Source organism: Dermochelys coriacea, chromosome 1, assembly GCF_009764565.3.
Source record: "Dermochelys coriacea isolate rDerCor1 chromosome 1, rDerCor1.pri.v4, whole genome shotgun sequence".
Taxonomy (NCBI): Eukaryota; Metazoa; Chordata; order Testudines; family Dermochelyidae; genus Dermochelys; species Dermochelys coriacea.
In genome coordinates, this window is record NC_050068.2 from 39,586,392 (window position 1) to 39,708,287 (window position 121,896).

At 43.6% G+C, this 121,896-nt stretch overlaps 2 protein-coding genes across 5 annotated transcripts; both read right to left on the bottom strand.

Moving 5' to 3' along the window:
- Positions 1–5,478: 5,478 nt before the first annotated feature.
- GJB2 (gap junction protein beta 2) lies at positions 5,479–10,038 on the bottom strand. 3 transcript variants are annotated; one of them, XM_038418059.2, is made up of 2 exons: positions 9,933–10,038; positions 5,479–6,549 (listed from the first exon to the last, which is right to left on the bottom strand). In XM_038418059.2, the coding sequence occupies exon 2, from the start codon at positions 6,525–6,527 to the stop codon at positions 5,850–5,852; it is 678 nt and encodes a 225-aa protein (XP_038273987.1). In that variant the 5' UTR covers positions 6,528–6,549; positions 9,933–10,038; the 3' UTR covers positions 5,479–5,849. The 3 variants fall into 3 exon arrangements, with proteins under 3 accessions (XP_038273987.1, XP_043360202.1, XP_043360203.1); XM_043504267.1 differs by lacking the exon at positions 9,933–10,038 and adding an exon at positions 8,655–9,347; XM_043504268.1 differs by lacking the exon at positions 9,933–10,038 and adding an exon at positions 7,581–7,658.
- Positions 10,039–50,073: 40,035 nt separating this feature from the next.
- Positions 50,074–121,683, bottom strand: LOC119861152 (gap junction beta-6 protein). 2 transcript variants are annotated; one of them, XM_043504269.1, is made up of 2 exons: positions 121,574–121,683; positions 50,074–51,294 (listed from the first exon to the last, which is right to left on the bottom strand). In XM_043504269.1, exons 1-2 carry the CDS (start codon positions 121,576–121,578, stop codon positions 50,481–50,483), a joined length of 819 nt encoding a protein of 272 aa, XP_043360204.1. In that variant the 5' UTR covers positions 121,579–121,683; the 3' UTR covers positions 50,074–50,480. The 2 variants fall into 2 exon arrangements, with proteins under 2 accessions (XP_043360204.1, XP_038271762.1); XM_038415834.2 differs by lacking the exon at positions 121,574–121,683 and adding an exon at positions 65,642–65,869.
- Between the last annotated feature and the right edge of the window lie 213 nt (positions 121,684–121,896).

Genomic DNA, 121,896 nt, shown 5'->3' on the forward strand with positions numbered 1-121,896 from the left:
GTTCCTAAAGATGCGAGCATCATGCACCTTTCCCGGCCATCCCACGTTGATGTCGGTGAAACGTCCCTTGTGATCCACCAGTGCTTGCAGCACCATTGAGAAGTATCCCTTGTGGTTTACGTACTGGTTGGCAAGGTGGTCCAGTGCCAAGATAGGGATATGCTTTCCGTCTATCACCCCACCATAGTTTTTGCAGCAAAGCCATCCATTATGACCTGCACATTTCCCAGAGTCACTGCCCTTGATAGCAGAATGTCAGTGATTGCATTGGCTACTTGGATCACAGCAGTTCCCACAGTAGATTTGCCCACTCCAAACTGAGTCCTGACTGAGCAGTAGCAGTCAGGCGTTGCAAGCTTCCGCAGGGCAATTGCCACTCACTTCGCAACTGTCAGGGCAGCTCTCATCTTGATATTCCTGCGCTTCAGGGCAGGGGAAAGCAACTCACAGAGTTCCAGGAAAGTGGCCTTATGCATGCAAAAGTTTCGCAGCCACTGTGAATCATCCCATACCCACAAGATTATGTGGTCCCACCAGTCTGTGCTTGTTTGCCAGGCCTAGAATCGGCATTCCACTGTATCAACCAACCCCATTGCCACCATGATGTCCCAATTGCCACATCCCATGCTTTCAGGAAGGTCTGTGTCCATATCCTTCTTACAATCATCCTCATGCTGCCGTCTCTTATCCAGATTCTGCACATTCTCCAGGATAATGCATGAGGTGTTTACAATGCTCACAACAGCAGCGGTGAACTGAGCGGGCTCCATGCTTGCTGTGCTATGGCGTCTGCACGGGTAACCCAGGAAAAAAGGCATGAAATGATTGTCTGCAGTTGCTTTCACGGAGGGAGGAAGGGAGGGAAGACTGACAACATGTACCCCAAACCACCCACGACAATGTTTTTGCCCCATAAGACATTGGGAGCTTAACCCAGAATTCCAATGGGCAGCGGAGACTGTGGGAACTGTGGGATAGCTTCCCACAGTGCACCACTCCGTGAGTCAATACTAGCCACGGTATTGAGGATGCACTCCGCCGACTTAATGCACTTAGTGGGGACATACACAATCGACTGTATAAAATCGATTTCTAAAAATCAACTTCTATAAAATTGACCTAATTTCGTACTGTAGACATACCCTTAGAAAGCCAGGCTGGAGAGACCATCCCGTGTAAGAGGTGCCTACTGTAGAATCTCTCAGGAAGCAGGTGGGAGAGCTACAGGAGAAGGTAGCTAGGCTGAGGAGCATCTGTACACACAAAGAACTCATTGAAAATATGCATATGGAGACCTCCTAGGATGGGGAGCAATCAGCTGGAGGGGACAGCAATTGCACCACCAGCTCTTTTACAGGGAGGAAGCTCTTTCACAGGCTGCTGGTTATTCCTGGCAGCAGGCAGTGCTCTACCTCTGCTTGCTATCCATAGTCCAAAATACCAAAGCCTGATTGTTGTGGGATTTGTTTAGTTAAGTCAAGTCCTTACTCATACATTACTTGGGCAAAACTCTACTTGGCTTTAATAGATTAAGAAGTGAGTAAACGCTCTGTATGGACTTCAAGATTTTGGCATTTAGAAGAAGAAATACTGCAAAATATTGTGGCAAAGATCAAATATCATTGCACTATATAGTTCCTCAAGTTGCTTTGTCCAAGAAACCCTGTAATAATGGGTTTATGACTGTAGCTGAAGCATGCCAGTTTCTGCTCATTCCATATAATTCAGTGTGAATCTCGTGAGGATGTAGTCTTTCACTAACAAAACAAAACCAAAAAAAGTTGACTTGTGAATTAGAAGAAATTAGTATTTTCCCCTCCTTACTTGGAGTGTTATTGAATGTTTCTTTTAGGATTGTTTATAGCCTTGTTTGTAGTTTTAGTTAGAAGATTTTACGTGAAATTCTGACCCTATCGAATCATAGAAGATTAGGGTTGGAAGAGACGTCAGGAGGTCATCTAGTCCAACCCCCTGTTCAAAGCAGGAATGACCCCAACTAAATCACCCAGCCAAGGCTTTGTCCCCCATTCCGGTGCTTCACCATCCCCCTAGTGAAATAGTTTTTCCCAATATCCAACCTAGACCTCCCCCATTGCAACTTGAGACCATTGCTCCTTGCTCTGTCATCTGCCACCACTGAGAACAGCCTACCTCCATCCTCCTGCGAACCCCCTTCAGGTAATGGCAAAACTCCATTAACTTCAGTGGGGTTAGACTGCACCCCTTGTTTAACTCCTAGCCATCACCATTCCTATACTGCTTGGTCTTGATTCTCCATTATGTTGCACCTTGCATTTTAGATACACTTTGCACTGGTGTAAATGACTACACAAAAGTCAGGGCAATAGAGAATCAACCCCCTTGATGACCATTTCATAGAATCCCTGGGTTGAAAGGGACCTCAGGAGGACTCCCATCTAGTCCAACCCCCTGTCCAAAGCAGGGCCAATCCCCAATTTTTGCCCTAGATCCCAAATGGCCCCCTCAAGGATTGAGCTCACAACCCTGGGTTTAGCAGGCCAATGCTCAAACTACTGAGCTATCCGTCCCCACCATTTCACCAGGATTGCTGCAAATAGCCTTTGAACTCATCTGAAAAGATTTTAGGCAACATGTACAAGAAACAAACATTTCTAATGCACTTGAGGAAAAAACAAGACAATTCCAGTAGAGAATTATATTTTTTATTTGAACAGTATCTCTCTGTAACAAGTTAGGCATCCAATGGGGCCACACAAAAATGGGTTCACAAGGCTTATTTCCCATGGAAATGTCCAAACAACACGTTTCTATACATCAATTCCTTAGCTAAATAAAAATATAAACAAAGAAAATCTTACAGATAAAACCCAACTAGGGTTAGTATCACTAACACTACAATTCAGGATCAGAACCATGCCTGGGCACTCCCCGTTGCTTTTCCAATCCCTCTATTTAACTGCTTCAGGAGCCCTAGTAGCCAAATTGTTAGATGAAAATAATTAACCCGAGATTCTCATCAGTTGTGGACCATCTTCATTTCATCTACTTGCAAATTCCTTTAAATCTGTAGTTTGTCCTGCTAGCATGTCCTAACACAGTCCCCTCACCCAATGCCAGAGCGTAGTAAAACCACCTTTCCACTAAGGAGGTAAACCTTTTATCACCAGTCTTTCCAGCTGTTGCTCTGCTGCTGTAAAGCCTTCGGTAGATGGGACAACCGATTTCTACTGCAGGTTACATACACATCATTCCATTACCAGCTCATAAAGCTGGCACTATAGTACGCCATGTAACTATTTATAAAACTAACTAACCTGTCATGCAAGTTAAAAATGTCTCTATTTACAGTATCTCTTGGCTATTGAAAGTGGTATTAGAGCTTACATTTCCTTCGACAGTAAATTTACTTTTTCACTAGACAGTTGTACACCATAGCATTTTAAGTAACACAGAACCTCAGCCATTACAAATGCTTTAGTTATGGGTTCTGAATGAAGTAAAAATGATAATTGTTACAAAACAAACATAATACTAGAGCTTTGGGAGTGTAGAAACAGTTGGTTCTTTTTGTAGTTGGACATGTAACTGTGCAGGAACCAAGCAAAAGAATGCTACATGCCAAAGCTTTTGTTCACCACAGTTGGATGAAAGATGTTCTCATACAGACAGAGTTTCCCATTTAATTCTTATTTACTTTTCAAGTTTTGCTCACGTTTCTGATAATGCTGCTTTGATTTCTTTTCCTCCCCCCATTAGGTATCAGATTTCTGACTGTACATTTTGACAGTCCACCCAACCTAAGCCTGTAATGAACATACCTGGTTTGGGGCCTGACGTACCAGCTGATACTCAATACATCATTAGCAGTAACTTGTTTGTGTTCCGTTTCCAGTGAGGTGATGCAGGTTAGCAATATTTCCACATGCTACACTGCCTAAATCAGTGCATCTTCATTTCCTCCAACAGCAGTAAATTGGGATGTATTGCAGGAGACAACAGATGTAAGGGGAGAAACCTAGATACTCTACATGCTGCCCCTAAAATATGCCCTCTCTGGGCATACCAAGTTATTGCAGCCCATAACAGGAGTAACTGGCTCTCTACAGTTACTTCTAATGGGTAGGCACTTGGGAGAAGTACTGAAATTGTATTGCTACATGTAATGCTGTAATTCCCTATGTAAATATGTAAACTTTAATGGTTACTGAGAATATTGTAAAGATATAGGGCCAGATGCACTCATTATTCCTCCACTTGGTTACATGCAATTTACATCTTAACAATGGGAACATTAAAAGAAAAAGCAGGTTCCTATAACATATACATCTCTCATGTCAAGACAGTGTTATTTTAGCTCTTAAGGGATCGTCTAACTCCTCCTGTGTACATTGTGAAATGAGGGACGAGTGACTCACACTGTAAGTGCGAGTGTTGAAGAGTCATACACCCTACTGTGGGTTAGTTGAGGATTTGGAGAAGGCTTTACGGTTAAGTGCTACCCAGAATGGATAGAAAGAAGAGAACTGTGTCCGAACACTAGGAAGGTGCGTCCTGCTATGTATTATGCAATAACAGTTGAAGTACAGTAGATGTCCTGAGCAATACAAAATGGAATGATAAAGAAACAATTTTCCTTGTTCTTTCATCAGCACAAATTTTTAAAATAAGCAATTGAAGGAAGGTCAATTATTTGGTAAAAAAATCTTTTTCAAATGTTAGAATTGAACCTACCAAACTGAGGCCCTCAGCACCACCTCTTTCCCTGGAAAAACGTGTTGCAGGGCAAGAGTGGAAGAACAAAGCCTTTGAGCACCCCTGCCTCATGTTTTCTCTAAATTATTATATGGGAAGGCAGTGTTTGCCTTATTCCCTCTCCCAGGGAATGAGCAAGGGATTCCAATTCCACCCCCTACAATGCTAACTTCCATGCGGTTGCCTCCATGGAAGCAATACTGCCATGGCTTGTTTCGCCACTGGCAGAACTGAACAACCCACCCCCTTTGGGAGCAGTTAGAAGGAATCTGCTGAAAAATACAGTACTAGGCTGTGTATGTATGCATACTATATCTATATATTATATAATATATAGATATAGATATATAGACACACACACACACATTCCCTCCATGAATGTGGGGATTGCTTGGAGAGAGAAACAAGGACCCTACCATAGATGCAGTTGCCTCTCTGTCTTCCTCTTTCCCCAGTGCAGCAAGGAGAGTCTCTAAAACTAGAGAATGCCTAAAAATGCCCCAAACCAAATCTCTGTCCTATTCAGACACAAACCCTTCTTAGTAGCTTCATCACTGAAAGTGATTGGTGCAACACATACTATATAGCATTGGCTTGCTAAACCCAGGGTTGTGAGTTCAATCCTTGAGGGGGCCATTTAGGGATCTGGGGCAAAAATTGGGGATTGGTCCTGCTTTGAGCAGGGGGTTGGACTAGATGATCTCCTGAGGTCCCTTCCAACCCTGATATTCTATGATTCTATATGCTAGGAACGTGTGGTTCTCCCCTCTCTGGCCTCTCCCACAGCTAGATGCACACTTTTTATTCCTTTTTAAAATGATTACACTCCACTGGCTTCTTAACACTAGAATCACAGCAGGATTTACTCTTCTACCAGTTGCAAATTTGAAAAGCTACAGCTTGCAGGATCAGGCTCTCCGAGTATTCAGCTAAGGGAGTATTCAGCACACATACATGATCTTTAAAAACTCAGTAAGTTTCATGGGAGGGCTATCAGATTTTTAAAATAAATTACATTTTATGTTTACATTTTATTTTCATTCAGCCTGAAAAACAGCACTGTTTTTCATACCTATCAGGACATTCGGGGAGAAAATATTCTGATGAGTGGGGAGCTATTTAAAAGTTACTGGTTTTCTAGGTGCTTTCATACAAAATTTTATCACCAGATAACACACTTCAGCCACATTTAACAGCATACAGATCCCAGACACAGAAAGCATGAAAATAGTAAACATTGTTTTCTCAGTGGGTCGAGAAACAAAGCAATCCACTGTGTTGGGACAAGGCCACGCGCTACATTTCAGTAAGCGAGGCATTTGGTATCCATCATACATGGCGTAAAACACATACATGAAGACAGCTTCAAAGATGATTCTGAAGAATATGCTGCAGGTGTATGTCCACCACAAGGGGCCCTGAATATGAAACTTTTGTTTATTCAGTTCTTCAATATCCACTTTCTCACCACTTGTGAGCTGCCTTTTCTTCTCATGCCGTCTGTGTGCAACATGCATGGCCACCAGAAGTGCAGGAGTCGAGACAAAGATGAGCTGGAGGGCCCACAGTCTAATGTGAGAGATGGGGAAGAAGTGGTCGTAGCAAACATTTTTGCATCCCGGTTGCAGAGTGTTGCAGACAAAATCACTTTGTTCGTCTCCCCAGACTCTCTCTGCAGCCACCACGAGGATCATAACACGGAAAATGAACAGGACAGTGAGCCAGATCTTCCCAATACTGGTGGAGTGTTTGTTCACACCTCCTAAAATCTTCTGCAATGTTCCCCAGTCCATCTTCTCTTCTGTGTCCTTTGACCTAATATGACAAGAGGAATACACCAAAGGACCAATTATCAAGGGCTAGAAAATCAATACCATAACTTCCGTGAATTGGGAGTTTTCCTGGCACTAGCCCAGCATTGCAGGTAAAGAGACTAATAGACAAATGCAAGTCATTTTAATGTGCACTGCCCCTATTTTAAAAAGATGATGGAATCAAACATTTTATTAGTGCATTAATTATATTGATCTCTGATGGCGCTAACATTTCTAAAGGAGTTGTTGGTTAAGACATAGTTAGGCCAACAAATAAGTGAGCCCTCCTTTCACCTGTGTTCTCTGTTCTTTCTCAGAGCTCTCCATCTCTGTGGGAAAAGTCCATCAGTGGTTTGCTGCTTCCCTCTGAACCCTCCTCCACCCCAGTCAGGGAAAGAAGGCTAGCACTGCAGGACATCCCCCTCTTAGAGCAATTTTTTAAGCTTCTGAAGGGGCCAGAAGGATATGGCTGACCCACCTCCATGTATCACCACTGTCTCCATCCACAGACTGGATACAGACATTATAGGAGGTGGATGCTTATGCTAAACAGTTAATGCTGACATTTGAAATGTAATTAGGCTATGTCTACGCTACCACTTATGTTGGCAAAACTTATGTCGGTCAGGGGTGTGCAGAGCACTATGTGGGCGGGAGAGCTTCACTCACTGACATAGCTACCGCCGCTCATTTAGGTGGTTTTATAATGTCGATGAAGAGCTCTCTCCCGTCAGCACAGAGTGGCTACATGAGCGATCTTACAGCGGGGCAGCTGCATTGATACAGCTGTGCCACTGTAAGTTCACTAGTGTAGATGTGGCCTTAGTTTTCAGAATTAACACCAAAATGAGATAAGTAAGTCCTGGTCTACCCTAGAAAATTTGGTCAGCGTAACTATGTTGCTCAGGGGTGTGAAAAATCCACACCCGAGCGGCGCAGTCAAGCTGACCTAAGCCCCAGTGTAGACAGTGCTAGGTTTATAGAAGAATTCTTCCATTGACTTAGCTACCGCCTCTCAGGGAGGTGGCTTACCTACACCAATGGGAGAATCCCTCCTGTCAATGTAGGTGTGTGTACACTGAAGCGGTGCAGCTGTGGCGCTGTTTCATTAGTGCTGTTTCAGTCTCTCTAAAGCACAGTAAGTGCTACACTACTTCCCATTTGGAAAGTTTTCTTCTCAACCAGTAGAGAAACTTTTTTTTTTTTTAAAAGGAAAACATAATTTCTGCTGATGCTAATATGCCACCTTGAGACATGGATCTTTCACTGAACACAGCTGTTGGAAATTGTTGATGAAGTACTTTGAAACAGCAGATAAAACTCTGGCAGAGCTGGTTCATCATCCATTAGGAATAATGTTCAATTCTGCTGTGTGGGAGACCCAAGCTGGCCATGGATAAAAGCCTGTTGGAAGATGATACACCCTCCACCACGGGAGGAAGGATCATACACTGTGTTTGCCCTGTAACATGCAGCAATTATTGGGCTTCTCTGCCACATGGGAGGTGAATGTCTATCCTAAAGGCCTGTCTACATATGCAAGTCTACTGTACTCAAAGCTCATGTTGTAACACTATACTCCCTGAACATATTCTAACAGGGTTTATTGTAGTCTACACAGGCAAGACCAAGTGGTATGCCAACAGAGAGGACTAGCATGTTATAACAGTAACACAATCTCTTGACATGGCAGATAGGCTTTAAAGCAGAGGGAGATATCAGAGATTTACTGCTGTGATAAGGGAAGGAGAAACTAAATGATAAAGAAGAAAAGGCAGCCCTGAAAAGGTGGTTGAAATTCTTAGCCTCCCTCTATTCTCCCACCACATAAGTTGGTCACATTCTGTATTGCTTTCTGTGATGACCTATTCCCTTGACCATGATCAGATGCTGTATATTTCTGCTATCACATAAAATCTCAGCAATTAAAAAATGATAGTTAAAAAAAACCTGGACTAGTCAGAATTGATTGAAAGTAGGAAAAGAACTGCAAATATTGGATGTGCTATCACACATCTGACTTTAAAATTACCTGAAGAGCACTGTGTAAGTTCTATGTAAACTCAAAAGCTTGTCTCTTTCAGAAAAAGATATTACTTCACCCACCTTGTCTCTTTAAAATTGCCAGTGTGATATCCAATATGAGCTCTGAAGAAGAGCAAATTTGCATTGTGGATATGAATCCACTTATACCTGTAGAGATTTTGGACATGAAGCACTTTTTCCTTCTCTCCTTCCACTATGGGAGCATTTAAATCAGTTGTGGGAACTGACAACATGTACCCTGAATACTCATATTATCACTACGTTCACAGAAATTAGAAAATCCCATTTTTATAGTTAAAATATATAGAGTGATAAAAATCTCAGCACATGTTCTTCATGTGTCTAGTCCGGCTTCTATTTAAATCAATAGCAGACTCTCATTGACTCTTAGAAAAATTCAAGATTGTAAACAATAGGACGGATTAATGCCAGGTAGTTTAATTAAAATATTGACACTAAAAGCAAATTGTCATTAAGCAGCGATGCACAGTAATTTCTTTAAGAGCTCACTCCTTTCACCCTCAAGGAAACCAGGTGTTTCTCCCATACAAGACTTTGCATGTGCAAGCCAGGTAAGGTTTGACCTGTCAGTATTGCTTGAGCTGTCGAAGCACATTTTCCGCTTTACTCGTTAAACTAATGCTCAGCAGTTCAATCCCAGGGCTGCTAACCTCTCTGCACTCAATTCATGATCAAATATTAACAAAAGCGAAGGAGATCAAAATGCACTGGGTTAAATGTAACACTGAAAAAATTCCCTTTTATCCCCGAAGCCTGAACTTTCCCCCCCAATTCAGTCTTCTCTGGTATATCCTGCTGTGGTTACTCTTTTTAAATTAGACGTCCCAGTTTAGTAAAGAGCCTGCAAATCCTGCGTTCTTGCCACCAGGCACCTTCACTGCTCCAGGGCTGGGATATCCACAAAGGAGACCCCAATCAGAAAAAGAAAACTTCCTCTAAATACAGCAAGAGTTTGCCTCAAACCCTCTAATCCCGACTGCTCCTGCACTCGCCCCCCAAACACCTCTTTAATCCAGACTCCTCGAGCAGCCACGCAGCCCCCCCTAATCCGGATTGCTCCTTCAGTAACACGCACACGGCACTCCTCTAATCCGGATTCCTCCAATCCTGCACGGTCACAGACACGCTGCCCTCTAATCTGGATTCCTTGCCCAGTGTGCCCCTCCTGTACACACACAGTATTTCCTCCGCATCCCCCCTCGTGTGCGAGCAGCACACCCCACACATATCAATCCGGATTCCTCTCCTGCGGGCGCAAACACACACGCCGTCACGCTCCCGCTCGACTCCGGATTCCCCGCCGCGAGGGACCCTCACCTGTCTCAGCGGCGCGCGGGGCCGGCGGCGGCGGGCGGCGGCGGCGGCGGGAGATCAGCGCCCCGGGGCGGGCGCCTCAGGTCCCAGCGGTCGCCGTCTCCGAAAGGTTCCTCCCGGCTGCGGCTTTTAACCTCCGCCTCCCCAGAGCGAGCCGGGCTGAGGCGCTGCCCCCACCCCCATCGCCTCCGTCTGGCCTGGCTCCCGCCGCGCCGCCCCCTGTCCCTCTCCCAGCCCCTCCCAAGAGCCGCCCATGGGAAGAGGGCAATTGCCCCCTGCATGGCAGAGTGACCTGTAACACGGCGCCCTCTGCGCCTCCCAGCAGCTTCCCAGCCTCCCCCGCGCCTCCTTTCAGCCCCCTAAAGCAATGGATTTGGGCCAAAATGCCTTCGCCTCTCCCTGTGTGCAAAGACAGGCTTGCAGCCCCCGCAGGCTTTCTTACTGCCAGGATATTAGTACTGTAGGGCTCTTTAGGCTTTGCGAGCTGCAGAAGGCGGGAAAGGAGAGAGGCCCGCACCCCAAAGAGTTTACAGTCCAAGAGACACACAGGGCCAGGCGCTGGGAACCCTGAGGACACGTCTACACTTACAATGCTGCATCCCTGCAGCTGGGTCAGCACCTCTGCAGTGATTTAATGAAGACACACCAAACGGACTGAGCCCTCCCATCTGCTTAGTTAACCCACCGCCTCCAGAGGCAGTAGCTATGTGAGCAGAAGCTCTCCTGGCCAACATAGTGCTGTCTACACGGAGGGGTTAGGTTGGTATAACCCCGTCGCTCAGGGGTGTGGATTTTTCACACCCTGAGCAACTGTGGAAAGCCACGGTGGACCCTCCACCTGCCCTGGATAGAGACGTGGGCCAGGGGCTGCTCTCGGCAGGTGGAGGGCCCGCTGCACTCCCCACAGTTGCCCGCATGGCTCTTATCGTGGCTGGGCTGTGGCTCTGAGGCCCCCCCCCATCTCTGGCTGGAGCTGGGTTGGGGAGAGATCCGTGGGAAGCTGTAGGGAGCCTAGATCCCTCCACCTGCCCCTGGGTAGGGGGCCCAGGGTACAGGGACATTGACAAGGGGCCTCAGGGAGGGGAAGGCTCTGGTGCCCTTGTATTGAGCTAATTTCCTAGTTTAAATAATAAAATATCAGGGTTGGAAGGGATAGTCTAACACCCTGCTCAAAACAGGGCCAATCCCCAATTTTTGCCCCAGATCCCAAATGGCCCCCTCACAGATTGAGCTCACAACCCTGAGTTTAGCAGGCCAATACTCAAACCACTGAGCTATTCCTCCCCACAAATAGCCAAAACATACCTGATTACCATGATTGCAGTGTGAAGCAAGCAGCTACCAAGAGAGGTTCTTAGAATCATAGAATATCAGGGTTGGAAGTGATCAGGTCTAATGGAACCACTTGGAGGTTTTGCATGTTGATTACATTGAGGCAGCAGAGGGCATTTCTTCACTGCACAGTTAACTCCAGTTAACTTGTGTTGCTCCTAATTTGACTCCAGTTCATACACACAAACCCTTAACTTAAGTGCAGTGGTGCTTTTAACTGGAGGGGGTAAAGGCTATGGGTATGTCTATGCTTAAATCGCTACAGCAACAGCACTGCAGCTGTAGCACTTCACACTGCCTACCAGTGGTGCTTGAACAATTTTTATTGTGGGGGTGCTGAAGGCAAAAACCATGCATTTGGGTTGCTATTACTACTTCTCCTGTTGGTGTAGGTAATCGACCTCACTGAGAGGCTGTAGCCAGGTTGATGGAATAATTCTTCTGTCGACCTATTGCTGTGTACATTGGGGATTAGGTCAGTAGAGCTATGTCTCTCCAGGGAGTGGATTTTTCACACCCCTCAGAGATGTAGCGATGCCAATGTAAGTTCCCAGTGTAGACCAGCCCTAAATCTCAAGTAAGTAGAGCTTGTCAGCTGCTAACACAACCACACTGCAAGTGTGACGATGGACCAGTGACGCTCAAGTGCTACTAGTCTTCCAATGGCTTCCCACAATCCCCACCCTCATCCCCCATCCCATCCCATGCACTGAGAAAGGGCAGATACCTTCTCCCACAATTTACTGGGAAAGAATTCAAAGAGTGACTCTGCGTACTGTATTGTCAAAAACTATAGGATGATCCCTCAGAAATCTTAGTGCCCCACAAAAGTGAATGCAGTGCCAATGTATACACAACAATTCGAGTGTTAGTCCTCAGTGTGGCTGCTTTCAGTTGAGCTCTGCTAACTCAGAGAGGAATAACTCAAATGTAGATAAAGTCAAGTTAACTCTGCAATGAAGACATAGCTGAAGAATAAGTGAGTCTTTTTGGAGGAATTTAAAGGAGAGGTTGGTGGGTTGGGAAGTAAGGATGGGGCAGGCCTGCCATGCAAATGGGGCAGCATAGGAACACACACAGAGGAAGGAGTAGGGGAAGATGAATAGGCTGGCATCTTTGGTGAAGCAGAAGGGTATGGCAACACAATAAGACATACGTTCTGAGATATAGTTTTAGGATGGATTGTTTAGGAGGCTAATGGTGAACATAGGAAACTTAAAACTTGATGTAGTGGTTAAGGAGAAGTCAGGAAAGGGATCCAGAGAGGGACTGATATCAGATCAACAGGCCAAGAAGATAATATTAGTGGCCATGCTCTTGGTGGACCACAGGGGGTGATGAAGGTGAGAATTCCAGAGAAGAGGAGGTTGCAGTAATCAAGACATAAGATGATCAGAGCAAGGACAAGCATTTTAGTGGTCAGGCAGAGGGGAGAGATTGGATTTCACTACTTTGCAGAGGAAGAAATGGTAAAATCTGGACACAATCTGAATGTGTGGGGTGAAGAAGAGGGAGAAGTTGACTGTCACTTCCATATTCTGACCTGGGCAATGGGGTGGATGGTAGTATTCTCACTGATAATTACAGAGATTGTGGGAGATAATAACAGAGATTTTACAATGGAAAATATGGAGCTCTTTTTTAAGTGTTCAACTTGTTGTCTGTGAGACATTCGGGAAGAAATGTTGGCGCGACAACTGACATACGGCACTGGACAGAGAGGGATAGGTCAGGTGTAGAGAATCATAGAAATGTAGGGCTGGAAGGGACTTGAGAGGTTGTCTAGTCTATCCCCTATGCAGGAGTAAGACATAGACTATCCCTGACAGGCACAGATTTATGAACAACATAGGCACAAAGCAATTACCATACTGGATCAGACCAGTAGTCCTTCTAGTCCTTTGTCAGTGACTAGATCCAGATGCTTCAGAGGAAGATGTAAGAAACCCTCTGATGGACAATTATGAAGTAACCAGCCCAGAGAGGAAACTTTCATTTAACCCCAGGCAACTGGGGGATGCTTATGCCCTGAAGCATGAGGGTTTATTTCTATGTTATCAAATTTATCTAATGTAACTGGATTATGTTACTAAAATGCCTAATCCTTTTCTGAACCCTACTAAACTGAGCCATATATCTTGCAGAAATGAGGTCCACAGGAACTATGGTGCACAAAATGTATTTCCTTCTAGCATTTGTAAATCTGTTGTCTTTAAACTTCACTGACAGACCCACTTTTCTTGAAGTATGCAAAAAGATAAATAGGAGTGCCCAACTTACGTCCTCTATACCAGTCATTATTTTACATACTGCTGTCATGTTTCTTTTTATTTGTCTCTTCACTAAACTAGGCAGTCCCAATCTTTTCAGCTTCTCCTCCTATGGAAGTCTCCCCATGTACCTAAGATTTTCATTGTCCATCTCTGGCCCCCCTGTATTTCTGCTGTATCTCTTTGAGATATAAAGGGTGTACAGATGATAGCTGAAGCCACATGAGTTTGCTTGTTCAGACGTAAGGTGTAGAGGAGGGAAGCAAAGACAGAACCCTGTAGGAATTCACAACGATGAGAAGGAGAAACTGCTATTGGCCATACTGAAGTAGCAGTTATAGAGGCAGAGAGCAGGCAGTGCAACAAAAGCAGATAGGATGTCATGAGTGAGGATGCGATCGATTCAATCATAATCAGCAATGAGGTCAGGAGGATAAGGATGGAGTAGAAACCCCATGATTTGGTCAGGAAGTGGTCATTGAAATTCTTGATGATAGTGGTTTCATTGGCATGGGGGGGGCATAAAAGCCAGATTGACACACTAGCTAGATGCAGTGTGTGGGATTTTGGTAGAAGGATTCCTCCATGGAAACTGAGATTTGATATTTATACACCTTTAATCGTCATTGTAATTAGATATTTAAAATCATTCTTTTATTGCTGTTGTCAGCAGCTGGCTCACTTTGAGGGGAGAGTAATTCAACAAGATAGGCCAAGGGAGGATACCTGACACTCCAAGTTCAAGAACTCTGAATCAGAAAAAACAGGAATAGTGTGGTTTGACAATTAAATAGTTCCACCTGCCTATGCATCATACTTTTCTGATACATTCATGCATGCAGATATGACCAGTGCATTCTCCTCTTGCCAAACTATTCAGAGACAAGGAAGTTGAACTGGGTTTGTGGAAACCTGTTCTAGGGAAAAGTCACATAGAACTGAAGGAATTGCAAAGAAGATCTTGCAAAACAAACTTGACAAATATGTCATTAGCTGTTAAAACAAGAGGGCTGTCTATTAAAAAAAGACTTCCTAGCCAAATACTCAAAAAGAAAAGGAGTACTTGTGGCACCTTAGAGACTAACAAATTTATTAGAGCATAAGCTTTCGTGAGCTACAGCTCACTTCATCGGATGCATTTAGTGAGCTGTAGCTCACGAAAGCTTATGCTCTAATAAATTTGTTAGTCTCTAAGGTGCCACAAGTACTCCTTTTCTTTTTGCGAATACAGACTAACACGGCTGCTACTCTGAAACCTAGCCAAATACTGTGGGAGGCACTTTCCTCAGCAAGCTTTATTGTTCTAGATCAGAATGGGCAAACCTTTTGGCCACATCTGGGTATGGAAATTGTATGGCAGGCCATGAATGCTCACAATATTGGGGGTTGGGTTGCAGGAGTGGGTGAGGGCTCTGGCTGGGGGTGCGGGTTCTGGGGTGGGGCTGGGGATGAGGGGTTGGGGGCGCAGGAGGTTGCTCCAGGCTGGTACTGAGGGGTTCAGAGGACAGGAGGGGGATCAGCTGGGGCAGAAGGTTGGGGCATGGGAGGGGGTCAGGAGTGCAGGCTCCAGGTGGCATTTACCTCAAGCAGCTCCCAGAGGCAGCAGCATGTGCCCCCTCCTGCTCCTGTTCTCAAGCACCACTCCGCAGCTCCCATTGGCTGCGGTTCCTGGCCAATGGGAGTTTCGGCAGCAGGAGCAGTGTGCGGAGCCCCCTGGTTGCCCCTATGCATAGGAGCTGGAGGGAGGGACATGCCGCTGGTTCCAGGAGCCATGCGGGAGCTCGCGGGCCAGATTAAAATATCTGGAGGGCTGGATGCAGCCCCCGAGCCGTAGTTTGCCCATCCTGTTCTAGATTTATTGTTCAGGAAAGTAAGTGTGTACTTTGAATTGTACCCAATATTTCAAAGGGATAAAATCTGGCAACAATTTGCATGAAGCTGCAGAAAAGTTTGAGGGCAGAGTTGCCTCTTGCACAGTTTTCAGTTCCCACGAGGGATTACAACTGCTGATGAAATACTTTTTTTTTATTTCCAAATGGCAAACTTCCTCCTTACCTGAGATCATTTCTCCTTCTGTCAAGACATGATGAATTCTAGAATAATTGTAAAATCTGTGGGACAGGAATAATGGCTGCAATTCAGCAAATACTCAAGCATGAGTACAGGTTTCAGAGTAGCAGCCGTGTTAGTCTGTATTCGCAAAAAGAAAAGGAGTACTTGTGGCACCTTAGAGACTAACAAATTTATTAGAGCATAAGCTTTCGTGAGCTACAGCTCACTTCATCGGATGCATTTGGTGGAAAAACAGAGGAGAGATTTATATACACACACAGAGAGAACATGAAACAATGGGTTTATCATACACACTGTAAGGAGAAAGAAAAGGAGTACTTGTGGCACCTTAGAGACTAACAAATTTATTAGAGCATAAGCTTTCGTGAGCTACAGCTCACTTCATCGGATGCATTTGGTGGAAAAAACAGAGGAGAGATTTATATACACACACACAGAGAACATGAAACAATGGGTTTATCATACACACTGTAAGGAGAGTGATCACTTAAGATAAGCCATCACCAACAGCAGGGGGGGGAAGGAGGAAAACCTTTCATGGTGACAAGCAGGTAGGCTAATTCCAGCAGTTAACAAGAATATCAGAGGAACAGTGGGGGGTGGGGTGGGGGGGAGAAATACCATGGGGAAATAGTTTTACTTTGTGTAATGACTCATCCATTCCCAGTCTCTATTCAAGCCTAAGTTAATTGTATCCAGTTTGCAAATTAATTCCAATTCAGCAGTCTCTCGTTGGAGTCTGTTTTTGAAGCTTTTTTGTTGAAGTATAGCCACTCTTAGGTCTGTGATCGAGTGACCAGAGAGATTGAAGTGTTCTCCAACTGGTTTTTGAATGTTATAATTCTTGACGTCTGATTTGTGTCCATTCATTCTTTTACGTAGAGACTGTCCAGTTTGGCCAATGTACATGGCAGAGGGGCATTGCTGGCACATGATGGCATATATCACATTGGTAGATGCACAGGTGAACGAGCCTCTGATGGTGTGGCTGATGTGATTAGGCCCTATGATGGTATCCCCTGAATAGATATGTGGACAGAGTTGGCAACGGGCTTTGTTGCAAGGATAGGTTCCTGGGTTAGTGGTTCTGTTGTGTGGTGTGTGGTTGCTGGTGAGTATTTGCTTCAGATTGGGGGGCTGTCTGTAAGCAAGGACTGGTCTGTCTCCCAAGATCTGAGAGAGCGATGGCTCGTCCTTCAGGATAGGTTGTAGATCCTTGATGATGCGTTGGAGGCGTTTTAGTTGGGGGCTGAAGGTGATGGCTAGTGGCGTTCTGTTGTTTTCTTTGTTGGGCCTGTCCTGTAGTAGGTGACTTCTGGGTACTCTTCTGGCTCTGTCAATTTGTTTCTTCACTTCAGCAGGTGGGTATTGTAGTTGTAGGAATGCATGATAGAGATCTTATAGGTGTTTGTCTCTGTCTGAGGGGTTGGAGCAAATGCGGTTATATCGTAGCACTTGGCTGTAGACAATGGATCGAGTGGTATGATCTGGATGAAAGCTAGAGGCATGTAGGTAGGAATAGCGGTCAGTAGGTTTCCGATATAGGGTGGTGTTTATGTGACCATCGCTTATTAGCACCGTAGTGTCCAGGAAGTGGATCTCTTGTGTGGACTGGTCCAGGCTGAGGTTGATGGTGGGATGGAAATTGTTGAAATCATGGTGGAATTCCTCAAGAGCTTCTTTTCCATGGGTCCAGATGATGAAGATGTCATCAATGTAGCGCAAGTAGAGTAGGGGCATTAGGGGACGAGAGCTGAGAAAGCGTTGTTCTAAGTCAGCCATAAAAATGTTGGCATACTGTGGGGCCATGCGGGTACCCATCGCAGTGCCACTGATTTGAAGGTATACATTGTCACCAAATGTGAAATACTTATGGCTCAGGACAAAGTCACAAAGTTCAGCCACCAGGTTAGCCGTGACAGTATCGGGGATACTGTTCCTGACGGCTTGTAGTCCATCTTTGTGTGGAATGTTGGTGTAGAGGGCTTCTACATCCATAGTGGCTAGGATGGTGTTTTTAGGAAGATCACCAATGGACTGTAGTTTCCTCAGGAAGTCAGTTGTGTCTTGAAGATAGCTGGGAGTGCTGGTAACGAAGGGCCTGAGGAGGGAGTCTACATAGCCAGACAATCCTGCTGTCAGGGTGCCAATGCCTGAGATGATGGGGCGTCCAGGATTTCCAGGTTTATGGATCTTCGGTAGCAGATAGAATACCCCAGGTCGGGGCTCCAGGGGTGTGTCTGTGCAGATTTGTTCTTGTGCTTTTTCAGGGAGTTTCTTGAGCAAATGCTGTAGTTTTTGATTATGATGTCAGAGTTGTTTCTAAGGCTGTGGATGGCACTGTCGAAACAGCAGCCTGGATTTCTACATAGACTGCTTCCGCCGACGTGCACGAGCTGAAATTGTGGAAAAGCAGCATCGCTTACCCCATAACCTCAGCCATGCAGAACACAGTGCCATCCACAGCCTCAGAAACAACTCTGACATCATAATCAAAAAGGCTGACAAAGGAGGTGCTGTCGTCATCATGAATAGGTCGGAGTATGAACAAGAGGCTACTAGGCAGCTCTCCAACACCACTTTCTACAAGCCATTACCCTCTGATCCCACTGAGAGTTACCAAAAGAAACTACAGCATTTGCTCAAGAAACTCCCTGAAAAAGCACAAGAACAAATTCGCACAGACACACCCCTGAAATCCTGGATGCCCCATCATCTCAGGCATTGGCACCCTGACAGCAGGATTGTCTGGCTATGTAGACTCCCTCCTCAGGCCCTTCGTTACCAGCACTCCCAGCTATCTTCGAGACACCACTGACTTCCTGAGGAAACTACAGTCCATTGGTGATCTTCCTAAAAACACCATCCTAGCCACTATGGATGTAGAAGCCCTCTACACCAACATTCCACACAAAGATGGACTACAAGCTGTCAGGAACAGTATCCCCGATACTGTCACGGCTAACCTGGTGGCTGAACTTTGTGACTTTGTCCTGACCCATAAGTATTTCACATTTGGTGACAATGTATACCTTCAAATCAGTGGCACTGCGATGGGTACCCGCATGGCCCCACAGTATGCCAACATTTTTATGGCTGACTTAGAACAACGCTTCCTCAGCTCTCGTCCCCTAATGCCCCTACTCTACTTGCGCTACATTGATGACATCTTCATCATCTGGACCCATGGAAAAGAAGCTCTTGAGGAATTCCACCATGATTTCAACAATTTCCATCCCACCATCAACCTCAGCCTGGACCAGTCCACACAAGAGATCCACTTCCTGGACACTACGGTGCTAATAAGCGATGGTCACATAAACACCACCCTATATCGGAAACCTACTGACCGCTATTCCTACCTACATGCCTCTAGCTTTCATCCAGATCATACCACTCGATCCATTGTCTACAGCCAAGCGCTACGATATAACCGCATTTGCTCCAACCCCTCAGACAGAGACAAACACCTACAAGATCTTTATCATGCATTCCTACAACTACAATACCCACCTGCTGAAGTGAAGAAACAGATTGACAGAGCCAGAAGAGTACCCAGAAGTCACCTACTACAGGACAGGCCCAACAAAGAAAACAACAGAACGCCACTAGCCATCACCTTCAGCCCCCAACTAAAACCTCTCCAACGCATCATCAAGGATCTACAACCTATCCTGAAGGACGACCCATCACTCTCACAGATCTTGGGAGACAGACCAGTCCTTGCTTACAGACAGCCCCCCAATCTGAAGCAAATACTCACCAGCAACCACACACCACACAACAGAACCACTAACCCAGGAACCTATCCTTGCAACAAAGCCCGTTGCCAACTCTGTCCACATATCTATTCAGGGGATACCATCATAGGGCCTAATCACATCAGCCACACTATCAGAGGCTCGTTCACCTGCGCATCTACCAATGTGATATATGCCATCATGTGCCAGCAATGCCCCTCTGCCATGTACATTGGCCAAACTGGACAGTCTCTACGTAAAAGAATGAATGGACACAAATCAGACGTCAAGAATTATAACATTCAAAAACCAGTTGGAGAACACTTCAATCTCTCTGGTCACTCGATCACAGACCTAAGAGTGGCTATACTTCAACAAAAAAGCTTCAAAAACAGACTCCAACGAGAGACTGCTGAATTGGAATTAATTTGCAAACTGGATACAATTAATTTGGGCTTGAATAGAGACTGGGAATGGATGAGTCATTACACAAAGTAAAACTATTTCCCCATGGTATTTCTCCCTCCCACCCCACCCCCCACTGTTCCTCTGATATTCTTGTTAACTGCTGGAATTAGCCTACCTTGCTTGTCACCATGAAAGGTTTTCCTCCTTTCCCCCCCCTGCTGCTGGTGATGGCTTATCTTAAGTGATCACTCTCCTTACAGTGTGTATGATAAACCCATTGTTTCATGTTCTCTCTGTGTGTGTATATAAATCTCTCCTCTGTTTTTTCCACCAAATGCATCCGATGAAGTGAGCTGTAGCTCACGAAAGCTTATGCTCTAATAAATTTGTTAGTCTCTAAGGTGCCACAAGTACTCCTTTTCTTCAAGCATGAGTGTATCATCAAGGGCAGAGCCATCCTATCACTAGGACTGCTCAGATACTTATAGTTGTGCACATATTCAATTGCCTTGCGAATTGTAGCATGTTTTGTTTGTTAAGCACCGTGCATGCCTCTGGCCCCATCCACATCTAGTGTACTATATGCAAATATGAAATTCCTGAATTTTTCCTCACAGAGGAAACTTGGATTTACAGAAGTGTCTATGTGAGTTAGGCACCATTAGCCCCATTGATTTCAGAAGGAGTTAGGATCCTAACCTGCTTAGGGGTTTTTGTACATCCCACTAAGTGCCTATCTGCATCTTTACGTGCCTAAATATCCTTTTAAATCTGTCCCATAGCTCCTACTTTAATTGAATCTGGAAAATGGTGAGACTCAGGGACTGGCTTCTTTTTGGCATCTTTTTTCTCTTGTTCATTCTATTTAATGTTACTTACCTATTTGCAACACCTGCTAACCTTACACCTGTGGCAGCAACACAAACACTGGGCTTCGATTCATCACATTGGTTCAGCACCTGGTGATGGGACTATGGGGAGGTGGTTTGTGCCTCCCCTCTCATGAGTCCAGATTGGCCTCTGGTTAAGGGTAGGGTGACCAGATAGCAAGGGTGAATAATCGGGACAGAGGGTCGGGGGGTAATAGGCACATATAGAAGAAAAAGCCCCAAATATCAGGACTATTCCTATAAAACTGGGACACCTGGTCACCCTAGTTAAGGGCAGCCCTAAATTGTTCTAATTGTACCATGGCTTTCATGATCCTTATGAACATTACAACACTGTACAATAGTTGGGGCATGGGAATGACCTGACCACGCCTCATCCCTCTTTGGCTTGCACCTTCCCACTTTGGATCTGGCCCCCAATGCAGCCCCCACATGGGGAAGGACTCACAGATCTGGCTTTGCTGATTCTTTGCCTGCTAGAAAGGCCTCTTGCACTAGGGGTATTCCCTCGGGACACCTAATGGATGAGCCAGGGGAAAGGAGCCTTAAAGCAACAATGAAATTGGCCTCTGAGGTTTTGGAGGCAGACCTGAGATATCACCCAAAAGGCAGTCTCAGGTCAAAATTCTGAGGCTAGATGCAGATATAGTGCTCACGTCTAAGGTCTTGTCTATACTAGAAATATTGTACAGCTTTAACTGAGCCAATTTTAAATCAGTCTAGTTAAATCAGTGCAATTCCCTAATATAGACATACATAAACCAGGGAAGAAATATTTCATATTCACAGATCTCGTTCAAGAGTTTAATTCTGCCCTTGGATGCTGCATCAAGCCCAAAGATAATACATTTTCAGGCTTTGATCCAAGTGTCCTAGGCCTAACTAATCTTGTCAGTTTAACCCTTGCTTAAATTGGTTTAATTTGGATTGCTAAATTAGAATATGTTGGCGCTAGATACACTATAGTGGTGCAGCTGTAGTGTATGTAAACACTACAGCAATAGCAGGGGTTCTTCCATTGCTGGAGTATATCCACCTCTCTGAAAGGCAGTAGCTGGGGCAAGAGAATTCTTCCCTTGACCTCGTAGTGTCTAGACTGGGGCTAAGGTCAGCTTAATTACATCACAAAGGATAGTGTGTAGACCAGGGGTCGGCAACCTTCGGCACGCAGCCCATCAGAGTAATCCGCTGGCAGGCCGCAAGACATTTTGTTTACGTTGACCGTCCGCAGGCACAGCCCCCCCAGCTTCCAGTGGTCGCGGTTCACCATTCCCGGCCAATGGGAGCTGCGTGAAGCAGCGCAGGCTGCAGGGACGTACAGGCCACCGTTTCCTGCAGCTCCCATTGGCCAGGAACGGTGAACTGCGGCCACTGGGAGCTGCGGGGGGGCTGTGCCTGCGGACGGTCAATGTAAACTAAATGTCTTGCGGCCCGCCAGCGGATTACTCTGATGGGCTGCGTGCCGAAGGTTGCTGACCCCTGGTGTAGACCTAACTCTGTAGTGTAGATCAGCCCTTACCAAATTAATCTAACTCATTTTATGCAATGATTTAAACTAATTTAAGTGCATCTACACTAGGGGCTTCCACCTAGATGAATTTAACTAGATGAATTTAAACTTAAGTTAGTCAAGCAAGTGCAACTTTTCTAGTATAGGCAAAGCCTAGTGAAGACACAGTCTGGCCTTATTATGTTTAAAGTGTTTAATGTTTTACTTGGGTTTTGTGTTTGAAGAAAAAAGGCAGCATTCCTTATTAACATTTAAAAACAGGATTAAAAGATGCATTTGCTGCTGTTTTAATAGTACTTAATTCCTGATTATTTTCCAGCATTTAACTGGGTAGTACCCTACAGCTCTTTAGTGAGGGACACTATACAAATGAAAGTTATAAAAAAAATCTCAGAAAGAGTCAAATTGCTGACAAGTGAATTTAGTGATGGTGAATCATATGTGAATAGGGTGGTGTAGCAAGACTGGTCAGGCCCAGGGATGCTGAGATCAAGAGCCTGAAAATGTCTCATCTTTGGGTAAAATTCTGCTCTGGATGTAGCATCCAAGGGCAGAATTCAACCCTTAAAAGATATCTGTAAATATAGAATATTTCCCCCCCCCCACAGTTCTGAGAATAGCTGTCTTGAGAATTATTCTTTGAGTGCCAAGATGGTGCACAGTGATCAAGGGACCAAATAGGTTCAATGTGTGCAGGAAAATGGTGTAAGTGACATCAAGAGCGGTGTCTGGTTGGTTATGTTGCCTGTTATGTGCACAACATATGTGTAAACATTCTGCCAGTCAGAGTTGGCAGCAATAAAGGCTGGGTTCAATATCGAGGGGTTCCTTTTCAATAATACAACACAAACCAGCCTGAGCTCCCACCCAGTGAGCTGGGACAATTACACACTATCCCCTGGGCACCTCTAAGAGGCAATATTTCCCCTCTTGCAAGCACAGAGTCTAAGTGTAGCAAAAAAACTTTTAATAAAAGGAGGGAAATAACGCAGCATTAATTTGGGGAAACACCACAAACAGGATATATAAACATAAACCATGAGCAAAAGACCCACCACCAAGTAAGTTGGGCAGTGTCCTTTTCCCTCAGGTTTTTAAGTTGAGTAACCCAAAAGTCCCTTTAACGTGCCCATCCCTTCTCTGCACCCCACTCACAGGTGCTGTCCTTGGACAGTGCAGACCCAGAGTTCAGAGGTGCATCTGCAGGATTCACCTCTCACCCTGGGTGGTTGGGAGGGAAAGGAGGCACCTTACTCGCGCCGTTGCTCAGGTACTCATTTGCTGCCACTCTCTGTGGGGCTCTGCTCTGGCAGTCTCCACCAGCCATCCTGAAGGCTGCACCTCTCCACCGGTTGCCCTACTGGCTGCATCTCTCCGCCAACCGTCCATACCTCTCCACCAGCCACCTCGCTGGCCACATCTCTCTGCCAGCTTCTCTCCACCAGCTGCCCTGCTGACAGCTTGCCGTGCATCTCCATCAACCCCACCCTTTTGGCTTCTCACCACGCCTCTCCATCAGCTGCCCTGCTGCCCATGCAAAGATGTCTTCAGGGCCCCCCACTTAATATGTCTCTCAGCGGAGAAGCTTTATTGCTGGTGTACAGGGGCACTCTCTTGCATAAAAGACACTGTACCAAAGGAGATCTAATTCTTACACCTAGGTATCAGCAATTTCAGGTCTGCAGCACGTAACAAGACTCTCAATGGGGCCTAAATTAGCTCTATTACACACTAGATAGAGACAGGAAAAAATGCTGTCTATGCCCTTAGAAAAGAGCCCCCTCACACACACCTCTCTTGACTCACCAGAGCTTTGGAACCCATGTCCCCAGCCTAGTGAGTGCTATTTGGTTGAGGGTGAGTCCCTCAGTCGGGAAATGCCATGTACAGTTCTGCTACCCTTGATTCACATAGCAAAGATAAACTCCTGCCCCAATAACAAGGAGACTGGGGATCCCACACCAGCCAAAAGTGACCATTTGGGTAAGCAATCCCATCATGCTGAACACCTAGGCAGGGTGGGTATGCCCATGCAAATGAGATCAGCTCCCGAAGTGCCTTTCCACAGCTAACCACTAGATGTCAGAGGAGAGCTTATTCAGACTCTGCTTACATCTGCATTGCCAATATGAACAGTCATGGTCACACATATAAGCCAGGCTCAGTTTCCTATATGGCAGACCTAGATTATGAGTAGGGACACCTAAATTATGCAGCATTTCACCTCAAACCCTTTTTCCTTTTTTGTCCTTCATCTCCTACGTAGTATAATAGAATCAGTACACGTGCCCTTGTTGCTTATTATTTCTGATATTCAATTTATTTTATACTGCCCTGCATTTGCAATAAATTGATGGTGTTGGTACTGTACTATGTAATTATTTTGTAGAAGTTGGTGTTGAGGGAAAGGGAGAAGCTGAAGGTTTTAGCAGCTGGGTTGGCACCCAGGGAGGCCTCAGAAATTATTTAGTTTTCTGGCAACCATCGAGCATAATAGACTAGGGGAGGCTAGTCATAGGCCAGAGGAGGCAGGGTTTTGGCGGTTTGCATGGGCTGGGCTTCGCCAGAGAAAGTTTTTGCTTATTATTATGTGCCATTCAGGTTCCAGGGTAAAATGCCTGTAAAATGCCAGGGCACTGTATACTGCTAATGCTTCTACATGCATTGGAGTGTATTTTGGGAAGCGTTGAAGGTGTGAGTGTGGAGTGAAAGGTTCCTTTGCAGGTTGCAAGAGGCTGAAGAGGGAAGAAGGGAGGGGTTAACTCAACACTCCAGCTAGGTTTAAAGATAACAAGGTAAGCTGATTTCAGCCGTTCAAGGCCGACACACACAAACAGACAGACTCTCTGATGCCAAAAAGCTGGAAGCCTGTATCTCAACCCTGGCCAGCTGTGAGAAAAAAAGAATTGAGCTGAACAGAACTGCAGGGGCTGCAAAAACTAGTGAGATTGTGAAGGTCAGCAAGTTGGAAAACAACAGTCTCGTGTCCCTGAAGCCAGTGTGTTTTGGGGAAATGAAGGGAACCGTGGAAGACTGGTTTGGACTGGTGTGGAGAGCACAGAGCATGGGGGTCCTTGGATGAAATGCCCCCAGAAGAACCCAGGTCTTAAAAACCCTCCTGAGAGCTGAAGCAAGTCAGAGATTAACAGCGGACCCTAGATGGCCTATGCACAGGACAGAACTCTTATCTACCCTTCCCCCTCTTCTTCTTACGTTACACCCAGGCTTGGCCAGCCTTGGGTTGTGCGTGTGTGAGTATGAAAGTGGGTTAGGACTTGGACACTAACACTTTCTTCCTTCCTCTGAGTGACATGGGGCATTCACAGCACTCACCGCTGTTATTCTATTAATAAAGCTTTAAAACTTAGTCACTTGGTGTGCTCCTCCCCTAACAATCCTGCGGCCTCAGCCTGATCACCTGACGCCTCAGGCAGATTTGTAACATAAATCTGTCACACCATATCCCCACCCTGTGGGCCCCCCTCCCAGGGCAGGAGGATCCGGGCTCCTCATAGCTGCCCACATGGCTCTTACCCCGACAAGGCTCCGGCTGGGGGACGGGGCCTTGGAGCCATGCGGGAGCCACAGACCCTCCATCTGCCAGAGCTTTCTTCAGAGCAGATTCCATCTTGGCCACAAGGGTGCTAAAGTTACGCTAAGGAAAAGCTTCCAACATTTCAATAGTTTTATTAACACAGTTAACAAAATCCACCCAGCAAGGTAGGTAGAGATAACACAGAATGAGAGTCTCAGCTCCCATATACTAACTCACACCATCCCTTGCAGAACACCTTGCAGTGTTAGTCATTATCTTCCTCCTTGTCCTCATCATCTTCCTTGTCACCAGCACCAGTAATTGTCACTCTGGCCCCTCCCAAGGCTTGCAGGCTGGGATACAGCTTTTATAATGTGTTATACTGACGCCACTGTGCCTAACGCATATTCAGTAGGGGAGTCATCCCCTTTTCCTTATTTGTATTTCCTCACTCTACTAATGCTGGGGTGCCTTTCTCCCATAGGTTACTAGGCCTTTTACCTCAAGTTCCTTAGCCTATATGTCCATTCGTTACCATGGCATTCTTGTGGTCATACATCTGTTGATGTTCCTAAGTTTAAAATGTCTCAAGATGGTAGAAACTAGCATCTTGTTGTTACCTGTCAGTGGTTTAGTCAAACTTGTGTATTACAGCATTCATTCTTGTAGTAGCTTATGATCTGGGGTTACTACTGGTTAGCGGCTTATGATTAGGCTTTTGTGGCTGTATGTCTTGTTTAGCTAAGCTATTGCCTTACAGCACTTGAGGCTTGTAGGTTCATTGCATTTCTGCCTTAACTTATACCTTTGCCTTACTTAGCAAATATGTATACTTATAGCAGGGTCGGCAAACTTTTTGGTCTGAGGGCCACGTCTGGGTATAGAAATTGTATGGTGGGCCATGAATGCTCACCAAATTGGAGCTGGGGTGCGGGAGGGAGTGAGGGTTCTGGCTGGAGAGGTGAGGTGAGGCGGGGGGAGTAAGGGCTCCGGATGAGGGTGCTCTGGGGTGGGGCTGCAGATGAGAGGTTAAGGGTCCAGGAGGGGGCTCTGGGCTGGGACCAAGGGGTTTGGAGGGCAGGAAGGGATTCAAGGCTGGGGCAGAGGGTTGGGGAGCAGGATGGGATGCAGACTCTGGGCAGCACTTACCTCAAGCAGCTCCCAGAAGCAGCAGCATGTCCCCCCTCCAGCTCCTATTCATAGAGGCAGCCAGGGGGCTCTGCTCCAAACGTTGCCCCGTCTGCAGGAACCGCTCCCATGGCTCCCATTGGCTATGGTTCATGGCCAATGGGAGCTGTGCGGGTGGCACTTGGGGTGGGGTCAGTGTGTGGAGCGGAGCCCTCTTTCTGCCCCTATGTGTAGGAGCTGGAGGAGGCACATGCTGCTGTTTCTGGGAGCCACGCAGAGTGGCCCCCTACCCTGCTCCCTGGCTGCAGCACCAGAGCAGAGCAAGCCCCGACCCCACTCCCCAGCAGGAGCTCAAGAGCTGGATTAAAACAGCCGGTGGGCTGGATGCGGCCCACGGGCCATAGTTTGTCCCACCCCTGACTTATAGGCTACAGTGGTCCCAGCCAGCCGGGGATCCCCATTCTCTGAAAGCCTGCTAGTATTTCAGGAATATTTCTAATGGCCACCACCCCTTGGTAAGTCACAGTGAGACCTGCCTGGCACTCACTTCTCCACAGGGGTCTGGAGAGGACAGACAAGTTCTCCCACAACATTTCACCAACCAATTCCTATAGCAGCTCCAGGTGGTGCAACACTAGGGTTCCTGGGATATCCCTAGAAATCCTAGCACAAAACACATGTCACTGCAGCATGAGTAAGGCTCTACTAAATTCATGGTCCATTTTGGTCAATTTGGTGGTCATAGGATTTTTTAAATTGTAAATTTCATGATTTCAGATATTTAAATCTGAAATTTCACAGTGTTGTAATTGTAGAGGTCCCAACCCAAAAGAGGATCGTGGGGGCGGGGGGTTGCAAAGTTATTGTAGCAGGGGTTCTGTAGTGGCATTACCACTCTTACTTCTGTGCTGCTGCTGGTGGCAGCACTACATTCAGAGCTGGGTGGCCAGAGAGCAGCGGGTGCTGGCCAGAAGCCCAGTTCTGAAGGCAGAGCCATCACCAGCAGCAGTGCAGAAGTAAGGATAACATGGTATGGTATTACCACCCTTACTTCTATGCTGCTGCTTTCAGAGCTGGGCCCTCGGCCAGCAACTGCCATTCTCCAGCCAGCGGAGTGGCAGTTGCTGGCCGAGGGCCCAGCTCTGAAGGCAGCAATGCAGAAGTAAGGGTGGGCTAGTATGGTATTGCCACCCTTAAATTTGTGCTGCTGCTGGCTGGGCAGTGCCTTCAGGAGCTGGGTGCCCGGCCAGTAGCCATTGCTCTCTGGCCACCCAGCGCTGAAGCAGTGCAGAAGTAAGGGTGGTAGTACTATGACGCCCCTACAATAACCTTGCGACCCCCCTCTCCCACAACCCCTTTTTGTTTCAGGACCCCCAGTTTGAGAAACGCTAGACTCCCCTGTGAAATCTGTATAGTATAGGGAAAAAATACACAAAAGACCAGATTTCAGGGGAGAGATTTCACAGTCCGTGATGCATTTTTCATGGCTGTGAATTTGGTAGACCCCTAGTCATGAGGTATACAATGTATGGTGAGTGTGTGGCTCTGCCATATGGACTCTCAGAGGTGAGTGTGGCTAACAAGCAAGCCAGGATGTGGGAACACACTCATTATAGATACACCCAGGCACAAGTTACTGGGCTCAGTACAGGAGTAACTGGTTGAAATTCTTTGGCCTGTGATGTACAGGAGGGCAAACTAGAAGATTTAATAATCCCTTCTAGTTTTTGAATCTATGAAATCCAGTGGCACAATGGGAACTTAACCTAGACAGAGAAGCTGTCCTGGTGCTATTCTTTCAGGACTTTTTTATACCTCATGAAGAAGCATAAAATGGCACAACCCCAATGCTTTTCTTTTATTGGCCATCTCTGATTGTATAAGTAATAGTAGCAGTTATTTAAAAATTTAAAAATTGGAAGTAAAATCCTATTGAGGAAAATAGAAAGGATTATAAACTCTGGCAAGTCAGGTGTAAAAGTATAATTAGGCAGGTCAAAAAATTGGAAGTAGAACTAGCCAAAGACTCAAACACAAACAGCAAAAAAAAGTTTGAGTACACCAGTCAGGTAACTGGTGCTAAAGAAGCACTCAAGGAAGAGAAGGCCATTGCAGAGAAGTTAAATGATTTTTTTGCATCAGTCTTCACTGCAGAGGATGTGAGAGAGATTTCCACACCTGAGCCATTTTTTTTTAGGTGACAAATCTGGGAAACTGTCCCAGGTTGAGGTGTCAATAGATGAGGTTTTGGAATAAATTGATAAATTAAACAATAATAAGTCACCAGGACCAGATGGTATTCACCCAAGAGTTCTGAAGGAACTCAAATATGAAATTGCAGAACTACTAACTGTGATATGTAATCTACAATTTAAAACAGTTTCTGTATCAGATGACTGGAGGATAGCTAATGTGACACCAATTTTTAAAAAAAGGCTCTAAAAACAATTCTGATAGTTACAGGTCGGTAAGCCTAACTTCAGTACCAGGCAAATTGGTCGAAACTATAGTAAAGAACAGACTCATTAGACAAATAGACAAACACAATTTGTTGGGGAAGAGTCAACATGGCTTTTGTAAAGGGAAATCATGCCTCGAAAATTGATTATAATTTTTTGAGAAGGTCAACAAATATGTGGCTATAGTGTACTTGGACTTTCAGCAAGCTTTTGACAAGCCTTTGACCAAAGGCTCTTAAGCAAAGTAAGCAGTAATGGTATAAGTGGGAAGGTCCTCTCGTGGATCCTTAACTAGTTAAAAAACATAAAACAAAAGGTAGGAATATATGGTCAGTTTTCAGAATGGAGAGAGGTAAATGGTGGTGCCCCCCGCCAGGGGTCTGTACTGGGACCAGAGCTGTTCAACATATTCATCAATGATCTGGAAAAAGGCTTGAACAGTACAATTGCAGACGATACAAAATTACTCAAATAGTTAAGTCCCAGGCAGACTGCAAAGAGTTACAAAGGGATCCCACAAAACCGGGTGACTGGGCAACAAAATGGCAGATGAAATGCAATGTTGGTAAATGCAAAGTAATGCATATTGGAAAATATAATCCCAACTATAAATACAAAATGATGGGGTCTAAAATAGCTTTTACCACACAAGAAAGAGATCTTGGAGTCATTGTGGATAGAAAACATCTGTTTTATGTGCAACAGCAGTCAAAAAAGCTAACAGAATGTTAGGAACCATTAGAAAAGGGATAGATAATAAGACAGAAAATATCATAATGCCACTAGATAATTCCATGGTATGCCCACACCTTGAATACTGGGTGCAGTTCTGGTCGCCACTTCTCAAAAAGGATATAGTAGAATTGGAAAACGTACAGAGAAGGGGAACAAAAATGATTCTGAGTGTGGAACAGAGAGCAACTAAAAAAGAGGAGAGATTTAAAAAGATTGGGACTTTTCAGCTTGGCAAAAAGACAACTCACAAAAAGACAACAAAAAGAGGGGATCTGATAAAAGTCTATAAACTCATGACTGGTGTGGAGAAAATGAATAGGGAAGTGTTATTTATCCCTCCACGTAACACAAGAACCAGGGGTCACCCAATTAAATTAATAGGCAGCAGGTTTAAAATAAACAGAAGGAAGGTTCCAGAGTGGCAGAAGGAAGTACTTCTTCACACAACACACAGTCAACCTGTGGACCGTGTTGCCAGGGGATGTTGTGAAGGCCAAAACTGTAATGGGGTTCAAAAAAAAAAAAGCTAGATAAGTTCATTAAGGATAGGTCCATTAATGTCTATAAGCCAGGAGGGTCAGGGATGCAACCCCATGCTCTGTGTGTCCCTAGCCTCTGATTGACAGATGCTGGGAGTGGATGACAGGGGATGGATCACATGATGATTACCTGTTCTGTTCATTCCCTCTGAAGCACCTGGCATTGGCCATTGCTGGAAGACAGGCTACTGGGCTAGATGAACCATAGGTCTCACCCTGTCTGTCTGTTCTTATGTTCCTTTTATTTAGCAATTCCCAGACAGTTCATTAGATGCTGCCCAGACATAGAATAAAGCCTGGTCTACACTACAGAGTAAGGTCGAGATATGGCACCTTACATTGCTCTAACTCTCTAAGCTAAACTAAAATGTAGCTCACACTAATGTAACTCGCCCACTACACTGACTTAATAATGCCACCTCCACAAGAGGCATAGGTTGATGTAGTTAGGTTGATGCAGTGTCAGTATAGACACTGTGTTATTTACATCAACTGTTGCTGCCTTTCAGAAACCATACCGCAATGCCCAATGCTATCAGTTAAATTCATGCAAGCACTCCTGATGGGGACTCGTGCTGCCGACACTAGGAGTGTAGTGTCGACATGCAAAAGCAATGTAATTACTGCCATGGCTGTATATCAATGTAATTTAGGTCAACTTAATTCTGTAGTGTCGACTTGGCTTAAAACAGGCCTGCTGCCCTGATGAGTTGACAATTTAAAAAGGCAACATAGAGGGGAGGACTGAGAAAAGGGATAGAACAGAGATGAGATTAGCTAGGGCCCTTCTGTATTTTATAATAGCGAAGTAATGCTGTAACATGTTAAAATGAACATTAACTGGTAAAACTAGATAATACTTAATCCTGCTTCAGTGCAGGGGATTGGACTAGATGACCTACCAAGGTCTCTTCCCATCCTGCATTTCTATATGAGTCCTGCTTCACCAGGTTTGAACAAAGTACATGAACCTGATTCTCCACTGCTTTGCACCTTGTGTATGCATTTAACCCTTTGCAAAGTGAGTGTAAAATACTACCAGTCTGATTTGAAAGTATTTTATATCCACTTTGCACTTACTTAGCACAGGCATCGATGACTAAACAATGTGTAAGGCATTAGAGAATCAGGCCCCATGTTTGTTTTAAAGGGATCACATCCAAAGCATCTTATCAAGTCCTTCTCCTCCTTTCACTTTGATCCATCAAGCAACAATCCTGGAGAGTTTTCTAAAGCAGTCAGTGGCTATTTTGCTCAGTTGCTCCATGGCTGGAAATGACTAGAATGAGTTTGAAAGAGTGAATCAGAGAATCACAGAATATCAGGATTGGAAGGGACCTCAGGAGGTCATTTAGTCCAACCCCCTGCTCAAAGAAGGACCAATCCCCAACTAAATCATCCGAGCCAGGGCTTTGTCAAGCCTGACCTTAAAAACCTCAAAGAAAGGAGATTCCGCTACCGCTTTAGGTAATGCATTCCAGTGCTTCACCACCCTCCTAGTGAAAAAGTTTTTCCTAATATCCAACCTGAACCTCCCCCACTGCAACTTGAGACCATTACTCCTTGTTCTGTCATCTGCTACCACTGAGAACAGTCTAGATCCATCCTCTTTGGAACCCCCTTTCAGGTAGTTGAAAGCAGCTATCAAATCCCCCCTCATTCTTCTCTTCTGCAGACTAAACTATCCCAGTTCCCTCAGCCTCTCCTCATAAGTCATGTGTTCCAGTCCCCTAATCATTTTCCAGTGCCCTAATCAATGAAGTGAGCTGTAGCTCATGAAAGCTTATGCTCAAATAAATCTGTTAGTCTCTAAGGTGCCACAAGTACTCCTTTTCTTTTTGCGGATGCAGACTAACACGGCTGCTACTCTGAAACCTAATCATTTTTGTTGCCCTCCGCTGGACGCTTTCCAATTTTTCCACATCCTTCTTGTAGTGTGGGGCCCAAAACTGGACACAGTACTCCAGATGAGGCCTCACCAATGTCGAATAGAGGGGAACAATCACGACCCTCGATTTGCTGGCAATGCTACTACTTATACAGCCCAAAATGCCATTGGCCTTCTTGGCAACAAGGGCACACTGTTGACTCATATCCAGCTTCTTGTCCACTGTAACCCCTAGGTCCTTTTCTGCAGAACTGCTGCCTAGCCATTTGGTACCTAGTCTGTAGCGGTGCATGGGATTCTTCCGTCCTAAGTGCAGGACTCTGCACTTGTCCTTGTTGAACCTCATCAGATTTCTTTTGGCCCAATCCTCTAATTTGTCTAGGTCCCTTTGTATCCTATCCCTATCCTCCAGCATATCTACCACTCCTCCCAGTTTATTGTCATCTGCAAACTTGCTAAGGGTGCAGTCCACGCCATCCTCCAGATCATTAATGAAGATATTGAACAAAACCAGCTCCAGGACCGAACCTTGGGGCACTCCGCTTGATATAGATGTCCAAGTAGGTGTGTCAGTTAGAACTGCACCTGGACAGCATTAATTTCTGACAGGATGGATGTCTGTTTAAAGGCAATAATTATTTCTTAGCTCACAAGGGTGTTGTGAAGTGTCACTAGAACTAGAGAGGTGTGCGTAAAAGGCTTTGATAATGCAAAGTACTACACAGTATGTAATATGATGTCAGGAAGGGGTGACGCCCCTTCTTAAGGGCCTGAAGGTCCAAACCCATTGAAGTCAAACTCAGTGAGAGTCTTCCAAGTGATTTCAATGGGCTTTGGATCAGGTCCTAAAATTTTAGCGCAGCTGGAAAATTTTAACATTATTTTAAAATACCTCAGTTGTTGTGGGAGATAGAAGTGGAAATCTGGGCATATAACAGGCAGATCCAGCTCTGCACTAAAAGCCAGGCTGTGCATCTGCTTAGGTTAGCAAGACTGAGGGAGTGGCAGTGCTGTCTATGCACCTGACTTGGCACATAGAGAGCAGAAGGGTGACTGGTGCCCTGAGTCCACGCTCTGCAGCTCTCTCTCCCTTTCCCCTCCTGTCTACAGTGCTCATGCTAGTGAATGAGTTAGGTTTTTATACTTGAAGAAACCCAGTCTTGGTAGCACTTGCTCTGTCCCCCTGATTCTGGGCTCTCCCTTTCACGAACCTCTCAGCTCAAATTCAGGTTGGCAAGAAAGGGAGGCTCAGCTAAAAATAACCAACCCCAGCCAACCTGGGCTGCAGTGTACAAAGCACCCATCCCATTGAGCAGAGGGCTGCAGTTTCCTTCCCAATGAGGGCGCCCTCCTGATGATGCCAGTGTATTGTTGTAGTTGCTTCTGGTGTGCAACAGAATAAGAAAGACCTGGAATGGATTTGATTAAGACTGTTGAGCTGCTTGTGAATGATTTTGTGATGATACTCGCACGCACGTGTGTGTATGTGGATGTAAGCAGAGTCAGGATGAGCTCTACCCTGACATCTGGTGGCGAGTCATGGGTTATGGAAAAGAACTTCAGGGGATGATCTCATTTATCTCATCATAAATGATCTGGAGGATGGTGTGGATTGCACTCTCAGCAAATTTGCGGATGATACTAAACTGGGAGGAGTGGTAGATACGCTGGAGGGGAGGGATAGGATACAGAAGGACCTAGACAAATTGGAGGATTGGGCCAAAAGAAATCTAATGAGGTTCAATAAGGATAAATGCAGGGTCCTGCACTTAGGATGGAAGAATCCAATGCACCGCTACAGACTAGGGACCGAATGGCTCGGCAGCAGTTCTGCGGAAAAGGACCTAGGGGTGACAGTGGACGAGAAGCTGGATATGAGTCAGCAGTGTGCCCTTGTTGCCAAGAAGGCCAATGGCATTTTGGGTTGTATAAGTAGGGGCATAGCGAGCAGATCGAGGGACGTGATCGTTCCCCTCTATTCGACACTGGTGAGGCCTCATCTGGAGTACTGTGTCCAGTTTTGGGCCCCACACTACAGGAAGGATGTGGATAAATTGGAAAGAGTACAACGAAGGGCAACAAAAATGATTAGGGGTCTAGAGCACATGACTTACGAGGAGAGGCTGAGGGAGCTGGGATTGTTTAGTCTGCAGAAGAGAAGAATGAGGGGGGATTTGATAGCTGCTTTCAACTACCTGAAAGGGGGTTTCAAAGAGGATGGCTCTAGACTGTTCTCAATGGTAGCAGATGACAGAACGAGGAGTAATGGTCTCAAGTTGCAATGGGGGAGGTTTAGATTGGATATTAGGAAAAACTTTTTCACTAAGAGGGTGGTGAAACACTGGAATGCGTTACCTAGGGAGGTGGTAGAATCTCCTTCCTTAGAGGTTTTTAAGGTCAGGCTTGACAAAGCCCTGGCTGGGATGATTTAACTGGGACTTGGTCCTGCTTTGAGCAGGGGGTTGGACTAGATGACCTTCTGGGGTCCCTTCCAACCCTGATATTCTATGATTCTATGATTTGCATAGGCACACCCACCCTGCCTAGATGGTCACTTTGGCTGCAGTAGAAGCCTCAGTTTCTCTGTTATTGGGGCAGGAATAAATTGTTATTATCCTGATTATGTGAATCAAGGACAGTGGAATTATACTTGGCCTTTTGTTATGATGGAGGGACTCACCATCAACTAAGCAGCATTTGCTAGGCAAGGGTCATGGGTTCCAAAACCCAGTGAGGGGAGAGAGGCTGGGGACAGGTGTTAATACTTGGTGGTATGGGTCCCTCTGGTGAGGGCCTTACATGCTAATTGTACTTCCTCTAGAATATCAGAGCTAATTTTGACTCTATTAGGAGTCTAGTTGCAGGCTGCTGAGCTGAATTCACTTTGGGCTAATGGTGCACCAGCACTGAGGCTCCCTTATTACAAGCTGCAATCACAAAAGAGCTAAACTTACTAAGAGCTGAAATCACTGAGTGTTGTGTAGTGGGGGAGCCTGAAGATATATGGTAGAGCAGTTTGTGGGACGGAGAGAAGAGTGGCTGGTGGAGCAGAGCAGTTTGTCGGATGCCTGGAGCAGCTCATGGGGACGGCTGGCAGAGGGGAGCCCCATGGAGAGGTAGGGCAATCAGCTTTGGACCATGTAAGGTGCCCCTTAACCCCTTCACCCCCATCTCCACCCAGGTTGGGAGGTAAAACTCTGCAGATAAACTTTTGAACTCTGGGGCTGCCCTGACCAGGGACAGAGACTTTTGGGTCATTGGACTTTTGGGACTTTGGGTGATTTTGGGTTGCTGGACTCAAGAACCAAAGGGAAATGACATGCCCCAATTTGCTTGGGGTGGGTTTTTTTGCTCATGGGTTGTGTTATGAATCCTGTTGGTGGTGGTTCCCCAATATAAGGCCACATTGTTTCTCTCTGTTATTAAAAGGCTTTTTGCTACACTCAGACTATGTGCTTGTGAGAGAGGAAGTATTGCCTCTTGGAGGCACCCAGGAGAGTGGTATATATTTGCCCCAGGTCACTGGGTGGGGGCTCGAGCTGGTTTTGTATTGTGTTATTGGAATGGAACCCCTAGATTCTGAACCCGGCCCTTGTTGCTTCCAACTCTGACGGGCAGAAGGATTACATATATAATTCTCTGTTTAAATTTTGTTCTGTGACATTTTTTTACTCCTTCTGAGTGCTTAAACGGCTACATCGAGTGACTTTTCAGGGTTTGTCCAGTGACTTCCCGATATGTGGAGTAAAATGTAGGGCTGCCTGTGAAGACTTGATAAGCATTGCCTCGAACAAGTAATAGGCTCCTACACCAGTGACCCTACACTAGATGTCAGCTGCCCAAGATGCTTGGACAGATAGCTTCTGGAGTGGATATGGTCTTTGCCTCTGGCCTTGGCTGAGCTGTCATCAGCACTTTTGAAACACTTGGTGGTTTCCCTTCTCCTAAATACTGGTTTAAACAGTGAAAGGGTGAAAGTTAATGGCTTATGATATATAGGAGGTCAGATTAGAAGATCTAATGGTCCCTTTTGATTTTAAACTCTCTGAAAAAATAATATATTTTTGTCCATTATTATCCCACTACCAGCCAATCCCTCAATGAACTAATTTTACATAAAAAGTGTGCATTCACTCAACTCCAACCTCTACTGCAGCAGTAGAACACAGCTGCTTATTATTGTCATTTCAGCCTGAGTGATCTGATTATACCAGCTTATATTTTCACCAAAAAGGGGGTTTTCAGGGCAAAAACACCAGCGCTGTGTCTTGGAGAAGTTTTTTACACTCAACATGTCAACAGAGAAATGCTTGGAGGCAGAAGCTAAGGCCTGGTCTACACTGGCGGGTGGGGGAGGGAATTGATCTAAGTTACGCAACTTCAGTTACATGAGTAACATGGCAGAAGTCGACGTACTTAGATTGATTTACCGTGGTGTCTTCACTGCGGTGAGTCGACTGCTGCTGCTCCCCCATCAACTCTGCCTGCGCCTCTCGCGGCGGTGGAGTACAGGAATCGATGGGACAGCGTTCAGAGGTCGATTTAGTGCATCTAGACTAGACGCGATAAATCGATCCCTGCTGGATCGATCGGCGGGTAGTGAAGACATACCCTAAGTCAAACATGGGCTAGTCCTCAGCCACAGGCTCTCATTCTCCCATTCAGAGGATATCTGTGGGCCTGTCTTTACCCGTGAGTTACCACATGCTGTAGCTTGTCCCATTGACTCAACACTGGCCAGACAATTATGGAGCTCTGTAAAAAGCTGGATGAGTGCAATTGCAGTTGCTGGTACTGGAAGCTGTATGCAAACATGGGGAACAACTGCTGAATAGGTTATATGCAGTGATAGGGGAGGTCTGGTTCAGAAGCAGGGAATAGGTAGATGGCATTGGGTGAGAGGGCCCTGGCAGAATTGCAGGAAGACATTGGCAGACTAGCAGCCCTTGAGTGTTCTGTTGCAGCACTAGCCTGTATGCAGGCTGCAGAGAGGTGGTGTAAGCAGCTGAGCTCACTCAATGTGTGTTCTATGCCCAACTCATGCTATTATCACCAGCTGGGAGACAGGAGTTGAGTTGCTGTGTATGGAGGGTGTCAAGTTGCTGGAACACTCGAGCTATAATGTGACAACTCATCAGTGAAGACAAACCACTAGCTGGAGGAGAGTTCCATGGATTCCACAGCCAGTAAGGAAAGTCCAGCAGGCATCAGATGACAAAGATGAGAGGCGAGATAACCTTTATCGATTTGTGTCATCAGTTGTTACTTTTGTCATCAATCAGCTAACTTGGTCCAGCTGCTGGAATTTAAAGGGAATAGCACTTACAACCCATAGGTGCCAAATAATGGGACTCTATTGTCAGATGTAGGAAATCAGATGATGCCATTAGAATGATAACATGACTTGCAGAGACCCATGATTACAGCAGAGGGCAGTACAGAGACTTGACACAGACTACTTGCTGAAGTGCACCTGATTCCTCTCAGAAATAGAGTGACAGAAAGTAGCCACCACACCCCGTCTTTTCCGCCAGGGAGTAACTCAGGTGACAGCATAATTTAGAAACAGGAAACTAATCAAGAAAATTGTCTGAGGCAATCAGGGGCAGTAGTTTAGTCCCATAGCAGATGATTTATTATTACTCATTGTGTTTATCATGGTAATGCTTAGGGATCAGCTAAGATTGCCTACCTCCCTCCCCCGCTCCCTCCACCCCATACTAGTACTGTACAAACACTGAGGAGTAGACACGCCATACCTGGAAGATCTTACATTCTAGACCAGACAGACATTGGGCGCAGGGAGGGAGTATAGCACATAAGTAGCATGAAGGTCTGAAAACATGCTAATGCCACAAGTTTTATTTAATGCTTTGTAAGTGATTTTGGTGCTTGGGGATTAGCTAAATCAGGGGTCTCAAAGTCCTGGTCTGCGGGCCATCTGCAGCCCGAGAACCTCCCCACTGAGGCCCGCGGAGGAGAGACGCATGCAGACACGCTGCCGGCAATGTCGGCTGCAGGCGCCACCCCCCACAGCTCCCACTGGCTGGGGGAGAGGGACAGAGATACCACCACTAGTCACCGGGCAACGTCAGCCATGGAGGCAGCATCATTAGTTGCTGGGCAGAGTCAGCCATGGAGGCAGCATCACTTTTTCCCCCACAATGAATATAAACAAGTCAAAATACCGAACGCAACTATCTGATGCCCACCTTGCTGCAATCCTGAAGGGTTCAACTGCTCAGTCACTGAGGCCAAACATCAACAAACTGACAGAACTGAAGCGTTGCCAGGTGTCTGGCAAACACTAAAAACTCTCTGGCAGGCAAAGAATTGTATAAAGTTGTATGACAGTTTTATTATTTCTAAGAAATTTGAAATAAAAATACAATATAAATGTTTTCTTTTCTGAACACCAACTTCAGTGACATTATTGGCCTGCTGGGAGGATTTGAGGACTGGCACTGGCCCTAAGGTAAATTAAGTTTTTGAGACTCCAGAGCTAAATGGAAAAAACAACAAAGAAGGGAGGCAGGCAGGGGAGAAGACAAGGGCCAAGAGCATGCAGGGCTGGTGGAGTGAGACTGGGTGGGAAGGGAAATTTGGAGGACATGGCCAAACAGAATAGGGGGGAGACTGTCCAGAGTGAAAATAGCGGCAAACTGCCTAACACCTTCATCAGTGTCAACAGCCCCTTCTGAGGTGTCTGCTTGTGAGTGTCGCTGTGTTCCCTCTCCCCACATAGCTCATGCCACCTCAGACGTTCTTCCATGGGCCACCATAAGTTGGGGAAGGAAGATGACCCCAGAGGAGCGGCTGGTCACCCCTGGACATATGATGGGTCAGAAAATGGGCATTGAGATGCTGCTTGAAACCCTGGAAGGCCTCTTAAGTTAATAATGACCCAGGCCCACTTTAGCAAGTGCAGCTGGGAGATCTTTCCTCGAAACAGTGGGAAGCCTTGCTAGAGAAAGGACTGCCCGTCAGCCACAAAAGAGCATGGTTGAGTGCAGTAAGAGCCGGACTGCAAGGTGTTAGCTTCTCCCAGCGGGATGATGATGAACACAATGGAACATTTTTCAATGAATGTCCAGGTGCTGCATGGACCAGATCCAATGGGCCAGCTGCTTCAGCCTCCTGTGGCCCTTGTGCTCCAGGGTGCAGATACAAAGGGGTGGTAGGGAGGGGAAAACAACAAACAACAACATGAATCCAGCCTGCTGAGACCCTCTTTCTTGGCTGTGGGGTGAGCATGGCTGGAAGAAATAGAGAATGGCTGGTGAGGCCCTACAATCCATGGCTGCTGGAATGATCCCTGAGTGCCATTGGCAGACTGTGTGGTGTAGTGTGAATTTAGTGCTTGTGCAAATTTCTTGGTTGGAAGCCCTAGAAATGGAGCTCTTTATTCTCAACAGGAGACTTTGAGAATGGGCAGCAGCAGCAACCCAAGTTTCCCCATAGAGGCCCATCAATGTGCCTCATGCCTGCCCTGGAGGAATCATTTCAAGGAGGTGAAATGGTAGTTGAGTTTCCATGCCAATTCCTTCCTTGGAGGTCTCTGCTAAGACATCTACCAGCAGTGACAATCATCATAGGAGTGTTTGTGATGTGGATACTCATCTGCTGAAAGTAGACGGAGACCATCATAGTCTTTTCAGGCTTCCAAGAAGACCTCAACTTCTAAAGGTATGGGGATGCCTGACCTAAGGCTTTGTCTACACTAAAGGGAAAAGGCAATCTAAGCTACGCAATTTGAGTTATGTGAATAGCATAACTCAAACTGATGTAGCTTAGATCTACTTTCCACGGGGTCCACACTACGAGACATCAACAGAAGACCCTCTCCGGTTGACTATCCTTACTCTTCTTGATCTGGTGGAGTATAGAAGTCAACAGGAGAGCAATCGGTGGTCAATTTAGCGGGTCTTCACTAGACCCGCTAAATTGACCGCCGATGCATTGATCACCGCAGTGTCGATCCTCCGGTATGTGTAGACAAGCCCTAAGCTATGACTGCCCACCACATTTGTGAAACATTAGCAGGTCTGGGGGGAAAAAAGAGGGCATGAAATGGTCAAATGGATATTTTTTACCTTAACATGCCTCTGTTTCAAATTCAATCATTCTGTCTGTGTCTGAAATCAAGATCATGGTGGGTACAAATGATAGGAATAAATGCCATATAAGAATTACTCCAGATGTGGCATGTGCTACTAGGGACAATAATAAATTTACTGGGCCAGATTTTCAAACTGGGTTGCCAGACATCTAAACTGTTCAGTTGAAGTGGGATCTTACATACATGTTTCCCTTTGACATATACTTCCACAGATATAAAGAGAAATTATCTGAATGTTGTTCTGCCCATCTCCAGCTGACACTGCTTGATTTTTTTTTTTCTGGCATTAGTGGTCAGCTGGTTGTGAGGCAAGAGCTAGAGGATTTACCCTAGATGTACAGGTAGGAGGAGAAAGGTCATTCCCTTTTGTGGAGGAGTTTGACATTTTGAAATCTGGTTTCATTCTGATTTGGAATGAAAACCAAAAACTCCAAAATTCTTTCTGAAAGAAGAGGGATCCTGACATGGGCAGTCTGCTGGGCTGGTTGCCCTGAAGTTGCAGGTCCTGGAAGTTGAGGCGATGCAAGGCAGGAAGCTTGGGAGCCAGCACTGCCCAGTTCCCTACTAGCCAAGCTGCAGAGGAGGGTGGGTCCATAAGCAGGGTACTACCCTAGGACTTGGGAGAGCTGGATTCAATTCCCAGCTCTGCTAGACTTCCTGTGATCTTGGCATAGCATTTTGCCTCAGTTCCCATCTGTAAAATGGAGCCAATAACAGTACTTCTCTATCTCACAAGAGTGTTGTGAGGATAAATTCATTAAAGATTCTGAGGGGCTCAGATACTACAGTTCTTGGGGCCATATGCGTATCTAAGATAGATCTGGGAGCCAGAGCTTCCAGGTGGTTAGCTCCCCACCAGGTTGGCTGCTTAGTGAGCATGCTGGCAGGAAATCAGACAGGTTTCTGATGGAATTCCGATTTCAGTATAGGTCTGAGTGAAGCTTAATATAACGGAGGAGGGTCAATTTATAAAAGCAATGTTTCTATGTAATTAAGAGAAGTCAGGGGATGTGAACCTGTTTCAGATATTTATGGGTCTGTGGTGTTCAGTTCAATCATTACATCGTTCAAAACTTCAGAGCCAAATTCTCTTCTCAGTAACAACTGAGCAACTCTGTTAAAATCAATGAATTTGCACCAATGTAACTGAAGAGAATTTGCCTGTTTATTTATGATAACCCTGAGTACAGACAAGACAGGAGCTGGTTATAAGTACATGAGCTTCTGGCCTTGGATACCAAAGTAATGTGTGTGGGATACGAGCCTGAACAGAATGTAGCTTATATAGGGACTCCACTTCTATTTCTGTCACCTGTTGCAGTTTTAGGTAATGCTGGCACACAGCTCACTCTCTTGTCCATTTAACTAGGCTTAAAATAATGACACAGCAAGAGCAGCAGCACAGGCTGTAACGCTGCACTGAATTCTGCTAGAAAGCTAGAATAAAACTGCCATTTATAAATATTAGAATCAGAGTGAAAAAACAAACAAACCACCACGTGCAGAGTTATTGCCACATCCAATTTTCGCACCTTGGTTTGCACTTTGATGTAAATATGAACTAACTGAATGTCCTATTTAAGGAAAGCATAGTGTAAGGAAGATACTTTGACTCATTCTGGAGAGAGGCTTAACTTAAGGTTATTTCAAGTAGATTACTGAAGATGATGATTTCTGATAGTGTCTAACTGACCTCAGTTTATTTCCATACAGTGGTATGTGATTCATAGATGAAAGCCCATAGAAAGGATTGCACTGAGGAATATCACTCTGCTACAAAAGCATCCCCATCCAAGCTTGTTGTATGTGGTGCTGTCTGAATTCTCTCAGTGATCTGGGGCCATGTTCTTTCATCCATAGGAGAAATATTTCTCCACTTAATAGGCTATGGCCTTATCATTCTAAGGCAGGGACATTCATGCACTGTCACAACATTGTTCCCTATGCCCTTCAGCCTACGCACAGTGTACTGGTGGGTTAATGAACCACAGCTAAAGAGATTAGGAATAAATCCAGAAAGACATCCACAAGCAAATCCTGCTTGGGTATGTATTTTCAGTGGGTCAAGGGAGCAATTCAGGCTTCCGTAATTTACAGTGTTGCTTTTATCCCAGTTGCCTACAGACAAGCTTAGAAATTAACAGCAGTTTTCTTCTACCAGAGTTCTGCAATATCAACAACACGCAATTGATTCTCCCAGTAGAATAGAGGGTGTGAGTTAGGGATCTAAGATCAGTGTCATTCATTGGCAGCACTTTCTGTTCCTAGTGTTTTAAAGAAAAGAAAAAATTCCCCACAACACACACTTTAAATTGTTTTCTCTAGTGACCCACTTTGATCATCTTAAGGAAGACCACCATAATAAACCCATGGGAGCCAATCGTATAGTCATTTATGCTAGTGTAAGAGAGCAGCAAGTAGTGAGGTCAATGGGTTTACATGTTTATACTGGTACGAGGAAATTCACACCCTTTGGGTGGAGACAGAAAAAGAGAACAAACAAGACACCAGAGCAATGTGTTCTCTGCTTTGCCTGCCCTCACTCTGAGCACCGCACTGCTCTCCTAAGTGCATGATCATCACCCTTATAGCAAAACTCTGGCGAGGTACTCCACCATATGGCATGTACCTACCCGGAGTTTAACAGGCTAGAAATACACCAGACCCTCGCTAGAATGCAGGATTTGGGATCCATGCCAAGTACCACGCTATAGTGGGGACCATGTTAAAATGAAATTATTGTATACAGTAAATGTCACCTCCATAAAGTGTAGAAAACCATAGAAAATAAAATCCTACTTGACGGAAACAATAAATGAAAAAAAAAAAAAAGTGTTGCTTTATTAGAGATTTAAAGTAGACATTACAATAAACTACTCTAGTTTTTCTTTAAAAAGTTGGTGAGTTGCTTTTGCTTCTTGCTGCTGTGCCACTTCCGCTTAGCAAACTCTAAAAGACTACGTAGTGCATAATTTTTATAAGCTCAATGTCTTGTGTCTCAAACCATCTCAAAGCAGTGTAGGCCGGCTACGGTCACAGTTGACGTTGGAACTACGTCCATTTCATCTTCCTCAGCGAAGGCCAATTCTTCAGCTTCTGAAATGTTGTTGGGTCGTACTGCCTGAAGAATTTGGTCATCCATTAGACTTTCAGCAACGGGACAAAATTCTTCTGCTTCATCGTCGCGTCTTATCCAGGACTCAATATTTTGTGTCAGAACAGTTACCCCGAGCCCGGAGAGTTGCTGGCACAGCTCTTGCATCCACTCCATGTCTGTTCTTCCAACTTCCTCCTCTGTAAATCCCTCAAAGAAGTCAAATTCTTCATCAGACTGTGATCTGTTTTCTTCATTTTCTTCCATTTTCCAGGAGCGGGTGACCAAATGACTCTCTAAGTCCGACCATCCAACAGCAGTTTCATTTCAGCGCATAATAAATTTCAGGAATTGCCACCACTGTAAAAGAAGTCTTTTATAGTCAATTTCTTCAGAAAATCGGTGACAGAAAACTTGCTTTCTATCATTTATCATACAAGTTGCGTCGATAGTGCTGCTTAAAAATGGCAATAACACCTTGCTCAAGTGGCTGGATTTTGGAAGTCGTGTTTTTAGGTAAATATTCAACCCGTATTTTACCATCAGGGGTTCTGAGTCTTGCGGCCGGAGGATGTGCTGGACAGTTATCTAGCAAAAGAACGGCCTTTTCTTCTAAGCATTTTGCCCGCAAATGCTTTCGCACAGAAGGGACAAATTCGGTGAAGAACCATTGTTCAAAAAACTCTAGTCATCCAGGAATTTTTGGAGTTCTTGTATGAAAACGGCAGGCAATTCACATTTACGTGATGAAAGCACCAAGGCATGTGAGACTTTCCAATGCACAATGGTTTTAATTTATGCTTGCCTGTTGCATTCACACAAGACAAAGTAAGGTGATCTTTTGCCTGTTTATATCCTTCTTTCTTTCTTACGTTCATCTGTTCTGACAGCCAGGGTTTTATCGGGCAACATTTTATAATAAATTCCTGTTTCATCTGCATTGTAAACCTGTTCCTCTGAGTAACCCTCCACCTTAAAATTTCCCTCAGCTTCGCAGTGTATGATTGTGCGGCATCGGCAGAGCATTTTTCTCCCAAAACTGCAACCTGAGAGATTCCGTGTCTTTTCTGAAATCGCCATAGCCAACATGAATTTGCCTTAAAATTGCTGAATTCACCATTAATTTCCCTGTTGAATTTTTCCACTTGCATGGCTAAGTGGACCAGAGATTGGAATGCCTTTCTGCTGTTCTTGCACAAACCATATGTATTCTGCAGAATCAAGATCAGCATCATTCGCTAAACGGTCTTGTTTTCTGTGAAGGCCATGCTCTTCATCCAAGTTATGAATGTAAGTTCCAAGCTTGTCAGCATTCTTTAGCCATCCATGAAAGGTGGATTCGTTAATGCCAATATCGCAGCTAATCTTTGCCTAGGTTTTGCCATTTCTAAGTCATTCAATAGCATCCAATTTCTCCTGCACCGAGTAAGCCTTCCTTTTGCCTGACATTTTTGACACCTTTCTAAAGATAAATACTGTACCTGTAAATTTTTATTACATTACATATGTATGGCATTCTAGACCTACAGCAATCGTCTTAGGGCTTGTCTACACTTCCACGTGGAGTCGATCTAAGATACGCAACTTCAGCTATGTGAATAGCTTATGCTCTCCCATTGACTGCGTTTGTGCTCCTCATTCTCGTGGAGTACTAGCATCAACAGGAGAGTGCTCAGCAGTCGATTTATCACGTCTATACTCAAAAAAAACTGTACTGTACAGTACTTAACTTTGGGATCCAGGCCCACAACTGCGTTATATCTGAATTCGCGTTATATAGACGTGCATTCTAGCGAGGATCCAGTGTATGATGCCATAATCCTGGCTCCCCTCTAACCCAGGTAGAAGCCATTCTGCAAGCTCTCTGTGACAGTGGCTGCGAAGGGGTAGTCTGTGGTGAAGCTAGAATGGTAGTGGGTATGGGCCATGTGTTTTTTGCTTGTATAGCCCCTAACCAGGAAATAGCTCCTAGGTCAGTGATGGGCAACCTGTGGCCCATCAGAGCAATCTGCTGGCAGCCTGCAAGACAGTTTGTTTACATTGACCGTCCGCAGGCACGGCCGCCTGCAGCTCCCCGTGGCTGCGGTTCGCCGTTCCCGGCCAATGGAGCTTTTTTGTTTAACATGTCTGTGTAAGCAAAGCAGAGGAATTTCCACCAGACAGACAGAATTTGGCTGTAAGATTTGTTTTGAAGTTTAACTGAAGTATTTGAAAGCAGGGAAAGTGAAAAAACTCTCAGCATGTAAAAATCAAGGTTCACCAAGTGCTATAGGTCATTGGCAAAAATCTTTACAAAACACTCACATATAAACTTTCACTCCATTACACAAGGTTACAGTGTTTGTCTTTTATTTAGAAGACCTCATTAATATTCTAGCTTTTTCCTTATATTAGCTGAGACATTTCTTCATGCTAATTCCAACCAGAGAGCTCCTAGTTTCATACCATTTTGTCATTTTCAGTCTACAATTTAAAAAAACCAAAATTGTTCCATGACTATCTACAATTCAACTCAAGAAACAATTCATTTGAGAAATGAACAGAAGATAAAAGGTTATTTTCATAATAGCTATGATTTTATAACATTGGCAGTATGCAATGTGTGACAAAGCTCTGTCCTTGTCTCTGTGGGTCCCGCGTTTCCTAGTGGATTTCACTAGCCACAGGCTCACTGTGACCTTCCATGTAACCCTTCTGTCTAGGGACAAGGGTCACAGTCTACCGAGCCATTTTCATCATAAGCCAGCGAGGGAGGTGAGGAGAAGCTATCCTCCCTTGCACAGTCTGTTGTTTCCCAGTCTCAGTGATTAATCAGGGAGGGGGCAAAGGGGGAGCCTGGGCCTGCCCTCTACTCCAGGCTCCAGCCCAGGGACCTAATAGTATCAGCTATGGTAGCTGACCTTTTAGAAACAGGATACGTACAATTCCCTGGGCTACTTCCCCACAGCAGCCCCCACTTCCTCAGGCTCCACTTCACCCTTACCTCAGGGCCTCCTTCCTTGTGCCCGATAGGGTATGTACTGCTCAGTCTCTCCAACCGCACAACTTCCTCCCACAGCTCGACATCTGCACCCACCTGACCAACTGGGAAGCTTTTAACTAGTTTCAGCCAGTCCCTGATTGGTTTCAGGTGTCCCAATCAACCTAGTGTAAGCAGGGGAATAGTCCTGCTATTGTGGGGAACTTTCCTGGCTTCTGCACTACCCTGGTGAAGTGGGCTAGCGAAAGGATCTGAATCCTCGCTCCCACTTCCTTTATCCAGTGGCCTCCTTGCTCTCGAGGACTCCCCTTCCACTCTCCTGTCTGGAAGAGTCCTCGTAACCCCAACAAGGCTGGGCCTAGGATTCCTGTGGGGGCTCAACCCCCAACCCTGCTGTGGTCACCTAGGACAGAGGCTAGGGTGTCCCCACTCCAGGGTACTCTCTCTGCATTGGGCACTTCTCTGACCCACTGACCATTACATACAAGTTAAAGTTATTTAATCAACAATTAATTTTAAAAAGAAGGAATAATAAGAAAGGTTAAAGGAAAATGCATCAACCCGCTCTGTGGCAGGGAACATCACAAACAGTATCTCTGGAATGTCAGGGCAGTTCACAGTCTGTTCCTTGTAAGTCCTATGCCTTCTTCTCAGGCCCTGGCTGTGCTGTAGGGATGCTGTGGGTTGCACACTTGCTCTGGTGGTGGCCTCACGCTCTCAGGCTCTAAGTAGTAGGACCCGTCTTCCAGTATCGCCCCCCCCCCCCCGTTGGTGTTATGATCCAAGCCTGGCGTGCAGAGCCCCTTGGCCGAGACATCTCCCTGTGCTGGGCCTGCTGCCCAGGGTCCCCCTTGGTCTCCCCAGCTGCTCACCACACCCAGCTCCAGACTGTTCCAACCGCAGCTGCACTGCTCTCTGCTGCTCTGCCTCCAGCTCCCTGGGCTGCTTCTTTGGCCCCTCTGGCTCTGGTTGCTACAGCTCTGCTCCCAGGACAGGTCTGCTCTGCAGGCTGCTTCTGTGACGATGCTCCCAGCACTGACCTGCTTCCTGGGCTGCTTTTCTGGCCCCTCTGGCTTTAGGTCTGCAGCTCTGCTCCTAAGACAGGGTCTGCTCTCTCTGGGCTGCTTTTCTGGTCTCTCTGGATCTGGCACAGCTCTGCTCCCCAGATTAGGCCCCTGCTTTCTCCTTAGTTCAGCCCCACTCTGCCTGACCCAGGCAAATCCAGCTCACACGGAGGATGGGACCTCTCTGGCCTCCTGACTCTCTGATTAGCCTTCCCACCCTGTCATTCAGGCTGACCTGGAACACTGGCCTCTCCCCATTGTTCCTGGGATCTATCAGTCTCAGGGTCCTGGTTTCCCATAGACCCTTCCCCTTTTAGTACTGGGAGCTAGCCAACCAAAACACCCCCACTGACTGTTAGTAATGGGGCAACAGTCCCCTTACACTAGCATTCTGCCTGCCTTCTGGAAAGTTCTTAATTGGTCCCAGGTATCTTAATTGACCTGGAGCAGCTGCCATTTAATTTATCCAGGTACCAAGGATTTGTTTAGCCTGGAGCTAATATATATCTATCTCCCACTACTTTTCTATAGCCATATGGCCTTGCCCAGTCACAAATGTAAAATGTTAATAGAATTATTTACAGCAGGTCTACTAGATGTTTAAAGTTGATATACTTATACAGTATCATTTATTGGAGGTTACATCTGCTTTTCTGGTAAAAACAAAAAAAGAAAAAAAAACATACTACTCTCTCTCTCACACACACACACACACACACACACACACACACTCTAAACATGGAATTTCAAACCTTACAAAAATACCTTAGTTATGAATTGACAAGTAAATAAAAACATCTAGTAATACTAGAATATCTTGCCTAGAAAATTTGTTCTTATTGCTATAGAATGTATAGTTTTCAGGACTGAGATCTGCATAAAGGGCTAGCTTCACAAAGGGACTCAGGTGCTTTACTGCCTCTTTAGGTGCTTATGACCAATCACAAAAGGACCATTCAGCTACTGCTTAACCCTTAAGGTTTCTAGATTTCCACCTGACACCACCTCACAGCTAATGAGCTGCTTGGAGCCCTACTTTATACCTAAGGCATAGCAGGATTCTCAAACTAGGGGTTTCCCTGCTCATCTCTCCAGAGACCAATTTGGTAAACATGTCCATAGCATGCCTAACCTGCACAAGAGACAGTCAGAAATTTTGGGGCCTGGCTAGCAAGTGTGCACTCCTCTAAATACCCAATAGACAGTGGCTAGGGCACTCACCTGGAATGTCAGAGACCTGTTTTTAAATCTGGGTGGAGCAGGGACTGAAACCCAGGTCTCCCATGTCTGGTAAGAATGCCCCAGCCACCAGGCTATTGGGTATTTGGGGATGGGTCATGGTCTACAAGGTATTTGCTTCTCCCAACAGGATTACTATTATTGTTGTCATAGTGCACTTTTCATCTTCAAAAGTACAACAAATGTCCATGTTCGGTAGCGCTTTCAGTGTAGACACTAGTGCAATAGGAGGGGATCTCCCGTCACTGTAGTTAATTCACCTCCTTCACAGGAGGTAGTATTCTTCCATTGACCTAGCGTTATCTACACCAGGATTTAGTCCTGGTCTACACTTGTGGGGGGGAGAGAAGGGGGGACATCTAAGTTACGCAACTTCAGCTACGTGAATAACATAGCTGAAGTCTATATACTTCGATCGACTTACTGTGGTGTCTTCACTGCGGTGAGTCGACTGCTGCCACTCCCCTGTGGACGGAGGGGGTGGCGCTGAGGGGAGGGGGTGGTGTTGATTTATTGTGTCTGGACTAGATGTGATAAATTGATCCCCGCTGGATCGATCGCTGCCCACTGAGATAGGGTATGCCTTCACTACCCGCTAAGTCAGCTTAACTATGTGGATTTTTCATACCCCTGAGCGACATAGCTGGGTCAACATAACTTTTTAGTTTAGACCAGGCCTCAGTCTCTCTTTTTGAAACAATGCATCCGATGAAGTGAGCTGTAGCTCACGAAAGCTTATGCTCTAATAAATTTGTTAGTCTCTAAGGTGCCACAAGTACTCCTTTTCTTTTTGAAACAGGTCCCCTTTGTATAAATAATCAGTAGGCCCATGAGAGATCGAATCTACAGCCCACTGCTGAGGATGTTTACCTGATCGGATCTCCCACCTTTCAGGGGAGATCAGGGATTTAAAAAACAACACAAACAAAAAGACAGGTCTCCCACATCCCAGGTGAGTGCCTTAACCCTGTTGGCCAATTGGCTATAATGGGTTCTGTATTGTTCTCATTATGAAAAAGGCCTGACCTGGCTTAGGCACCTAACTCCAGGAGAGGGTTCAGGGCCAAGAATCCCAAATGGAGTTAGGGTCCAAATCCTTAAAAGGTGCTTAGGCACCTAAGCCCTACCCTTTTCCTCTGCATTTCATGTCTGGCTAGCTGAGGCAGCTCCCCACTCAGCATGCAGGCTTCTGAGAATCCTCTTCTTGGTCACCTTACTCTCCTCATGCACTGTGAATTGCACGGTCCCTAGGTGTTTCCTAACTCCAAAGTCCCTTCTGTGACTCTAGCCCAGAGGTACTAGTAAGTTTTTGCTTGTCATAGTGGCCTTAAGGATATTCTTATGAAGACAGTTTCCTATTTAATCCTTATATACACTTTTCACATTTTTATGCTGCTTTGACTCTTTTGAGCTAAGTGTTTAATTCCCACCTGACATTACGTATTAAACCTTCACCCCACTTTATTATTTAACGTAGCTGATTTCATTTGCAGCTTTGTAAGAGGAATATTCACTCCACACCAAATGATTCCTCACATTTGCATCACCTTAGCTGCTTGGAAATCCAGAGACTGTGTTGTGACAGCTATCAGATATTAGCTCATTCATTTCATTTTGTTTAGTTTCCTCTTTAGTTTCATGGTTGTGATGATGTCTTGGAGATGCTGCTCTTTGAGACTTTCTGAGGAAAACCTTTACCAGCAGATAGCAGAATTCAGCCACATTTAACAAAATGCAAACACCAGACACAGCGATCATGAAAATAGTGAACACTGTCTTTTCAGTGGGTCGAGAAACAAAACAGTCCACTGTGTTGGGGCAAGGCCATGCATTGCACTTCACTAGGCGAGGCATTCGGAAGCCATCATACATGAAGTAAAACGCATACATAAAGAGGGCTTCAAAGATCATTCTGAAGAATATGCTACTAGTGTAGGTCCACCACAAGGGACCCTGAATATGAAATCTTTGTGCTTTTATTTCTTCAATGTCTTTATATTCGCAGGTTTTCCCTCCCTTTCTGAACTGCTTTTTCTTCTCGTGTCTTCTATATGCAACGTGCATGCCCACGAGAAGTGCAGGAGTAGAGACAAAGATGAGCTGAAGAGCCCACAGTCGAATGTGAGAGATGGGGAAGAAGTGGTCGTAGCAAACATTTTTGCATCCCGGTTGCAGTGTGTTGCAGACAAAATCATTTTGTTCATCTCCCCAGACTTCCTCCGCAGCCACCACAAGGATCATAACACGGAAAATGAACATGACCGTGAGCCAGATCTTTCCGATACTGGTGGAGTGTTTGTTTACACCTCCTAAAATGGCCTGCAGCGTTCCCCAGTCCATTGTCTCGTTTGAATCCTTTGACCTAACAAGACAAAATGAATACACCAAATGATTCTAAATCATGGATTAGGAAATCAATGCCATAAAACTTGTGATACAAGACATATAATGGCAGAATATTTATGGGCTACAGTAACTGTTTCACAGCTTGTTGGCACATCATAGTATTACATTGTCACTACAAGTAGCCATAAAGGTCAAAAGGGATTTTCTGCATATTGTTTGACCACCTCCATTCCAACACTAGTGTAGATATTTAAACAAAACAAGTTATGCCTAGAATAATAAATTAAGCTCTGTCACTGATTTTCTATTTCACTGGGAAGCTTACGTGCAAGGCCCCAGAATTCTGCTTCACCCAGCAAAGGGGGGACATTGGTGTCAGAAGAAGGGGCAACAATATCTTCTGTCACTTCTCCAAAGCACTTCATGGTGCTAAGAGATTATATTTTAGCTCAGTACTAAGATAGCTGATTGGTGTAATCCATGAATTCTAATTTTCTGATTCAAACAGGAAAAAAAAAAAACTGATAATGGTAGTTGTGTTATCATGCACCAAATCTCAAATCACTGCCTGCAATACACTACAAACAGAACAAGTTAACTTTATGGATACAAACCAATTTATGCCCCCTAGTTCATCTTTCTGAAGAGGATAACGGAGCACTATGAAGTTATAGTGTGAAGTCTTTTGGAGGAGACCTCAAAAGATATGATTCCTGGTCTGCTCTACATAGACATAAAAGGTCTTTTTTAAAAATTATTTTTATATAAAAAATTACATTAAAGATGTTTTAAGTACATCATAAGCAGAAAGCTTGCTAAACAACCAGTGGGGCAATTGGATGATCAAGATGCTAAAGGAGCACTCTAGGACGATAAGGATTGTGGAGAAATTAAATGAATTCTTTATATCAGTCTTCATGGCTGAGGATGTGTGAGAGATTCCCAAAAGTGAGCTATTCTTTTTAGATGACAAATCTGAGGAACTGTCCCAGGTTGAGATGTCATTAGAGAAGGTTTTGGAACAAATTGATAAACTAAACAGTAATAAGTCATCAGGACCAGATGGTATTCACCCAAGAGTTCTGAAGGAATTCAAACTACTAACTGTAATCTGTAACTATCATTTAAATAAGCCTCTGTACCAAATGACTGGAGTATAGCTAATGAGATGCCAATTTTTAAAAAGGGCTCCAGAAATGATCCCGGCAGTTACAGGCCGGTAAGCTTGACTTCAGTATCGGCCAAACAGGTTGAAACTACAGTAAAGAACAAAATTGTCAGACACATAGATGAACATAATTTCTGGGGAAGAATCAATACATTTTTTGCAAAGGGAAATTATGCCTCACCAACCTATTAGAATTCTTTGAGGGGGGTCAATAAGCATGTGGACAAGGGTGATCCAGTAGATATAGTGTACTTAGATTTTCAGAAAGCCTTTGACAAGGTCCCTCACCAAAGGCTCTTAAGCAAAGTAAGATGTCATCGGATAAGAGGGAAGATCTTCTCATGGATTGGTAACTGGTTAAAAGATAGGAAACAAAGGGTAGGAATAAATTGTCAGTTTTCAGAATGGAGAGGGGTAAAAAGTGGTGTCCCCCAGAGGTCTGCACTGGGACTAGTCCTATGTAACACACTCATAAATGGTCTGGAAAAAGGTATAAACAGTGAGGTGGCAAAATTTGCAGAGGATACAAAACAACTCAAGATAGTTAAGTCCCAGGAAGGACTGCAAAGAGCTATAAAAGGATCTCACAAAACTAGGTGACTGAGCAACAAAATGGCAGATGAAATTCAATGTTGATAAATGCAAAGTTATGCACAATGGAAAACATAATCCCAACTATACATATAAAATCATGGGGTCTAAATTCGCTGTTGCCACTCAAGAAAAAATCTTGGAGTCATTGTGGATAGTTCTCTGAAAACATCCACTCAATGTGCACCGGCAGTCAAAAAAGCAAACAGAATGTTGGGCATCATTAAGAAAGGGATACACAATAAGACAGAAAATATCATATAGCTTCTACAGAAATCCATGGTATGCCCACATCTTTAATGCTGCATGCAGATGTAGCCCATTTCAAAAAAAAAAGATATATTGGAATTGGAAAAGGTTCAGAAAACAGCAACAAAAATGATAAGGGGTATGGAACAGCTGATGAGAAGCTATTAATAAGACTGGGACTTTTCAGCTTGGAAAAAAGATGACTAAGGGGGGGGAATATGATAGAGGTCTATAAAATCATGACTGGTGTGGAGAAAGTAAATAAGGAAGTGTTATTGGCTCCTTTGCATAACACAAGAACTAGGGGTCACCAAATGAAATTAATAGGCAGCAGCTTTAAAACAAAAACAAAAAAAGGAAGTATTTCTTCACACAGCGCACAGTCAACCTGTGGAACTCTTTTCCAGAGGATGTTGTGAAGGTCAAGAGTATAACAGGGTTCAAAAAAGAACTAGATAAATTCATGGAGGATAGGTCCATCAATGGCTATTAGCCAGGATGGGCACGGATGGTGTCCCTAGCCTCTGTTTGTCAGAAGCTGGGAATGGGCAACAGGATATGGATCACTTGAGGATTACCTGTTCTGTTCATTCCCTCTGGGGCACCTGGCATTGGCCACTGTCGGAACACAGGATACTAGGCTAGATGCACCTTTGGTCTCACTCAGTTTGGTCTTATGTTCTAGGGGTTTAACCTGATGTCCTGCACCAAACTTTCCCCTCCCCCCCCTGCTGTGCAAAGTGCTGTCCACTTGGCTGCCAACCTCTCTTCGTTTAAGCATAACACAAAGTTCTGGGCAAATTCTATCTCAAAGGATCCTCCAACGTACCATATAAATGTATGATATTATGCTATAATCCTCAAGGGACACCCAAAGTAACTGGGGTTTCAGATAATCCAGGGAGCTGGCTTAGAAGAATTTGAAGTTTGTGACCCTGAGCAGGGACTTCAAGGTCTGTTGGCCAGTATCCTCAGAGAGGCTAGCCAACTCCACGACAATGTGTTTTTGCCATTCTGTGCAATTGAGGTTTTTTAGCCATAAGCATCTTCGTGTCCTGCTGAGGCAGGCAGCCACCAAGAAAGCCAACCTGCTCCATTAGCCAATATCAATAAGCTGATAAGTGTCATATCACCAACACGAACGTCAGGAACTTTTCAAACAGTGAGCTTCCAATAGGTGAAAAAGAAAAGGAGTACTTGTGGCACCTTAGAGACTAACAAATTTATTTGAGCATAAGCTTTCACAACAGTAACTCGACTGCTACTCTGAATCCAATAGGTGAGGTTCAGATAAATCAGATAGACAAAAGGCCATAATCCATATAATACTATGTAGAGAAGCATTGCAATAGATTATGGGAACTGAGAAGAAAAAAAAAAAACAAAAAAACAAAAGCTCACACAGAATATTGACTACTATTCCTCTCCTCCACTGATTTTCAGAAATTTTGTTTGAAGTCCAGTTAGCAATTAACTTAATTCACTTATTTTTACAGGATAAAAAGACACTTTAGAAACCGAAAAATACTGTTTTGTAAGTAAGAACCCTAGCAACATTTTGATCTGTAAATGCTGGGGGAGTGGGACTAGCACCAAACTCAGCATGAAATGAATTTTCATTGAGCTGGAGAGAAAGTTTTGAATTTGGTGTACAGTCAATTTTCTCCAGAGATTTTCTAAAGGAAATGGGTGAGGACTGCCTGTACTAGGCTATAGGTTTTTATAGAGATTATTTTCATTATCTTAATACCTCCTAGAAGAGGAAGACCCCAGAAAAAACAAGCAGACAAACAAACGAACCAAACCAAAACATTCCACAAAGCTAGCTTAGCCTTTTTTCCCCCCCACCCTTATCAGTGTCGGGCATCATCCTTTGAAGTTCTCACTCCATGTTTTCTCTTGGCTCTGAAATTTCAATACAAAGACTTTTCTGATGTTGGTTTTACTTTTTAAAAAAAAAAATATGGTGTTGATGGAGAGCTGACAGTCTAGAAACTAAGTCAATTTTTTTGTTTAGTATCATTTACAGCACCAAACATACTGTGGAATGGGTCAGCAAAAAGGTTAATCATAGGATTGGCTTGAAAGTGACAATTCTTATTGGTGAAACATTTCAAAGTTTCTAAAAAAAAAAAAATTAATTTTGATACAAGTGACACTTTGGTCTGGTTTATACGGCACTGGGCTAGAACACAGGAGACCCAAATTCAAGTTTCTGCTCAATTCTGCTTGAGCCTGGGTCTCCCATTTCCCAGGCCAGTGCCCTAACTGCTGGGCTGCAATATTTGTCTCTGACGAAGTTGTTTTTGCATCTGACCTGGTTTAACAAAACACTGTGGTTTTGATGAAACAGCGTTTTCCAATCAGAAATCGATTTCATTGAACAATTTCTGACCAGCTCAAGTGAATACAAATAGCAAAGAACTTCTAGCTATGTATATCATACCTAACACCTTATTACAATCACTGGTTCAAGATCCATGGGCACTAGGACAAAACCTTAGTGCCAACATCCAACAAAGATCATTAACCCTGATTTAGATATTAAAAGGTCCTGGTTTACCATGAAACCAGCATAGAAGAAATACTATCAAAAGAATGATAGTCACTCCAATTACAAGTAGGAGAAAATGCAGGATTTTAAACAGAAAGTGGTTGGCAGTGTGCCAACACAACAGCTATACCATCTGCACCAAGGTTTACAGGTCACAGCCACCTCCAACGGTCAGAAAGCGCTTGACAAAACCAAAAAGAGGACTACAGCTTCATTTCTTGAGGATGTTCACGATGCTGAGGACAATCTCATGCACTGGATAGAAGTAACCAGTCACTGGCAAGGAAAGAACAACAGGAACAGCAAACACAGGTTCACCATAGCAAATAGACCTGTGACTGAACAGGCCACAGCAGAAGGAATGTCTGAACAAGGAGCAGCTATGTGATCAGTGAGCCAATGAGATTCAGAGATTCTAGTCCAATAACCTAGATCTCCCCTTTAACAATTTCTTCTAGTTTGGATTTCATTAGTTGGCTAGTTTCATGTCAGGTTAATATTATGTGTGCTTTTAAAAATAAATAAATAAAAAGGAAGACAAAACAAGAGATGCTGGATTGGTGGATACTGACTGTCATGTAACATGGCTAAAACCCTTTGGAACTTTGACCCAGGGTCCCATGGCATGAACCAGGAAATAAGGCTCAGTCTCTTACCAGAATGCATCCGATGAAGTGAGCTGTAGCTCACGAAAGCTTATGCTCTAATAAATTTGTTAGTCTCTAAGGTGCCACAAGTACTCCTTTTCTTTCAGCAATCTTCTGTGTCACACCTTTATTTCCAGGCAGGGCCAAAATCCTTTCTACTCTATTGGTTAAAGGTAACTGTACTGTGAGTTGGAAGCTAGTGTATAGAGAATGAGTAAAGTCAAAAATCTTAGGTAACTCAGGGAAACAAGGACATTGAATTTTGAAGATAATAAGATTTTTTTCTGAGTTATTATTGCAATTAAATGTAATCGCCCCTTTTGGGTGGATATAGTAAAACTAGAAGATTTGGTGGGATTACTTCAAAGATGCAAGTTTTTAGAAACACTTCTTGTCCTTATCTGCAGGCTAGAGATCAAGTTCTTTCTAGACTGAACTAACCCGTCTTGAGAAGTGAAGAGTTTCTCCTTCAAGATACCGACTGCAATTCCCAGGACCTTGCAAAATGGATCCCTTGAAACAAGCCACATTCTTTTATCGTGCAAAGTTATTTAACAGGGGCAAAGTAGATTTTTCATGAGCATATAAAAGAAAAAGTTTCTCTGGATTCATACTTCATGGCAGCACAGAAAAGATCCTGAATTCCCAGAAGATTCTTTAGGGGACAATTAGTCAGATTTCTGAATATTTAGTTTTACTTCACCTGTTATTTATCAAGCTGCATGATTTTTAAACAAGACTGAATGTCAGGATTTACCCTGGGGATCATGGGTTACAAATTCTCTTCTGATAGTGAATTTATAACTGAGTAATCTTTTCTTTTTAGGATATTTACAAGGCTCTCAACTTTGAATTACAAATCTTTCCTTGACAAGGGCCAGATCCAATGCCCTTTAAAGTCTATGGAAAGACTCACATCAATTACAATAGGCTTTGGATCAGGCTCTAACTGAGCTTTGGATATTGGAATGTTGTAATTGCTTTTGTATACAGATTAGAGATGCTTCTATACAGCTAAATATGTATCATTTATAAAAACAGAACTGCCACATAATGTTTGTCGCTGTACACACGAACACAGGTTCATTTCTCCTCTCTGAATTCCACCAGTTTCTTTGCATTCCCAGTTTTGTTTACTTTCTTGCACCTCTTTTCCTGTCTGTTTCCCTCTCCTCCTCCTGCCTCTCAATCTCCTCCACTCCCGTCCATATGCCCTTTTTCTTGGAGCAGGTCTACATTTAAAACACTGCAGCGGTGCAGCTGCGCTACTGTAGCACTTCAGCAAAGATGCTACTACGCCGACAGACGAGCTTCTCCTGTCAGTGTAGTTAACCCACCTCCACAAGAGGCAGTAGCTTTCTACACTGGTGGTGGGGTGGGGTTTAGGTCGTTATAATGGTGTTGCTCAGGGGTGTGGATTTTTCCCCACACAAAAGTGATATAGTTATACAGATGTAAGATGATAGTGTAGACCTGGCCTTACTTGGCTCACTGCCATCTCTCCACCCAGCCCTGCTTTTCTTTCCTGCCACCACACCATCTCTCTCTCCCCCCTTCCACTTCAGCTTCCCAGGTAGTCTTATTCCTTTTGCCTCCTCCTCCTGCCCCACCAAGTCTCACTCCCCACCACACACATGCCCAAATCTCTTTTGCCCCTTCACCACTTAAAAACCCATCTCTTCCACCTCCTCCAGGTATCTCTCCTCTTCTCCTGAAAGCTGGTGATGCCAGCATCCTCCATTTGCCCCTCTCATATTCTACCTTTCAAGGCTCCACTCCTGCTTTCATGCTGGCTGAAAGCCATGTGGCACCTGCAACACTCCCCCGTGATAGAGCCATTTACAGTTTGATCCTGCAACCTTTGAAGTCAGTGTCAATACAGCCATTGACATCAGTGGGTGAGGAATCAACCCCTTAGCTACATCAGTCCACCAGTCACTCCAAATAGGACACACCAGTTATCCCTATTCTGCTCAAGCCCTGAATCAAACAAACATCGGTCAACAACATCATGTGGGGCAGATGACAACAAAATATTATAGTAGTCCCAAGTGAAAGAGTTAAATTGCTTTAATTTACTCACAGTGAGGTGGAAGTATTATGGGCTACTCTGCTGACTCAGGACCATTGTTCATCTTTATTTCAGATATTTGCTTCTCAGATCCTTTTACTGACAAAGAGAATAAAATATCAACCATCTCTCTGACGGAATGAAAAACTAAGGCAAGGAAAACTAAGATTCAATTTAATTGATGGCTGCCTTTATTTTCATATAGCCAGCACAGCTCTGTAACTGCCATGCCACTGTATACTCATTAGGGCCCCAAACCAGCAAAACACTTAAGCATGAGCATAACTTAAAGCATACAAATAGCCCCATTGACTTAAATTCTTTGCTGGACTGAGGCCTGGGAGTGTACCCCACATCTCCTGCAAAAGGCAATAGCAGAAGAAGCAGCAAGAGCATCTGGGGGAATCTAAGGCAGAAAGGGGAAGCAGAGATATACAGGGAGATTAGAGTCAAAGGAAGGAGCTGGGGAGACCACAGTGGAAGGAGGGAGCCACAGACCTCAATGACATTGAGTAACTGAGCTTTCAGTCTCCACTGTAGAGAAACTCATCCCTTAAATAAAAAATTAAGAACATTTCTATATAAAAAAAAATGGTTTGAAATGGGGATCAAGTGGTTGCACATCTCAGCACCAGTCACAGCTGCACTACCCCACTGGTTATTCTGCAGTTCCAGCAGAGCTACCAGAGGGACCAGAATATCAACATTATCACTAGCAGCAGAGGGTTACTGCACACCTACATAAGACAGCATCAGGATTCTAGAGTTGAGAGCTGCAATTGCAAAGCGAGAGGGTACTATGTGCTTGCCCTGCTAACCCCTATGATACAAGCTCTTAGTGCTGGAATCATCAAGATCCAGTGATTAGATTATAGTCACTCCCCCCTTAGCAGATTTCTTTCTTAGGGCTTGTCTACACTGGCACTTTACAGCACTGCAATTTTCTCGTTCAGGCAGCAGCACTTTAATGTTGCTAGTGAAGACATGCCCATGTTCTCAGGGATATCTTCACTAGCGGCAGTGCTTTAACATGGCTGTGTAGTCGGGGCACCAGTGCTGGGAGAGAGCTCTTCCAGTGCTGTTAAAAAAACAAAAACAAAAAAAAACCACCCCCACAAGGGAAGTAGCTCCCAGCGCTGATGCATTGTCTACACTGCCCCTTTACAGTGCTGAAACTTGCAGCGCTATGGGGAGTGTTTTTTCACACCCCTGAGCAAGAAAGTTTCAGCACTGTAAAGTGGCAATGTGGACAAGGCCTCAGTTAAAAGCTGGGTACAGCAGGTGGTCTTTAATCAGAAGTTAACAATATAGCTTCAACAAACCAGGTGTGTTAGAGATTGCAGTGTATGTAGGCATGCTGGGTTTGTATTAATAAAATGGTGAAAAAGATAAAACAAAAAGTTTATTCTGTTCATGTAATGCTAACTTGTGGAACTCACTGCCACAGGATATTATTACCCAGGCAAACAGCTTACTACTAAGATTTAAAAAGCAGCATATGTAATATTATTTGTTTGTATTACAGTAGCACCTGAAGAACCAGTCAGTAATGGTGTCCTATTGCCCTAGGCGCTATACAAATTCAGAATACAAGATCATGCCCTTCTCCCCCACACCTACAAATAGTATCGGGATTTACTCATTTCCCCAGGCTTGCATATGGACATGGATGTCTATGATGCCTCCATTGGCTAGTCAAGCTCAGGTTTCCTCTGATGTTGGGTGTGCCTTGAACTGCCCCTTTGTTGCCTTCATCAGCATGCTTTTAGATAAACATGTCTAAGGATAGCATCTGCAGTTAAACTGCCATCACACACTTAAGTGTATTATCAGATCTTCAACAGAAGCATTTGGCATTGGCCAGTGTTCGGAGACAAAAAGAAAAGGAGTACTTGTGGCACCTTAGAGACTAACAAATTTATTAGAGCATAAGCTTTCGTGAGCTACTTCATTGATGAAGTGAGCTGTAGCTCACGAAAGCTTATGCTCTAATAAATTTGTTAGTCTCTAAGGTGCCACACGTACTCCTTTTCTATTTCCCCATGGTATTTCTTCCCCCCACCCCACCCCCCACTGTTCCTCTGATATTCTTGTTAACTGCTGGAATTAGCCTACCTTGCTTGTCACCATGAAAGATTTTCCTCCTTTCCCCCCCCTGCTGCTGGTGATGGCTTATCTTAAGTGATCACTCTCCTTACAGTGTGTATGATAAACCCATTGTTTCATGTTCTCTCTGTGTGTGTATATAAATCTCTCCTCTGTTTTTTCCACCAAATGCATCCGATGAAGTGAGCTGTAGCTCACGAAAGCTTATGCTCAAATAAATTCGTTAGTCTCTAAGGTGCCACAAGTACTCCTTTTCTTTTTGCGAATACAGACTAACACGGCTGCTACTCTGAAACCTGTTGGGAGACAGAACACCATCCAGGAATCTCTGTTTTGGTGGGGCAATTCTCATGCTAATTTTTTCCAACAGCAAAGCTTTAGAATAGTTAAACTGCTTAGGATCCCAAATCATTGACAGAATGAGCCTGAACTTAGTTGCAACCCCCATTCAAACCTGTAGTTCTATGGCACTGAAGGCCGGTGTTCACTTCCAAGTTTTACCACCATAATTCAGGTAGGGGTACAATTTTTGCCAAAAATAATTACTGGTAAAAGCCCTAATCTAGACACGGCTATAACAGAATTCAGTGTCTTTCCTTCAGCAGTTGACGACACTGTTCTCACCCACAAAGAGAATGATGCTCCCTACGTTGCTTTAGTTTTAAGCAGCATCTTCTGCTGTGGAAGAAAACTTAACTCTGAACTCAGGTTTTGGAAGCTAAAAAGCCTTTCCTTTCACAATGCAAAGAAATTTGCAGCAATTTGTAATTCTGCTGCTGTGTACTGAAGAATCAGAGAGTGCTCAATAGGAACACCCAAAACAAAATGATCAACTCTTATTAAAGAATTACAGAGTTGTTGATAAAGATCAAAACAGTCCCACCCTCTTAGAAGCCAGGGAAGTTCTCTCTAGCAGTTCTTAAGTGTTCTCCTACAAGTACAGTAACAGTTCTGTCTTTAAGTTAAGGCAGTTGGTAATGGAAAGAAATTGCAAATTTGCTGTAAATTTACAATGACAGGTAAGGATCACATGTCTGACTTAGATCAGTGGTAGGCAAAGTCTACTGTCTGCCCTGAGTACCTTCCACAGCCAGCGTGTGATAGGTGCAGGTTTGAGCATTAGCTGAAACGATACATTTTTGGATCTCAAGCACTTCTAGCCTTAGGAAAACAGGTGCTTGGTGTGTACTAATTCAGTGGTTCTCAACCAGGGGAATGTGTACTCCTGGGGCTACACAGAGGTCTTCCAGGGGGTACATCAACTGTTCTAGATATTTGCCTAGTTTTACTACTGTATACATAGAAAGCACTATCGAAGTCAGTACAAACTAAATTTTCATACAATGACTTGTTTATACTGCTCTATATACTATACACTGAAATGTAAATACAATATTTTAGAATTATATGGTAAAAATGAGAAAGTGAGCAATTGTTCAGTAATTGTGTGCTGTGATACAAAATCAGACATAAAAATGCAAAAGTAAGCAAGTAGCTTTTAAGTGAGGTGTAATTTGGGGGTACATAAGACAAATCAGACTCCTGAAAGGGATACAGTAACCTGAAAAGGTTGAGAGCCACTGTACTAATTAACCCAGAAGCAAAAGACTCAGATAATTAGACCTTTACTTGCTGGATTAAAATGTAACACTGCAAAGCATGTAGGAAGCAAATATACATTTGTCAATTATTTACTGAATAAGGGTTCTGTCCTGCAAGATGAAGTGTCTTCAGCTCCCACAGTGACTCAGCACCACAAAGATGGATTTGGCAAGGCTCTGTTAATATGTCTAAAAAAAAAATACAGATTTAAAGTAAATTTTGAATAGTTTTTAGAAATACCTGCCACTGTTTCACTCTCCCCATAACTGTTAATTAAGCTACTATTGCTTGGTGAGAGATGCCATTCATAATACTTTTCCATATGAGAGCCATTCTCATTATGCAAAGTAAGACACAAGGCAGAAGAATTCTTGCCTGAATTCAGCCAGTTAAGTTAACCATGTTTTTTCTTGCAATACTCATCTTGCAAGAGTTCTGAGTTCCCCAAGACAAATTCACTTTGACTGTAAGTGGATGCAGCAACTCTGAACTCAACAGAATTATATCTTGCATCGGAGGGTAACAATCTGTGATCACTATCAACACGGGGTGGATTGGAACCAGCACCCTCAAAATGAAAGACTCTCTAGCCCATTACCCGATCCCTTGAATCATCCTTCTTCCCTCAGAACATTTCTGTGGTACATGAGAAAAAAAAAAAAAAAAAAAAAAAAAAAAAGGATACACTCTGCTTTATTGATGGAAGAGGAAATTGGATTTCAGAATCTGTTTCCGTCCTAAGACCTGGATATTGAGACCTGATTGCCCAGAGACCTTGACTGGGACAAGGCAGCTCTATCCAAAGTGCCCTGGGGAAGCTTTCAGCCACCATCTACCTCAACTGCCTATGGTCTAGGGTCAGGTACTGCAGCCCTTACTCAGGCAAGTCTCCTGCTGAGGTCAGCAAAGCCAGACTCAGTGAGCAGGAAACATTTATCCTGATTCACACCTTTCATTTCCTATTTCCTCAATAAATTATAGGAGTGGTCTACCCTGAGCTGGGGTAACGGTGCGGATAGGACCTGTCCATTTATGCAAGCCTGTTTACCTTCATGAGTTTCAGAGTAGCAGCCGTGTTAGTCTGTATTCGCAAAAAGAAAAGGAGTACTTGTGAATTTGTTAGTCTCTAAGGTGCCACAAGTACTCCTTTTCTTTTTACCTTCATGAGAATCTCTTTAAAAAACAAAGCCAAACACATAGGCATGCCACAAATTACCTTTAGTAGCTGTTGCCTTTATATTGCTTGTTGCTTTAATTCTCTGAAGTCATGGTCTTGTGAACTTATAGAGACATTGTCCAGTGTTAAGTGGATAGCCAATAGTAATAGAAGTGTTTAAAAAAAGTAAGTCTCATGAAAAGTTAAATTAAGGTAGATTTTGGGATTTAAACTTTCCCTTAAATATCTTCATCCCCAAACAAGCAACATTGGATTGGTGCAGGAGAACCAGAAACAACCAGAATGGAAGCAAAAGTGAAAATGTACTAATTATTTACATTTTCCAGGCTGAGTGAAGGAATGAAAAAGAAAGTTATTTTAAATGTTTTCTTACTTAATGTTTGCAGTGTTGTTGTAGCCATGTAAGTCCCAGGATATGAGAGAGACAAGGTGGGGAAGTAATCTCTCACATTGGTGGAACTTCTGTTTGTGAAAGTGACAAGCTTTCGTGCTCCACAGAAAGTCAGGTCTGGGCCTCCCACCCACTTATTAGTAAAACAAGCAAAGAATGCATATGTTCTACACGCACACTCTTTGCACTTCTGGAGAGCCTTTAGTATAAGAATATCAAGCTGATTTACAAGCAACAATGAATTTAGCCTCACAATGCACCTTTGAAGTAGGTTTAAGTATTATTCTACCCATTTTATACATAAGATTGAATGACTTTCCAAAGTTTACCTTAGTCTTCCTGTGCAGAACTAGGAAAAGAATGCAGGTGCCCTAGTTCCCATTCTCAAGCCCTAACCATAAGGCTATCCTTTCTCTCAGGAATTAATTTAACATTTAATCTACAGACAATGTGTCCCTTCCAGCGCAGCACTGGAGTATTTCATTTTCCGTGGGTTAAAGTTAGCCGCAAGGGAAAGAAAGTAAAGAGCAAGAGTAGCATACAATAACAGATACTACAGCAGGGCGCCCTTTCAAACAGTCAATTTACCAAACCTGCCATGCAAGTAAATTAAAAACCAGTCTTTTTACAAAACCGCAGCCAGACACTTCACCCTATTTACCCTGCCCTTTGGATGCTGAGCGCATTACAAATCTTGTCCAAGTTAACTAAAACCCTGTATATATTCATGGGCAAGTAAGACAGTCTTGTTGACAGAGGCTGAGGCCTTTTAAACTAGTTCAAAGCTGCTGAATACCATGGAAGTAACAAATAGAATGAATTTATTAAAAAAAAAAAATTCTCCAACTTCGGGCGCACGCGGAAACCCTCATGGAATACAATAGGGACCATCAATGGAAGAGTGCTTGAGATTCCTGGAAAAAGAAAAGGAGTACTTGTGGCACCTTAGAGACTAACAAATTTATTTGAGCATAAGCTTTTGTGAGCTCCAGCTCACTTCATCGGAGGCATCCGATGCTTTCCTGTGCATCCGATGAAGTGAGCTGTAGCTCAGGAAAGCTTATGCTCAAATAAATGTGTTAGTCTCTAAGGTGCCACAAGTCCTCCTTTTCTTTTTGCGAATACAGACTAACACGGCTGCTACTCTGAAACCTGAGATTCCTGGGAGTCCAACAACTCCCTAAGCTGACCCAGAAAAGAAGACGGAAATACCCGAGCCAAGCGTAAAAGACGAACCCAGAGCGACAGTCATGGCAGAAGGTCACTGGGCAGCTGAAGGACACACATAATGGACTGGCAGACAGACAGAGCCCCTTCGCTGAACAGGACTCGAAGAGGGGGAACTTATGGGACTTAACACGGAGGATTCAGATTCAGGATTCACGTAGCTCTGAATCAAAGAGCAGAGTATAGGAGCCACCGAACGGGCGAGTTTTATAACCGCCCCGGGGTTAGCTCCGGGCTCAAGGGCCCGAGCCTGCCAACCCGCTCCCGCCCGTCTTTCCTACTTTCCGAGGGAGGAGCCGGCAGGATCGGGCCCTAACTCCTGGCCACAGAGGGGTAGCTCGCTCCTGTTCCCACTGCGGTCCCCGGGAGAGGCCAGCACGGGCGCGAGCGGGATCAGAGCTAGCCCCGGCACACACAGCCCCAGCGCCTCGCTCCTCAGAGCTACGGGAGACGAGCCCCCCCCCCCCCCCCGCGCGGGGCTGGCCCCGGAGCCCCGGCCCGGCTGCAGCGTGGGCAGGCGCCTCGTCTCTCCCCCGCGCCTGAAGCGGCCGCCCTGCAGGGAGAGCAGCGCCGAGCTCACCTGCCTCAGCCGCGCGCGCAGCCCAGAGCCCCTGTTGCGCGCCGGGCACCATGCACGGGCGGGGGACCCGGAGCAGGAGTAGCCGCCTCACGCCTCGCTGCGCTGCGCGCGGTCCTTGCTCCGCCTGCGGGTGTCGGTGCTCGAGTCCCGCGGAGCTTCCCCGGTCCCGGCCGCTCCCCGGCCGGCAGCTGCTTTTAAGCCGCCCCATGCCCGCCTCCTCCCCCTGAGCGCCGCAGCCCGGGGCCGGGGGCGGGCGGAGAGGACAGGCCCGATCCCCCGCGCGAGCCCGGCTGAGGCGCTGCCCCCGCCCCCATCTCCTCCGTCTGGCCTGGCTCCCGCCGCCCTGCCCCCAGTCCCTCTCCCCGCCCAGGCACCCGGGGGCAATAGGAAACCTGCGGCCCATGGGCCCCCGCGTGCCAGGAGACGAAGGGCCACAGCTGCCCCCTACTGCCTCTTCACCCCCCAGCCACCCTGCTGGCCACCCCAGCGGCTGCAAACCACCGTGTTTGCAGTGAAGACACAGCCCTACTCAACAAGCAGCCCTGGGCCCCTGGCCCATTGGTTTCGGTGTAGTGGGGGCTGTCCAACGGGACGGGGGGGGGGTAAAGTCAGGGGAACTTTCCCTCCCTGTCTAGGAGTCGGGTTATTTTTCAGGTTAATCCTATCACTCCCCATTTGGCAGGTTTGATATCACCACTCTCCCCAGAGAGCAAAACCTTGGAAATGCTACAGCCCCTTCTGGGAGTTGCCTCTCCAAATTTAAACTCCCTGCATCGGGAAAAGAGGGGCTTAGCCTATGGTGAAAGGAGCAAATGGCTAAGCGATGACTGCTGCACCTCACTGGGCTCCCTTCCTGCCTGGACAGTGTCTAGCATGCAGTCTGGATTAATGACAGGTTTCAGAGTAGCAGCCGTGTTAGTCTGTATTCGCAAAAAGAAAAGGAGGACTTGTGGCACCTTAGAGACTAACAAATTTATTTGAGCATAAGCTTTCGTGTGCATCCGATGAAGTGAGCTGTAGCTCACGAAAGCTTATGCTCTATTAAATTTGTTAGTCTCTAAGGTACTCCTTTTCTTTTAGTCTGGATTAAGACAACCTTCTGCCAAACTATTCAAGGACAGGGAGGCTGAACTGGGGATGCTCAAAACTCAAGGTACAGAATATGATTTAGTTGGGGTTGGTCCTGCTCTGAGCAGGGGGTTGAACTGCATGACCCCCTGAGGTCTCTTCCAACCCTAATCTTCTATGATTCTAAGCAGGTAAATGGCCCAGTCCTCAAGTCCTTACTAGAGTACTAAAGTCCTTACTGAGTGCTAAACTCTCCTCTCAGGTTGGAACACCAATCAAAATTTCTCCTCTACTCTCTTCTTTGGGCTTGACCAGGTGTAACAGGAAAATCTGGTGTGGGCTAAAGAATTCTGGTTTGGACTATCAAATCTCCCAAAGTGGATTTGCTACTGAAATTTCTTTTTCTTTTATCTTAAAATACAAGGATTTGTAGATGGTGTTGATGATCTGGGCCCTTATGCTGGTATTCCTGGCAAGTATGAACACGTCCTTCACCTAAAGCCGGAGGGAACTATACTAGCTGCAGCACGGATCCAATTGTGCATTTTGTTTGGAAGGGGAAAGGGTTTAAAACCATTGCATGCTTATTCTTCCAAATCTAAATATTGAAATTGGCAGTTTTCTTAGACTGGATCCCTTTTGCTTTCTCCCAATGAAGCCAATAGGGATTTTGCCACTGGCAAATGGGAGAAGGCTCAGTCCTTGGTTTGTGAGGTTTTAGTCTGTTTTGGATGGGAAATGTGTTTACTGTGAAGGAAACTGAGATATTATCGAAATAAATAGAGAAATTAAATTTTTCATCCTGTGCAGAAACATCAGAGCAAGGCTATGGCTAATCCAGTTTTCATTTCCCGTCAAATTGCTGATGAAATGCTTTATTTTTCATATCTATAGGAAACAAAATTCCCTATCTTTGTACTTTGTACCTTGCACTTTTAGTTCTCTGTCAGACACATACGCTTCATGCAATGGTTTTAAACCCTTTCCCCTTCCAAACAAAATGCACAATAGGATCTGTGCTACGACTAGCACAGTTCCCTCCGGCTTTAGATGAAGGATGTGTTCATACTTGCCAGGAATACCAGCATAAGGGTCCAGAACATCAACACCATCTAGCTAAATTCCTCTGCCCTTCACTTACAAGAATAACAATCCCAGAGAAATGTTCTACAGAAACCAATAGATGATAGGCAATATCAATCCATCCGAATGAGCAATTTAATCATATACTAGGATCATTCTAAATTGTTATCAGTTGACGTCAATAGAGATTTTGCCATTCACTCCAGTGGAGTCAGGATCATGCCCACGGTTTTGTGACAGCTAACTGAACTAGACAAGAAGTAAATATCTGGGGCCTGATCCTTCTCCTAAACTCATTGAGAGTTCTATGTGCGTGGAGTGCCTACAGGATCAGTCCCATAAAATTTTAACAAAAGGATGTAGTTTCTTTACAGCCAAGAACTTCTGATGCTTTAGCAACATGTCCTTGCTTTGGAAGAGAGGAACCCATTTCCCAAAGTACAAAAAGGTTTAAAATGAAATCTGGAGCTTTCTTTATTTGGGTCACTGTGAAAATCACACCCTAGTCTCATTAACAGATCATTGCAATTTACACTAGTTCAGGTTTCAATTCACTAATTCCACCTCCTCCATCAGCCCTTTTCATTCAAAGGTCAACAATACTGTGAACAATGAACACTTTTAGTTTTAGCTGAACTGGAGGATCTTGAGAAAGCAGGGCTGTTTAGGCTATAGGTAGGGCCCTACCAAATTCACAACCATGAAAAACGCATCAAGGGACAGTGAAATTTGGTCTGTCTGGTGAAATCTGGTCTCCCCCATGAAATCTGGCTTTTGTAGGGGGGTTGCAGTATTGCCACCCTTACTTCTGCACTACTCCAGAGCTGGATGGCCAGAGAGTGGCAGCTGCTGCTAGTCCCTGGCTCCAGCTGCTAGTCGCAGCTGGGCTGGGGAGGGATGGGACTTCCTCCTCCCCTGCACAGGCCAATCCTGGGACAGAGTCAGACCCACCCCTAGGAACCTCTTCTCACCCCCCGCTGCAGGAAGCTCCCTGGCTGCTTGCTGGGAGCCCAGCTGTGAAAGCAGCGCCACTGCCAGCAGCAGCGCAGAAGTAAGGGTGGCAATATAATGACACCCCCCCCCACACACACACATACAATAGCTTTGCAACTACCTCATCTTCCCCTTTTGGGTCAGGACCCCCATGATTACAAAAACAGTGAAATTTCAAATTTAAATAGCTGAAACCATGAAATTTAAGATTTTTTAAATCCTATGACTGTGAAATTTACCAAAATGGACTGTGAAGTTGGTAGGGCTCTAGCTATGGGCAAGTCTATACTACAAAATTAAGCCTACCTAAGTTACGTTGACATACAGTCATGGTAGTAATTGAATCAGTTTTACACGTCCACATTATGTTCCTTATGTTGGTGGTGCACATCCTCAACAGGTGCATTTGCACTGATTTAACTGCCAGCGTGGGGCATTGTGGGACAGTTTCTAAAAGGCAGCAATAGTTGATGTAAGTATTGTACTAGATAGCAAGTGTGAAAAATTGGGACGGGGCTGGTGGGCCATGTTTAAGAAGGATGAATTCAAACTGGAACAGGTACAGAGAAGGGCTACTAGGATGATCTGAGGAATGGAAAACTTGTCTTATGAAAGGGAGACTCAAGGAGCTTGGCTTGTTTAGCCTAACTAAAAGAAGGTTGAGGGGAGATATGATTGCTCTCTATAAATATATCAGAGGAATAAACACCAGAGAGGGAGAGGAATTATTTAAGCTCAGTACCAATGTGGACACAAGAACAAATGGATATAAACTGGCCACCAGGAAGTTTAGATTTGAAATTAGATGAAGGTTTCTAACCATCAGAGGAGTGAAGTTTTGGAATAGCCTTCCAAGGGAAGCAGTGGGGGCAAAAGATCTATCTGGCTTTAAGATTCTACTTGATAAGTTTATGGAGGAGATGGTATGATGGGATAATGTGATTTTGGTAATTAATTGATCTTTAAATATTCATGGTAAATAGGCTTAATGGCCTCTGATGGGATATTGGGTGGGTGGGATCTGAGTTACCCAGGAAAGAATTTTCTGTAGTATCTGGCTAGTGAATCTTGCCCATATGTTCAGGGTTTAGCTGATCGCCATATTTGGGGTCGGGAAGGAATTTTCCTCCAGGGCAGATTGGAAGAGGCCCTGGAGGTTTTTCGCCTTCCTCTGTAGCATGGGGCACGGGTCATTTGCTGGAGGATTCTCTGCTCCTTGAAGTCTTTAAACCACGATTTGAGGACTTCAATAGCTCAGACATAGGTGAGGTTTTTTGCAGGAGTGGGTGGGTGAGATTCCGTGGCCTGCGTTGTGCAGGAGGTCAGACTAGATGATCAGAATGGTCCCTTCTGGCCTTAGTATCTATGAATCTATAAAGTTGGGACATCTGGTCACCCTAGATGTAAGCAACGCAGTGTCTACACTTTTCAAAGTAGCAGCCGTGTTAGTCTGTATTCGCAAAAAGAAAAGGAGTACTTGTGGCACCTTAGAGACTAACAAATTTATTTGAACATAAGTTTTCGTGAGCTACAGCTCACTTCATCGGATGACGTGAGCTGTAGCTCACGAAAGCTTATACTCAAATAAATTTGTTAGTGTCTACACTGACACTGCATCAACCTAACTTCATCAACTTAAGCGCTATGCTGCTCACAGAGGTGGTGTTATATAAGTCGGTGTAATGGGTGAGTTACATTGGTAGGAGCTACATTTTAGTGTAGATGCTTACAGAGTTAGGTCAACGTAAGCAACCTTGCTTTGACCTAATTCTGTAGTGTAGATCAGGGCTAAGCCTTTACTGTAAAAAAGTGATAGCTGTTCCTTGCTGAGATAACATATTGTTGTTTGTACTGCAAGGGAGGCTAGATGAAGTCAAACACGGGTGGGGATATAGAGCTGATCTCACCTAGCTACCTTGTCGTAAAAATAACAGTGCCTTGTCTCCACTAGAATTTTACAGCTACTTAGCTTTAATTATCTCACAGTAAAAACATCTTTTCTGGCAGTGAAGACAAAGCCTTTAGCCATATTCTAGGCTCAAAAAGTGACCAAGTGTTGGAGCTGCAGCTGGGAAGCACTATGCATAGGGTGGATGCAGGGCAGTAATTTTCCACTGCCTAGCACTTTTTGTCATCATTTATGTATGTCTACAACCTGCCAAGTGGGTGTAAAGTGCTACCATTCTAATTTGGTAGCATCCTACACCTATTTTGCAGTTATATAAACTATTATTCAGGGTGCATATTTCCCAGGCCTGAAGATGAGCTCTGTGTAAGCTATACAGCTTGTCTCTCTCACCCACAGAAGCACCTATAGAAGTTGATCCAATAAAAGCTATTACCTCACCCAACTTGTCTCTGTAGGATGCAGAGTGTATGACAGTTAAGAACTGGACCAGAGGAGGACTGTGTACTTCAGTCAGAAAATCTAACTCCAGCAAGTAGAAAGTTAACATAGAATTGCTGTGGAGATATGTCTCAAATGCATACTTTTCTCTGAGAGACAAGGTGGGTGAGGGGATATCTTTTGACATGGCTAAAACTACACTTTCCTCTGACACATTTTATTAGGGGCACCCCAGGCTTCCATGTGGAGTTAATGCTATAAGCTAACTGTTGAGTACAACACTATTAATATTGTCTGTTATATAGAAAAATAACTCACCAATGTAACTGTTTAATTTTAATTAGCAGCAGGAGGTAATTTCTGCATAAGTATAATCTGATGGACTAGCTGGAAGAGTGTGACATACAATGCTCACTGGGCTCTTCACACACACTCAGCAAATCACAACAAAGTGCTAGGCCCAAAAATGACACCCGAAGATGTCACTTCCTTTTCAGTATAATTACTTTAATGACAACATGCAGTATCATAAAGATCTCCTACTGCACTATTAAAGTCATCCGTTTATTACCCATTGCAGCTCAGACATCCTAATATTTTACATGTAGTTCAAACATCTATATTAATATGAGGAGTGCCCAATTTTTCTCAGCTGAAGTAGCCTCCTAGGCAATATGCCTGGAGGTTTAGGATTGTACCTAATTTGAATAAAATAGAGCAGATTCCAGTCACTCTTATCTTAGACATGGAGATGTTCCCTCAGTGCACGACCTATGACTGTGGTCAAATTGTAGAATTCCACAGTCTACACAAACACCATGACACTAGGAAAAAAGGTACACCTGTTAGCTAACACATTACAGTCCCAGTGCAGACAGAGCAGTTGTAGGTAAATTCAGAAGGAGCTTAAAGTTTATTTTGACCAGTTAACATTTTAAAATTACAACTTGCCCTGTCTACACTAGGATTTTAACATGTTAATTAACACATGTTAAAATATACCTTTTGTTCTAATGTAAATATGGCTATATAGAGGTATAAGGTATTCTCCTTTGGTTCATGCTGGGAAAAATAGGTCTCTAGGACTTGTCTGTATGGGAGAGTTGCACATGTTTAATTAAACCAGTTTAAATTCACTCTTTAGGTTAAAATGATGCTCCTTTCCCATACAGACAAGGCCTCAATCTTCTCCTTCTTACTAACCAGTCTGTGTATAGAGGAAGAGATTATTTGGAGAGGAATGAAGGGGAGAGTCATCAGTCAGCCATGTGGAGGAGAGAATAAGGCTTGCTCTACACACAGCTTTGATATGTTGAAAGGGGTCTGATTAATATTATTTTTTTAACCAAAAGTTGTATTGGTGCAACCCATGGTGTGGACATAGTTATACTGCTATAAAGGTGATTTATACTTAGTCTTGGATGGATTAGATTTTTATCAGTAAAAGTTGATCAGTGTCAACTTCACTGTATACACACAATCTTGTGAAAAAATATTTCCATCGATAATAACTAAAGTTTACAGATAGGAAAAGTAAGAAATTTCTGCTTGAGAACTTAATTGAGTTTGATTTCAGGATATTTACTTTGTATCTTCTGACGTGATATTGACAACTGACATTTTAATGGTTATAAAGCTTTAACTTTTTGAATTTCAATATCTACCACATTAAAAAAATTAGTGTCTAACTCTGGTCTGACCCTCCACCATAATTTCCCTCAACTGTGAAAATTTAAAATAGATAAAAAAATTGAAAAAAAAATGCTTAACAATAAACAGTATTATCTGCAAAATTATAAAAAAATTAAAATTGAATTTATACTGTATCAATTATTCTCCTTCCCTTATATTGCTATGACTCTATCCATACTAGGGGGTTGTACTGCATTAACTCTACTGGTATATTTAAAGCAGTACAATTTTTAAGCACAGAGAAGCCCAAAGTAGAGGAGAGAGGATTAGTAGACATGAGGGAAAAGGGATTTGTTGAAGAGAGAACTACGTTGAGAGGACAGGCACCCTCAAGAATAATCTCAATTGGGCCCTCCGGGATAATGAGAAAATTCATTCTGAACTATGGCCATGACCAACATAGTCAAAGACTTTTTTTACGCAAGAGTGACACCTAAACATTCACTTCCTTCTCAATATAGTCACCTTAATAAGAGCTTTGTTAGTCTCTAAGGTGCCACAAGTACTCCTTTTCTTTTTGCGAATACAGACTAACACGGCTGCTACTCTGAAAAGAGCTTGTAGTATTATAAACATTCATTGTGTAATGCACAATTAAAAATCACTTGTTTGTTAATTACTGAGATTCACCTACTGTAACAGGTAGCTCTTAGTAACAAGTGATGAGAATGTGTAAACCATTCTAAGATGTGAAACGGGTTAAGACTGGAATACTGTGTCTCTCTGCAAAGTGGGAAGTGGTAGTCAAAAAACAGAAACCTGCAGACTCAAGTTGCTTTTTATCTACAGTCACCAGGTTATTCCTGATACTTACAGACACCAGGCAATTAAAAAACAGTTTTAGTTGGCATCTAAGTAACTTGCTGTTTAATTAGCAAGATGTACAGGTTTTTCAGTGATTTGTCTTCATGATAACTCCTATAATCTGATGTTGCTAGTTCTTGGAATGACCATCTCACTACCAGATCAGTCTGCTCCAGGTGTTTACTTCTTTTCTGCCACCTGACAATTAACCCTCTCCCCATAAACAGTAAACCATGCTCCCCACACGTTGTACACTGGCCAGGTAAACATAAAAGTAGGTTGTCCTTCTACATTAGGTGGTGCTGTGGTGTTCTCTCCTTACTTACTGCTGTGGCTGTAGAATTGAAGTTGGTTCTAATTTAAACTTATATACCAGAAAATGAATAAAACTTATATTGCTTAAAATAGTCTGAATTTACACTGCTTTCTTTAAGGATCTTATATACACTGGTAAAGATAATTCCTACTTCTTTTGCCTTGTCTACCTAACAGTTATAACTATTTCTTTCTTATCTGTATTACTGATATCTGTAGTATACCCTAGCCGGTTGTATATTTTGATTTTGCTGTGTTTTACACCTTTCTATCCTGATGTTCCTGGCTTCTGCTACCTTCTATTGTTTTTCATTCAAGATACCTCATATCTCTTCATGTCATTAATCCCAGTTTAATATTACTTTGAACCAAATTCTGCCACCCTCACGCATGTTAAGAAGTACCTTACTTGTCAAATACTTCCACTGACTTCAGATGGGACTACTCACTGTGAAAGGTCCTACTCAATGGGAGTAAGGGTGGCAGAATCTGGCCATGTGTGGGAAGTGCAAGAAACTAATTTCTTACTTTCCCTTGGTTGATTGATTTTCTGCTAGCTTCTTTCACTGGTGTCTCTAGTCTTGCTTCCACATTGATTTTAAATATTCAACTCTGGGGACTGCACAATCTATCTATCTTTCTTATAGCATGCCTGTCACCATGCTGTCTGAGCCTCTCAGTCCCTTAGCTCACTTGCTGTGACAGCTCTGGATACTAATTGTCAGCCATCTCTGAAGGGTAGGACTTCTTCCCAGCTGCAACTCCACCCTCAGATAGGCTGGTGACCTTATGATGCTGTTTGCCAGTTTGGAAGGCTGATGGCCCCTTCTGAAACTAGTGAGGGAGGAGGGGTTATTATAAATGATTTCTTCAGACTTATTGCCAGTCTGGAACACCCTTATTGCCAGACTGGAACACCCTTCTCCTTTCCATGAGGAAATGAGAAGCAGCGGGAGCTGTCATCACTAATATGAGGTTGTCCCTGTGATATTTTAAACGAAGCAGCCAGCTGTAGCATTCATTCCTTTACTCTGTGGCAGCAAGCCAGTCTTCAAATGTACCCAGGGAGGTGCCAAGCGACTGTAATTGGTTAATTGTTCCCCACTTTGATTTAACTGAGACATTGTTACCCGATTTAACTGACTGATTACTGCCTCACTGGACTGTCACTTTAATTCACTCTTCCCCTCCAAATTTGTTGCTAATTACTGCCCCACCATGTTTCTAACATTCTATCTTGGTGCCTCTCCTCTATCCTCCTCCCTTCCCTTATCTCTCTCTATTCCACCAACACTCTCTGCTCTCTTGATGCTGCTCTGCTTTGCGCAACAGCTCTCTCCCCACCCCATCCTCTCCCAATCCTACAAGTACTCAGCACATCTGTTCCTCTGTCTCATACTTGCCTAGTTCCAATCCTGCCTCTTCCCATAGCTCTCTCCATTTTCTACCATGGCCCACAGTAACTGGTCACATCACCTTCCTTCCCTTCTCCTCTGCACTCTAGAACTCCCACTCCATCTTCAGCAAGCTGTCTTACAGTTCACTCCCCTCATATCAAAACCTAGCTCTTCCCTCTGCTTCGGTGGCTGCCCTCTGCTAGTGGTCTCCCCTCCTCTCTCACATTGCATCAGCATCAGCACCAGCCTGGTGCTTTCCTGTCCCTCCGACTTCCAACACTTCTCTGCAGCCACTCTTTTGCCTCCTTCAAAGCACCCTCCAACCAGCTTTCTCTCCCCTTTCCCACTGTATAGCTGTTAGCTACTATTCTCCAGGCTCCTCTTCTGATTTCAGCTCCAGGCTCCTCTTTCTTCCTTTCCTTCATGTGCTCCACTCTCATTCTTTGGGATTTCAGCTCCCATGTTAAAGATCCCTCCAACTCTGCCACCTGTCAGTTTTTCTCCATAACTTACCCATTCAACCTGCAGCTCTGAAACAGCTCCCCATCCAAGTCAATGCTTGGGCTTCTGACCTTTAGTTCACACCCCAAAATGCTCTCTGAATGACCCTTCCCTCAGTGAATTTCCACTCTTTGACCATTCCTTATCTCCCTCTGTGATGCTACTCTCCTCTTCCACCTTCCTCTCACCCCCATCTCATCTCCTACTTTTGTGATCTCCAAGTCACAACATCTCTGACCACCCTGATTCTCTCCACCCTCCTACCTTTCTCACTGCTCTCCCTCTCCTCTGCTGAGTCCATAGCCTCTGCTACAGCTCAACTGTCTTTCTCTTCTCCACTTGAACTCCTTTTCTTCTCCACTCTCTTAAGCCATATCTAAACTGTAAATAAATGTATGTTGTTACAACGAGATACTTAACATGTTGTAAAGTCTGTCCTCTATGTAGCTGGTCAAGATGAATTCTAGGCTCTGTTCTATGGCTCACCTCAACCAGCTGCACCAAGATAAACACAAACATCTTGTCCTGTCTGCACTATTATTCTACAATGTGCTAGCAATCACTAACTATGTCTTTGTAAAACCACATCATTTCTCCTAGTGTGGACATGTCCCTTTTATGGTCCTATTGTTCAAATAATCCTGGTTCATACTTTATAGTCTCCTCTTGCATTATGTTGCTGAGCAACTCTGGAGAAAGTCCAAAAGGCATTGGGACTTCCTATAGTGCAAGTCTATTGTTACACAGAGACCTATAATGCTCAGAAGGTAGGCTGGTGGCTGTCTTCTGTGACCCCTGGAGCTCTTTTAGGGTGTGTGGCTTCATTTCCAGTTGCCTCTCTTTCATCTTTGAGTCTCTTTAAGCCACTTCCTCTAGTTGTCTCTTTCTGCCCAGGATCTTAATTTTTTTTTAAGAGAAAATTGACTAGCTACACTGTGCCTTCATAGACTCATAGATTCATAGATACTAAGGTCAGAAGGGACCATTCTGATCATCTAGTCCGACCTCCTGCACAGCGCAGGCCACAGAATGTCACCCACCCACTCCTATGAAAAACCACACCCATGTCTGAGCTATTGAAGTCCTTAAATCATGGTTCAAAACTTCAAGGAGCAGAGAAGCCTCCCTCCAGTCAACCATGCCCCATGCTACAGAGGAAGGCAAAAAAAACCTCCAGGGCCTCTCCAATCTGCCCTGGAGGAAAATTCCTTCCAAATATGGCAATCAGCTAAACCCTGAGCACATGGGCAAGATTCACCAGCCAGATACCCAGGAAAGAATTTTCTATAGTAAATCAGATCCCATCCATCTAATATCCCATCTCAGGGGATTTGGCCTATTTACCCTGAATATTTAAAGATCAATTACTTACCAAAATCCCATTATCCCATCATACCATCTCCTCCATAAACTTATCGAATAGAATCTTAAAACCAGATAGATCTTTTGCCCCCACTGCTTCCCTTGGAAGGTTATTCCAAAACTTCACTCCTCTGATGGTTAAAAACCTTCGTCTGATTTCAAGTCTAAACTTCCTGGTGGCCAGTTTATACCCATTTGTTCTTGTGTCCACATTGGTGCTGAGCTTAAATAATTCCTCTCCATCTCCTATATTTATCCCTCTAATATATTTATAGAGAGCAATCATATCTCCCCTCAACCTTCTTTTAGTTAGGCTAAACAAGCCAAGCTCCTTAAGTCTCCTTTCATAAGACAAGTTTTCCATTCCTCGGATCATCCTAGTAGCCCTTCTCTGTACCTGCTCCAGTTTGAATTCATCCTTTTTAAACATGGGAGACCAGAACTGCACACAGTATTCTAGGTGAGGTCTCACCAGTGCCTTGTATAACAGTACTAAAACCTCCTTATCCCTACTGGAAATGCCTCTCCTGATGCATCCCAAAACCGCATTAGCTTTTTTCACAGCCATATCACATTGGCAGCTCATAGTCATCCTATGATCAACCAATACTCCAAGGTCCTTCTCCTCTTCCGTTACTTCTAATTGATGCGCCCCCAACTTATAACTAAAATTCTTGTTATTAATCCCTAAATGCATAACCTTACACTTCTCACTATTAAATTTCATCTTATTACTATTACTCCAGTTTACAAGGTCATTCAGATCCTCCTGTATAATATCCCGATCCTTCTCCGAATTGGCAATACCTCCCAGCTTTGTATCATCTGCAAACTTTATTAGCACACTCCCACTTTTTGTGCCAAAGTCAGTAATAAAAAGATTAAATAAGATTGGTCCCAAAACCGATCCCTGAGGAACTCCACTGGTAACCTCCCTCCAACCTGACAGTTCGCCTTTCAGTAGGACCCGTTGCAGTCTCCCCTTTAACCAATTCCTTATCCACCTTTTGATGTTCATATTGATCCCCATCTTCTCCAATTTAACTAATAATTCCCCATGTGGCACGGTATCAAATGCCTTACTGAAATCTAGGTAAATTAGATCCACTGCATTTCCTTTATCTAAAAAATCTGTTACTTTTTCAAAAAAGGAGATCAGGTTGGTTTGGCACGATCTACCTTTTGTAAAACCATGTTGTATTTTGTCCCATTTACCATTGACTTCAATGTCCTTAACTAATTTCTCCTTCAAAATTTTTTCCAGGACCTTGCATACTACAGATGTCAAACTAACTGGCCTGTAGTTACCCGGATCACTTTTTTTTCCTTTCTTAAAAATAGGAACTATATTAGCAATTCTCCAATCATTCGGTACTATTCCTGAGTTTACAGATTCATTAAAAATTCTTGCTAATGGGCTTGCAATTTCAGGTGCCAATTCCTTTAATATTCTTGGATGAAGATTATCTGGGCCCCCCGATTTAGTCCCATTAAGCTGTTTCAGTTTCGCTTCTACCTCTGATATGGTAATATCTACCTCTATATCCTCCTTCCCATTTGTCATGCTACCATTATCCCCAAGATCCTCTTTAGCCTTATTAAAGACTGAGGCAAAGTATTTGTTTAGATATTGGGCCATGCCTAGATTATCTTTAACCTCCGCTCCATCCTCAGTGTTAAGCGGCCCCACTTCTTCCTTCTTAGTTTTCTTCTTATTTATATGGCTATAGAACCTTTTACTATTGGTTTTAATTCCCTTTGCAAGGTCCAACTCTACTAGACTTTTAGCCTCTCTCACTTTATCCCTCCATCTTCTGACCTCAATTAGGTAGCTTTCCTTGCTGATCCCTCCCATCTTCCACTCCCTGTATGCTTTCTGCTTCTTCATAATCACCTCTCTAAGATGCTTGCTCATCCAGCTTGGTCTACAACTCCTTCCTATGAATTTTTCCCCTTTCTTGGGATACAGGCTTCCGATAGCTTCTGCAGTTTTGATTTAAAGTAATCCCAGGCCTCCTCTACCTTTAGATCCATAAGTTCTTCAGTCCAATCCACTTCCCTAACTAATTTCCTTAATTTTTGAAAGTCAGCCCTTTTGAAATCAAAAACCCTAGTTGCAGATTTATTTTTGTTAATCCTTCCATTTAGTTTGAACTGAATTAGCTCATGATCACTTGAGCTAAGATTGTCCCCTACAACCATTTCTTCTATGAGGTCCTCGCTACTCACCAAAATTAAATCTAAAATGGCATCCCTCTAGTCGGTTCAGCAACTACTTGATGAAGGAATCTATCAGCTATCGCATCTCCCCCTTCCTCTCATTCATTCCTTCATCTACTCTATTCCACAACAGCTTCTGATTTGGAAGAACTTCTCCACCTGCTATGCAGCCCCAACTCCTCATCTTCCCCTCATCTGTCTCCCACATCTTCACCAACTCCCTTTCATCTTGCTCCTTCCCCACAGTCTTCAAACATACCATTGTTTCCCATTCTCATTAGCTAATGACAAATACATGGTCCCTGTCCCTTTTGTATGCATAAACAGGAATCTTCCCTCCCTGCTGTCTTAATTTCCCTTACACTGAGCATGTCCTGTCTTAGTCTTTCCTAAATCAGGATTTCCTAAATCTTTCCAATGTGATTTAGGAGAACAAGTCCCACTGAAAGTTAGTGGGACTTGTGCTCCTAAGTCACTTAGGCACTTTTGCAAATCCCACGCATGGGCCTCATTTTTGCCAAACCTTTTATAATTCTTTTTTTCTCCTCTGAATTCTCTCCAATTTGTCTCTCTTTTTCAAAAATGTGGGGCCCGAACCTGAACCCAGTTCTGTAATGGAGGCCTCTTCGACAGTGAGTAAAACAGAATAATGAACCTGTTTACACCTAATTAATATAACCTATTATGCCAGCTGCCTGTCTGTGACAGCATGAGTGTACTGACTCCACCCTGTCGTTTGTCATCCATTCTAACACCCAGACTCTTTCCCTTAGTCAAGCTCTGCCTTGACAGTATTTCCCCATTCTAGGTGTTGCATAATATTCATGCCTATGTGTAGCACTTTGCATTTCTCTTTATAGAAACTCACATTATTGCTTTCAGCCCATTTCTTCAATTTATTGGGATCATATGTTAGTCCTGTCCTTTGCAATCCCTCTCACTTCAGTAGTGTTCACAGGTATAAGGCTTGATCCTGCACTCATTGAAGGTAAATTTCCATAGACTTTTGTGGGAACAAGACAGGGGCCCATATTCTTCACTCCATTCTCCAAGATACTAATGAAAATAGTGATTAACGCTGGTTCTAGAACTAGCCACTGCTAGACATGACTTGATTTCTTCTCCCAGTTTGATATTGTACCATTTACATAGTGGTTGCCATTAAGAAGTCACCATTTGCCAACCATTACTGCACTGTTACATCTAACACAGGGGTTCTCATTAGAGATTGCTTTGTTGACACCTCCTCTTCTAGGCTTGACTGTGTAGACAAGCTCCCTTCACACTCACATAACATCGCTGTTATAGGCAACAACAGCAATTGCTCCCGTGGATAAGAAACACTGGGAAAGTATTTATGGCCTGCTAGCTTTATTGAGTGCAATAAGTGTTTTGATGTTTTTTGAACATGTTAATGACACAGACCACTTTAGTTGTTCATTTCAACTCCTCCTCCCCAGGCTCCAGAGACTAGCATGGTACATGGATCACAGTGTGAGAACCTCTCATCTAAGGCCTTATAGATTTATTTCCTAAACTACCACATAAATCTGTGAGAGATAAAGTGGGTGAGGTAATATCTTTTATTGGACTAACTTCTGTTGGTGACAGAGACAAGCTTTCGAGCTAAATAGAGATTTTTTTTTTTTTAAGGTATAAAGCCCCACTTCACACCACTGTAATGCCTCTATATCAGTGGTTCCCAAACTTGTTCCACCGCTTGTGCAGGGAAAGCCCCTGGTGGGCTGGGCTGGTTTGTTTAACTGCCGCGTCTGCAGGCTCGGCCGATCGTGGCTCCCAGTGGCTGCAGTTCGCTGCTCCAGGCCAATGGGAGCTGCTGGAAGCAGCACGGGCCGAAGGATGTACTGTCTGCTGCTTCCAGCGGCTCCCATTGGCCTGGGGCAGTGAACCGTGGCCACTGGGTTTTCTCTAGTATAATTAAATCAATTTAATTATACTAGTGCAAATATTCCTAATATAGACAATGCCACAGAAAGCTAGAATAAAAACTGCTAAATCAGAGATCCTGTGGCTAGATAACATGTTATAACAGTTGATCTTGCCAATGTAGATAGGTTCATATTGTGTTATAATCATATTAACAAATTGTGTTTCAACTCTGAACATGATTAAGGTAAGACCAACTCATTTTATATCAAGGTTGGGGTCAATGCTCTAAAACATGATCCATCAATCCAATAGCTTTGTCAATGCAGATAGGTCCTGGCAGTTGCATGTGTTCCCTGATTGTTAAAACAATATTACAGAATTGAACTATGCTGCAATCAGGCGATGTTCTACCTTTATTTCCTGTTAATGAAGTTCTACGAAAAGTGAATTATGACTCTTCTGTTTTGCATATTAATGAATTTCCCTTATAAGAATGCAAGCAAGGTTTTGAATGCAAGCTTTAAAAATACAACAAGCTAGTAGGTTAGTTTGCTCTGGGACAATGAAAATGTTTGAAGTGGACCCAAACATGTTAATTTAATTTTAAGAAATTAATTAAACCTGAAGGTATGTTGTTTTAGCATAAACAAGGAAGGAAGAAATGACAATTTTTACCTCAACTTCCTGAGGGGCCAGAGGATTTTTATTAATATAAAAATGTAATAGGCCAGACCCTTACCTAGTTTAAATTGGCACGGTTCCATTGAGTTCAATAGAGCTTTGATTTGCATGAGATGAGGATCTAAACCAGCATACTCAGTGCTAGTGACCTAACACTCAGTTGTGTATTGGTCTAAGTTCAAGGGAGAAGTCTTGATCAAAATTAAGTGTGTTGTTTGCACACCTCTTGAAATGATGTCATTGTTGTATAAAAGATTTAGAACCCAGATGTTCAAAGGTAATTAAGTACCTAACTCCATTGAAATCAATGGGAGTTACATAACTAAATACCTTTGAGGAGGTAGGCCTAGGACCCTATGTAAAGGAGGAGTCCCATTCCCTTTAGTGTGCACATAGTGCCTAGTAGGACCTCTTGGAACTAAAATGAAGGGTGGTCTACCGTTAGTGACAGAATCCAGCTGGGAATCATGCCATATAGCAAACGGTTGTACCCACATTTCTGGACAAGCCTGTGCCATGGGTTTATCCATGACATAGCATTTGATATATGTGAAGGGGGAAAAAGAGCTTAAAAAGGTGCAGTAGAGGTTCTACTGAATCCATTTCCAAAGGGGATGCCAAGTTCTAGTGCCAATATTCCAGCTGCTGAACACAAAAATGGCCCTAGCCGGAAGTTAAGCAACATAAATGCCAAGCAGCAGAGCAGTTCAGCACCCAGCTGGAAGTTGGCACCCAGGGCAACAGCCCTCCTTGACGGCTCCTAGAAATGTCCCTGGCTGCAAATCTAAGGGAGGACCTTCACTTCCAGTCCCAAACCCCATTTGTGGCCCACAAACCGCTCAATGCCAGCTGGCAATGGGCTTATCAGAATATTCTGATATGTACATTCTGCTTCCCCAAAAAATATCATGTGAGGTCTTCAATAAAATCCAGGGTCACACTGGTCATTAACATGGTTGAGAAATGTATGTACAGATACTCTATGTAAGGAGTTATGTATGAAGTGAAAATATGATCATAAAGTCTGTATCAAGGCAGAGCTGATAAACAGGCTTCTGCCAGACAAAAGATGTTTATTTACCTGTCTTTCTCAGTCTGCATGCAATCAAGCATTAGAAGCTATTTACATACAAAGTGAACAGGGGGATGTGAAACCTGCACTGGATGTGCCATGTTTGTCTTTCTTCCACAGGACAGAAGCGACTTTGTCTGTACAAAGTGCAAGCTGGTCTCCATATTGGAAGAGAAGATTGAAGGTCTGGAGCAACAGGTAACGACCCTGCGTTGTATACGAGAGACTGAGGATTTTCTGGACCAAACTCAGGATAGCCTTCTAGGGGCACAAAGCTCTAAAGATATAGAGCAGGTTGCACAGAGGAGCCAAGAGGCCAGTGAAGAAGCTTGGCAACATGTGACCTCCAGAAGAGGTAAGCGGAATGTCCGGGTTCCAGTAACACAGACACAGGTAACTAACCGCTTTCATGTTCTCTCCACAGGTACCAATGCGGAGAGTGGACCAGATGATATGTCTGGGGGGAGAAAGCAGAAGGAGACCCCGCTGGTTGGGAGGCATGAGATGCGATGTCTTGAGGTTGGGGGTTCCACGACCACCACTCCCAAGAGGAGAAGGCGGGTGGTGGTGGTCGGGGACTCTCTCCTCCGGGGGACTGAGTCATCTATCTGCCGCCCTGACCGGGAAAACCGAGAAGTCTGCTGCTTGCCAGGGGCTAAGATTCGTGATGTGACGGAGAGACTGCCGAGACTCATCAAGCCCTCGGATCGCTACCCCTTCCTGCTTCTCCACGTGGGCACCAATGATACTGCCAAGAATGACCTTGAGCGGATCACTGCGGACTACGTGGCTCTGGGAAGAAGAATAAAGGAGTTGGAGGCGCAAGTGGTGTTCTCGTCCATCCTCCCCGTGGAAGGAAAAGGCCTGGGTAGGGACCGTCGAATCGTGGAGGTCAACGAATGGCTACGCAGGTGGTGTCGGAGAGAAGGCTTTGGATTCTTTGACCATGGGATGGTGTTCCATGAAGGAGGAGTGCTGGGCAGAGACGGGCTCCATCTTACGAAGAGAGGGAAGAACATCTTTGCCAGCAGGCTGGCTAACCTAGTGAGGAGGGCTTTAAACTAGGTTCACCGGGGGAAGGAGACCAAAGCCCTGAGGTAAGTGGGAAAGCGGGATACCGGGAGGAAGCACAGGCAGGAATGTCTGAGAGGGGAGGGCTCCTGCCTCATACTGGGAATGAGGGGCGATCAACAGGTTATCTCAAGTGCTTATATACAAATGCACAAAGCCTTGGAAACAAGCAGGGAGAACTGGAGGTCCTGGTGATGTCAAGGAATTATGACGTGATTGGAATAACAGAGACTTGGTGGGATAACTCACATGACTGGAGTACAGTCATGGATGGTTATAAACTGTTCAGGAAGGACAGGCAGGGCAGAAAAGGTGGGGGAGTAGCACTGTATGTAAGGGAGCAGTATGACTGCTCAGAGCTCCGGTACGTAACTGTGGAAAAACCTGAGTGTCTCTGGATTAAGTTTAGAAGTGTGTGCAACAAGAGTGATGTCATGGTGGGAGTCTGCTATAGACCACCGGACCAGGGGGATGAGGTGGATGAGGCTTTCTTCCGGCAACTCACGGAAGCTACTAGATCGCATGCCCTGATTCTCATGGGTGACTTTAATTTTCCTGATATCTGCTGGGAGAGCAATACAGCGGTGCATAGACAATCCAGGAAGTTTTTGGAAAGCGTAGGGGACAATTTCCTGGTGCAAGTGCTAGGGGAGCCAACTAGGGGGAGCGCTTTTCTTGACCTGCTGCTCACAAACCGGGTAGAATTAGTGGGGGAAGCAAAAGTGGATGGGAATCTGGGAGGCAGTGACCATGAGTTGGTTGAGTTCAGGATCCTGACGCAGGGAAGAAAGGTAAGCAGCAGGATACGGACCCTGGACTTCAGGAAAGCAGACTTTGACTCCCTCAAGGGAACAGATGGCCAGGATCCCCTGGGGGACTAACATGAAAGGGAAGGGAGTCCAGGAGTGCTGGCTGTATTTCAAGGAATCCCTGTTGAGGTTACAGGGACAAACCATCCCGATGAGTCGAAAGAATAGTAAATATGGCAGGCGACCAGCTTGGCTTAATGGTGAAATCCTAGCGGATCTTAAACATAAAAAAGAAGCTTACAAGAAGTGGAAGGTTGGACATATGACCAGGGAAGAGTATAAAAATATTGCTCGGGCATGTAGGAAAGATATCAGGAGGGCCAAATCGCACCTGGAGCTGCAGCTAGCAAGAGATGTCAAGAGTAACAAGAAGGGTTTCTTCAGGTATGTTGGCAACAAGAAGAAAGCCAAGGAAAGTGTGGGCCCCCTTACTGAATGAGGGAGGCAAGCTAGTGACAGAGGATGTGGAAAAAGCTAATGTACTCAATGCTTTTTTTTGCTTCTGTTTTCACTAACAAGGTCAGCTCCCAGACTGCTGTGCTGGGCAACACAAAATGGGGAAGAGATGGCCAGCCCTCTGTAGAGATAGAGGTGGTTAGGGACTATTTAGAAAAGCTGGACGTGCACAAGTCCATGGGGCCGGACGAATTGCATCCGAGAGTGCTGAAGGAATTGGCGGCTGTGATTGCAGAGCCCTTGGCCATTATCTTTGAAAACTCGTGGCGAACGGGGGAAGTCCCGGATGACTGGAAAAAGGCTAATGTAGTGCCCATCTTTAAAAAAGGGAAGAAGGAGGATCCTGGGAACTACAGGCCGGTCAGCCTCACCTCAGTCCCTGGAAAAATCATGGAGCAGGTCCTCAAAGAATCAATCCTGAAGCACTTAGAGGAGAGGAAAGTGATCAGGAACAGTCAGCATGGATCACCAAGGGAAGGTCATGCCTGACTAATCTAATCGCCTTTTATGATGAGATTACTGGTTCTGTGGATGAAGGGAAAGCAGTGGATGTATTGTTTCTTGACTTTAGCAAAGCTTTTGACACGGTCTCCCACAGCATTCTTGTCAGCAAGTTAAGGAAGTATGGGCTGGATGAATGCACTATAAGGTGGGTAGAAAGCTGGCTAGATTGTCGGGCTCAACGGGTAGTGATCAATGGCTCCATGTCTAGTTGGCAGCCGGTGTCTAGTGGAGTGCCCCAGGGGTCGGTCCTGGGGCCCGTTTTGTTCAATATCTTCATAAATGATCTGGAGGATGGTGTGGATTGCACTCTCAGCAAATTTGCGGATGATACTAAACTGGGAGGAGTGGTAGATACGCTGGAGGGGAGGGATAGGATACAGAAGGACCTAGACAAATTGGAGGATTGGGCCAAAAGAAATCTAATGAGGTTCAATAAGGATAAGTGCAGGGTCCTGCACTTAGGATGGAAGAATCCAATGCACCGCTACAGACTAGGGACCGAATGGCTCGGCAGCAGTTCTGCGGAAAGGACCTAGGGGTGACAGTGGACGAGAAGCTGGATATGAGTCAGCAGTGTGCCCTTGTTGCCAAGAAGGCCAATGGCATTTTGGGATGTATAAGTAGGGGCATAGCGAGCAGATCGAGGGACGTGATCGTTCCCCTCTATTCGACACTGGTGAGGCCTCATCTGGAGTACTGTGTCCAGTTTTGGGCCCCACACTACAGGAAGGATGTGGATAAATTGGAAAGAGTACAACGAAGGGCAACGAAAATGATTAGGGGTCTAGAGCACATGACTTATGAGGAGAGGCTGAGGGAGCTGGGATTGTTTAGTCTGCAGAAGAGAAGAATGAGGGGGGATTTGATAGCTGCTTTCAACTACCTGAAAGGGGGTTTCAAAGAGGATGGCTCTAGACTGTTCTCAATGGTAGCAGATGACAGAACGAGGAGTAATGGTCTCAAGTTGCAATGGGGGAGGTTTAGATTGGATATTAGGAAAAACTTTTTCACTAAGAGGGTGGTGAAACACTGGAATGCGTTACCTAGGGAGGTGGTAGAATCTCCTTCCTTAGAGGTTTTTAAGGTCAGGCTTGACAAAGCCCTGGCTGGGATGTATTAACTGGGACTTGGTCCTGCTTTGAGCAGGGGGTTGGACTAGATGACCTTCTGGGGTCCCTTCCAACCCTGATATTCTATGATTCTATGATTCTATGAAATCAACAGGGAGGTAGCACACTGGAGAATAAGCTCCTGGAGGTTATCTGACTCTGAGGTACAGACAATGAACTTTGGGGAAGAAGAAGGCAAGGAGACACCCATTTATCCTGCAGCTAGGAAGTAATTGACCAGTGTGATTATACTGATGAAAAATGAGATCATAACTTGTCCTGGTTGGAAACTCTACAAAGGACATTTGGGTGAGATAAACTTCTTTAGATAGAAGGTTAATCTGTTAAAATCATAATCATTTCTAAAGACTAAACTTATTTTATATGTAACCCTTCTGTTTCTATTATCCCTTCTCACTATGTCTTGAATCTTTGATAATAAACGTATTGCTATTTTCACTATAAATATATCTCAGTGCTGTGGTATTATACAAGGTGCTGATCCTGAGTTGAATCATTGTACATTATTACTTTGTGGATAGTAGACCTGTTATTACTGTGAGCGTTCAGTTGATAAGGAGCTGGACTCCACAGGGGGACATTTCAAAGGGGCTCAGGTACTGGGGTACACCTGTTAACTTGAAAGGCAAAGTAAGGGATGGCATAGCTCAGAGGAGATTGTTGGGTGGCTGACAGGTTAGTGATGTCAGGGAGCTAACACCCAGCTAAGCACAAGTATTCTCCTTCTCACTGGAAACAAGAGAGGGGATACACAAGGTGATTCACAGTCTTAGGCACCCTGAGGAGCATCACATCATCACAGTGATCTAATGGTGGTGCTCGCCAGCAGACAATGGCTGTGGCCATAGGTAGATCTTATTTACTGAGCTGAATCCTCCAGTGCTTAACTGGTATTCTGTGCCTGTGTCAGAAGAGTAAACGTCAGGCTCTTCATTGCATTTTTCCCCACACATTTCCAATAGGCGTGAATCAGACAATATGGATAATAAAGAAATGAAAAAAAATCAACCTTTATTCCGTCATCTTAAACTGTAAAACCTAGTTACGGCTATAGTACATCAGAACAGTGTCCTTGGAAAATTTAACATTATAGAGACCCTTATAAGTATCACTCATTATGGGCTTGAATCTGCCTCCATTGAACAAGGATCTAGTGCAGTGATACTCAGACATCAGTGGTTCAGGAGCCAAATTAGCGATCAACATTACCCAAAGGAGCCACAGTAGTGTGAATTCATTGTTTCATTTACTATAGTACTATATATTCATATTCAAATAGTATGATGGGGAAATATTTCATTTTATATATTATTCTCACAGCAAATAGGTTAATAACTTAGTGCAAGTTGATACCTTAATTGGTTAATAACAGTAAAAGCATCCTGATTAGTTAATAACTTTAATATCATGTCCTGCAAAGAGCCACATGAGAGACATTAAAGGGCCACTTGGGGTTCATGATTCTCAGCCTGAGTATCACTGATCAAGTGAAATACAGATACATTTCAAAAACACTAATAATACTGATCGAAGTCAATGGGAAAAGTCTCAGGATCAGTTGTTCTCTGTGTGTCTATGGTAGATTTTGGTTGTTAGGGAATGATTATGAAGATTTAAAAAACCTGTTCCTTACAGGTGGAAAAGTAGTGTCTAGTTCCCTGTCACTTTTCAATCCTGGACGACAGCTGTAGCAATATCAGCTTTTCTTTCTCCAGTCCTAGATTTTTCTTGGGATCTTATCAATAGACACCTCTGTTGTGCAGATAACCTACCTTCCAAATTACCAATCTCTAAACACAACTCATTCAAGAAGGCTCTTTCAAAGAGGTTTGTCCTTAACTTTGGGATATTTTAAGAATTGAGCAGTTTTTTTAAATAGGAGTGTCTCATAATTTTTATGGAGTTTTACAATATTTAGAGCTTTTCTGCCAAAGCATCACATTCAGAAGTATCACGACTGGGTGATCATTCATGTTTTGCGGCTTAACACTGGAAACCCATGTATCAAAGGGAGAATAGTCCCATAGCTTTCTAAAACCCCACTATTGATATTGTTCAAACTACAAAAATTTAACCTGGGGAATCTCCCTGTTTTCACTCTCTAAGTCTTGTCTTAGGAGGAAAAGCAGAGATTTGAGAATTAAAATAATACTTGCCTACCTCAGAGGGGTACTGTGAGAGTATTGAACTCTGCGTAACATGCTAATTGTTAATTAACTTACACAACAATTTGAAAATGCCAAATGCTACAAATGTTATTATTAACAATATAAATAAGCTTGACAGAATTAGATTTTTATTTAATTTATTTTTGACAAATACTATCAATGTTTATTTTTAAGCTTTATTTTTATCTATTTAAATTTTCATAGTTGTGCAAAATTATGGGTTTTAAGCATTTTTTTTCTATTTTTCTCAATTTAAATGTTCACACTTGTAGGAAATTGGGGGGGGGGTCAGACAGTTAGTTAATGACAGGAGACGCTGAGATTCAAAGTGAAAGCTTTATAACCACTAATACACAAATTGTCAATGTTACATGTCAAAGTATACAAACTAAACAGCCTTAAATCAAACACTACATTCTCTAGCAGCATTTTTCTTACTTTGCCTGTCTGTAAATTTCAATTATTATCAGTGGAAACATTTTTTGTCAGTTTGTGCGCATAAGGTCAAATCAATGTTTATTGACATTTACCAATAAAAATCTAATCCTTTCAAAGCTAAGCTGTAACTGGGGAAGCCTGATTTCTCCTATGCATGTGCATTATACCAGGAGTTCTCAACCTTTTTCTTTCTGATGCCCCCCCAACATGCTATAAAAACTCCACGGCCCATCTGAGCTACAACAATGGGTTTTCTGCATATAAAAGCTAGGGCCGATGTTAGGGGCATGGCAATTGCCTGGGGCCCCATATAAAAGCAGGGCAATTGCCTGGGGCCCCATATCACAGGGGCTTCCACAAAGCTAAGTTGCTCAGGGCCCCAGGGTTCAGCCTGTCTAAGGCTGACCCTGCTTGGTGGCCCCCCTGAAACCTGCTCGCGACCTCCCAGGCGGCCCCGGACCCCTGGTTGAGAACCACTGCACTATACCATCTTCAAATGTCACCAGAGTATGTTTATTATCTGAAACTTTTCCAGGTAATTAGTGCTGGAAAATACCCACTCTGAATCTATCCAGGAGTGATTCAGTACCCCCCATTTGGAATACATTGCTGTATTTTATTGAAATGGAAGGATTTTTTTTCTTTGCAATTTAAGCCTTCCAGGTTAAATATTAGTTTGAGTATGTTTGCTTCATTGTCCACCACAGCACTTAAAGGTAGTTTGCTGTTGGGATCATGGGGACCACAGAACTAAAAAGAAAATGTTACTTTTCTGTGATCAGTCACAGGACCTGATCATACAACCGTTCCACAAGTGCATAGTCCTGACTAGTGCAAATAAGGGTTGTGGGACCCATAACTAGTGACTCGCATACAGGAGCGCTTTTAAAAGAAACAAATGCTATAATAACAAAATAAGGATAAAAACTGTACTTCACACAGAGTCAAAGGGCCAACTAACTACTCCTCTCACTTACAGTGGGTTAAACCTGGAGTAACTCAATGTCCGGGTAGTTATGCTAGATTTACCTTGATGTAAACCAGAGCAGAATTTGGCCTAAGAACTTTAAACATTTCTATCTACTAAAAATAAGACAGCTCTGGTAAAGGAGTTTGATCAAGGACACACACTTCCTATTGAGATAGGCTATCTGTTGTCTTCACTAGTTCAGTCAGGTGCATTTACCATCAGCTTTTTCAAAACTGAAGTGACTGCTTAGCTTTGTGAGTTAGCAAAACTATTTATAGCTTTATTTTGAACATGCTATTTGTGTTGCTGTGATTAAGCTCCATTCTGTGGAGGGAGAAAAATGACTGCTTTAGACTTGATCATATGTAAAAAAAGAAAACAAATTAGTTTAAAATAAATTAAGTCATCTTAAGATATGAAACAAAAGCCATGTTAGGTATGAGAGCCATTTTCCAATGGTCAAGTTTAACAGAACAATTGCTGCATCTTAATTCCAGACATCTCCTATTCAGAGCTCCAACCTAATTGCTACCTTAGATTTTATAGCACTCACCACCATAGTATCTAAGCACTCTATTAAAAGCAGATCTTTCTTCCAAGGTCTACTATTTTTCTCCATCTGCAGGGAGCATATTATTAAATGCTTGTCACTGTGCTCATGAGCTATAGTCTGCAGGACAGACACTATGCAAAGTATGGACTGATTGTTAACTCTTAAACAGTTGCTGGATCAAGTCCTACAATTGTAATTTGCGCAAGGATTTATGAAACTCAGGAGAATGGGATCCAAATTAGTCCTAAATGTGTCTTGATTAACTTGGGCTTAGGTCCTCAAATATATTTAGTCTCCTATTGATTTCAATGGGAATGGCAGCTAAATACCTTTGAGGAGCTAAGCTAAGGAGAATGTAGCTGCTAGAGAATGTTTACTCCTTTCTTCCATGGCTACTTCTAGATATCACATTGTTATATAGCCTGCTGTTCTTTTTCCGACTTGCTTATTTATTTATTTTTTTAATAAATGAAAGGCTCTTGATCAGACCAGCTGTGGCAGCTATGACCAGACTTGACGGATAAGGCAATTTCCTATCATATCATTGGGAGACCTTAATGAATTACATTTAAGTATCTTTGGGGTGCTAATGGTTTATGTATTATTATATGTAACCTCTAAGGGGGGAGATGTACAGGGGTGAGACCAGGGGGGTTCAAATGTACTGAACAATGTGCCAGACAAGAATGGACTTTTGGAACAAAAAGTGTTAAGTGATTTTCCTGGGGAATATCTATGCAGAGGTGACTGCAAATTCCCTACCTCTGGTTATACAAAAACCCAACCTTTTGGAACTACATGCTGAAGAGTGGGCCATTGTCTGCTGATCACCTGTTAGATGAGGCCAAGATCAAAGGCCCAAGTTGTATAAAGGAAAGACTGAGCTATTCATGGGAGTTCTGGCTCTGAATCTGAGACAGTTATGAACTTGTAACCACAGAGAAAACACAGCTGTGGGTTTTGAAGAACTAACACCTACCAGAGCCTGAGGTTGGAGTTGGGTGATCTCTGGTAAGCTTTTTAGCATGCGTGTAGGTTCTTTTATTGTTTTTAATATGTTTCTCTGTAACACTTTCACCTTAAGAATAAATGTGCTTGCTTAGAAAGAGCTGTGTGGTAACTGCAGGCAATTATGCTATTAATACCCTTAGGAGAGAAAGCAAAGCCCAGGTGCTGGCTACTTGAGGCAGTCTGGCTTGCGGGAGATACCACAGTGTAAGCAGGGAACCACACAACCTGGAAAGATTCTGGCCAGGAGGCAGAAAGACAAAGGTCTGCCCAAGAGAGGCAATGGCTAAGGAGCTGGGAGTCTAGAATGGTTGCCCTCTATGGATGATGGAAGGAGAATACAGATGCAACTGCCCTGAACTGTGACCACCAGTATGTTACAGTCACAAAAGATCAGAAAAAGATGATTATGGTGAGATGTATTGAATATTTTCATTGGTCTCTGACTTGTTAACCCTGAGTCCATGTTTACTGCTGAAAGTATAATTATTCACAACAAAATAACCTTAACTATTACAGGGAGTAGATGGGGGAACTAACTCTGTGATCACTTCTAACTTCCCCAACATCCTGGAGGACAGATAAGGAAAAAACAAAAGACTAAGAGACAGATCCTCAGCTGGCATTAATTGTCATATCTCCTTTGACTTTAAATGGGGCTCTGGTACAATATATACCAGCTGGGTATCTTCCCCTTAATACCTGAGGGCCTGATCCTGCAAAATCATGTAGACTTAGCCACTGAGACTACTGGCATAAGTAAATGTATTTACATACAGAAGTATTTGCAGAATCGAGCCCTAACTATGGAAAGCCACCTATCCTGAGTCATGGTGATTTCATGGTGCATTAACCAAAGTTACAACTGTCCTAATATATGAAATCTCCATTAAGCTCTTTGACTAAGTGAGTACAAGACAGAGTAGCCAGTAATCTCCCTGTCAGAAATTGGCTCTAGCAGTCAAGAATAGAAAATCTAGCTGAGATCCCACTTTTTCTCATTAACTAAAACAAATATTTACCAGCATTTAACTTGTTGCTTACTCTTATTTTTTTTCAGGATAAAGAGCAAAGAAACTGTCCCGTATCAGTTCCCAGCTTTCCTGCAATGCTCAGTTTGAGTTCTGTGTTCTATTTCTACTCTTACGGACTGCCAGGATTCCAAAATGTTACAATAGTTTTTTCTTTACTATCTATTTTTTTCAAGGAACAAAAATTGCACATTAATTTCACTTTTGGCATCTCACTGGAGGGAACAATAACAACTCCCAAAGAAAACAATGAACAAAACCTTGAAGATGTGTACATGCTTGAAGATGTGAGCTACTGCATGGTCTTATTACTGTCACTCTTGCCCTTGCTCTTCCTTCTCCACATCACCCCATGTCTGTTTATGCCCTTTGTGGTATTATGTCAAATCTAGACAGTGCACTTTTCAGGGCAAGGATCATACTTTTTATTTGTTTTTGTGAAGCATTTGTTAAAATTAGTTACCACTAATTATGACACTAGATTTTTTGACTCCCCAGTTTTACATCAACTGCAAGTTTTACATCAACTGTAACGTGCCAAATTTTTATCATGAGCTATTTTCAGCATATACACATTGTGCTGCCAACTTCTATTCACAGAAACATCATGGAAACTTTAAGGGGGAAAAAAAGCACTTTTGTGTGAAAAGTACAGTATAGAAAAGATATGTAAAGAGAAAAAAATATTGCAATATATAGCCCAGAATGTGCCTTTCTTATTACTAATTCATTTTTTCAGAGAAGTTTTCCCTCGTAAAATAACTCTGAAAAGTACAGATCCATTTTTCCAGGTTCAGGCTACAGCACCCTTGTCCCTAGAACATATGATGAAATGGGGAAGTCAAGAAAGCTATCTAATTTTTTAAACAGACTGTTTATATATCACAACAGTGCTGATGAGTGGGAGATGTCATGGGTGGGAGGAGTCATGTGTCATAATAAAGACAGTGAGGCATGCCAAGTATGAGCTACTCCCATTGTATGTCCTGTGTGATCTTTATTATACATCAGTGAAGTGGAACCACAGACAGGTCACTAGTACAGCTGAAGAGGTCATGCAGGAGGGCAGCTAGTGATGGGGGAAACTAAAGGTTCAGAGTCTGTGTTAGGTTTGGGCTGCCAACTTAGCACTATTCGCACAAAATATTTTTTTTAAAATCAGGAGGGAAAAGTGTAATAGAAAGGGCTGTAAAACTGGGAGAACAAGAGTTGAGACACTGCATGAGTCCCATGACAGATACAGAATATGCGTTGAAAAAATGGCAATGATAGAATATTTTATTAAGCTGCTAAAACTGCAGCATGGTTCTGAGGATATAGCACTAGACTGGGAGTCTGAAGACTTGGGTGCTAGGGTTAGCTCTGCCACCAAACTTTTATGTGGTCATAGGCAAGTAAATGTGACTCAGCTTCCCCATCTGTAAAATGGGTGTGATGGTACTTGCTTCCTTTTATAAAGTGCTTTGAGATCTATGGCTCAAAAGTATTATGTAAGAGCTAAGCATGGATACCATTCTTCCCAGATTGCAGGGACACCCAGCTGACGGACACATTTGAAACTGGTTCAGATAAATACACAGATGTACTGAAACTTTCAGAACACATATGGCTTTCAGTTTAACTTTGTGCTTACCATTTAGAATGGAACCATCAGGCAGCTGGGTGAACTTTGAAATTTGTATATATTTTTTTCTTGGTTAAATTGCAGCTGGTTGGACTAATGGAGTATATAGCCACATGTGAACATAAGAAGAGGGATAGGAGAAAATATTATCTTCTTCTTTAGCACTGTAATATACTCTTCCTCCATGGATGGACAATGCTCTTTGTCATGTTACTGTATTGTATAAATTTGCTGTCAGAGCAGGCAATGGCTTCCTTAGAGGAAACGCCAAATTTAAATGCAATCTCCCTTATCAATGTCATTGTTCCAGGACTAAAAAGACAATAGCATTTTGCATGCACTGCGGAGCAAGGATAATCTGTATTCCGGTTTTTCTAGGTATTAATTTTATAAACATGGAAGCTCATGTACTATGGTGATGGGAAGGTGGGGGGGAGGGGGAGAGAGAGATTCTTCCCTTTGCAAAAAACTGCAGAGAGATTTAACAGGATAGAATCAGTAAGTTTCCTCTTTAAAAATTCAGCATTCATTAGCATCTGCTGAACAAAGGCAAAAATGTCAGTTGAAAGGGAGTGTCAGTAATAAAATACCTGCTCTCCCACTGCTGTGCTTTCAAAGTGTTGTAAAGAAAGAAAACTGCAATTTTGCCTGAGGAAAGTGGGATTCAGAAAGTTTAAAGGAATTTTTTGGAATGTGGGATGAGTGAAATGCTCTCGTTAGAAACTCCTGCCCATATACTGATGTGAGTATAATGCTTAACCCAATGGCTGCAAGAAAACAGTCAGAAGAACTCCATGAAAACTTCTAAGGCTCTATTTTCAGAAGAAGACACTGGAGACATGGAAGACAGGACAAATAAGCAGAGAGTAACTTGGGCAGGTTTTGCTCTCAAGAATGTCTGCAGGGGGCTACTTACATGTCCCTCTTAGGCAGAAGAGTCGTGGTTTTTCAAAAGCTGCATCCTTCACATTCCAACATTATTAAATGTTTTTTGCTAAATTTGCTGGGCCTGAACATGTCTCCTCTGCCCACTCTCTTTGTTATCTTACAATCCAAACAAAAATGGAGCAGCATTAACAAGGTATGAGCTAAACTTCACAATTCAGTCAAACTTCCGCTCCCTTTCTTGCTTTGGCATCAGACTCTGAGTTCTTAAAGGAAGAGATTTTGTCTTCTTGTCTTTCAGGAGGGTGCCTAATGCACTGTTGGCTTTATACAAAAGATAACTAATAATTATGTAATATTCTATTGCCCTTCTGTTAGGAGGAGAGATTGGTGGAACCCGACTTACTTACAAAGACTGCACACAAAGTCCTGTTTCCTTGAACACAGTAGGAACAAACAACACCAGGTAGTTTCGTTGCTCACAACTTCCAAACTCACCTCTACAGCCAGTCCGGTGCTCCAAAGAACTGTGTCTTTTGCTCCCTCTCAGGACCACTCTGACAACTACCTCTTCCTGCAGGTAGCTTTATTTTGGTTTTCTCATTGCTTTTGGTCTCTCACACACACAGCTGTAACCAATCAATCCACAAGCTCCTGCATTTGTAATCAGTCCCCAGGAAAACCCATGGCTTATCTTCTGCTCAGGACTTACCATACTGGCCAGTGACTTCTATTGCTTCAGATATCACTAAACTAAAGAAGCTAAATTGTTCCCTCCCTTTAGCCTGAATGAAGGGTACTTAGTACATCCATTGACTTTAACCATGTCTGAGGTAATATATTTTATTGTACCAACTTCTGTTGGTGAGAGGCAAGTTTTCTAGCTACACAGAGCTCTTTTTCAGGTCTGGAGACCAGGATCTGGAGTCCTGAAGAAGAACTGTGTGTAGCTCAAAAGTTTCTCTTTCATCGGAAGAATTTGGTCCAGTAAAAGATATTACCTCACCCACCTCACCTTTCTAATATCCTGGAACCAAAACGGCTACAATAATACTTATTTAACAGGTCTGTATTTTCTCTCTAGATCAAAGAAATGCCTGATGGCAGCCATTAGCACCTTCCAGCATAACAATATTATATTTGCATTTGCCCTTCTCCCGTTTACTTTTGCACTACACAGTGAAACCTGTACAAGCAATTACTTTTATAAAGCAAATTCTTGAATTAAGAGACAGCCCAAAATCTGAGTTCAGTTCTGTTACACCAGGGGTAGCTGATGTAGCTCACGAAAGCTTATGCTCGAATAAATTTGTTAGTCTCTAAGGTGCCACAAGTCCTCCTTTTCTTTTTACAAACACAACAGGAATTCCTATGAAACATTGGAAGAATTTACCAAGTTCTCCATCACTGGCAATTTTTAAATCAAGATTGGATGTTTTTCAAAAAGATTTCTTCTAGAAATGATTTGGGGAAAGTCCTATGGCCTGTGTTACACAGGAGGTCAGACTAGATGTTCACAATTGGCCTTTCTGGCCTTGGAACCTATGAAACGGAGTGCATAGTCTGGTCTGCAGAACATTTTATTACCATGGTAATGATGATGTACAAATTGGAAAGCTCTCAAACCCCAGAATGACATTGCAGGGCTGGGCGTTAGAAAACCCATCCATTTACTTGTCAATTGAGCACATTTAATCTGGAGCCATTATAAACAGGGAACTCCACAGTGCCACTGGGACATGGATCTGAGGACTATCTGTACATGAGAGAACAAGTGTGAACCTTCATGTAGCTTGGGTCTGTTTGGCAATCCTGACGTTCTACTTTTTGGAAGGATTAGATTGCTACACAGCGATGCACACAAAGGAGCAGAAAAAGTTGGGGAACATTCCCTGTGGGCCAGTAAAGCACGTTTCCAACTCTTCCTGCTATATCAAATGCAGCAGAACAACAACAAAAGGTGTGGCTTTCCCATATTGCAAAATGCCTGCCCACTCAGGGGTGTGTTGGTTTTACGGATCCATCCCAGGGGCCTAGGATCACTTCACTCTCGTGCTAGGGGAAAGACTTCAGGAGTTTTTATTGTGAACAATTACGCAAATTGATTTTCTACAAGGTGAATTATCTACAAAGCATGTCCTTGGTTTACATATATGATTACAGGCATTTTGAATTGAAAGCCTTATCTAAACAGAGATCTTATCTTCATAGTAGCAGGGACTATCCCAATGTGTTCATTTTGTGGATGGAAATTCAAAAATGTATAGAATGAATGAAACAATACTAGGCATTGCAAAACCTGTTCAAACCCATGATTCATCTAATCCAGTATTCTCTGTCTGACAGTGACCAACACCAGATGCTTCAGAAGAAGATGCAAGAAACCCTGCAGCAGGCAGTTATGGGATAACTTGCTAATAGGAGTGTGTAGTATTTTAAATGCTCAGGGATTTCCTGGCCCTGCTTGCAGGCAGGGGGCTTTATGTAGGGAAGCATGTAATCAGATCCAGAGTCAGTTTTCAGAAAGTCAGCATAGAGTAAGACAGGGTGCATTGTGCCTCTGGTTTAGGGAGCAGCCTACTTTGTGTCTCTCTGGTTTGAGATTCTTGTGCGTTATTGTCCTGAATTCTAAGTAATACAGTAGTATTAGATTGCAACCTTCCTGCAAGAGTATTTGATATTTGTATCTAATTTCTCTGTTTGGCTGCCATGAACATAACAAGGGGATGAGCTGAGCATCAGCTAGAGGTTGGCTATTGCCCTGAAACATGCAGATTTAACTGGACAAGTTAATAAGAAGACAAGATTTTTACATTTCTGTATCCAAGATTCATTTTAACTAAGACTCTTCTCCAGAGTTTCCATCGTTGGGGAGGATCTCAGGAGGGAGGAAAGGTCTGATTTCACATAAAACAGAAAAAAAATAAAAGCAGCTTTTATCCTTGTGGGTAGAGAGTTCTTCCAAAGAATGATCAGCATTCTTTGGACCCCTCCTCCTACTTTCCCACCCTGAAGGACCTAAGCTGCAACTACAACTCCTTTAAGCAAGAGAGAGGGTGGGATACCCATTACCTCTTTAATCAGTCACTGTCAAGTGACATCAATTGCACTATATCCAGAAGGGCTGAACATGAGACCTCTAGATACAATGCCAACATCAAGCTTGAACCGTCCTTGGCACTGCAGAACACAAATGAAAAAACTATGTTTATGGAGCTCTTTCCACTTAAGGATCTCAAAGCCTTCTACAAACATTAATGAAAGGGCCCTCTCAGCCAGGGAAGTGTTCTTTCCTTGGGGTACAATGAAGACCCGAGATGTTAGATAACTTGCCTGAGGTCACACAGGAGATCTGTGTCAAGCCAGAAAAAGACCCTAAGTCTATTGTGTTTTAAGCCAAGACCATCCTGCCTCTAGGCCAGTCCCATGTAGTTTTAAACACTCTTTCCTCTGTCTCTCCCAAGTACTGGGGAAGGATTATGATTAATACACAGGGTTCATATTCAGCCCTGAGTTGCATGATTGTAGCAAAGCTGTCTTCTGTGGGACTGCATGGATGCAAATGAGAGCACAGGTCAACCCACTGTGTCTTATTTACACCAGGACTCTTTGCCTATCATATAAGATGCCTCTTATAGCATGGGAGTTGAGGGGAAGCAGAATGCAGGGAGAGGCAAACTGAATACAAAAATAAAGGAAAGGAGTACTTGTGGCACCTTAGAGACTAACAAATCCGGTTCTGTGAGGTGGCCTGGTTCTCCCCCACTCAGCAGCAATGGGATAGAACAGGCCCTCCCAGTGCTGCTGCTGCTTAGGGTCAGCTCTACAGATTTTGCCGCCCCAAGCAGTGAAAAAAACTGCCGGCGCGGATGGCAAAAGAAAGAAGCTGCCGCCAATTTGCCGCGGGTGGTGGGCGGAACTGCCGCCCCTTTCTAACTGCCGCCCCAGGCACCTGCTTGGAAGGCTGGGGCCTGGAGCCGGCCCTGCCGCTGCTGCTCCAAAGGCCCATGACCTCACTGTGGGGTTGCACTGTGCATGTCCGGGAATGTCTCCGAAGGTGAATGCGCCAAGGATTAGTCTTGCAGAGTTGAAGCAGATGCTTGCCAGAGGCAAGTCCAAACCAGAGTTGCTTACTCGCTTGATCAGTAATAATATTGTTTTCTCCATGCTACAGCCCAGGGCATTTCAGTCAGCCTGAGAGAGCAGGATGGGCAGGACCAGGCAGAGACTTTCAGTCTCACTTCTGCTGAATGAAGGGTGAGAGTAGGAAGGCTGTCCATTCTTACTCTCCCCCTCCCATGAAATCACTGGGGGACTGGGGTTGGCAGTGGGTGTACTTGCTGGCTGCTGGAAGGATCAGGTGCATGAGAGCCATGGGCCAGATAGCCAGTTGATGAGAAATGGGACAGGGGGAGGAGGGCATGCCAGCAAGCCAGCCTCTAAGAGATTTGAAAAAATATATACATAGCCTCCAAGCCAGGGATGCTGGATCTAGGGGTACTGGTGCTACAGCTACAACTCCTGGCTTGAAGTGGTGTCCATCATATACAGGGTGTACAGTTTGTTCAACGGCCCTGAGCACCCTCACTATACAAACTGTTACAATGCCACCGCTCCAAACTACCCTCACCAAGATTATAACTACAGGCACAGGGGAGGTCCCACTGACTGTTAGAGTGGAATATTTGGTGGTCCAATAGGCCAATACTTGGCTGTGCATAGTATTTGAGGGCCTACATTCAGGGGCATCCAAATATGCTGTGTCATCTGAATACAGCAACTCAAATCCAAATTTCAGCCATTCCCTATTATGGATCTGTAACAAAAACAATGTTCTGTAAGAGATAACCCTAGGAAATGTGTAGCACCAGTTAACACAACACAATGAAAAGGAGACCTGCCAGCCTAAACTTAACCTATTGTGCCCTGCACCTTCTGCATATAAAATTCTCAATTGTCCTCTCAAAGCGTGCATAAGCCACTTCCCTTAACATGCAGGGCAGTTGCACACGCAAAAAAGAAGGAAACAGGAAATAGGCAACATCACTCAAAACAAATAGCTCAATAAAGTCTGATTCTTCATGCAAAGTCCCTGAATTCATTGCAGTAGTGATCTTATTCTATATAAACCAGCCAATGTATTTAAAGAAATACAATTTCTTTTTTAATGAACATCAGTGCATTGTTAGAATGAACCTTTATTTACAAGACAGGACATTTCAAGTAAGTAGGTTTCTATTTTTTTTTTATAGGGACTCATATTTCTCTCTTCTCTTTGCTCAGTAATCATACCTGATCATGCAGGCTTGAGCCTAATTTATGATGAAAGATTATCTGAGTGATATTGAAATGCACATGCCGTTGTGGGTGTGAGCTTAAATCCTTGAAGTATGCCAGCTCCATGGACTGAGTAGTCCGACCTATAGGGTCAGGATAGGAACTTGCTTTTTTGCTCTACAGTGAGTTCGCCAGCTGGTGTATAAAAGCAAACTAAAATCCTGCACTGTCTTAAAAAACTACTGATAAGACTGCATTTTAGTAAAAATTGAATTGAAATGAGGAGTGAAACTGAAACATCAGGTGGCAATCTCATTACTGAGCATGAACCAGCATATAAACAGTAATGTTGTGACCCAGGATTGCTATACTGAAATGAATACATTTTAAGATAGATTAAAGTTTAATGTGATTGTTATCTTCCTTTAGTTGGCTTTTGTCATACCTGAAAGGACATGTTAAAATACTGTTCTACACTGAAGTCAATCTTTAAAGTCACCGAAGGCTTCCTCTCTTCTAAATGACATTGCCAGAGCATAAGATTATGGGCAAGAAAAGGGTGTGGTCACTGCATGCTGGCATCAGCTGCCCTGTCAGAGATGTTTTAAATAAGGTGAGTCAAACATGTCTTCAGAGCATAGTTACAAAACAAGGAAACCGCTGATGAGTAATGGCCTCAGACAGACCTAATTAACTCTACTATATTTTTTTCATACATGCTTCCATTCAGGCAGTAATAATGATGAAATTCCTGCAGGTCTATGTACTACCTGCAGCCACAGTGAATGCAGAGGCTCCAATACAGCTGGTTGGAATGACCCCCACCCTGCTTGGAGCTCCTGTGGTCTCTAGTATACCAGCCTCAATATCCTCATCACCTCCTGTTGGCATAAAACATGAGTATTTTGTATGAGCTGCAGTGGGGAAAGAGGACAGTCAGGTGGGTGTGGCTACTCCAAAGTCAGCCTGCAGCAAGGGAGGGCTGGTGGCATGCTCCTCCTTGCGGCCCCCATTCTCTGGTGCCTGATGGTTTTTGTCTGGTTATTACTTCTGCAGGGCCTTAGGGGAGACAACACAGCAGCAGAGAAAAGGGAACTCTGTACTTGGGGAGCATTATTTACCACAATTCAGGCCGTGCTGCTTCACTCTGATTAGGTTTGGTAAATTACAAGAATGCTTTGAGGCAGCAGTTCTTTAAGGTTTGATAGGCTAGGAAGTAGCTAATGCTGAGGAACCCATGGGGTCCTACCATTGTGCTTTACCCTGCGTCTAAACAAAGTCCCCTGACAATGCTTCAAGATAAGCACCTGGGGTGGCATCCACGAAGGCACTTAGGTGTTGCAACTCTGACTGTCACAATGCCTAACTTTTAGCCATCTAGAAAATCAGCCGCAACGCTGAGATCCACAAGCCAGATTAGGTGCCTAGGCACCCTATACAATGGATGGGGAGAGAGAGGCACCTAAGAATGTGATCAACAAAAGCAGGCACGCTAGGGGAGGAGTGGCTGACACTACGTAATGGGAGATGTTGATGAGAAGGGTATGTGCTAGGCCCTGCTCCCTCATGGGGCATAGATAGGTGCCTAATTCCAGGCTGCAGGGAGGCACCTATCTCTGCTTGAGATCTATGACCATGAACCTGCTGCCTGGAGTCAGGTGGCTGAGACATGTAAGCCACTTCGCTGTGGGACTGAGGTAGGTGCCTGCAATTCTCCACACAGTACTCGGGATGGGGGTGGTGTCACCTACCTTGTTACTTGGAGTCCATTGGTTAGAGCACCCACCTAGAATGTGGGAGACCAGTTCCCCCCCTCTCTGCCAAAGGAGGAGAAAGCTTTTCAGTTGGAGTCTCCCACCTTTCAGGAGAGTTCTGGGACCGCTGAGCTATGGGCTATTCTGAGGTGGGGTTTCCTCAGTCTCTGCTCTTGAAGCTGTTCCACTGTGGCTAAATAATGAAAAAGTCATTGGAGCAGGGGGACTGGCCCTTTGGTCTCCCCACTCCCAAGTGGCTGTCCTAACAATAAAGCTAGAGTCGTTCCCTCACTCTCTATTTCTCTGGCCCAACAACAGTTCCGTTGTGGATATTTACATAGTCACTGGGCTAGAAATGACTCTGTAGCTCAACTGTTAGGACATCTACCTGGGAGGTGGGAAGACCGTAGGGCCAGTCCCCCTGCTCCCTGATTCTTTCATTATTTAGCGCCATTCTAATCCTTTCTCCCCCTTTTGAAGAGAAGGGAGAATTGAACTTGGGTCTCCCACACCCAGGTGAGGGCTCTAACCACTGGCTAAAATTTATAATGTGAGTGGCACCACTACCTCCTCTGCCTCAGTTTTGAATAGGACCCAATCCAGCAGGTGTGCTCAGAAGCGCCTACCAGCTCGGGGCCCACATGCAAGTTAGATGGCTGAATACCTATTTCCTCCCAGTTTGTGAGTTGCTTTGTGGTGTAGATGGGAGATCTGTGGCATAGGCAGTAGATAGATATCCGGACGCCTACAGTGGGGCAGTAGTGGGCATGCCCCAACGGCTAAACTTAGGCAGGTAGGGAACTTTTACGGCAAAAAGCCAGGTGCCAGGTGAGTTTAGGCATCAGCCAAGAGGGAGTTTTGTGGATCACAGTGGTGCTTTACATAGGGATTTAGGCACCTAACTGTTGAATTCAGGCACCTACATTGCTTCATGGACTGTACCTGTGGCTCTTTGTGAAATGAAGGAATCTCCTTCACTGCTGCTACTGCTCCTGACCCTCTGTATTTGGAGTATCAGCTGATGATGAAACTCAGATACCATAAAATGAGGTATAATAAAGCAGCAGTGCCAAGGCAGTAGGAAGTGAGGGAATTCTGCATGGTGGGAGGAGCAGCCAAGGGGAGTGTGAGCCTCTGACAGGAATACACAGAAATATGGGACCTCTGACTGATCCTCAGCAGTGATGGTAGGAGCTAATTGTGAAGTAAAATGAACAAATATCAGAAGGGTAGCCATGTTAGTCTGATCTGTAAAAGCGGCAAAGAGTCCTGTGGCACTTTATAGACTAACAGATGTACTGGAACTTAAGCTTTCGTGGATGAATACCCACTTCATCGGATGCATGATGTACAATGAACAATAATCAGAAAGCAGGGGATTCTGAGCAGGCAAAAGGCCCGGAAACACTTACTGGCAAAGTCAAATTGATCCAGAGAATAGCAGGGAGGGAATAGTTGTTCAGATCTTGTTTATCAGGCTCAGAGAGAGCACAGTAAATACTGTCACTCTTTCCAAGACATTGAGTAAAGATGGCTCCCTCCCACCTTCCTGACAACGTGGAGTAGGCTCAGCCATTCAGAAATAACATGTGACTTGTTAATTTTGTACAGAGTCATGGAACAGGATCAGTGGCATGATATGAAAGAAGAGCCAGTTCAACTCATGCCTTTAATTTAACTGAGGGACATGTAACATGCTGCAAAATATCATCACCCTAACTGCAAAATGCTGCAATACATATACACAGCCAAGTACATCACTGCGGTCTAGATATAATTTGCTGTTGCAACAACCACAGATAGGGCATGAAGAATGGAGGCAAGTGTTACATTTACTCTATTCCTAATCCTAGCCAAACATTTCATGTTCACCTAATTCTGATCTCAGGTACTGAGAGTGTCTATGCTATGCAAATACTGTCTTTGCATAGCACTTTCTCTCAAATGATCTCAAACCAATTTACAAACAGCAAGTAAATTGCACAACACTATTATGGAACTTTGTTCAGAAATTTGTAGGACCGATAAAGTTTACAGTGTTGCCAACTCTCATATTTTATCATGAGTCTTGTCATACTTGGTGGTTTTCTTAATGCCACAGTCTCTGGGGTTATGTGAGTTGGTGAGAATCTCAGCTTTAATTAAAAAAGAAAGAAAGTAAATTTAGGGTCCTTGTGGCTGAGATAAGAGCTGGAAACTGTGACCTGAATATACCACAAAGACTGAAAAACAGAAAGCAAATATAAAGAATCCGACAGATCTTTATTTTTAATCTAAGCCAATCACATGATTTTTCAATGCTTGCGGTTGGCATTACTGAAGTTATTGTGATGCACTGCAAATGGCCTCTTGATTACACAGCTCTTAATAGGAGGAGCCCGTGCAAGAGCGTATTCCTATCACACAAAGGGATTATAAGGAGACAGGTGGAGCTTGTAATTCAATAGATGGCCTATGGGGCCTGGAGTAAGAATCCTGAAGAGTGGCCTCTGACGGACTGGTATATTCATACTTATAGTTTTAGTACTGTTAATACATTTAATAAAGTTTACAGTTTAATTCCTCCTTAAATCCATTCACATGCCCATCCTCATTCTCTGTCCTGATAACATTAATGCCAATTATCCACACACAAAAAATCCATCCAGAAAGGCTAATGTGTTTAAATACTGCTTATTATTATTAGACTGTAAGCTCTTTGAGGCAAGGACTCTCCTACTCCATGTTTGTACAGACAATGGGCATTACAGCCCAATCCCAACTAGGGCCTTCAAGCAATACAATTAATTATTATTTCTCTTCAGACTACTTCGTTCATTCTTCATGTTGCAACAAATCGGCAAAATCTACACAGTGAGTCCTATTGCTTACTTAGTGCCAGTTAGGTTCATCAGGGCAGGGACTCTGTTTCTCTCTCGTGCATAGCACAATAACAGAATCATAGAAATGTAGGGCTGGAAGAGACTCCATGATATCACTAAGTCCAGCCCCCTATGCTGAGATAGGACCAAGTAAACCTAGACCATTCCTGACAGGTGTTTGTCCAACCTGTTCCTAAAAACCTCCAAGGACAGGGATTCCAAACCTCCCTTGGAAGCCTGTTCCAGAGTTTAACTACACATATAGTGAGAAAGTTTTTCCTCATATCGAACCCTTTCTGCTGATTAAGCCCGTTACTTCTTGTCCTACCTCCAGTAGACATGAGAACAATTGATCACAGTCCTCTTTATAACAGGACTTAACATATTTGAAGAAAGTTATCAGGTTCCCCTGTCAGTCTTTTTTTCTCAAGACTAAAGATGCCCAGTTTTTTTAACCTTTTCTCAGAGGTCAGGTTTTCCAAACCTTTGATCATTTTTGTTGCTCTCCTCTGGACTCTCCAATTTGGCCACATCTTTTCCAGAGTGTGACACAATTGCACTGCCCCAAGAGCAAGGCAGAAACCAGGGTTCCTGCTTCCCCTGATATGCTGGCGCAGCTGGCTGGCACTTTGTGAATGCAAGCCAGGGGTGAAAATAAGTCGAGTGACTTACTGGTACACTGGGGCCAGCTCTGGCCCCTGGAAGGGGTGGGGCCTAGGGCAGAAGGGGTGGGGCTGAGGGGGTCAGAGCCAGCTCCAGCCCATCCTGTAAGGTAAGTGCCCCCCCTCCTCCCCCACTGGGGTAGCAGCAGCAGCCCGGGGCTCTGGGGGCTATTTAAAGGGCCCGGGACTCCCCTGCTTCTACTGTCCCAGTCCTTTAATTAGCTGCCAGAGCCCTGGGGAAGCGGCGGGGCTCCAGCGGCTATTTAAAGGACCGGGGTGGCAGAGGCAGCTGGAGCCCTGGCCCTTTAAATAGCCCCTGGAGCCCCTGCTACCCCAGGGTTCTGGGGCTATTTAAAGGGCCTGCGACTCCCCTGCTTCTACACCGCCCCAGTCTTTTAAATAGCTCCCAGAGCCCTGGAATAGCAGCAGCGGGGCTCCGGTTGCTATTTAAAGGGCCGGGGCGGTAGAAGCAGGGGAGCCCCAGGCCCTTTAAATAGCTACCGGAGCCCCGCACCCACTACCCCAGGGCTCCAGCAGCAGGCCTAGGGCTCAAGCCGCTGCTTGGAGCCCCAGGCCCTTTAAATTGCCCCCTGGGAAAGCCAGGCTGCCCCAGTACGGTGCACCGGCTCTTGCTGGTATGTCGTACCAGGGCATATCACCTTACTTTCACCTCTGATGCAAACCAAGGCTCCACCCACTCCCCAACCCTGCCCACTCACTCCCTGCTCGCCTGCACTAGACAGGAGCTAGAACAGGGGGTCTCACAACAAATTTTTTGGTGGCCTCAGAGTGCAGCCACCAACTCTTGCTGGTGGCTGCTTTGAATTTTTCCTAAAATATTTTATTAACTTTAGGAAAAACAAATAAATATGCACGTATACACGTCCAAATCATTGTAATTTATTTATTTGGAGGGGTTTTTTTGCAGACTCATTAATAAAAATAAGGTACAGTTGTCTCTATTCTTTACTGGACCTACACAGACTAGAAATACAAATAAGGTGCTTTGCATGTTTTGCTTTTTTGGTTGATTTTTTCCCCAAACTTGCTAGCTAGTAAGTCTGCTACTGTGAAAATTGAGAGTTGTATATTTGTTAATATCACTTTTCACAGCAGACTTACGCAGCCCCAGCAAGCTGGGGGACAAATTGAGTGGGGGGCTGGAGGAGGCAATGGGTAAGGAGAGGCATGTGTGGGGAGATGAGCCCAGGGCCAGTGTCCCGCTGCATAGCTGGGGACGGGAGGAGGCAGTAGGGTCAGGAGCAGCGTGGGGCGTGAACTCAGGGGCTGGAGCCTAGCCTCCCGCAGCTGGCGGTTCACACACTGCCCATCACTGGACTACAAATAGTAGCTTACTAGTGCAGGCACAGGGCCGACTTTATGGGTGCTCTGGGACTGGAGCACCCACGGGAAAAAATGGTGGGTGTATCACTCACTGGCAGCCCCCCATCAACTCCCCTCCTGCTTCTCAGCACCTCCCGCCCACCATGGGCCCTGCCAATCAGCGCCTCCCCCTCCCTCCCAGTGCCTATTGCCTGCCATGGATCAGCTGTTTCATGGTGTCAGGAGGCACGGGGGGGGGAGGATGGGGGAGAAGTGAGGGCACAGCGCACTCGGGGGAGGAGGTGGAACAGGGTGGGAAGAAGCAGGGCAGGGGTGGGGCATTGGGGGTAGGGTGGAGTGGGAATGGGGTCTGGGGGAGCACCCCGCCCCTCCCCCCTGGTCAGATTAGAAACTCAGTGCCTATGAGTGCAGGGTCTGGCAATCCAGAAGCCCTATGCAGGGAAATAAGTGTCTTCTTATGTTCCCTTAATCCCCTGCACAGGTGCTCAGTGGCTCATGACTGAGCCTAATGTGAGAAATTTTGTAAGTTAACTACAAATCAGTAAGAAAAACTAGATGAAGACTAGGGTTCTTTAACCTCAAAGTGAGATGGCAAGATTGATTGGTAGCAATCTAATATGAATCACTGACTTTTAAATAGATGAGTAAAGGCCTAATCCAACACCCACTGAGGTCAATGGAAAGATTCTCACTCACACTGGTGAGAGCTGAATCTGGCCGGAAGGAAGTGACAATAAAAAAAAGTAATTATAATGAATTGTATGATTACAGGAGACGAATTTCCCAGATATGGACTGCGAGAACAACTGCTACTAATAATAGTAGGGCTGTGATGACTGACAAATTTCTTACCTAGCCACGGAATCAGCAAGAAGTGATGCAATTTTAGATTTAGCATTGGTAAGTACTGAGGACCTCATAGATGAACTGGGGACAAGCTTGGTTTGAATGATCATGAGTTAATTCAGTTTAAACTAAATGGAAGGATAAAGAAAAATAGGTCTAAAAGTGGGGTCCTTGATTTCAAAAAGGCAAACTCTAAAAAATTAAAGAAATTAGTTAGGGAAGTGGACTGGCCTGAAGAACTCAGGGATCTGAGGAGGCTTGGAATTACTTCAAATCAAGTTGTAAAAACTGTCTGAAGCCTGCATCCCAAGCAAGGGGAAAAATTTGTAGGGAAGGGTTGCAGACCAAGCATCTCAAATAGGTGATTCAAAGAAAGCAGAAAACCTGCAAGGAATGGCAGGTGGGAGGGATCAGCAAGGAAAGCTACCTCTTGGAGGTCAAAAAGTGTAGGGACAGTGAGAGCTGCCAAAAGCCAAACAGAGTTGGACTTTGCAAAGGAAATTAAAACCAATAGTAAAAGCTTCTTTAGCCATATAAATAAAAAGAAAACAAGGAAAGAAGAAGTGGGACTGCCAAACTCTGAGGATGGGGTGGAGATTAAAGATAACCTACCTAAGTATGGCCCAACACCAAAATGAATACTTTGCCTCAGTTTTTAATAAGGATACTGAGGAGCTCGGGAACAAGGCAGGGTGGCTAATGGGAACAAGGATATGGAAGTAGAAATTACCATGTCCAAGGTGGAAGCCAAACTCAAACAGCTTAATGGGACCAAATCAGGGGATCCGGATAATCTCCATCCAAGAATATTAAAGGAACTGGCAATGAAATTGCAAGTCCACTAGCAAGGATTTTTAAGGAATCCATAAATTTGAGGATTGTACCCTATGACTGGAGAATTACAAATATAGTTCCTATATTTAAGAAAGGGGGAAAAAATGGAATCTTGAAAAATACAGAACTATCAGTTGGACCTCAATTGTATGCAAGGTTTTGGAATAAATTTTGAAAGAGAGAGTAATTAAAAACACAGAGATAAATGGTAATTGGGATAAGATACAACATGGTTTTACAAAAGGTAGATCAAGCCAGACTCACCTGATCATAGGCACTGACTTCCCCCCTTTTCCCTGGGTGCTTGACGCCCGTCTCTGCCCCCGGCCCCGGCCCCGCCCCCACTCCATCCATTCCAAGAAGCCCTGCCCCTGCTCCGCCTCTGCAACATGGGGCACAGGTCACTTGCTGGTTTGAACTAGAATAAATGTCAAATTCTCTGTAACTTGAAGTCTTTAAATTAAGATTTGAGGACTTCAATAACTCAGCCAGAGCTTATGGGCATCCTGTGGAATGGGCGGTTCTGTGGCCTGCAATGTGCAGGAGCTCAGATTAGATGATTATGAAGGTCCTTAAACTCTATGAGACTATCACATGATACATTTTGTTCATTTAGACAAATTTAGTTTCATTTGATTGTCTAGGATATTACTTCATAGTATTCTAGAAGCAGCACTTGGTATTTTGAGACCACAGTAGAAGACTCTGTTATGTGAGTGGAGAGAATCCCATGTTTTGTGTGTGAATTATAGGGTAGGTAGAGTAGTGAAGTGTTGTTTAGCAAGAATCCACTGTAACACACATTGTGATTCATAAGACACTACACAGGGGGGAGGGGGAAATCACAATTTTGCTTGAACAAACATTTGGTAAGATATGAAAAGAAATTGAGCAAGGATTATTGCACAGTCAGAAAATGCTGAACACTAAGTAAACACAACTTTATATTTTCTAAACTACATAAATAAATGCAAATATTATAAATGTCATTTATAATGTATCTGGATCAAGCTATTGCAATAAGCTTATACAGAGTATCAAATTCAACAATATTTTGATATCTTTTTTCTGTCTTTCTTATAAAATGTTTGTTTCAAAAACCAACTAGTATTGTTAAGTGGTAACAATCGTTCACACAACCCAAGGGCTTAAAAGAAAGGAATTGATTGGTTAAGGACATCATAAATCTTACATTGCCCACATAACATTTATGCGCATTATTATGATCAAGTACAGCAAAATGCATGTTTCATCACACATATCCTTACCATTGACAAAATATACCATATAAACCATTTCTGTAAAAGGAACATAACAATTGTATGTGGACACACACACTGATCAGTCTCAAGCACAAGTTCACATACATACTGTAATTTTACCATACATTGACAATGTTATTCACTTTTCCTGTTAAAACCATGTGACATAGAGGCCCATTTGTAGCTCACTACTCTGTGTCAGCAACTCTTGTCAGGTCTGACATATTCACGCAAAGGTGTCATGATATTTATTTAAACGGTGACATGTAATATATCATTTGAAATCTAATAACACGCTGGTCATTAGTGTTACTGTACACTGTTTGTAACAATTAGACAAGTGAAATTATGAATACGCTCTAATATTATGTCCTTGAGACTGTAAACAGACAAAGGTGACAAAACGGGTTTTTTCTATATGAAGGGGAAAGAAAATACAGTGGCAGATGCCCTGTCTAGGAAAGAGGGCTCTGACCAGCTGCTTCCGGGGTCAGCCAGTGGATAACCCTCCTGCACCTTTGTGAGGGGAAGGGACTGTGACCCTAAGAGCATCCCAATGCCAGAGGGGAAGGGGCTCACTGGTATCAGATAGTGAGTTGCAGCTGGCCTGACCAATTCAGTGTGCCCCAACTCACTATGGTCATAATCTATATTTGTGGTTGTCATATAAGAGATCATTGGAAAACTAATAATTCACAGATAATTAATTATGAACATATGCTGGAATTATGACTAAAGTGTGTTTAAATCAGGTATGTCAGGGAGAGTTGGTAAACAGGTCTGTCTGAGACAAAGGAATGTGTACTTGATTCCCTGACCAGCCCAGTCTTCAGGCAAAAACAATTAAGGTCCATTAGGACCTATATATTAGACAAAAAAGCTATTAAGCAAACAGGTGAGAGGAGAAAGAGCATAGCACTTGAATGCACAGTGTGGCTTAGTGGATACAACACTGGACTGGGACTCAGAAGACCTGAGTTCTAGTCTTGCCTATCACATAGTTGTGGCCAAGTGGTTAAAGCAATAAACCAGAAATCCAGTGGGCTCTCCCCATGCAGGTTCAAATCCTATCAACTATAGAAGCATTAGAGTGTTGTTACTATTGTTGTCTTACTGCCTGAGCATCCACAGAGCCAACTGGAGCCAGACCTGGTCTCACTATTAGGCCGTGTACACTTAAAGTGCTGCTGTGACACTGCTATAGCACTTTGAAGTAGATCAGAGGTGCATCAACTTTTAGTCTCCCTGGTGGTCTAGTGGTTAGGATTTGGCCCTTTCACCACCGGGGCCTGGGGTTTGATCCCCGTCAGGGGAGATTACACTCTTCAACAAAAATCTCCCTTCCATTCCTAACTTTCAATTCAATAGAAAAAATACAACTCCCTGTCCTTCTTCATGACAGTAGCAGTCCCAGTGGCCTAATGGATAAGGCTTTGGCCTTCTAAGCCAGGGCTTATGGGTTCAAATTCCATCTGGGGTAAACAGGATTTTAACTATAACAGGCTTCAAAAAAAGAACTCAATACATTCTTTGAGAATAGGTCCATCCATGGCGATGGGCAGGGATGGTGTCCCTAGCCTCTGTCTGCCAGAAGCTAGGAATGGATCACTTGATGAACTTTCTTCACCACTAAACTTCAAGTTGCCTTCCTCACAGCTTGAATAAGCTTTACTTGGAGGGGTAACCCTCAGAAGAATTCATTTCAAAGATGTATTGGTCTATAAAGACAGGGGGACTGAACCTCAAGTGAAACACAATTGAATCAACAGATTGTATACAATATTACTGCATCGTAAAAGTGTAGAGAGTGAGGTCTTTTCTGGACGCAAACAACACACTGGTGATTAATGCAATTGTGTAACGTCTGTACTAACACTATATGAGGAAACATGGATATTTAATGATATTATGCTTTAAAGTATGTGGCCACACAGGGAGAAACAAGTTCCCTCTCAAACAGGAGAGAAGGCAGTTATTTACCTGTCTCCTACGTAAGCATGATGGAATCAAAACAATGGAAGCTCCATTTACACAATGGGAAGCCCACAGGAAGGGAAAAAGCAGCGTGAAGTCACCCTGCCTCTTGAAACAAAAGTCACTGAATATGTGAAGATACAGTAACTCCTCACTTAAAGTCATCCTGGTTAACGTTGTTTCATTGTTACATTGCTGATCAATTAGAGAACATGCTCGTTTAAAGTTGTGCAGTGCTCCCTTATAACGTCATTTGGCAATTGCCTGCTTTGTCCACTGCTTGCAGGAAGAGCAGCCCAGTGGAGCAAGCTGGTGGGGGCTTGGAATCAGGGAGGGACCAGCAGCCTCCCTATCAGCTCCCCGCTCCCCTAAGTTCCCTGTGCAGCAGCCTCCCAGCATGCTGTCAATTGCCTGCAGTTCAGTTGTCCCTCCCCCCACTGCCCTGTGCTGCTCCTGACCTCTGCCTTGGAGCTGCTCCCCAAGCCTCCTGCTTCCTGTAAGGGAGGGGAGAGAAGAAGGGGGCTAATGTCAGGGTGTCCCCCTCCCCCTTGCTCCTGCACCCCACTTACCCCATCTCCATAGAGCAGGGGGGACATACAACAGGGCTCAGAATGGAGGGAGCTTCCTGGCAGCAGCTGTGGTCTCAGCTTGCTGATTAACTTAACAAGGCAGTGTACTTAAGAGTGGGTCAGTGTACTTAAAGGGGAAATGCACATCTCTCTCTCATACACACACGGTATGTGTCTCTGTCTGCCATGCTGTCTCCCCTCTATCCATTCCTGCTGCCTTGTAGAGTGTGAGGCTACATTAACAACAAGTTAACACCTTGAGAGCTCAGTCAATTGCTAGTTCATCATTTAGCAGTAAGGCATTCCCTGGGAAATATCCCATCCTCTGACTCCATCACCTCAACCAAGCTTCACAATCATCATCATTGTGTACAGTATTAAATTGTTTGTTTAAAACTTATACTGTGTGTATGTGTGTATATATATATATATATCTAGCAAGTTACAGGGTTTTCTCAAGATATTTTCTCACCTATATTCAGTTTCCAGAGACTTCTGGAAGGACCCATCTTTCTCAGCTTGCAAGAGTTCTGTTCCCTTGTGTCTGTCTAGTGATGAATGCCAAAGATGGTTTCTGTCTTTGCTTATACAGTAACTCCTCACTTAACATTGTAGTTATGTCCCTGAAAAATGAGACTTTAAGCGAAACGATTTTAAGTGAATCCAATTTGCCCATAATAATTAATGTAAATAGGGGGGGTTAGGTTCCAGGGAATTTTTTTTTGCCAGACAAAAGACTATAGTTTTTATATATATATAAAAATTTATATGTATATATATATATATATGAATATAGGTGAGAAAACATCTTGAGAAAACCCTGTAACTTGCTAGATTAAGTTTTATACTCTCAGATGTGTGTTTTCACTTTTATTTGCTTGTAACCCTTTCTAACTTTACTTGTTTTACTTGACTTCACTTAACCTATGTCCTTTTGTTAATACAATTGTTTTATTTTTACTATAAACCAACTCTGTGCTGTGTTTAAATGGAAGGGTATATGTACCCAGTTCAGTTAATAAGCTGTGATGTGTTTTTGGGTCTTTAGGGCAGTGGTTCTCAACCCGCAGCTCCTGGGCTGCTTGTGGCCCAATCAGCACACAGCTGCGGCCCATGTGACATTCTCAGGGCCATACAGGTAGTATATATATTGTGTGGATGCAGCCCACATAACACAGAGAGCTGCAGCACACAATGGTAAATAGGTTGAATACCACTGCTTTAGGGGAACAAATGAACCTGATTATTTCTCTGAACTGTCCAGAAATGGGTTGGACTATGCGGAGCACACAGTTTTGGGAAATTCAGGACCAGGAGTGTGTTGGGGTCACTCTGCAAGTAGTAATTGAGTCTGGTGGAAGCCATACTGGGACTGTAGAGCTGTACACAGATTGCTGGGTCAGAGCTGCTGAACCAGGGCCGGCTAGCACACAGACACTCAGGCTGTGACTTGCATGCATGTAGGCTGGTTGTGAGCAACCCAGGTTGGGAACTGCAGTGGCAAAGCTCTGTGAGGCACACCGGGTTGCAGGGCAAGTAACGACACAACCATTCACTGGTCTGGATTGCACACCTCAAACCCGGTAACAGAGAGACATATATATATATATATATATATATATATAATTGTAAATATATATATAAACAAACAGTATTCTCAGAAAACCACTATTACAACTAACTTGTATGGCTATTAGGGACAGGTAATTTTATTTATTCATTGTTAAAAAAAAAGTCAGATTTTAAACCATCAAGTTGTGTAATAAGTCAATGTAAATCCATGTAAGGCCCCAGTGCAGCAAATCACATGCTGAACGTGAGTTATCTCATTCATCATCCCATTCATAGAAAAAAAAATTGCTCATGTGCTTAAAGTTGAGCACATGCTAACATTCTTTACCGGATCAAAGCCTAATTGTGTGATGTCACTCCTCCATTCCCTCGACCCTTTTGGTTTTTTAATCACATTCCTCTGTTGCCTCCTGGGAACTCTTCAAGGCAGAGCGTTTATCTGGGTATTGGTACAATAGGACACCAATCCTGAGAGAGGACTTGTGTACTACTTCAGCATAAATAACTACAGTGCAATCATAATCAATAATAACTAAAAGAACCAAAATTTTTATTATCAGTTGTTAAATATATTAATGGATTATTTCCCCTTAACATAAAGTAATAAAAATAATATATAAGATTAATCCAGGGATCAAAGGTAAGGTTGTGCTGTTGTGATTAAATATGTTTATATTGCAGTGGATAAGAATAATGTATTTATGTGGGGACTGTACCATTTATGATGTCCTTAACTATTAATTTCCTTGCCTTTAATAGCTATATTTTGCAAAAGAAGTAATGTATAACTACATTGTTGTCATTTAGCAACCTTAACTTTTTCATAATTAATGTTTTTATATATATAAAGTCATCCTTAACCACAGATACATATGGGGGGGAATGGAGCTGTTGCTTTTAATTCCTTTCTCCTAATGGAAAAAAAAGAAGATATAGTTCTGATTTACAGAATTATGCAATTCTGTTTTACATAACACCATTAACTGCAGAACTCTGGGTTACACACAAACCCTTCCCACTAACCCATGCAGTGTATTTTCCCACAGTGTTCTGGGTTTTAAATGACATTGCACTGTAGATATAGGAAAAACCTAGTTCTGATACTATAACGTGGCAGATACAGAGCTGTGCCACTCCACAGAACTGCAGACTATACTGTAATAGAGGCTAAAAGAGAATTTGCTTTTAACAGCACATGAAGATTTTTTTAATTATCACTTTACAATATTTTCTTTCCAACTTAACAAATAGTTACCTATACCTCAAGGAGAATTAGCCACATATGCTGTTTTAAAAACTCAGCCATTTGAGCTATCTGTGTGTCTAAAAAGTCTTAAAAATACATGAAATATGGGGAAAGTATGTATGGTTCCTGCATGCCTAATTCAAAAACAGCTGAATTGACCCAACTTCCCACACACAAATAACTGTTTAGTGAGGACCAGGTATATAAAGTTTCAGCTCAAAAAGAGACATTTAAGAAAAAGTGACAAGAGGAGGTTATAATGAAAGTTGAGTTGCAGCTTTGCTATGTAGTTTCTCCCCATTTAGTATCTAAAAGCAATGTATAACCTGTGCTTTCACAAGCTAACATGCCCCGTATGAAAATGCCCAAGGTTTCCACTGTGTGGGCTGCATAACTGAAGCACAGTGAAACTGTATCACACATTTTCATTAATGGCAGCTATTCAAATTCAAGTATTAACAAACAGTTCTTGGGAAAGTTAAAATCAATTTGTTTATTCTTTATAACAACTCTTAAACTCTACCCAGTTCCCTGGAACACTTCACCAAAGGCCAGTTCCACTTCATAAGAAACAAAACCTCATAAGTAATGCAGGACACATGGCAAAGCTCTCACTTGGAGGTGGGCCAGTCCCAGAGTGACTCCTTACAATGTGTATGATAAAACCCATTGTTTCATGTTCTCTGTGTGTGTATATAAATCTCCCCTCTGTATTTTCCACCAAATGCATCCGATGAAGTGAGCTGTAGCTCACGAAAGCTTATGCTCAAATAAATTTGTTAGTCTCTAAGGTGCCATAAGTACTCCTTTTCTTTTTGCAAATACAGACTAACACGGCTGCTACTCTGAAATCTCTTATCATGATATCACTGGGCTGCGAGAAGTGTGACCCACGTTATTATTTTTATTTACTCTTTATGGCAGCACTCACAATGTGCTGGTACTTTCCAGACACTCCTGGTCCCACATGGAAAGCATTTATGGTTATAACTTTGCCAGAAGGCAAACAAAATCAGATGTTAAAGTTTTAACAGATCCCATGATAAAAATAGGATTTTCACCAGGGGATTTACTAAAGCTATGTCTACACTTTAGAGAGCTCACAGTGGAACAACTACTGATGCAGCTGCGCCACTGTAAGATTGCTTGTGTAGCCACTCTGTGCTGACGGAAGAGAGCTCACCCATCATCTTAATTAAACCACCCCCAATGAGCAGTGGTAGGTGAAAGTGCTGTGGATATACAAGACCTCTGAAAAATCATACCCTGGGTATCTACAGCTGGACTCTCAAAAACTGAAGCATCCAAAATCAGAGGCCACTTTTGAAAATTTGGTCCCCAGTCACTTGCCCCTGGTCACCAATAAGCTAATCGAAGAGATGGGAATAGAATCCTGGTGTCCTCACTAAGCAGAGCAATACTGAGTGAGGAAGCAATACTGAGACCTTGCCCACACTACACAGGCTCTGCTGATACAACTATATTGATATAGCATTACCATCAGAACCCCTTAATGTAGACTCAGTGCATGTCAACAGGAGAAGGCATGCTGCCAGTAAAGTCATGCTACCTCTTCCCTGACATAATGAATGACATAAGCTATGCTGGTAGAAGCCCTGTTGTATCTGGCATAGCTGGGTCTACACTGGGGGTTTTACTACCACAGCTATATCAGCTAGGGGTGTGGCTTTTTCTCACCCCCCGACGGACACAGCAATGCCAACAAAACTTTGTCCTGCACACCTGTACAACTGCTGCGTGATTGCCACTGCTTGCAATGCAGTCTTATCAATGGGGCACGTAACCACCACAACTTTTCCTGCTTTTTTGAACTGTATTGTATAGGCCCAACATTACACCTCTTCTGAAGCACAGTATATCACCATCACTGCAGAGGAGAGGGCTTTCTGGGACCGATCCTACCAGAATGTGCTCTCCTGTGATGTCACAGCAATATGAAAGGAGGAGGACTGAGAAGGCAGCAACATTGGGGAGCAATTTTCTGAATTTAAAGGGATATTAAGAAAATGTTTCATATAGGTGAACATCGCCATGTGCAAAACCCCCAAAAAACTAAACTTTGATGCATTTTCCATTGAATTGTACAGAGGTGCACCTTTACTCGCAGTACAAGAGGCCCTGAAAATATGCAGAATGAGACATGCCTTTCCCACACTATAAAAAGTGTAACCAGCCAATTCTTGGTGCGCTATATACACAGGGATGTCAACCCACCTGCATTGGTCAAGGCTTCACCTGCAGCTGCCCTCCAGTCACTCACAATCAGATCAGAGTCAGAAACTGTTTTAAGAGTGGCTCAAGATAACATATCAGAGTATGTAAATCATGAATGCAAAAACAAATTCTTGGTTTCAGCTCATTCAAGGTCACCTTGTTTTGCGTCTAATGTGCCCCAATGCAGGACACTGACATTTTTTTCTCCAATTTTTTGTCAAACTACCAGTATTGTCCTGTTTTACATTTAATATACAGATTATTTTCTGATCTCCAGTTTATACAAAAAATCTGGAGTCTCATTCTCTATTGCGCTGCACCTGTGCATAGTGTGTGTATCTACTCTTCACCATATGCATCTGTGGAAAGTGTATCTACTTTTCTGATTTGATAGCATTGTACAATCCATGGAACAAGGCAGTGGAAACTCAGGCCTCCATAACACCTTCCCCAGTGGGATTCTGTAGGTAACATTTCATTCCTTACTAATATTAGGCTATTCAGCTAAGTCTTCTCTCCGGAGTTTTGCTCTTGTGCAGTTTGGTTATCTACATTTAAGTGCACATACTTGAGTTCAGATTGTTCCTCTCTCTCCTATACATAGACAATAAATTATAAGGATCAATACAAACTCCTTCCATTTGATCCTCATATCTAAAATGAGCTGACTGTGAGACTTACTAAAGTGTTAGTTTTCCAAATCAGAGACACATATAGGAAACCCTCCCTTTTGGAAGGGTGGAGCAAAATTGGATCAATAATTTTCAGGATAAGAAACACTGATCAAGCTAAATCTGGCTTTAATTGGCAGCCTATCAAGCTGTACCATTGTCTAAGTCTTATTAGTGGTCACTCAAAGCTGGGAGGATTTTTTCCTTACTTTTGAAATTACTGAAGAAACCTGAAAGAAATCCTTATCAAATGGCTTGATCTAAAACTCACTGAAGTCAATGGTAGCCCTCCCATTGATTCCAGTGTATGTCTTTCCATTGTCTTCAATGGACTTTGGATTAGGACCCACATCTCTACAATGGAAAAACCCATTGAGCAGTATAAGTGAGGGGCAAATACGTCAGCACAAAACAGGGTGACCAGAGTCCCAATTTTATAGGGACAGTCCTGATTTTTGGGTCTTTTTCTTATATAGGCTCCTGTTACCCCTCTCCCCCGGCCCAATTTTTCACGTTTGCTGTCTGGTCACCCTAGCACAAAATGTGAATTGGATCTTGTAAAGAGTTAACCCACACAGCCAAATGACCACTTCAAGTGGTGGGCAGTAAAATCAAATTCCATTGCATATTTATTTAGTTTAGTTAACGGGACTTCTGTAAGGGCTCTGTAGTCTTGGCACTGGTTCATAACAACATATCATAAAACTTAAATGATATTAGCAAAGACAAATTATTCATGCTTAAATTTCCAGATTTGTCCCTATGGAAACTAGTGCATACAACATTATACCTCCATTTATGTAAGATTACTGCAATTACATGCACGAGGGGAATTTACCTGATTCCTTGCCACCATGAACTGTAAGCATGACATGTCATTGCACGCACAACTGGGGCTGACCAGGGCTTCTACCTGCTGAAAATCTGAACCTTAAACTTATCTTATTTTGACTCAAATGATTTTTTAAAAGTTTTATAAACCATAACTATAGTTCTGGTTTCTAATGTATACAGGACATCAGGTACACCATCCCCTGGCCTACAAGAAGAGGTACATAGGGTAATACATCATTTATTAACATTAGGATAGCCAAATTCATCACCATCACCAGGCGCTCATAACATAACTGTCACATTACAATTATGATGCAACACTAATTACACAAATTTACCAGTAGGTTTGCATTTGCATCTATTCACACCCAAACCTTTATTTTAGTTTAGATTTCATAACTGTTATTTGGAAATTAAACTCCTTAGACAGTGTACACTGGGGACAAAAGGGCAAATAAAAAACAATATTAATCTGCTTCTTCAAAGAAAACCTGACATTTCTAATACCTATCCCTTTGGATGTTCATGTCTTAAATATTCTATATATACTATATTTAAGCCACTTCCTTGAACATTCAAAGGGATAGGTAATAGAGACATTAGATTTTCTTTGAAGAAGCAGATTAATATTGATTTTTATGTATCTTTTTGTCCCCAGTTTACACATATCATGGAGTTTAATTTCCAAATAGAAGTTATGCAATCTAAACTAAAATAAAGGTTTGGGTGTGAATACATATTCCACCCTCTCAACATAAAGCAGGGAACAATTCTTCTAATAGTTTATGTAACATACTGAAGCTATAATTTGAATATGGATTAAAACAAAAGATATAAACTGGTAAAATTAAGAAAAATTCAATGCAGTGAAGAAATGAATTAAAGAATGATGTAGAATTACAGAGATTGCATTTTTTTAAATAATACTATCCCAAGTTGGATAAGAATCACTCACCTTCTTTCTTGCACTTACATAAAAAGATGTACAGTGGCAATTGGGACATTTATAATAGTTGGGGGGGTATTGTTTGTTTGTTGTGATTGTTCAGAAAAGAGAACTGGGAGTATGACTTTGTTTTGGTGGTAGTAGATTGTAAGTGACTGAGACAATTGCTATCTATTTACATAATACCCACTAATATTACACAGCCATATTAGGTTTGTTAAACTTGAATTGTTATGTAGGTATATGGATTACACTCAATACACAGATCAGGTACAATTTATAAACACATTTGTATATTACCTTAAGAAAACTCCCTGATGGGATGGAAGGAAGGGCAGTAATTAGATTAGAATTATTTTAATGAAATTGATTCCTTCCAACAGAGTTAATTTCAGAGCCAGGATTTTCACCCCAGACACACAATCCAGGTCTCATCATTTGCTTTTCCTCCAGCTGGGACACCCTGGTATGCTATCCCAGCAGGGAATTGCTAGTAGTATTAACATTAGATACTAGAAGTTCTATCAACATTTAGTTCTGGAAAAAGCGGGGAAGGGGGAAAGGAATGGGAAAAAGGAAAAGAAAACAGGGTCAAGAGAAAAATCAGAAAAGAATGTTTCCTGGCAGTGGAAGGAGCTCATCAGCCTGAGCCCTGAAAAGCCACTTCAGACACTGGGAATCGGCAGGGGTGACAGGTGATCTGATTTAAGGTAAGAAAATAAATGGAGCCTAAATGTTACTTTTAGAATTTGTTCCCTACCGGTAGCCACTTATGTGACATAGCCCCATGCTGAAAAATCTCTGAAAGCAGGGAACAATTCTTCTAATAGTGTATATAACATACTGAAGCTATAATTTGAATATGGATTAAAACAGGGAAAGTAACCCTGCTCTACGATGGAAGTTAGTTTGGTTATTTCCACACAAAAACCCACCTTTACACAGAGTTTTCCTAGAAGCAGAGAAGTCCTACCTCATAGAAGATTTTCTCTTCTCCACAGCAGTCTTTGGGTGTCTCTGGAAAGATGTGTCTTCCAATAGGGTAGTGACAATACGATATCTCTTCTCTGTCCTCTGACTTGCTCCCAGTGCTCTGGCTGATAGGGGAAGGGAGGAGAAAGGGGAGATGCTAATCCCAGTGCGAATACATTTATTACTTACTGGCTGGTTGCACCCTCAGGGGATTACCATAGCATGGTGAAGGGCACTTACTACAAGGGCTTTGCTATTGAGAAAAGTTGCAAGAGTTTAACTAACTCAATTCAAAATCTATCTAGTAAATGCTCTTAAGCCAGG

Excerpts from the sequence above, each read along its gene's own strand:
- GJB2 (XM_043504267.1), bottom strand. The coding sequence starts at position 8,827 with ATGTTGTCAGTTCCCACAACTGATTTAAATGCTCCCATAGTGGAAGGA. Across the intron at positions 6,550-8,654 it reads GGCAATTTTAAAGAGACAAG|GTCAAAGGACACAGAAGAGA; the intron begins GTGGGTGAAGTA and ends TTGTCATATTAG.